The sequence below is a fragment of the Dipodomys merriami genome, unplaced genomic scaffold (assembly GCF_024711535.1).
Source record: "Dipodomys merriami isolate MVZ:Mamm:240054 unplaced genomic scaffold, mDipMer1.0.p SCAF_92, whole genome shotgun sequence".
Lineage (NCBI taxonomy): Eukaryota > Metazoa > Chordata > Mammalia > Rodentia > Heteromyidae > Dipodomys > Dipodomys merriami.
This window is the reverse complement of record NW_027206535.1, coordinates 317,125-435,014: the sequence shown is the minus strand read 5'-3', so window position 1 is coordinate 435,014 and position 117,890 is coordinate 317,125. Positions and strand designations below refer to the sequence as shown.

The following is a 117,890-nucleotide window of genomic DNA, read 5'->3' as shown; positions in this document are numbered from 1 at the left end:
TAGCATCTTTGCTCTAGACAACTTATTTCTGGTTCCTACTGTTTAGCTATGAGCCTTCCCTGAGCCTTGGTTCTGTCTCTTAATCTCTGAGCCTCAGAGATTACTAGAGATTACTCAGAGATCACTAGGTACCTGTAGTGCACAACTGTAATACTAGCTATTTAGGAGCCTTTGATTTGTGTTTAAGCATTTGAAACTAGCTCAGGCAGGAAAGCCTGGGTCATGAACTCAGGGCCTGGGCACTGTCCCTGAGCTTCATTTTGCTCAAGGCTGCACTCTACCACATGAACTGCAGCGCTAGTTCCAGCTTTTTCTGTGTAGGTGGTATGAAGAATCGAACCCAGGGTTTTGTGCATGCTGGGCAAGCACTCTACCACTAAATGTACATTCTGAGCCCTTGATTTTTTTGTTGTTGTTGGTGGTGGTGGTCGTGAGGTTTGAACTCTCGGCCTAGGTGCTGTCCCTGCGCTCTTCAGTTCAAGGCTAGCGCTCTACCACTTGAGCCACAGCACCACTTCCAGTTTTCTAGTGGTTTATTGGAGATAAGAGTCTCACAGACTTTCCTGCCCAGGCTGGCTTTGAACAGTGATCCTGAGGTCTCAACCTCCTGAGTAGCTAGGATTACAGGTGTGAGCCACAGGCTCTTGATTTTTTTTTTTTTTTCCAGTTGTGGGGCTTGAACACTGGGCCTGGGTGCTGTCCCTCAGCTCTTCAGCTCAAAGCTGGCATTCTACCACTTGAGCCACAATGTCACCTACAGTTGAGTGGTTTATTGGAAATAAGAGTCTCGTGAAGTTCCCTGCCCTGCCTGGCTTTGAATTGTGGTCCTCAGATCTAAGCCTCATGAATAGCTAGGATTGCAGGTGTGAGCCAGTGACGCTGGGTTCCTTGAATTGATTTTTAAGGGTATAGCTGGGTCTAGATATTTTTTAGGTCCATGTTCAGTTATTTCAGGCTTCTCCTGCTGCATCAACTTATAATACATTCTTTCAGTCTTTTACTGCAGGTTTTTTTGAGCCTGGGCACTGTCCCTGAGCTTCTTTTGCTCAAGGCTAGTGCTCTACTTGAGCCACACTTGAGCCACAGTGCCACTTTCACCTTTTTCTGAGTAGTTATTGGAGGTAAGAGCCTCGTGGACTTTTCTGCTGGTACTAGCTTCCAACTTTGATCCTCAGATCTCATCCTCCATAGTAGTTAGGATTACAGGTGTGAACCACCAGCACCCAGCTTTTTTTTTTAATTGTTCTTTTAGAGGTAACATACAGTGGGGTTACCTTTACATATGTCAGGTAATAAGTACATTTCCTTTTACATAGTGTCATCAGTTCCCTTATTCTCTCCCATCCTCTCCCTCTCATCTCCATCCACGAGTTGCATAGTATATTTTCATCAATGTCCAGTGCACTCCACTACTGCACTTTTCACCCTTTTTCCTGTGTCCTTCCCCCCACCCCCGCTCCAAGATGTGCACAAGTACACCATAAATAAGTAAAGAATACAGAGACATAGGAAAGAAAAAAGTCCTTTGTTTCCATATCTTTGAAGTTTGTTTCAGTATGTATATTATTTTATATACATATGAGGAGGAGCTTGGGTATTGCACCTTTGTGATCCTCTCCTATCTCTTTGGGTCTCACTGTATGTGAGTACCTAGAATTCTGTGTACTTTGTCATATCCCAGTGCATTTTAGATGTAACTTCTGCATTTCAGGGAGAACATGTACCATTTGTCTCTCTGAGTTTGGCTTATCTTATTTAACATGAATTATTCAGTTGAGTTCCTCTGTAAATGATGTTATTTTATTCTTTCTGATGACTGTATAAATTTACATTGTATATGGGTACCACAGTTTTTGGATTCACTCATCTATTGTGGGGTACCTTGGTTGCTTCCATATCGTGGCTATTGTGAATACTGTGGCAATGAATATGGATGTGCAGGTGTCTTTATCATATCCTGGTTCATGATGCTTGAGGTAGATGCCAAAGAGTAGTATGACTGGGGTATAGGGAAGGTCTGGTTTAGTTTTCTAAGGAACCTCCAGATTGCTTTCCAGAGTGGTTGTACTAGTTTACATTCCCACCAGCAGTGCAGTAGGGTTCCTTTTTCTCCACATCCCCACCAGCATTTGTTGTTAAGATGAAATATATTAGGGGCTGGGAAGGTGGCTCAATGGTAGAGCGCTAGCCTTAAGCTGAAGAGCTGAGGGACAATGCCCAGGCCCAGAGTTCAGGCCCCACGACCAGACCAGAAACAAAAAAACAACAAAAAAAAGCAAAATATTAGTCAATGTAAGTGGGGTAAGATGGTACCTCAGGGTTGTTTTGATTTGCATTTCTTTTATGGCCAGGGATGGTGAGCATTTCCTCATGTTTCTTTGCCATTCTTACCTCTTCTGAGAAATCTCTTCTTAGCTCCCTTGCCCATTTGGTAATTGGACTATTATTTAGGAGGGATTAGTTTCTTGAGTTCCTTGTATATATTAGCTATTAGGCCTTTGTCTGATGTATTGCTAGTAAGGATCTTTTCCCAAGTGGTTGGCTGTCTTTCTAGTTTAGTAACTATGTCCTTAGCTGTGCAGGGCCTCATGGGTTCAAGGCAAGCACTCTACCACTGAGCCACCTTCCCAGCCCTTTTTAAAAATTTTTTGTCGGTCGTGGGACTTGAGCTCTGGGCTTGGATGCTGTCCCTGCACTCTTCAGCTCAAGGCGAGCCTCTACTGCTTGAACCACAGTGCCACTTCCGGTTTTCTAGTGGTTTATTGGATATAAGAATCTCACAGACTTTCCTTGCCCGGGCTGGCTTTGAACCGCTATCCTCAGATTTCAGCCTCCTGAGTAGCTAGGATTACAGGCGTGAGCCATCAGCATGTGGCTTCAACCCATCAATTTCCATAAAGTAACCTGGTGCAGTTTTAGTTGGGAATGCCACTACATTTAGATATCAAGTAGGGAAGAATTTTATCTTTCCAAAATTGAGTTTTCCATTCAAGGAATGTGTAATTTTTTTTGGGGGGGGGGCGGGTCCGGTCACGGGGCTTAGGCGGTGTCCCTCAGCTCTTTCAGCTCAAGGCTAGCGCTCTACCACAGCACCACCTCCAGCTTTTTTCTTTCTTTTTTTTTTGCTGGTCATGTGGCCTGAACTCAAGGCCTGCCTGGGGGCTGTCCCTCAGCTCTCCAGCTCCAGGCTAGCACTCTACCACTTGAGCCACAGCGCCACTTCCGGCTTTTTCTGCTTATGTGGTGCTGAGGAATTGAACCCAGGGCCTCATGCATGCAAAGCAAGCACTCTACCACTGAGCCACCTTCCCAGCCCCACATGTAATGTTTTGACATTTAATTTCTCATCAGTTTTGTAATTGTCTTCACACAAATCTCTTAAGATGTTTTCCTAGACTTAATCTCTATTTCATTTCTGGAGTGTGAATGTGTTTTTTTTCTTTTTGCCATTACCAAGATTGAACTCCGCTTGTTCTCTAAGCTTGACCACCTGAGCCACACCTGCAGCAGTCTGGCCTCAGTATTATTTTGGAGCTTAAGTCTCTGAGACTTTTTCTGTTGGTGGTAGTGGTTGTGGGGTTTGAACTCAGGGCCTGGGCACTGTCCCTAAGCTTTATCACTCAAGGCTGTGCTCTACTACTTTAAGCCACAGTGACTTCAAGTGTTCTGGTGGTTAATTGGATGCAAAAGTCTCATAGACTTTCCTGCCTGGTCTGGCTTCTTACCACAATGCATACATCTTACCCTTCTGAGTAGCTAAGATTTCATGTATGAGCATGGGTCCCAGCCTCAGACTTTTCTGCCTGGACTATTACTATCCACCAAGTCTGCAGGTGCGCCACTGATGCCCAGTTTCCTTGTAAATTTACTTTTGTTTTGCCAGTCCTGGGACTTGAACTTAGATCCTGGGCATTGACCCAGTTTCTTTTGCTCAAAGCTAACACCTTACCACTTGAGTGATCACATTCCCAGCCCTTATTTTTCTCATTTTTTGTGTGATCCCACTGGGGCTTGAACTCAGGTCCTAGGTGCTGTCCTTAAGCCTTTTCTGCTGAAGACTGGCTACCACTTCACTCTTCTACTTCCCACTTTTTAGTGGTTAATTGGAGACACAAATTTTATTGTTGAGGCTGGCTTCAAACCACAATTCTCAGATCTCAATCTCCTGAGTTAGGATTATAAGCATGAGCTACTGGAACATGACTTTGGAAAGTTTCAAAAGCTGTTTTTAGGCAGCCTGTTGCTGGTTGTTGAAGCTTTTAATCCTATCTACTCAAGAAGGGCTGAGACCTATCTTGTTTTTAGCCAGCCTAGGTAGAAATGTCTGAGATACTCCATCTCCAAAATAACCAATAAAAAACAGTGATAAGGGCTAGGAAGGTGGCTCAGTGGTAGAGTGCTTGCCTTGCACACAATGAGGCCCTGGGTTCGATTCCTCAGCACCACATAAACAGAAAAAGCGGAAGTGGCGCTGTGGCTCAAGTGGTAGAGCGCTTGCCTTGAGCTGAAGAGCTGAGGGACAGTGCCCAGGCCAAGTTCCAATGCCCAGGCCCATGACCAACTGAAAAAAAAAGCAGTGATAGGGGCTGGAAATGCAGCTTATTGGTAGCGTGCTTGCCTAATCGAATCCAAAGTCCTGGGTTCGACTCCTCAGTACCACATATACAGAAAAAGCTGGAAGTGGCACTGTGGCTCAAGTGGTAGAATGCCAGCCTTGAGCAAAAGCTCAGGGACAGTGCCCAGGCCCTGACTTCAAGCCCTGGACTGGCCAAAAAAAAAAAAGGGGGGGGGCTAGCGGCATAGCTCAAGTGATACAGGACAGCTGAACATAAAAAGTGAGCGGGTAAGCTCAAACTCTAATACCAGCAAAAAAAAGAAAAGTTTTGAGTCTGGTGGCAATGGCTCTAACTACTCAGCAAGCTGAGATCTGAAGACCTCAGTGTGAAGCCAGGCAGGCAGCTAAATTCCAGACTTATCTCCAGTTAGCCAGCAAAAAGCTGGAAGTGGAGGTGTGGCTTGCAGCTTATGGTAGTGAGCCTTGAGGGAAAAAGCTAAGGAATAACACCCAGGCCCCAATACCATCTCTCTCTCTCTCTCTCACACACACACAGCCACATAGAGAACTAGCTGAGCACACAAGTGAATAAAGCTGAGCCTTGAGTTCAAACCCCAGTACTGTCAGAAAAAAAAAAAAACAGCTGGGGATGTAGCTCAGTAGTATAGCACTTGCCCAGCATAACACAATCAGGGCTCAGAGTTTAATCACAGTACTCCAAGAAAAAAATAACTCTTGGGCTGGGAAGGTGGCTCAGTAGTAGAGCGCTTGCCTTGCATGCATGAGGCCCTGGGTTCGATTCCCTAGCACCATATAAGCAAAAAGAAAAAAATCCAGAAGTGGCACTGTGGCTCAAGTGGTAGAGCGCTAACCTTGAGCTGAAGAGTTTAGGGACAGAGCCCAGGCCCAGAGTTCAGGCCCCACGACTGGACCCAAAAAATCAACAACAAAAAAACAAACAAAAAAACTCTTTCCCAAACTCTCTATAGTGAAATAACTAGACATTTAAAAGATGTGAAATAGATAATGGAAGAAACTACTAAAGTTCACAATGCATTCCAGTGTTAACAGTCCATTTATAAAACAGAATACATCTGAACTTTTTTTGTGTTGGTCCCAGGACTTGAACTCAAGGCCTAGGCACTGTCCCTGAGCTTTTGTGCTCAAGACTATTGCTCTACCACTTGAGACAACAGTTCCACTCCTGGCTTTTTGTTGATTAATCGGAAAAGAACCTCATGGACTGCCTAGCCTAGACTTCAAACCACAATCTTCAGATCTCAGCCTCCTGAGTAGCTAGGATTACAGGTGTGAACCATCATTGCCTGGTTCATCTGAGCTTCTTACATCTCATTTTACAAATAATAATGTATATACTTAGTGGCTTAGTTTAGGCTTCAAACCAACCTAATTACCACCACTTACTGGCTATAATCTTGCACAGATTATTTAACATCTTGCTTTAGGAAGATGTCACACGTGTCCATTAGACGTCAAAAACCTCTAGGAGTCTAGAAAAAGATAATCTGGAAACTTAAAGTCTAATATCTGTGAATGTGTGAAAAATGTCATGCCAAATTTAAAAATAACTCTTTAATCATATGCACATATGGGGAATGAAGAGTAACACCAGGCTGACTGGGCAAAAGGAGCCAAGTATTCTCCATTTGCCCCAATGTCTGCTTGGCACAGTTCTGCAATCACACACACAAGTGGGGTAGGTTGGGAAGTAGCGTACGGGGTAGGACTGAAGAGACAAAGGCAAGGGGGAGAGGCAGGGCTTGCAGTGGTCTCAATCAGTGGACTCCAACACAGATTCACTAAGTGCGAGGTCCCAGTAGTGTTCAGCCCCATGCTTTTTGAAATGCTCTCGAGCCATGTTCTCTGTGGGGCACTGTTTAAACTTCATCTCTCCAAAGCTCCGGTCTTTAGCTGTACCCTGGAAAAAAGAAAAGTATTTTCAAAATACTGAGGACTGACTGAACTAAGGATCCCTTTCCTAGACAAGCACTCTACCACATGAGCTATGCCCCCAGTCCTTTTTATTTTTATTTTTTTTTGTCAATCATGGGGCTTGAACTCAGGGCCTGGGCGCTGTCCATGAGCTCTTCTGCTCAAGGCTAGCACTCTATTACTTTGAGCCACAGTGCCACTTCCAGCTTTCAGTGGTTCACTGGAGATAATAGTCTTAAGGGGCCCAAGAATGAGGCTTAGTGGTAGGGTGCTTGCCTAGCATGCCATGAAGTCCTGAGTTCGATTCCTCAGTATGGTATGAAAAGAAAAACCCAGCAATGGCGCTGTGGCTCAAGTGATAAGAGTACTAGCCTTGAGCTGAAGAGCTCAGGGACAGTGCCCAGTCCTAGAATTCAAGCCCCACAACCGACCCTTCCCTCCCCCCACCCCCCCAAAAAATACTTTTTTGCCTGGGCTAGCTTTGAATCACGATCTTCAGATCTCAGCCTCCTGCGTAGCTAGGATATAGGTGTGAGTCACCAGCGCCCAGCTCCCCAGTCCTTTAAAAAAAAAACCCAAAAATCCAAATCTTGCTATGTAAACTAGGCTGGTCTCTGTTGAGAACAGGTAGAGAATGCCTCAGAGTGCTAAGATTACAGATGTGCACTACTATACCCAGACAGAATTTCACGTTTTTTCCCCCTTCCAAAAAAGGTTACATGTAGGGAGACACCAATGGCTCATGCTACTCAGGAGGTTGAGATTAACGATGATCATAGCTGGAAGCCAGTCTTAGTCTGTGAGGCTCTTATCTATAATGAACCACAAAAAGCCAGAAATCAGAGCTGTAGCTCAAGTGGTGGAGCACTAGATTTAGCAAAAAAGTTCAGGGACAGAGTTCAAGCCCCAGGACTGGCACAAATACAAAATAGGTTACATGTGGGGTTGGAGGTATGGCTCAGGTGGTTGACTGTCCCTTAATGAGCAAGTCCTAGTTTGGAGCCAAAAAAAGTTACAAAATTTATTAACATTTTGAAGACCATTGAGTTCTTAGCATTAGTTATTGTAGTGAGGTGCTTTGAAAAGTGCTTCCCAGCTAGGCACTGGTAGCTTATGCATATAATCCTAGCTGCTTAGGAGCTGAGATCTGAGGTGCGAGGTTTAAAGCCAGACCAGTCAGGAAAATCCATGAGACTCTTATTGCCAATAAACCACTCAGAAAACCAGAAGTGGTGTTGTGGCCCAAGTGGTAGAGAATTCTCCTTGAGCTGAAGAGCTGAGGATAGCGCCCAGGCCCAGAGCTCAAGCCCCTGACTTTAAAAAAAGTACTACCTTGACAGATACTAGTGGCTCATGTCTAGTCAACTGCCTAGTTACTTGGGAGACTGAGATCTTTGGAATGTGGTTCAAAGCCAGCAGGGGCAGGAACATCTGAGATTCTTATCTCCACTTAACCAGCCAGGTGTGGCTCCAAGTGGTAGAGTACTAGCCTTGAACAAATAAGTTCAGGGACAATGTCCAGGCCCTGAGTTTAAACCCCACAACCAATCAAAAAAAAAAAAAAGGGGGGGGGCAGGGAAGGTGGCTCAGTGGTAGAGTGCTTGCTTTGCATGCATGAGGCCTTTGGTTCGATTCCTCAGCACCACATAAGCAGAAAAAATGGGAAGTGGGGCTGAGGCTCAAGTGGTAGAGCACTAATCTACAGCTGAAGAGCTGAGGACAGTGCCCAGGCTCAGAATTCAGGCCACAACTGACCAAAAAAAAAAAAAAAAAAAAAGTTCTGGGTGCTGGTGGCTCATGCCTGTAATCCTAGCTACTCAGGAGGCTGAGATCTGAGGATCACGGTTCAAAGCCAGCCTGGGCAGGAAAGGTGTGAGATTCTTATCTCCAATTAAGCACCAGAAAACCAGAAGTGGTGCTGTGGCTCAAGTGGTAGAGCATTTGCCTTGAGTTGAGGGCTGAGGGACAGCACCTACGCATAAAGTTCAAGCCCCATGACCAATAAAAAAAAGTAAAGAAAGCAAAGCAAGGAAGGAAGGAGGGAGAGAAGGAAGGAAGGAAAGAAGGAAGGAAAGAAGGAAGGAAAAGAAAGAAAAGAAAAGAAAGAAAGAGAGAAAGAAAGGAAGGGAGGAAGGAAAGAAAAGGAAGGAAAGAGAGAAACCTGTTGATTCCCTCAGTGCATTGCCCAAATTCATCTCTGCTTTCCTACTAAATATTTCTAATACCAGGCACCAGTGGCTCATGCCTGTAATCCTAGTTATGCAGGAAGTGGCACTGTGGTTCAAGTGTTAGAGTGCTCACCTTGAGCTGAAGAGCTGAAGGACAGCGCCCAGGCCCAGAGTTCAAGCCCCATGACCGACCAAAAAAAAAAAAAAAGAGAAGAGAAGTACTATCTTAATGAACATTCAATAGGAAGACTCTATAAAGGAGGAGAAAATGGTTTGTTTCCTGAGATAATTTTTGGGGGGAGGGTGCTAGTCCTGGATTTGAACTCAAGAGCCTGGGTGCTATCTCTAAAAGTTTTTTACTCAAGGGTGGCATTCTACTAAGCCATAGCTATCCTTCCTGATTTTTGGTGGTTAACTAGAGATAAAAGTCTTGAGAATATTTCCTACCTAGGCTGGCTTTGAACTGTGATCCTTAAGCCCCCTAAGTAGCTAGGATTACAGGCATGAACCATCAACATTTGGCTATGAGATAATTGAGGGCTTTCAAAACAGAAAATGAGAAATAATACATAAGTAGGGATTTATGAGACGGAGAAGTAGGATTATGTGAAATTTATATGTATAAATCAAAAGATCTGGGATAAAACATGAATGTGATAAATTATTGTTAGCAATTTCCTAAAAAAAAATCTTGGGGCTGGGAAGGTGGCTCAGTGGTAGAGCGTTTGCCTTGCATGCATAAGGCCCTGGGTTCGATTCCTCAGCACCACATAAGCAAAAAGAAAAAAGCCGGAAGTGGCGCTGTGGCTCAAGTGGTAGAGCGCTAGCCTTGAGCTGAAGAGCTGAGGGACAGCGCCCAGGCCCAGAGTTCAGGCCCCACGACTGGACCAAAAAAAAAAAAAAAAAGATCTTCCTAAAAGATATTCATATCCATGAGCATGTACATTCATATATATGATAAATATAAAACATAGATCTAATTAGGGGACTACTTTGGAGAAGGAAGGGAAAGGATAAAGACAGTAAATAATTCTGTACTACAAAGTATAGATGAAAACATCATAAAGAACCTTAGTGAAAGACACTGAGCCATAGAGAAATGGAAGCTAGGCACTGGTCTCACACCTGCAATCCTAGCTACTCAGGAAGGAGGCTGAGACTTGAGGATCAGTTGATGCTAGCTTAGGCAGTAAAGTCTCTAAGACTCTTATCTCCAATTACCTATAAAAAATAAAGGGCTGGGAATATGGCTTAATGGTAGAGTGCTTGCCTAGCATGTATGAAGTCATGGGTTCGATTCCTCTGTATCACATAAACAGAAAAAGCTGGAAGTGGTGCTGTGGCTTAAGTGCTAGCCCTAAGCACAGTAAGGCTCAGGGACAGAGCCCAAACTCTGAGTTCAAACCCCAAGCCTGGCCAAAAAAAGAAGGAAAAAAAATGAAATGGCGAACAAGTAAAGAGAAACGGACTGTCATGGAGTAAGAGAGGGTTGTATTAACAAAGAGGGTAAGAGGTTAAAATAGTTTGCAACTGGCTAGGCGCCAGTGGCTACACCTCTAATCCTAGCTAAGAGGCTGAGATCTGAGAATCGATGTTGGAAGGCAGCCTGGGCAGGAAAGTCTGAGACTCATCTCCAATTAACCACTGGTGTGGCTTACCTGCAGTTTTATAAAGCTTTGCTTAATCTTCATAACCTGTAGTGCTTTTGCAATAATAGAGCAACATTCAAAATAAATGAGTTAATAGCAATAGTAACAAACACATTTACAAAACAGAAGAGGGTGGATATGGGACAGAAAAACTGGGAGAGATCCAGTGAAGGGGTAACACTGTCCAAAAAGAAATGTACAAATCCCACCTTTGTAGCCAGGTATTGGTGGCTCAGGAGGCTGAGATCTGAGGATCGCCATTCAAAGCCAGCCCAAGAAATAAAATCAGTGAGACTCTTATCTCTAATTAACCACCAGAAAACTGGAAGTGGAGGTGGCTCAAAGTGGTAGGGCTCAGGGAGAGTGGCCAGGCCCTGAGTTCAAGGTCCATGACTGCCAAAAAAAAAAAAGAAAAAAGAAAAGATAGAAAAAAAAAAGCCTCCTTTAAAAGTGAATTTTTAAAAAAGGTACTGATTACCTTATGTAACTGTAACCAATCTGTACATCACCTTTTTTTTTTTTGTTGGCTATGAGGCTTGAACTCTGTGCCTAGGCACTGTCTGTGAGCTCTTCAGCTCAAGGCTGGTGCTCTACCACTTGAGCCACAGTGCCACTTCTGGTTTTTGAGTGTTTTTTTTTTTTTGGTGGGTCATGGGGCTTGAACTCTGGGCTTGGGCGCTGTCCCTGTGCTCTTCAGCTCAAGACAAGTGCTCTACCGCTTGAACCACAGCGCCACTTCCAGTTTTCTAGTGGTTTATTGGAGATAAGTCTCAGGGACTTTCCTGCCTGGGGTTGGCTTTGAACCGAGATGCTCAGATCTCAGCCTCCTGAATGGCTAGGATTACAGGTGTGAGCCACCGGTGCCCAGCTGAACATCACCTTTATAATAACAATAATAAATACAGAAAAAGCTATGTGCTGGGGACTCACAACTGTAATTCTAACTACTCAGGAGGCTGAGACCCAAGTATCTTGGTCTGGAGTCAACCCAGACAGGAAAGTCTGTGAGACGCTTATCTCCAATTAATCACCACTAGAGAAGTGGAACTGTGGCTCAAGTGGTAGAGTTACAAGCCTTGAGCAAAAAAGTTCAGAGAAGTCAAGTGCTGGTGGCTCATACCTGTTAACCTAGTTACTGAGATCTGAGGATTGCAGTATAAAGCCAGTCCCAACAGGAAAGTTCATGAAACTCTTATCTCTCCAATTAATCACCAAAAGCTCTAAGTGAAGCTATCGCTCAGAATGGTAGAGCCGGGGGCTGGGAAGATGGCTTAGTGGTAGAGCGCTTGCCTTGAATGCATGAGGCCCTGGGTTCGATTCCTCAGCACCACATAAGCAAAAAGAAAAAAGCTGGAAGTGGTGCTGTGGCTCAAGTGGTAGAGTGCTAGCCTTGAGCTGAAGAGCTAAGGGACAGCACCTAGGCCCAGAGTTCAGGCCTCACGACCGGACCCAAAAATAAATAAATAAATAAATAAATAAACAAAAAATGGTAGAGCCCTAGTCTTGGGCAAAAGAGCCCAGGGATAGCCCAGACTCCACGTTCAAGCCCCATAACTGACAAAAACAAAACAAACAAAAAAAAACCCTCAGGAGTTCAAGCCCTAAGACCAGCACAAAAAAACAAAACAAAACTCCAGAAGATACTTATGTATTCTACCTAAATGAATAAAAACAATATTGATATGCTAAGATCTCAAGGATGAAAGAAATGGACAAGTGCAAAAAAGATCTACTGAAGATCAATTTAGTCACATTTTTTAATAAGCACTATCATTATTTCTCAAAAAATAAAAACCTGACAACAGGGAAGAAAATAATATCCATATCTTACAGATATGACAACACTATTTGACCTAAGTGTTTTACTCAGATTGTAACTAATAAAAGCAGGACTGTCTCCTAGCCTCTCACTTTTTTTTTGTTTTGTTTTTTGCTGGTCCTGGGGCTTGAACTCAAGGCCTGGTGCTGTCCCTGAGCCTCTTTGTCCTCAAGGGTAGGGCTCTACCACGTGAACCATAGCTCTACTTCTGCTTTTTCTCAGTAGTTTATTGGAGTTAAGTGTCTCACAGACTTTCTTGCCCAGGCTAGCTTTGTACCATGATCTTCAGATCTCAGCCTCTTAAGTAGCTAGGATCACAGGCCTGAGACACTAGCACCTGGCTTTCCTACTTGTTTTTCTTTCAGGTACTAAGGATCAAACCCAGGTAGGCATGTACTCTACCACTGAGCTATCCCTAGCCTTACCCTTTCACAATATTCTATTTTTCTGTCTTTCTGTCAGTCTGTCTGTGCCAGTACTGAGCCTCTCACTATCATTTAGCTTTCTCTTTCAGGGCCGGCACTCTACCACTTGAGCCACACATCCACTTCTGGCTTTTTGCTAGTTAAATAAAAGCTCTCAAATCTGGCTGTCTAGGGTTGGCTTCAAACTGAGATCCTCAATCTCAGCCTCTTAAGTAGTTAAGATTATAGGTGGTGAATAGTTAAAGATTGTCACTTACCTCCCAAACTAATACACATTTGTTAATTTTCTTCACAGCTTCCTCATCAGACTCTTCATCATCTGGAAAAGACAATATAGCTAAATCAGTATTCAAGTCCACTCGAATACTTACACATATTGCCACCTTTTCCCATATGTTAGAATTACAAATATTCTTTTCTGCTAATCTTTATTTTCTATATTAGACTGGAAGCTCCAAATAGGGAAGGATTTTAATTCAACATTTACTACTATGTCTATCTACTATGTTCAGTATAGCTGGGCTATATACTTAGAATAAGGAACTAAAGACAAGCAGTCAATAATAAAAAATTTTTGAGAGATATTTGGTGAGCCAGGCTACAGATGCTAACATGATAAAAATAATCTCAAGGATAATGGTGGAGGGTGAATAAACCAAGTATAAATGTCTTTAACATTTGCCAAACAAAAAAAGTATGTGTCAGTTACAGTAAAAAAGTATACCTTAAGTACTTTAAGGACAGTAAGTACAAGAGGGCCACAGTTAGGTAAAGTCAAGAAATGTAAGGCTGGGAGTGGGGGGAAGGGGGAACATAGTTGAGGAGGTGGAAGGGAAGGGATGGTAGGAGAAAAACAGAGGAAGCTATAATGCTTGATAAGAAATGTACTCCTTACCTTACTCATGTAATTGTAACCCCTCTGTACAGTATTTTCAAAATAAAAAACATTAAAAAAAAGAAAGAAGTGTAAGGCTGAAGCCAGTGCTGGTGGCTCACGCCTGTAATCCTAGCTACTCAGAAGCCTGAGATCTAAGGATTACGTTCAAAGTCAGCCTGGGCAGAAAAGTCACTGAGACTCTTATCTCCAATAAACCACTCAGAAAACCTAAGTGGTGCTGTGGCTCAAGTGGTAGAGTGTTCTTCTTGAGCTAAAGAGCTGAGGGACAACGCCCAGGCCCAGAGTTCAAGCCCCATGACCGACCAAAAGGAAAAAAAAAAAAAAAAAAGAAATGTAAGGTTGAGTGGAATATAGTGCTATGTGTTTGTAATCGTAGCTCCAGGGCAAACTAATGTGAGAGGATTGTTGGAATCAATGAGCTGACACCCAGCCTGGGAAAAACAGCAAGAAGTAATCTTGAAAAAAAAAATCTCCAATAAGTTTCTCTGAGGATATTAAATGCTAATTTATAGCCAGGTGCCAGTGGCTCATGCCTGTAATCCTAGCTACTCAGAAGGCTGAGATCTGAAGATCACAGTTCAAAGCCAGCCCAGGCAGGAAAGGCCTCTTATCTTCAATAAACCACCAGAAAACCAGAAAACTGTAGCCCAAGCGCTAGAGAGCTAGCCTTGAGCTGAAGAGCTGAGGGACAGCACCCAGGCCCAGAGTTCAAGCCCTATGACCACCACTACCACCAACAACAAAAAGCTAATTCATGCTGTCAAAGATGGGGAAAATGCAGACCAGTTGTAGTGGCAAGCCCAGTTACTGGGAGATAGGACAATCTAAGTCCAAGAAAAGACAAGAAATGAGACCCTAACTGAAAACCTAAAAGCAAAAGGACCAAAGATGAGGCTCATGTGGTAGAGCACTTGCCTACCAAGTACAAAACCCTGTTTTCAATTCCCCAGAACTGAGAAAATACAAACCAACCAAACAACATCAACAACAACAACAACAAAAAAAAACAGATGGAGACGGGTGCTGGTGGCTCACACCTATAATCTTAGCTACTCAGGAGGCTGAGATCTGAGGCTCACAGTTCAAAGCCAGCCCGGGCAGGAAAGCCCATGAAACTCTATCTCCAATAAACTACCAGAAAACCCTAAGTGGTGCTGTGACCCAAGTGGTAGAGTGCTGGCCTTGAGCTGAAGAGCTGAGGGACAGCACCCAGGCCTAGAGTTCAAGCCCCACCACTAAAAAAAACCCCCAAAACAAAACAAAACAGAAAACAATAACAACAAAAGATGGGAAGAATGAACATTGATGGAAATATGATGATCTACAGAATATCAAACACAGGCACAAATAAGTACACGTATGTGTCCACACACACACATACACATACAAATAAGATTAAGGATACTGGGCACTAATGGCTCACATCTATAATCCCAGCTACTCAGTAGGCTGGGATCTGAGAATTACAGCTCAAAACCAACCTAGGCAGGAAACTCCAGGAGACTCTTATCTCCAATTAACCAGGAAAAAGTTGGAAGTTGAACTATGGCTTAAGTGGTAGGTAGATCACTGGCCTTGAGTAAAAAATCTAAGGGACAGTGCACCATGAGTTCAAGCACCATGACCAGCACAAAGAAAGGGAAAAAAAAAACAGGGCTGGAGGCATTATTCAAGTGCCACAGCATTACCTGAGAGCACATCTAAGATCCTAAGCTCAAACCCCAAGCCAGAGAACAAAACAAAAAGATAAAAACATGGAGGATGTTCGGCACTGGTGGTTATGCCTTTAATTCTACCAAACCAGGAGGCTGAGAGCTAAGGATCTGAGGATCACAATTCAAAGCCAACCCAGGCAGAAAAGTCCTGTGAGAAACTATCTCCGATTAACCACTCAAAAACTGATAGTGGAACTGTGGTAGAGCACTTGCCTAGTAAGCAGGAAATCCTGGGATTAATTCCCAGCACTACAAGCAAGTAAACCAAAGCAATAACAAAAAGATAAAGGTCGGAAATATAATGAAAAGAAGTATTCTCTCTTTATTTTCTTTTTTGCAGCACTAGGGATTAGAACCAGGACTTTGTGTGTAATAGGCAAGTACTTTTGTCACAGTATCTTTTCCTAATCAAATAAAGGTTTTTGTCTAAAATATGTTTTTATATCTTAATACTTTAAAGAACTTTTTTTTATCAGAATAATAGAAGGAAACACAAATGCATAGCTTACTAAATTTGTGCAAAGTAACACATATAACCAGCATCCACATCCAAGACAGAGAAACTAGCTGTCAGAAAAGCCTTCAAGGACAGGAAGAATAATTTTTGAACTTACGCATATGCTCAATAAATACGCACATGAAACACAAAATTGTGTATGAATGTCTAGCAGGTTTATATCTGAATGTGTCATTCAAAAGTTACTGAACATTATTTAGTATTAACAAGAATGTTACAGGAAGTGAAGACAATGAGCAGGCAGATGTTCCACCTCAACCTCCCACAGCTCTGCCACCTAATCCCCTCTAACCCCCATTCACCATCTCCCTTCGTGTTAGATGTCTGTTCATCCCACTTTATCCGATGCAGCATGAGGCGTTTAAATTTCTTCTGAGCCTTGGGGCCTGGAAACAGAGAAGAATTTTGCCAGAGCTGTTAAGATGATCAGGTGGAAGGAACCTCTGAGCTCATCTAATGCTCAGACGTTAATGTGGTAGTTGGAGCCATCCCAGGAGCTACCATGTAGCCTTTCACTCCAATAAACACAGAAATAAGAGGGCCAGTATATTACATCCAAGTATGGCTTTAAAATACTCTCTCAATTTTTTTCAGACTCACCCCCTTCCACTACTACCACGTTGACATCCTTGTGCAGTACCACCACCCCTGTCAGGTACAGTTGCCCAGCATTGGCCTCAATCTTGAACTTCTTGGCTGGGTTGCTCAAATTTCGAACTCTGGAGGAGGGAAAGTTTAGTTATGTCTTCAGTCTTAGCATCAGTAGCTGCCTAAATGGAATAGCAAATTAACAAGATGAATCCAAAATGATTCTTTCTCTAAAAGCAAAGGCTTCTGGAGCAAATATTTTCACTTTCTTATTGTCTTTAAAGTGTATAACTATATACTTTACAACAAATAGCAGGAATAAAGGAGAGGCATTTATATCATCCAAAAATATTTATAAACTCATTGTTCCTCAGACTGTTCCTGACAGTGTAATATAAATCCTGTGGCCTCTAGGTACCTGTAATGTAGATGTCATGTATGCATAAAAGTTTTCTAGATGGAGACCTGAAAAACTATCAACAGTAATTAATTACAGAGTGGTCCTAAGAGATCAGAGAAAAGGAAGGATACTTTTTCAGTAAGTGGATTTCTCTCATGTTACAAACTTAAGACTTAATAAGTACTCATTAGTTTTGGACTAATGTGCCACTTCTATGATAATGAACTAGTATTAGAAATAAGCACATTTAAAACATAAAAGATACACATCAATTCAACTAAAAGAATAAAACAAAAATATTCAATCAGTACAAAAGTAGAAAACTATTTTCACTGTAAAAATGCATTTTGGAATGAGGATAAAAGGAACACTGCAATTCATCAGATAAGGCTATGATTACTGGTGAAAACATTTTTAATGCTTTCTGTATAAATTACTTCACAAAGGATAATTGTTAACAATGTGACTTGAGTGAGTACATTCATTAGTTTATTTTTCTGAACAAACACTATTTACTGGTTAGCAAAGATGACTTGAGAGAGAACTGGATAGTCATAAAAATGAAGTCTTTAACTCTCACCACAGGGGCTGGGAATGTGGGTTAGTGGTAGAGTGCTTGTCTAGCATGCATGAAGCCCTGGGTTTGATTACCTAGTATCACATAAATAGAACAAGCCAGAAGTGGAACTGTGGTTCAAGTGGTAGAGTGCTAGCCTTGAGCAAAAGAAGCTTAGGGACAGTGCCCAGGCTCTGAGTTCAAGCCCTAGGACTGACAAAAAAAAAAACAAAAAAAACCCCACAAATGAACAAAAAAACCCAACTCTCACCACTATAATATAGACTTACTCCCCACTGATTAAGGAATGTTATTTCTTGACAACAGGGACTACTGTTGGTTATGCTTTTAGGCTATAATGAATCTGTCTCAAGCACTTGGAAAGTATTTGTTTTTCTAAGGGGAAAGTTGGCCTACTGTGGACACCTACCTATATACAGATATATGTACCCCCTGTGAAATGTCTTCTTTAAGCTTTTTAATTTTCTTGACCTTTCTCTGTTCTGCTGTAAGTTTCCGGGCAGCGTTGGCCTCTTCATGCGCTCTGTCGTGACAGGAAGGACATCCACAAGTGAGAAAGGCATTGAAGATCAGAGGCAGGGCTAAGGGAAAGAGAGAGCAACAGAGGACTCTCCCCCCCCTCCAAATATGGACCCCCCAAAACACTTTGGAAAATGCACTTGCCCGGGTTTTCCACCCAACCCCATGGCACTTACTTCTGTCTTTTTGCCATCTGAGCTCTAACATGGGCTTCTACCTTCGTAGGGTCTTGAACAGCTTCTGTTCCTAATACTCGCATCAAATTAGAAATTCTCACTGCAGTGGAGAGAGGACAGAGATCAATCGTCTAAGTTATTCCTCTGGCTGGGAAGACCTGTTTTGTCCACCATTTGCTATTGTTTACGTATTTAAAAGCTCTGCTGAAAACTTACTTCCTCTAATAACTCCTACCTTGCAAATACCACTCCAATGGACTCATTTTTTAAAAATTTAATTTTATTGTCAAGATGATGTACAGAGGGGCTACAGTTACATTCATAAGGTAGTGAGTACATTTTTTTTTTTTTTGGTCGGTTGTGGGGCCTGAACTTTGGGCCTGAGCACTGTCCCTCAGCTCTTCAGATCAAGGCTAGCGTTCTACTACTTAAGCCACAGTGCCACTTCTGGCTTTTTCTGCTTATGTGGTGCTGAGGAATTGAACCCAGTGTTAGCTGAAGGCTAACACTCTACCACTTGAGCGTCAGCCCCACTTCCGGCTTTTTCTGCTTAGGTGGTGCTGAGGAATCGAACCCAGGGCCTCATGCATGTAAGGCAAGCGCTCTACCACTGAGCCATCTTCCCATCCCCCCAGGGTAAGTTTTTAATGTACTATTTTTTTCTTTTAGTGAGACAAGGTCTTCTGATATAGCCAACTTAGGTCTCATATTTTCAATGTTCCTGCCTTAGTATACCAAGTGCTAGGATTATAGGTGTTTCATCATAGCAGCTCTGTATGTTGTTTCATTTTTATTTGTGTGTGTGCAAGTGCAAAAAAAGCCTAGGGACAATGCCTAGGCCCTGAGTTTAAGTTTCTTGGTGTTTTGTTGTTGTTGTTTTTTTAATTATTACTGGTCCTGGGGCTTGAACTCAAGGCTTGGGAGCTATCCCTGAACTTTTCTGCTCAATGCTAGTGCTCTACCACTTGAGTCACAGCCATACTTCTGGCTTTTTGGAAGTTAACTCAAGATCAGAGTTTCATTGACTTTCTTGCCCAGGCTGGCTTCAAATCATGATTCTCAGACCTAAGCCTCTTTAGTAGCTGGATTACAGGTGTGAGCCATCAGTGCCTAGCTCTTTCTGCGTTTTTATTTTTACTTTTTTTTTACAGTCCTAGGGCTGGGCACTGCCTGAGTTTCTTTTGCTCAAGGTTAGCACTCTTACCACCTGAGAGCCATAGCGCCACTTCCAGCTTTTCCTGTTTATACGCTACTGAGGAATCAAACCCAGGGCTCATGCATGCTAGGCAAGCACTCTAGCACACAGCCATATTCCCAGCCCATGTGCATGTGTGTGTCTGTGTGTGTGTGCACTCTAGCACAAAGCCATATTCCCAGCCCGTGTGTGTATGTGTGTGTGTGTCTGTGTGTATGTCTGTGTGTGTGTGTTTGCTGGTCGTGAGGCCTGAACTCTGGGCCTGGGCACTGTCCCTCAGCTCTTCAGCTCAAGGCTAGCACCCTACCACTTGAGCCACAGCACCACTTCTGGCTTTTTCTGCTAAATGGTGCTGAGGAATTGAATCCAAGGCTTCATTGAATGCAAGGCAAGCACTCTACCACTGATCCACCTTCCCAGGCCTTCTTGCTATAAAACCCAGATGGTCTTGAACTTGATATCCTCTTGTGTGAGCTTCCATATCAACTCTCTATTTTTCATTTTAAAATTTGAAATGTTAAGAATAATAACTCCGCAAATATTGCAATTTCTATTTTCATGAATTTCAAGACTAGCACCACTCCAGGAAAATCAGAGCACTATACAACTGATAATTCTTTTTTTCCCCCCAGTCCTAGGGCTTGAACTCTCAGGCACTGTCCTGAGAGCTTCTTTTGCTCAAGGCTAGCACTCTACCACTTGAGCCACAGCACCACTTCTGGCTTTTTCTGTTTATGGTACTGAGGAATTGAACCCAGGGCTTCATGAATGCTAGGCAAGCACTCTATCACTAAGCCACATTCCTAGACTGTACAACTAATAATTCTGAAAAATAAGCCTTAAGTGACATCCACAATAAATCATGCAAATAACTGAGAAACAGAAAACACTCAGATGGCTGTTAAAATCCTTCTAAAACTAAAAAGATAAAACTTGACAGATAAACTTTTAATAGCAGTGCCAACTAAAAAAGTGTACCTTTGGGCTCTGGAGGAGGCATCAGGCCTAGCCTTACTTTCTCCTGTAGTTCCTTCTGTGCTTCCCTCCTTGTTTGTCTCCGAAGTTTCTTCTGTTCCTTCTTGGTAAGATATACTCCCAGAGTAACTGGTGTATCATTGTCAACTGTCAGAGAAATGAGTGTACCAAACCAGTAGAATATTAGAGGGGCTTAGGTGGATATCAGCAGCATTAAAAAAATAACTGTTGTTTTAGTTACTTATTTTTATTTTTTTGTCGGTCCTGGGGCCTGTACTCTGGGCCCAGGTGTTGTCCCTCAGCTCTTCAGCTCAAGGCTAGGACTCTACCACTTGAGCCACAGCTCTACTTCTGGCTTTTTCTTTTTTTTTTTTTGGATCTGGTCGTAGGGCCTGAACTCTGGGCCTAAGCGCTGTCCCTCAGCTCTTCAGCTCAAAGCTAGTGCTATACCACTTGAGCCACAGCGCCACTTCCGGCTTTTTTCTTTTTGCTTATGTGGTGCTGAGGAATCGAACCCAGGGCCTCATGCATGCAAGGCAAGTGCTCTACCACTGAGCCACCTTCCCAGCCCCACATCTGGCTTTTTCTGGTTATGTGGTACTGAGGAATTGAACCCAGGGCCTCATGCATGCACGGCAAATACTCTACCACTAAAACACCTTCTCAGCCCTTTTAACTGTTGTTTTAAAGCTGTGGCTCATGCCTATAATTCTAGTTACTCTGGAGGCTGAGTTCTGAGGATCAATTTGAAGCCAGCTAGGACAGGAAAAGTCTGTGAGACTGTTATCTCCAATAAACTACTCAGAAAAAGCTGGAAGTAGTGCCGAGGTTCAAGGAGAAAAAGCTGGAAGTGGTACTGTGGTTCAAGTGGTAGAGCACTAGCCTTTAGCAAAAGAAGTTCAGGAACAGTGCCTAGGCCCAGAGTATAAGCCCCAACACTGGCAAAAAAATAAACAAACAAAAAATATTAGCCAGGCATTGGAAGCTAATGCCTGTAATCCTCAGGAGGCTGAGATCTGAGGATCAAGGTTCAAAGCCAGCCCAGGCAGGAAAGTCTGAGACTCTTATCTCCAATAAACCACTCAGAAAACCCTAAGTGACACTGTGAATCAAGTGGTAGAGTCTTGCCCTGAGTTGAAGAGCTGAAGGACAGAGCCCAGGACCAGAGTTCAAGTCCCACAACCAAAAAAATAAAAATAAAAAATAAAAAGATAAAATTGATTTTTAAAAAAACATTTGCCAGCTGGGCGCTGGTGGCTCACGCCTGTAATCCTAGCTACTCAGGAGGCTGAGATCTGAGGATCGCGGTTCAAAGCCAGCACGGGCAGGAGAGACCGTGAGACTCCTATCTCCAATAAACCACCAGAAAACCAGAAGTGGCGCTGTAGCTCAAGTGGTAGAGCGCTCGACTTGAGCTGAAGAGCTGAGGGACAGCGCTCAGGCCCAGAGTTCAAGCCCCACGACCAACAAAAAAAAAAAATTGCCAGTCCTGGGATTCAACTCAGGACCCAGGTATTGTCCTGGAGCTTTTTTGCTCAAGGCTAGCACACCACCACTAGAGCCACACTCCTCTTCTGGCTTTTTTGGTGGTTAATTGGAGATAAGACTCTCACTGATAGGGGCTAGGAAGGTGGCTCAGTGGTAGAGTGCTTGCCTTGCATGCAGGAGGCCCTGGGTTTGATTCCTCAGCACCACATAAGCAGAAAAAAGCAAAAAGCTGGAAGTGGTGCTGTGGCTCAAGTGGTAGAACACTAGCCTTGATCTAAAGAGCTGAGGGACAGTGCCCAGGCCCAGGGTTCAGGCCCCATGACCAAGGGAAAAAAAAAAAAAATCTCAATGACTTTCCTGCTTCTTTGGCTTTGAGCAAGATTCCCAGATCTCAGCCTCTAGAGTAGCTAGGATTCTAGGTGTCAGTCACTTGCACCTGGTTAGTCTTGAGTCTTCAGCTCAAGGCTAGCACTCTACCACTTGAGCCATAGCGCCACTCCGGCTTTTTTTCTTTTTGTTTATGTGGTGCTGAGGAATCGAACCCAGGGCCTCATGCATGCAAGGCAAGCGCTCTACCACTGAGCCACCTTCCCAGCCCTAGTCTCCAGTCTTTAACTCTCACTTTCTGCATAGGTAATAGTAAATGTTTCTCTCTTCTCCATTTCTCCCCACTTTGACTTGTTATACTAAGTCCTTGCTTAAACATTAAAAGAGGCATATTTTTATCTTTCGTAAGTACTTTTCTCAGTTGATTAAGTAGTAAAACTCATCAAAAACAATGCGCAAATATAAAAAACATGATTACTACTGCTTTAGTTACTTTGGGTAAGGATTGGGATAGGTGAAGGTATCTAAAGTTCTACTATGTCATCCCTTATATTTTGATGTTCCCATGGAATATGATTTTGAAAAGCACTGGCCTACTTGATTTTTTTTTTTTTTGGGTCCAGTCATGGGACCTGAACTCTGGGCCTGGACGCTGTCCCTCAGCTCTTCAGCTCAAGGCTAGCGCTCTACCACTTGAGCCATAGCGCCACTTCCGGCTTTTTTCTTTTTTCTTATGTGGTGCTGTGGAATCGAACCCAGGGCCTCATGCATGCAAGGCAAGCACTCTACCACTGAGCCACCTTCCCAGCCCCTTGATTTTTTTTTTTTCTTAGGTGGTACTGGAGTTTGAATTCAGGGCCTTGCACTTGTTAGAAAACCCTTTACCATTTGAGCCATTTTGTTAGCCTACATTTAGTCATAGGAAATGAAAAAAATCCTCCAGACTCTCAAGAAGGTTCAATCAATAGTTAAAAACAGACAAACCCCACATTCTTCTAATGATTCATACCAATGATGTCAGTGCCTGGCATGTATTTCAAGTTTTTAGGTTAAAAATGCTCAAGTTGCTAGGCACAAGTGGCTCACACTTGTAATCCTAGTTACTCAGGTCACTTAGATCTGATGATCGCAGTTCAGAGTCAACTTGGGTAAGAAAGTCTGTGAGATTTTTTTTTTTTGGGGGGTAGGTCTCACTTGAACTCAGGGCTTGGGGGCTGTCCTAGAGCTTTTTTGCTCAAGGCTAACAGTCTACCACTTTGAGCCACAGTACCACTTATGGTTTTCTGGTGGTTAACTAGCAATAAGAGTCTTATAAATTTTCTTGCCTGGACTGGCTTTGAACCATGATCCTCAGATCTCAGCTTCCTGAGTAGCTAGGATTATAGACATGAGCTATTTGCATGGGCTTCTGTGAGACTCTTCTCTCCAATTTATCACCAAAAAAGGTAGAAGTGTAGCTATGACTCAAGTGATAAAATGCTAACCTTGAGGGGGAGAAAAAAAGCTCAAGGATATTGCCCAAGTCCTGAGTGCAAACCCTGGGACTGGCACCCCCTAAAAACAACAAGCCGGGCGCTGGTGGCTCATGCCTGTAATCCTAGCTACTCAGGAGGCTGAGATCTGAGGATCACGGTTCAAAGCCAGCCCGAGCAAGAAAGGCTGTGAAACTCTTATCTCCAATAAACCACCAGAAAACAGGAAGTGGCTCTGGAGCTCTAGTGGTAGAGTGCTAGCCTTGAGCTGAAGAGCTGAGGGACAGTGCCCAGGCCAGAGTTCAAGCCCCACGACTGACAAAAAGAAAAACAAACAAACAAAAAACCCAACAACAACAACGAAAACACCTTAAGTATGGGCTGAGAAGGTGGCTCAGTGGTAGGATGCTTGCCTTGCATGCATGAAGCCCTGGGTTTGATTCCTTAGCACCACTTAATCAGGAAAAGCCAGAAGTGGTGCTGTGGCTCAAGTAGTAGAGCACTGGCCTTGATCTGAAGAGCTGAAGGACAGTGCCCAGGCCAAGAGTTCAAGCCCCACAACCAAAAGAAACCCGCCCCCCCCCCCAAAAAAAAACACCTCAAGTGTTGCTGGGCACTGGTAGCTTGTGTCTATAATCCTAGCTATTCAAGAGGCTGAGATCTGAGAATCATGGTTTGAAGCCAGCACAAGCAAAGTCCAGTTTTTGTTTTTGTTTTCCGGTTATTTCTATAGACAGCTTCACAAACTTTTCTGCCTAGGTTGGCTTTGAAGCTTAATCTTCTGGATCTTAGCCTCCTGGGTAGCTAGGTATGACTCACTAGCAACTGGCTATGATCCATACAACACTTAAAAGACAGTGTTATCAGTTATTATCTATATATGTAGGGAAAATTCTCAATGTTTTAAGTATTCTCAATTCTCAATGCATCATGTCTCAAGACAAACAGCTAATTTTTTAAGCCACAAGACAGGCACCGATGGCTCAAGCCTGTAATCCTAGCTACTCAGGAGGCTGAGATCTAAGGATCACAGTTCAACACCAACCTGGGCAGGAAAGTCCATGAGACTCTTATTTCCCATAAACCACTAGAATACCAGAAGTGGAACTATGGCTCAAGTGGTCTAGAGCACTTGCCTTGAGCTGAAGAGCTGAGGGACAGCCCCCAAGCCCAGAGGTCAAGCCCCAAAGCTGAGCAAGACAAACAAACAAAAACCCACAAAGAAATACTAAAAACAAAACCTATATTTGGGCAGGAATTAAGTGTACTGTACAAGACTGGAGTTGGAGTTGGCAAAAGCCCAGCTCGTAATACACATAAGTGAAGCTGTCTAAAAAGCCTTAGTATTTTAATTGAAGCCTCAGTACTGTCAATGTTGCATATTCAATAGTCACTAGTCAATGTATCATTTAAACTAATTAAGATTGAATAAAATGAAAAACTCAAGGTCTAAACTTCACTAGTACAATTCAGTTTTTGAGTGCTTGATCACACGTGGATCATGCTCATAGCACTGCACAGCACAGATAGACACGTCCATTACTGTGTGAAGATTTATTGCTAATTCTGCTCTAGTGTCTTCATTGAGCAATTTATGTATTACCTGGAGGATTGAGTTGGGCGGGATGTTCAACAAGATTTGTGATTCCAAAATAATCTTCTCTCTTGGGATTTTCCTCTGTACTAAAATTGGAGGAAGAAGAAAAAACAAGATATATGGATAGAGATGATGCTGAGAAAGGAGCCTTGAGACATGAGAAAATTCATTCTCTATACAGAGCTTTTAGTACTTATCTCTAACATGTATTTAGCTGCTATTTAATTTTTAGGAAAATAAGGTCCTATTAAGACTAGCTCCATTCACTACACAAGTCATCTTCAATCTTTTTTCTATTCTAACACTCCTGAAAGATACCATAGTCTCTCAGTAGTAACAACAAATCCGTGGAAAAGTGGCTTATGCCTGTAATCCTAGCTACTCAGGAGGCTCAGTGAGATCTGAGGGTCAGAGTTCTAAGCCAGCCTGGGCTGGAAAGTCTGTGAAACCCTTATCGTCAGTAAAGTACTAAGAAGGGGAGCTTTGGTTAAAGTGGTTAAAGAGTGCTAGCTCAGGGACAGCACATAGGCCCTGAGTTCGAGATGCAGGACCCACACACATACACAAAAAAAGTTATTAGCAAGGTAGGCATTGGTGGCACAGACTGTTACTTAAGCTGAGATCTGAGGATCAAGGTTCAAAGCCAGCCTGGGCTGGAAAGTCTGTCAGACTCTTTTTTTTTGGGGGGGGGGTCCGGTCATGGGGCCTGAACTCTGGGCCTGGGTGCTGTCCCTCAGCTCTTCAGCTTAAGGCTAGCGCTCTACGTAGACACTTGAGCCACAGCACCACTTCCGGATTTTTTTTTTCTTTTTGCTTATGTGGTGCTGAGGAATCGAACCCAGGGCCTCAGGCATGCAAGGCAAGCGCTCTACCACTGAGCCACCGTCCCAGCCCAGTCTGTCAGACTCTTATCTCCAATTAAGTAGCAAAAAGCTGGAAGTAGAACTGTGGTTCAAGTGATAGAGTGCTTGCTTTGAGTACAAAGGCTCAGGGACAGTGCCCAGGCCCTGAGTTCAAGCTGTAAGACCAGCACACACACAGAAAAGTATTGAGCCAGGTGCCAGTGCTGCATGCTTAAAATCCTAACTACTCAGGAGGCTAAAATCTGAGGACCTTGGTTGGAAGCCAGATCAGGCAGGAAAAGTCTTAGATTCTTAGCTCCAATTAACCACAAAAAAACTACAAATGGCTATGGCTCAAGTGGTAAAGTAATAGCCTTGAGCACAAAAGCTCAGGGCAGAGCTCAGGCCCTGAGTTCAAACACTAGGATTGGCACACACACAAAAAGATAACAACAAACTCACAGGTCAAAGCCATTGGGGATTATGTAAGAGTCCCACCACTCAATTTCAGGGATATCTCCTTCCTTTAGTTCCTTTTTAGGAGCAATGAGGGCAAGCCTAGTTGAAGTATGAATGCCTGTTTTTCGAGCAGCCTGTGAAATCTCTGCCTGTAGCTTCTCCAGTTGAGCCTAAAAGCAAGATAAACCAAGACAAGTTGCTGCCACAGAAAAGTGGTATAATCCTAAACTTTGAAGTGCCCTTGTTGAAATTTCTTAGCTAACGTAGCATTCATAATTTCTCAAAGTTTAGAAAAAGAGCCATTGTTTTATTTTATCCCTTACTTGGTATATACACATATATCAAACCCACTCCTCTCCTTTACCCTGTAGTGCGTGCCTAGATTAGATATGCAGAAATGGAATTACAGACAAAACTAACAGAATACAGTCAAGTGAACTTTCCAGATGATGGATTGGCTGCAGTGAATTTTAACACTAGACAGGCTTCTCTCTCACTCAAGGGCTCTGAATTGTTTCTCTCCACTGTAAGTTTTACATGAACATTTTAAACTTCATTTATTTCCATCTAGGTAGGCAGTAATTAGAAATAGCTGAAAATCATATTACAAAAATAGTTTAAAGCAGGGCGCCGGTGGCTCACGCCTGTAATCCTAGCTACTCAGGAGGCTGAGATCTGAGGATCGCGGTTCAAAGCCAGCCCGGGCAGGAGAGACTGTGAGACTCCTATCTCCAATAAACCACCAGAAAACCGGAAGTGGCGCTGTAGCTCAAGTGGTAGAGCGCTCGCCTTGAGCTGAAGAGCTGAGGGACAGCGTCCAGGCCCAGAGTTCAAGCCCCACGACCGACAAAAAAAAAAAAAAAAATAGTTAAAAAAATTTAGCCATTGCTTTAAATTAATTCCTCAAAACAGGGAACCTTGAATTAGCCATATTTTTCTGTCAGCTTCCTACTTAAAATTCTCAAATATATGCTAAGTCAGATACCTTTGTTCGTAATCGTTGAGCAATCTTTTCAAATTTGCCCTTGTCATGAAATTTAAAAGTACGTCTCTGGCGCTGTGAGGGGGCGATTGAGACTCGGGGGTCAAAAAAGGTATTGGACTCCATGTCTTCTGATGGCTTTTCTTTTAGCTGTTGCTTGAATTGTTCCCTCTTCACAGCACGAATATTGGCTTTCAGAGTAGGCATGCGATGAGTTAGTTCAATCTCCTTGCCTGTGGCATCTACAGTTCGACCTTGCTCATCTAGGATCAGTGGTGTAGGTTTAGTTTGATCTTTTAACTCTACCTTCCTGAAAAACAGCCAACAAAAAAGTAAATCCCATAGAATATTAAAGCCAAAAACAAACAGAATATAAAACAAAACATAATTTTAGGTAGTAAAACCTCATCTGTGAAGTATAAAATCTTGATTAAAAACACTAAAATAATAATTTCTTTTTTTAATATAAGATTAAGGGTAAAAACATCAAACTGAAGCTTGAGATATAGTGATAGAAAAGTTGCCACCATGTGCCAGGCAGTGAGTGTGACCTAAGCGCTACAAAACTAAATCCACAAAGAATTTTAAAAAATTGGGCTGGTAGCCGGGCGCTGGTGGCTCACGCCTGTAATCCTAGCTACTCAGGAGGCTCAGATCTGAGGATCGAGGTTCAAAGCCAGCCCAGGCAGGAGAGACCGTGAGACTCCTATCTCCAATAAACCACCAGAAAACCGGAAGTGGCGCTGTAGCTCAAGTGGTAGAGCGCTTGCCTTGAGCTGAGGGACAGCCCCCAGGCCCAGAGTTCAAGCCCCACGACCGACAAAAAAAAAAAAAAAAAAAAAAAAAAAAATTGGGCTGGGAATGTGGCCTAATGGTAGAATGTTTGCCTAGCATGCATGAAGCTACGGGTTCTATTCCTCTGTACCACATCAAAAGAAAAAGTCAGAAGTGCTGCTATGGCTCAAGTGGTAGAAAACTAGCCTTGAGCAAAAGCAGCTCAGGGATAGGGCCCAGGTCCTGAGTTCAAGCCCTAGGACTGGCAATAATAATAAAATTAAATAGAAATCAACCACTTAATCATGGGCTTATGCCCACAATCCTGGCTACAAGGGAAACAGAGGTAAAAGAACTGACTGTACCTTATTTTAAATTTTTTTTGTCTGTCGTGGGACTTGAATTCTGGGCTTGGGCACCATCCCTCAGCTCTTCAGCTCAAGGCTGGCATTCTACCACTTGAGCCACAGTGTCACTTTCAGTTTTCTGGTGGTTTATTGGAGATAAGAGTCTCACATACTTTCCTGCCCAGGCTGGCTTTGAACTGTGATCCTCAGATCTCAGCCTCCTGAGTAGCTAGGATTACAGGTGCAAGCCACCAGTGCCTGGAGAGGACTGTAGTTTAATTTCAGTAGACAAAACGCAGGCTACTTATCAAGTCCTCTATGGATAAATAAGTTGGGCAAACACCTACTGTTGTAGCCACAAAGAAGGCCACAGGTACAGGATCATAGTCTTAGTCTGAGTCCAGTTAAGGCAAAAAGTGTGAGATTCAGTCTGAAAAAATAATAGGGTTTGGGCTAGGAAGGTGGCTAAGTGGTTAGAGTGCTTGTCTTGCATGCATAAGGCCCTGGGTTCAATTCCTCAGTACCACATAAGCAGAAAAGGCCAGAAGTGGTGCTGTGGCTCAAGTGGTAGAGCGCTAGCCTTGAGCTGAAGAGTTGAGGGACAGCACCCAGGCCCAGAGTTCAGGCCCCATGACTGACAAAAAAAATAAAATAACAGGGTTTGAGGAATGGCTCAAGTGGTACAGTAAGGCCCTGAGTTCAAAATAATAAAAGGAGAAGAAAACAAACAGGACATTTGAATATAGCGCACCAAATGAAATTAATTTTTAAATTATATTGAAAAGACTTTGTAATCTTATGTTTCTTCTGAATTTTGTGTGTGTATATGTATGTGACTCAAATCCAGGGCTTAATGCAAGATAGGTAAGTGCTCTCTTACTGAACTATATCTCTAGCCCACACAAAATTCATTGGTTATATTACAGACCAATGAAATACTAAAACTCAAACTTAATATCTTTGCCTAGTTGTAGAAAACTCATAGATTTGGTCTCACTCAATGTTGCTTAATGGCAAAAGCTCTGAGTTAGAAACTCACAGTCTGATTCTATTCCAAGTCCCAATACTAGATAAATAATTTTTATTTCAATTCTACCAATTACAAAAAGATAATACACCTTATAACAAAGCCAAAAAAGTCAATTGGTATTTGCAGATCATATGTACAAAATATGAAACCTTAAGAAATTATTTTAAGTTCAATGGAAAATGAAGTTCAATAGTATTTAGGGCTATTTACTGCTTCTCAAGCCTGAGAAGCGACAAGGGATTCCAGGAAGTACTCACGGTGGAGCAATGCCCATGGCATGGAGATTAGCAAGGCCCACCATGTTGGCATTGCCGATTAGTCCTGGCTTCAGTGCCAGCTGAGCTTGGATTCGGGCTTGTAGTTCAGCAGCTTTCCTTGCCTTTTCAATAGCATCATTCATAAAAGTGGCAGCCTGGGATGGTTGAATAGTATTGCCAATTGGAAGTCGCTCTGGCTGGGAGGAAGAAGTTGTCTTTGGCTATGGGACAGAGAACAAAAGAAATCAGAGGGGCTGAGATACGCACACTCTCATATGGTAGATGACTATGGGGTATGACCCTCTGAACTCTCAGTTGAATGGATGGTACAAAATTTTGTGCTAAAGACTATTATTTTCAGAGTAACAAGGACATAATACCTGAGGTGTCGGAGGGCTAATGAAGCTCAACTGTTTTTTCCTCTCCTCAATTTGTCGTGTTGCAGCCTCCATCATCTGTTTGATCTGCTCTCCAGAGGAAAAAATTGAAAGTTAAATTTCTCCATATTATTTCTCCCATACAGGTTCCTATAACCAAAATGCATTTGGGTCTAGAAACCAAAAATGTTCCTCAAATGTCCCTACCATATTGTACCTACCTACCATAGGCTAGAAAATTGAGTAAAGGTAAGTTTTCATTGTCAAACTGCAATATTACAACTCTTTCTTCCTAGAGCAAGATTATGACTCAGATAAACCTAAGTATTCATCTTTTTTTTCTTTTTTTTCCCCTTTGGTCGGTGGTGGGGCTTGAACTCTGGGTCTGGACACTGTCCCTCAGCTCTTCAGCTCAAGGCTAGTACTCTACCACTTGAGCCACAGCGCCACTTCCGGCTTTTTCTGTTTATGTGGTGCTGAGGAATTGAACCCAGGGTGTGCATGTGAGACAAGCACTGTACCACTGAGCTACCTTCCCAGTCCCCTAAGTATTCCTCTTATCTGTGCTACTTACTACCTGTGTAATATCTCAAACTCACAAGAATATAAAAGGTTACTAGGAAAATTCATTTTTGTTTTCCTGATAGAGAAGTCATACTTATTCATCTAATTTCTCCTTAAGTATGTTTTCTTGTGTGTGTGTCGTGGTTCTATTTTTATTAGCATCAATACAAAAAGAGTTCATTTTGACACGTTTCTATGTGTACCTAATGTTCCTTAAGCAGACTTACTCCCTGCATTAATCTATCTTCCTATTGTGAACATTTAAGTGGTGCATATAAGCCTAACAACACCTCAATTATATTAAATTTTAAAAAATCATGTTGAGCTGGGCACCGGTGGCTCATGCATGTAATCCTAGCTACTCAGCAAGCTGAGATCTGAGGATCACAGTTCAAAGCCAGCACGGGCAGGAATGTCCATGAGACTCGTATCTCCAATAAACCACCAGAAAACCGAAGTGGTGCTGTGGCTCAGGTGGTAGAGTGCTCACCTTGAGCTAAAGAGCTGAGGGATGGCACCCAAGCCCAGAGTTCAAGCCCCACAACCGACAAAAAAAAAAAAAAAAAAAAAAAATCATGTTGAGCACACTGGTGAGTAACACCTGTAATTCTAGCTACTGAGAAGGCAGAGATCTGAAGATCATGGTTCAAAGCCAGCCAGGAAGGAAAGCCCATGAAACCTTTATTTCCAATTAACTAACAAAAGGCCAGAAGTGGACCTGTGGCTTAAATGGGAAAGCACTATCCTTGAGCAAAAATGCTCAGGGAAAAGGGATAGTACCCAGGCCCTGAATTCAAGTTCCAGAACCAGCATTTTTTTTTTTTTAAAAAGCAAAAAAAAAAAAAAAAAAGCTCTGGGACAGCACCTAGCACCCAGGCCTTAAGTTCAAACTCTAGGACTGGCATCTAAAATAAATCAGTTTCTTTTCCTTTTTTGTGCTGGTTTTTGGTGGTTAATCGGAGACAAGAATCTCTAGGACCTTTTCCCCTAGAATGGCGTTAAACTGCAATCCTCAGATCCCAGTCCCAGTCTCCTGAGTAGCTAGGATTATACATGCACATCAGCAGTGCCCAACTATTCTCCAATTTTTTTTTTTTTTTGTCAGTCATGGGGCTTGAACTCTGGGCCTGGGTGCTGTCCTTCAGCTCTTCAGCTCAAGGTGAGCACTCTACCACTTGAGCCAAAGCGCTACTTCGTTTTCTGAGTGGCTTATTGGAGATAAGAGTCTTACAGAGGGGCTGGGAAGGTGGCTCAGTGGTAGAATGCTTGCCTTGCGTGCATGAGGCCCTGGGTTCCATTCCTCAGCACCACATAAGCAGCAAAAAAAAAAGCCGGAAGAGGCACTGTGGCTCAAGTGGTAGAGGGCTAGCTTTCACTTGAAGAGCTGAGGGACAGGGCCCAGGCCCAGAGTTCAGGCCCCAAAGCCAGACTAAAAAAAAAAAAAAAGAGTCTTACAGTTTCCTGCCTGGGCAGGCTTTGAAGCATGATCTTCAGATCTCAGCCTCCTGAGTAGCTAGGATTACAGGCATGATCCACCAGCACTTGGCTATTCTCCAGTTTTTGTTGTTTTTTTTTTTGGTCCAGTCGTGGGGCCTGAACTCTGGGCCTGGGTGCTGTCCCTCAGCTCTTCAGCTCAAGGCTAGCGCTCTACCACTTGAGCCACAGCGCCACTTCCGGCTTTTTTTCTTTTTGCTTATGTGGTGCTGAGGAATCGAACCCAGGGCCTCATGCATGCAAGGCAAGCGCTCTACCACTGAGCCACCTTCCCAGCCCTATTCTCCAATTTTTAAAAGATACATGATTTATTACTTATGTAGTGTTAAAATATACACTTCACTTTTTTTTTTTATGTTTGGGTTCAAACCCAGGGCATGGTAGGCTAATATTAACTATTTAGCTAATTTCCCATCTCCACTTGAAATTACTTGTAAGTGGATTACACCTATTTTGCACATTTGAAGATTCTTCAACCTATTTTGCACATTTGAAGATTCTTCATGTCTCTTATCAAGATGAGTGCTGATCACTTAATTTTTCCAATGACAAATGATGTAGGTAACTGGGTAACCAATGTATATACACAGTTAATAGTAGGTGCTTAGTAAACGGAGTTTCAATAATCCATAACTAGAATAATCTTAGTTAAATCAAAGAATGCTTAAAATATACAGCAGGAAATAAAATCTCCCCAAATAAACACTAATTCAAGTCCAGATCACAGAAGTATGGACCCATAAAATCCTTTGCTTCAATGCACTTTGCTTCCAATGTCTATTAACTAACCTGGAGTTTAGTCAACATGCCAGGGCTTTCTGATGGAGGCCCAGGAATCACCTCTGGCTCTTCTTCTACCTCCTCAAAACGGGGTATTCGTCGTTTCTTTACTCCTGATGATTCCTTGGAGATCTCAGAGTCATCACCAAACACCTCCTAAGGGAGCCCAAGATGAAAGAAGAGTTGTATCCCTCCCCATGGGGAGAAGAAAGAATCATCCTAACACCTACCAGCACTTTAAGGCTTTTCCTAGGGGAATATGATGCAATCTTGCAAATAACTACTTGTAGGAGGCAGGGTTTTCTAGACTCTCCACCAAGTGGACCATTTCACTCAACTTCATCATCCTCCTACTCCAGTCAAGCAAACCCCATGTTCTTATAGGTGTTCCTACAAGAACATCCTATCTCAACCTCTTTGCAAAGCTATTGCCCACATTTGTAATGTTCTTTCTTAACTTTTCCACAACCCCTGTTCCATCCTGCCTAAAACTCACCTCCTCCAGGCACTTTTCCTCATTATAAACTCATCCCACTCTGATCAAACTTTTGCTTCATATCCTCTTAGCACTTAAAAGCTTGGTTCATATTAGGCTAAATTACACTGTTGATACTCTGTTTGCTAAGTGTTAGGTCTTTCAATGGTAGTAATGTTATTCCAACTAGAGTTTATTTTTATTTATTTATTTAGTGCTAGTCCTGGGGCGTGAACTCAAGGCATGGGTGCTGTCCCTAAGCTTTTCTGCTCAAGGCTAGCACTCTACCACTTGAGCCATAGCTCCATTACTGGCATTCTGCTGGTTAACTGAAAATAAGAGTCTCATGGGCTTTCCTGCTTGGGCTGGCTTCAAACTGTGATCCTCAGATCTCAGCCTCCTGAGTGGCTAGGATTACAGGCATGAGCCATGGTGCCCAGCTCTAACTTGAGTCTAAACTTTTCCAGGACAGGGGCTTTCTCTTTCTTTTTTAGTATTCCCCAATAACAGTTTGTTCTTATCATATAATGGGAACTCAAATATGTTGACTAATTTGCAAGATGAATTTAATAGGACCAAGAGTGGCCAACTGGAAGGGACAATGGGAAAAAGCAAATGTACACACCGGTGGTAGGCTTTGGGTGACATCCCCTCTTCACTAGGAGGGCTCGTGTTTTGCAAGGACATATCCTCGGCCAGGGGCGAGCGCTTCCTGGAACTCCTACAGTTCAAGAAAAAGGACTCTCCCATAATATATTGTGTGGAGTGGGGACTTGAATGGACCAAAAACGGGACCCATATCCCATGGCTATCTAGATTCCTTCTTTAAGAAACTACTTTTATTTATCCCACCCAATGTAGTCACTTCATTTAGAGCATGGCATCAGCACTTTCACAGTGGCATACCCTATTGTAACATAATTCTCACTGTATGTATCAGTCTGTATATACTGTGGACTAAATATAACAAAATTCAATATAAATCTGAAACTATAATTAACCCTAAAACTTACATAAAACTGCTATTTTTGTAATTTGTGACTATTTTATTGCATTCCTAACTTTGTATACTGCAAATTCTCTTAAGGCAAGGGACTATCACTTAAAACCAGAAGGCATAGAAATTTCTATTGTTCTTGGTTCTACAGCCAGGCCAGGGGACCAAGCAGACATTTATTATCCACTCTTTGTGTCTTAGGAAAAGCAATGGGATAGCCAACATAGGAAAAGACTTTTGGAGGGTTTGATAGGAGTACAGAAACATTTTTTTAAGAGAGAGAAGAGAAATTTTTAAGAGAAACTAGCTAATTTAGGGAAATGAGATCAGAAAGATAAGCTACTCTACTAACATTTAAAAAGGCCATGACCAATCAGCAACCATAGAATGTAGTAAAGGGGATACTGATTCTTTTAGGTACCCCACTAATGGGACCAGATGACCCATAATATACTACATAACAAACGGTAGGCTCTCAACATATGAAAAATATAGTTAGTTTTAGATATCTTATCTATAAGTACACTGCAGAAAAATCTCTATGAAGGAGCATCAATAAGCTCTACAGTCAAGTAGCAGTGGAGTCACATTCTGAAGCACCTTATTAGGCTTAAAATAAATCAAAGGTATCGAATTTTAGAGCAATGAATTTATAGATAGTAGTAATGGAAGATAAAGAGAGACCTGGGAAAACATGAGAACCAAAACTCCTAACTATATATGAAAAAAATGACAAAGCTGTCAATTGTTTCTTAGGAATATTTCAAATGAACTCAGGTAGTTCATTGTTACAAAACAGTGATAATATAACTACCTTTTCTACTTTAATATCTAAGGACCTCTTTTTAACATTAGGTATGCTACTAATGAATATTGAAGTGTGAGCCAAAGAAGGTCAGCAATTTTATCAAATATTCCTGAGCTCATTAGATGGTAAACAGTAACCTACCTTTAGCTCTCGTTTTCTGCTCCTGTCACTGCTGGACTTGGAATGCCTAGAACTTCGGCCTTCCTCTACAGCCTCAAACAATTTGTCCACAAATCGGAGAGTAGAATCATCAAGGAAAGGTTTCAGATGGTCTGAGAGAAGAAAAAAAAAAAAAGAGGTGGTAAAACTGAAAAGGTAATAATATATATTAGATATGTAAGTCACCAACACAGGAAGGACAGAAATAATGTTAATGTTCTTAAAATGTGCTATACTGAATGACCATGTGGTATGTGTAACAACAGAATTACAATTTCTATGGAGTAGGACGTGTTATTGCTATAGAAATCTATGTAATATGAGCATCTAACTTTAAGATACGGGCTTAGAGTATAGCTCAGTAGTAAAGCACTTGCCTAATATGTGCAAGGTATAAAGTTCCATTCTCAGCACCAAACAAAACCACACAAAAACAAACAAAAAGTATACATAGGCATAAAAATTTATGATAAATAATCACTCCAGACTTTCTCAAATAGCAAGTTGTAGGACCTTTTTAATGTATCTCATAAAGACTTCCATATAATGAGACATCAGTCAGAATCTGAATATCCACATTTGACTTCAGTATTAAATCTAACTCAGGTGACTCAGTATGATAGCAGAAGGGACTCAGTCTGAGATGCAAAATATGCTACAAATTTGACAAAGAATAAGAAAAGTAGAATGATACAAAGTAAGAGAAAAATCTAGTTATTTAATCTATTTTCATGATAATAAAAGATACAAAATAAAGTGTGTCTTGACTTTTCTTTAGATGCTCCTAGTAGGAAGGATTTGGACAAGTTCAAAGTAATGTTTAAGGGTTATCCTATATACTACGTCAAAAGAGTCAGAGAGGTACATACCAGCTGCCTTCTTCTTGTCCATGCCCTTCCCCACACAGTTCAACGCTGCTGTTACCACAGTGGGCTCTGAGAAACCCAGCACTCTCTTCACTGTCTTTTCTATCCATGGTTTCAGCTCATCCAGCTCCCTTTTAGACAGTGCCATTTTTCAGGAAAAGGCAAACAGTAACTCAAATGGGACTCAACACACCTTAAAAGAAACTAGGAAAGAGTTAAGTTAGAAAACAGAAAACAAAAAACCAAAAACAAAAGAACTAAGGGGATCTAGGGCCATAGTTAATATGTCAGGAATTCAGGAATACCTTCCCAACTCTATTGTAAATGTCAATCCTAAGGCAACTTTTTCTACTTAATTTGAAGAAAAATACTTTCCCTAAGAACTGCTTCAAAGAAGAGGAAAACAAGTCCTTTTATTTATTTATTTTTTAAGACAGGGTCTCACTATGTAACCCAGGATGTACTCCAACTCTTTTTTCTTTTTTGGTCAGTCATGGGGCTTGAACTCTGAGCCTGGGCACTGTCCCTCAGCTCTTCAGCTCAAGGCTAGAACTCTACCACTTGAACCACAGCACTACTTCCAGTTTTCTGGTGGTTTTAGTGGAGATAAGAGTTTCACGGCCTTTCCTGCCCCAGGCTGGCTTTGAAGTGGGATTCTCAGATCTCAGCCTCCTGAGTAGCTAGGTTACAGGTGTGAGCCACCAGCGCCCAGCTTGTATGCCAACTCTTGTCCCTCCTGCCTATGCTCTGATTTTTTTTTTCTATGCTCTGATTTTTATAGTTAGTTACAGATATTCACCACCATGCCCAGCTTAAACTCAGGGTCTGGAAACTGCCTCTGAGATTCTTTTGCTAAAGGCTAGCACTCTACCACTTGAGCAACAGAGCCACTTCTGGCTTTTTCTTTTTTTTTTGGGTCCGGTTGTGGGGCCTGAACTCTGGGCCTGGGCGCTGTCCCTCAGCTCTTCAGCTCAAGGCTAGCGCTCTACCACTTGAGCCACAGCGCCACTTCCGGCTTTTTTCTTTTTGCTTATGTGGTGCTGAGGAATCGAACCCAGGGCCTCAGGCATGCAAGGCAAGTACTCTACCACTGAGCCACCTTCCCAGCCCCACTTCTAGCTTTTTCTGTTTATGTGGTACTGAGGAATTGAACCCAGGGCTTCATGCATGCTAGGCAAGCACTCCACGACTAAGCTTTAGTTCTCCACCTGACTTTTAATGCTAACTCTGTAAGTATCAATGACATCTGAGGAATAACCAAAATCTTGGGAAAACCTAGTATGAGAAATGAGTTCTAGGTTTAAAATAGATCTTAAGGGCTGGGTAATGAGCTCAATGGTAGTGTGTCTGCCTAGTATGAACAAGATCCAAGGTTCCATCCCCAGCACTACATAAATTAACTAAATAAGCCCTGTCAGAGATCCGTTTTTCTTTTTTTTTTTTTTTGGGGGGGGGTTCCGGTCATGGGGCCTGAACTCTGGGCCTGGGCGCTGTCCCTCAGCACTTCAGCTCAAGGCTAGCGCTCTACCAGTTGAGCCACAGCACCACTTCCGGCTTTTTTTCTTTTTCCTTATGTGGTGCTGGGGAATCGAACCCAGGGCCTCATGCATGCAAGGCAAGCACTTTACCACTGAGCCACCTTCCCAGCCCCAGAGATCAGTTTTTCTATTCCTCCCCCCGCCCCCCCCCCCCCCGCAAGTTGTGGGGCTTGAACTCTGGGCCTGGGCACTGTCCCTCAGCTCTTCAGCTCAAGGCGAGCACTTTACCACTTGAGCTACAGTGCCACTTCACGTTTTCTGGTGGTTTATTGGAGATAAGAGTCTCATGCACTTTCTTGCCCGGGCTGGCTTTGGACCGAGATCTTCAGATCTCAGCCTCCTTAGTAGCTAGGATTACAGGCGTGAGCCACTGGTGCCCAGCCTATTCCTTTTTCTTCTAGGCAAGTATTAACACTAATCCAGGCTTGACCTGTTGGTTTCCCTTCTCCTAAGGGACATAAATTAAGGAGTCTTTACCTGAACCAGTCATCCTGTACTAAATCTTACAATCAAGAATGTTCTGTTAAATTTCTCTATTTATTCTCTATTTATTCATGGCAGTGGGAATTCTACACACAGGTTATGCTACATATTTTACTGAGTCTCTCAGCTGACTCAACCAAGAGTAAACACTAAACTAAAACAAAAACAAACAAACAAACAAACAAACAACTCCACAACTAGTTGCTAGTGGCTCACACCTGTAATCCTAGCAAATTCAGGAGACTGAGATCTGAGGATCATGGTTCAAGCCAGCCCAGGCAAGAAAGTCTATGAGATTCTTACCTACAGGAAGCTACAAAAAATCCAGAAGTGGAGCTGTGGCTTGAGCACTATGTTGACTGAAAGAAGCTAAGGGACAGCACCCAGGTTCTGATTTCAAACACCAGGACCCATGCTCACTCATGCGTGCTCTCTCTCTCTCTCTCTCTCTCTCTCTCTCTCTCTCTCTCTGTCTCACACACACACTGTATGTTTTGGATCTCACTCTTTCCTTTTTTTCTTTTATTCTTCTATTTTTTTAGCTCAGCAGAGAAAACATTTTATCATTTAATTCAAATTACTATAAAGTTTCAACATTATTCATATTTACATTTCATTCCTCCCTAAATGTTAAATCGTTTTATGGGCTGAGAAAACTCATTTTTTTTTTGTTTTCTACATATGGCTTTATGATAGTCAATAAACTATACTGACCTCAATTTCCCAGCTAACCTCTTCTTAATATTGCCAGGCATCATAGTAGATCTGGGTATCAATTGTTCAAAATGTGTTAAGACATTTTTTTTCTTCTAAAAGACAGTCTGATTAACATCTACCTTCTTGGCAAGTAACTTCCTAGAAGAGCTATTGTCCAATAGTTGATTTAATAATTTGGTAAATAAAGCTGGCAGATTAAAGTCATGAAATTATGATGGAAAGATTCTGTGCCTTAGTGACAAGTGATATGGATGATCTATGGTGGCTGTTATACCATCATGTAATGGCAGTAAAGTCTATCAATTACTGCATACTCAATATAATATACATTGTTAAAAAGAAGCATATGTAGGGGGCTGGGAAGGTGGCTCAGTGGTAGAGAGCTTGCCTTGCATGCCTGAGACCCTGGGTTCGATTCCTCAGCACCACATAAGCAAAAAGAAAAAAGCCGGAAGTGGCGCTGTGGCTCAAGTGGTAGAGCGCTAGCCTTGAGCTTGAAGAGCTGAGGGACAGCGCCCAGGCCCAGAGTTCAGGCCCCACGACTGGACCAAAAAAAAAAAAGATGCATATGTAAGCACCACAATGGGAGTTGTAGACCACTCAGCACTAGAATGTACAAAAATAAGCTCATTCATCAGGACAATGAGCCACACCATTTACAACCCCTTAGGTGACTTAATTCCTCAGAGCCTCTCTTTACTCATCTTAGTAAATAAGGACATCTGCCTTATTATCTACATTGTAATTCAATATTTAAGTAACTTTTAAGTGTCAAGAAGAGTGCTTACTAGGCGCTGCACAGCAGTAGAACAAAACAGACAAGAACCCTCGCCTTACTAATGAGGCTTCATTTCCACTAGAACTGAATCACAGGCTAGAAAAAGTGGAAGCATTTTGAAACGGAAAACAATACAACAAGTACCATGATTGTCCAAGCTGGAAAGTGTGCCTAAGTACTGTCACACCACATGTACTCCGTTGGACACAACCTTCTACAAAAAGCTGTGCAAACTAAACAGTCAGTGAACCAAAAAAAGTTGCAAACAGTAACTAGCTTGGCCACTTGTCAATTTCTCGACAGTAACTGTCTGGCGGTGGGGAGCTGGGGTGCGAAGGGCAGAAAGCTCTCCTCTGAATGAGCAGGTAGCAGGATGGAGGCTTCGCTCAGGAATTCCTTACTCTGGAGCTCCCATCCGATTCCTGACTCCTTCCAGTTGCCCCTTCCACCCCATTAAGCCTTCCCCAAATGCCCCACCCTGTCCCCTTCCCGCCCCCGCCCTTTGCCTCATTCTAACTCCCCTAGCAGAACCCCGTACTTCTCTCGGCCTCCTCCCCGCGGAACGCTCCCGCCCGGGTGCCCCCTTTGGATTGAGCCCGGGCCTCCGTGGCTTGGACCGAAGGATAACCCTGCTGGGCCCGGGGACACTACTCACCTCACAAACTTCAGCCCCTGAGACGGAGCCCGAACGTTACACCGGAACCGGAAACCTTCAGACCGCCCTACGGCCGGCCGTCGCTACCGCCACCGTCGCGCCACGCCGCGGTCCCCCAACACGTGATCAGGGGAGGCCGGGCCGCCCATTCGCGCAGCCGCAGTTACCACGTTCCCTGTGGCCTGGCGCATGCGTATGATAGCCTAAATCATTCCTCCACCCCCACCCTCCCGCTCCTCCCCTCCCCGTCCGCCTTCCCACTGCTCGCGGGCTGGAGGTTTTCCCATCCAAATCTAATAACTAGGTTAGTTGAAAGTCATGGTCGCCTGCAGCAGAGATGGGGCTGTGGCAAGAAAAAGTGCGCAGGGCTAGAGGTAGGGCTTAGGGGGTAGAACTCCTGCCTAGCAAGCTGGAGGCCCCGAGATCAAACCCCAGTGATGCCTGAGGGTAAATTGGGCACCACGCCTTCAATCTTAGCTACTCTGGAAGCTGAGATCTGAGTTTCCGGGTTCGAAGCGAGCCGGGGCAGAAAAGTCCTCGTGAGACTCTTTTATTTCCAATTAGTCACTCAAAAAGCAGAAGTGGCGCAGTGGCTCAAAGTGGTCGAGGGTTAGCTTTGAACAAAAGAACAAAAAAACAGCGCTCAAGCCCTGAGTTCAAGTCCCACAGCCGACACACACACAAAAGGAAGTGGGCTAAAACTATGCTACAAGTAAAAACTGAGCTTCCTCATTCGTACTCGAACACGGCCTTTCTGTAGAAAATAAACTTAGCAGTGATCACGAGCATTAGCCATCCCTCCTTCACCTTTCTCCATAACAATGGTGCCAGAGATCACCCAGAAAAAAAGGACAAAACACATAGAAGAGTATGTGTTGGCTTTGCATTTGCCAGAATAACATGCACCACAAGGTATATACTATTCCTTTACCTCTGGTGAGCACGCAGATTACTACTCTTCCTTTAGCGCATTAAGTCTTGCAGTCCTGACTGACTGCTACTGTTTATTTAATATGACAAACACTTGAAGGTTTTTAGCTTGTAGCGTTTTGATTGTATTGCTCTTCACTCGGAGAGCTACAAGGTTTGAGTTAACAAGTTGGCAGAACTTGATAACATGTTGCTCAACTTATTCATGCCTCAGGTTGCTACCAATAGCACTTAATATCAACGTTTTAGAAAATATTCAGACAAAGCCTTTAAACAGAGTGCCAGTGGATCTTAGCCACCTGGCAGGCAGACATTGGGAGAAGCAAAGTTTGAGGCCAAGCAAAAAGTTCGAGAGGTCCCATTTCAACCAATGGCTGAGGGCAGTGGGTCACGCTTGTCATCCCAGATATGGTGGGAAGCCTAAATTGGAGAATTGTATTCTAGGGTGGCCAGAGGTTTAAACCCCAGTACTTCCAAAAACTCTGGCCCACGCCCAGAGTTCAAGCCCCATGACAGACCAAAAAAAAAAAAAAAAAATCAGTTGAAGAAGTAAATGAGTTCCAAATCTGTAGGAATGTTATACATATTTTTTGTTCAGTGCTTTTTTTTTTTTTTTTTGGGGGGGGAGTCTGGTCATGGGGCCTGAACTCTGGGCCTGGGTGCTGTCCCTCAGCTCTTCAGCTCAAGGCTAGTGCTCTACCACTTGACCCATAGCGCCACTTCTGACTTTTTTCTTATGTGATACTGAGGAATTGAACCCAGGGCCTCTGGCATGCAAGGCAAGTGCTCTACCACTGAGCCACCTTCCCAGCCTATTCAGTGCTTTTAAAAGCTAGGGTTCAATTGCCTATAGGGAATTTTTTTTTTCCTCTAGGGACTAATCTTTTACTCTCCCAGTTATTACCTACACATGATTCCATCAAAAAAAAATTTTTTTTTCAGTACTGGAGTTTGAATTCACAGTCATAAGTTTGCGTAGTTTGCTTACTTGACTGGTACTCTACCATTTTAGCCACACCTTCAACCCCCTTCCTTTTTTTGCCAGTCCTGGGGCTTGAACTCAGGGCCTGGGCACTGTACCTGAACCTCTTTGTGCTCAAGGCTAGTGCTCCACCACTAATGTTACAGTACCACTTATTGGAGATTCAAGTCTCACAGACTTTTCTTCTGGGGCTGGCTTCAAACTATGATCCTTAAATCTCAACAACTTGAGTACCTAGGATTACAGGCGTAAGCTATTGGCACCTAGCAGTGCTTGCTATTTTGGAGATGGAGTCTGATGGACTTTTCTGCCAGGGCTGGTTTCAAACCTTAATTCTCTGGATCTCACCTCTTGAGTAGCTAGGGTACAGATATGACTCACCACTGCCCAAATAATTAATTTTACTGATTGTTTCCCCATTATAAAATTTCTCATTATAAAATGAGAATACAGGGTGATACACATCTGTAGTCCCAGCTACTGGTAAAGCTGATGCACAAAGATTGATTTAGCAATTATTAAATACTGATGTTGGTTCTGTGTGCCAGATTCAATGCTAAATGCTTGACACAATTATTTAATAATTTATCAATCACCATAGACCTGTAGATACCATTATCCTCATTTCTCTCTGTGTAACAAGCAGCATTAAATAACTTGCTAATATCATGACTGAATCAAGATTTTTTTTTTCCTGTTGGTCGTGGGGCTTGAACTCTTGGCTTGGGTGCTGTCCCTGAGCTCTTCAGCTCAAGGCCAGCACTCTACCACTTGAGCCACAGGGCCACTTCTGGCTTTTTCTGCTTATGTGGTGCTAAGGAATCGAACCCAGGGCCTCATGCATGCAAAACAAGCACTCTACCACTGAGCTACCTTCCCAGCGCTGAATCCAGATCTTTTTGACAAAGCAAAAAATTACATATGTAAACTGACATAGAAGTGCCAACATTTTCCTTTCTTGTCAATCACCTATGTTTAATACATAGTTCCCTATTTCCTTTACTTTTAGTATATAGCGTTAGTCCTTTGTATTTTCAGTTAACATATACTCTTATTTCATACTTGTACTTTTGAAATGTATGATGTCAAAGTAAATGTAGTCTTGGTATTGAAAGGGTATCTATTCACAGAAGTATAAGATCTTTAAATTATGATGGGAACAGGGATATCAGAGGCACATCAATGAACTGCTAGCTATTTCACTTGTTCCCAGGATAAGAATAGGATGTATTTATCTACCCACCTGGTAACTGAACAAATGCAAGCCACTCTTGCTCTGAACCCAGTGGAGGGAGCCCGTCCTCATTAAACCACCATGTCATGTCTTCTACATCTTAACTATCTGCTAAGACCCATCCTTGTTCACTGCATGAACAATTATCAGGATGGAGAAATTAATTAATTAATTAAGTCAGTTGTGGGGCCTGAACTCTGGGCCTGGGTGCTGTCCCTCAGCTCTTCAGCTCATGGCTTGTGCTCTACTACTTAAGCCACAGTGCCACTTCCGGCTTTTTCTGCTTATGTGCTGTTGAGGAATCAAACCCAACGCCTCAAGGAAAGCACTCTACCACTGAGCCATCTTCCCAGCCCCCATTTCCAGCTTTTTGGTGGTTAATTTGAGATGTCTTATGCTTCCCTGCCCAGCAAGCTTCAAACCATGATCATCAACTCTCAACCTTGAGTATTTAGGATTACAGGAATGGGCCACTGCCAACTGGGTAACCCTTAAGTTTTGTTTTGTTTTTTTTTTTTCCCAGCCATGAGACTTGAACTCTGGGCCCAGGTGGTGTCCCTCAGCTCTGCAGATCAAGGCTAGTGCTCTCCCACTTGAGCCACTGTGCCACTTCCGGTTTTCTGGTGATTAGTTGGATATGAGTCTCAGACTTTCCTAACTGGGCTGGCTTTGAACTGCAATCCTCAGATCCAGCCTCCCGAGCAGCTGGGATTATAAGTGTGAGCCACTGTCGCCTGGCTAAGTATTTTTAAGAGAGCTCAGAAGCAACTTCAGCCCCAGGAAATATTGTCAAGTAAGAGGCCTGGTTCTGCTTCTACAAACATGCTACTGCGGCAAAGGACACTTGATAGAAAATCATCCAAAAGTGAGGCACTAAAGAGTAAAGACTGAAAAGTGATTCAGTAGTTTTTTGGTCTGGGAAAACTAGATTTGAACCTAAGACATGGAACTTAATAAGCTAGAGCTGTATCACCTAAGCCACACTACTAGCCCCTTTGTTTTTAGTTAGTCTCCATTTATACTCAAGTGCCTGGGCTGCAAACTTACTTGTCCTTCCCTGTGTTGTTGGGGATGAGTCACATGTCACTCTGCCACACCACTGGTTTATAACTTCTTTTTGCCTGGTTTATTCTACCAACTTTGAACTATATTTTCCAGCTCCTCTATTGCTTTTTAAACATTTTTTTTGGGTGGGGCAGTGCTGGAGATTTCAATTGGGGTGTGCACATAAGGAGCAATTATGCTTCCACTGGGCTAAGTTCCAACCTTAAAAGGTGATTCAGAAGTTAATATTAGGTTGTAAAAATGTAACCAAGTGGTGGCTCACGCTGTAATCCTAGCTACTCAGGAGGATGAGATCTGAGGATCACAGTTCAAAGCCAGCCTGGGCAGGGAAGTCCATGAGACTCTTACCTCAACCACCAGAAAAAACAGAAGTGATGCAGTAGCTCAAGTGGTAGAACACTCACCTTGAGCTGAAGAGTTCACCACTTCCAGTTTTCCAGTGGTTTATTGGAGAAAAGAGTCTCATGGACTTTCCTGCTCGGGCTGGCTTTGAACTGACGCCCCACCCATGAGACTTTTTTTTGGGGGGGTCATGGGGCCTGAACTCTGGGCCTGGGTGCTGTCCCTCAGCTCCTCTGCTCAAGGCTAGCGCTCTACCACTTGAGCCACAGTGCCACTTCCAGCTTTTTTCTTTTATGCTTATGTGGTGCTGAGGAATCGAACCCAGGGCCTCATGCAAGCAAGGCAAGCGCTCTACCACTGAGCCACCTTCCCAGCCCCCATGAGACTCTTTATCTCCAATAAACCACTCAGAAAACTGGAAGTGGCGCTGTGGCTCAAGTGGTAGAGTGCTACCCTTGAGCTGAAGAGCTGAGGAACAATGCCCAGGCCGAGTTCAAGCCCCATGCTCGACAAAAATAAATAAAAGGTGCCAGATGTGGTGGTAAACATCTGTAATTGCAGAATTCAGTAGGCTAAGGCAGGAGGGTCTCAGGGCCAATAAGGAACTTGGGCTATGATTACCTAGCAAAAATATCTAAAGAAAAAAAAAAAAAAGGAAGCTAAAAATCTGAAACCACTGTTACTCCACAAGAGGGCAATGTTTGAACACTACTTTATTTTGTTAGTTGTGGGCCTTGAACTCAGGGCCTGGGCCCTGTCCTTAAACTTTTCTACTCAAGGCTAGCACTCTACCAGTTGAGCCACTTCTGGTTTTCTGAGTAGTTTATTGAAGATAAGGGTCTCATAGACTTTCCTGCCCAGCCTGGCTTTGAACCTTGATCCTCATGCCTCAGCCTCCTGAATAGCTAGGATTACAGGCGTGAGCCACTGGTGCCCAGTTCCACTTCTAGTTTTCTTGTGGTTAATTGGAAATGAATCTCACAGACAGACTTTTCTGCTTAGGTTGGCTTTGATCACTGTCCTCAGATCGCAACCTCCTAAGTAGCTAGGATTAGAGATGTGAGCTTGAACATAACTTTAAATGCAAGGTCTGGCCAACTGCTGTTTATTTCCATTAATATGCTGAGATGGCTGCACCCTTAATGACAGGTGGGCTGGTCATCCTCACTTCCTCTCTGGGTTGTCCTGCTGAGATGGTACCAATTCTCCTAATCCTGGCAGCACTGCTATCTGGGGACCAAGAGCAGTGGAAGCAGATATCAGGGGAGAAAGCAGAGCACCTGGTTTCCTCACAGTGTTTGAACCAACTTACTCAGATGCTGTCTGCTGGAAAGGGGTAATGTGGTGGCAGTTTCCCCTTAGCTCTTTGTACATACTCGGCACCAGCTCTCAAACTCTAGCAGGCTTGGTAAAACAGATCACTGGACCTCAATCCTAATTTCCAATTCAGAAGACCTAAGGTAAGTTTCTTCTGTGATACTGATGCTGATCTGAGAACCCTGAGAACCACAGCTCTAGGTCTCCAGGGTATTTCTGGTCTTCATCTTAACTCCTATCGTGCATCTATTGCTTTACAACCATTTACTTATTATTTCTTCTCTGTTAGCTTTCCCTTTGTCTCCGTTAGGAGAATTAAAGGAAAGACCAAAAGCAGGAGTGAACAGTGTTAGATGCATCTTAAAGATTCCTCTGAAAAGGATCCAGGCACTCTAGTCTGGTGGTTTGGTATTTTAGGAGAAATAAATAGAAACACACTTACACACATATGTAGTTGTATAGCTACATATATTTTGGAAATTTTCCTCTTGTCTTCTAGGTTTAAAATGTTTTTAAGTTGTAATAGTCATAAAATTTACTGATTTAAGTAAGTGTACAGATAAGTGTCATTACATACATTCACATTTTTCTGTAGCCATCACTTCAGACTTTTTTTTTTTTTCTGTCTGTCATGGGCCTGAACTCTGGGCCTGAGCGCTGTCCCTCAGCTCTTCAGCTCAAGTCGAGCGCTTTACCACTTGAGCTACAGCACCACTTCCGGTTTATCTTCAGACTTTTTTTATCTTCATCAACTCAAGTTCTGTATCCACTGAACAGTAACTTCCACCCTCATACTCCCCTAGCCCTTAGCAACCCCCTTTCTACTCGAGGACTACTTCTGGACTATTTTTCTTAATAAAAATGAGGGTCCTTTGTTGCTTAATGGGATTGTTTCTATACACCCAGGTCTTCTTGCATACACATGATTGAGTTTATTGTAGAGAAAGGTAACAAAAAGTGAGGCTGGAGAAAGAAAAGGGATGGAGGCACCAAGTAGATGTAGGCTTCCTACCCACAGGCTCAGCAACCCTGCCATGGATCTGCCCTATTCTTTCGCATCAAGAAGTTGATTTTCCGAGCCATTTCCATGTTGTAAATCCTCCGGCAGGTCTCGTAGCTTTCCCGTTGTCGGCGGCGACAAGGCTTCTCATAATATCGTCTTCGCTTGATGTCCTCTATGAGCCCATCCATTGTGAGGATTCTGTGTAAAGACAGGCCATGAAGTTAAAAGCTTGACTCATTACTATTTCAGTTTCACAAACAGAAACTCAATTGTCCAAAACAATTGGTGTTTGTAAAAAAATCACAGTGTACAATGGTGCCAATACAATATTAACTGCCTATTTATATGGGTCTTAGTAAGAATTTGTGGAGAAATTAAGCAATTATATGGATCTTGCTCTTGAAGAGGTTTCAGCCAAGCCTGTATTCTCAAACTTTCTCTACTGTAACAAACCTGAGGGATATGACACAGTTTCACAAAAACAGTAACTTCCTATGGCAGTAATATTCAATCAAGGAGGCATTTTAGAAACATCTAATGGGATTAGTCATTTGTAATTAAAAAAAAAAAAGTGTTGGGCTTTGGTGGCTCATACCTTTAATCCTAGCCACTCAGGAAACTGAGATCTGAGGACTGTGGTTCAAAGCCAGCCTGGGCAGGGAGGTCTATGAGACTCTAATCTCCAATAAACTATGAGAAAACCAGAAGTGGAGCTGTGGCTCAGAGTAGCAGAGTGCTAAACTTGAGTAAAAAAAACTCAGGGATAGCACCCAGGCCCTGAGTTCAAGCCCCATTACTGACAAAAAAACAAAAATCCAACAATAACAACCACCAGCTGGGCGCCGATACCTCGTGCCTGTAATCCTAGCTACTCAGGAGGCTGAGCTCTGAGGATCACGGTTCAAAGCCAGCATGGCAGGAAAGTCTGTGAGACTCATCTCCAATAAAGCACTAGAAAACTGGAAGTGGTGCTGTAGCTCAAATGGTAGAGTGTGTGCCTTGAGCTGAAGAACGCAGGGACAGCACCCAAGACGAGTTCAACCTCCATGAATGATTAAAAAAAAAAAAAAAGAATGACCACCAAAAACTCATTAGAGCTGATTCCAAGTCAGGTGTGATGTTGCATGCCTTGCCTATAATCTCTGTACTCTCACACCTGAGCCACAGCTCTACTTCTGGCTTTTTGGTGGTTAACTGGAGATAAGTCTCATAGACATTCCTACCTGGGCTGGTACTGAACCTCAATCCTCAGATCTCAGTCTCCTCAGTAGCTAGGATTACGGGGCATAAGCCACTGGCACCTGGTCCCCTTTTAATTTAATTAATTAACTTATTTATTTAGGGTCTGGTCGTGGGGCCTGAACTCTGGGCCTGGGTGCTGTCCTTCAGCTCTTCAGCTGCTTAGCTCTTCAGCTCAAGGCGAGCGCTCTACCACTTGAGCCACAGCGCTACTTCCATCTTTTTTTCTTTTTGCTTATGTGGTGCTGAGGAATCGAACCCAGGACCTCAGGCATGCAAAGCAAGCGCTCTACCACTGAGCCACTTTCCCAGCCCTCCTTTTAATTTATTTTAAGACAGGGTCCCACTAAGTTCCTCAGGTTAGACCTGAACTTATGATCCTCTTGCTTCACCTTACAGAGTATCAGGACTTATAGGCATGTATCTAACTATCAATTTTTTTCCCCTGTGCTGGTCCTGAGGTTTGAACTCAGGGCCTATGTGCTATCTCTGAGCCTCTTTGTGCTCAAGACTAGCGCTCTAGCCGGGCGCTGGTGGCTCACGCCTGTAATCCTAGCTACTCAGGAGGCTGAGATCTAAGGATCGCGGTTCAAAGCCATCCCGGGCAAGAAAGACCGTGAGACTCCTATCTCCAATAAACCACCAGAAAACCGGAAGTGGCGCTGTAGCTCAAGTGGTAGAGCGCTCACCTTGAGCTGAAGAGCTGAGGGACAACGCCCAGGCCCAGAGTTCAAGCCTCACGACCGACAAAAAAAAAAAAAAAAAAGACTAGCGCTCTACCACTTGAGCTATAGTACCATTTCCAGCTTTTTCTGAGTAGTTTATTGGACATAAAGAGTCTCATGGGCCAGGCATCGGTGGCTCACGCCTGTAATCCTAGCTACTCAGGAGGCTGAGATCTGAGGATCACAGTTCAAAGCCAGCCTGGGCAAGGTGAGACTCTTATCTCCAATAAACCACTAGAAAACCAGAAGTGGCACTGTGGCTGAAGTGGTAGAGCATTCGCCTTGAGCTGAAGAGCTGAGGGACAGCGCCTAAGCCCAGAGTTTAAGCCCCACGACCGACCAAAAAAAAAAAAAAAAAAGTCTCATGGTCTTTACTGCCCAGACTGGCTTTGAACCATGTTCCTCAAATCTCAGCTTTCTGAGTAGTTAGGATTACAGGTGTAAACTACTACCCCTAGGTACTCTGAAATGTTAACACTAATGTGGTAGCCTCAGGCAAAAATGCCACCCCAACTCCTACCTTCCCCACTACTAGAATTTTTCTCAATTTTGATGGGAAGCCTAGTTACTTCAAAAGTTTTTCTTCTTCTCATTTGTGGTAGGGGTAAAGGAAGGGCTTGGAATTGAATGCAGGGTTTCACATATACTAAGCAGGCACTCTACCACTGAGTCACACCCTTCAGCTCTTCTCTCTTTTCTCTTTTGGTGCCAGTCTTGAACTCAGGGTCTGAACACTGTGCCTGAGCTTCTCTGCTCAAGGCTAGTGCTCTATCTCCTAAGTCACCACTCCACTTCCGGTGGTTAGAGATAAGAGCCTCATAGAGTTTCCTGCTTGGCTTGGCTTCAAACTGCAACCCTCAGATCTCAACCTTCTGAATTGCTAGGATTACAGGCATGAACTATAGCACCCAGCTTACCCTTCTCCTCTTAAAAATAATAATTTATTATACTCTTATTCAGCAATTATTTCATTGTTATTCTACTAGCTATTTAATAAATGTGTCCCTCATTAAGCTGAAAATCCCTTAAGCCAAAAGCTATGCTCTTTTTTTTTTTTTCAGTTGTGAGGCTTAAACTCTGGGCCTGGGCCGTCCCGGGCAGGAGAGACCATGAGACTCCTATCTCCAATAAATCACCAGAAAACCGGAAGTGGCGCTGTAGCTCAAGTGGTAGAGTGCTCGCCTTGAGCTGAAGAGCTGAGGGACAGCGCCCAGGCCCAGAGTTCAAGCCCCACGACCGACAAAAAAAAAAAAAAAAAAAAAAACTCTGGGCCTGGGCTCTGTCCTTGAGCTCTTCAGGTCAAGGTGAGTGCTCTACTACTTGAGCCACGCGCCACTTCCGGTTTTCTTGTGGTTAACTGGAGATAAAAGTCTCTTGGACTTTCCTTGCCCAGGCTGGCTTTGAACCAAGATCCTCAGATCTCAGCTTCCTGCGTAGCCAGGCTTGAGCCACCAGCACTCAGCTGAGCCACCAGCACCAGGCACTACGTTCTATTAATATTACCCTCAATGTCTATGAAATAGATCTAGAACCTGCTTCTTCCCTGTCTATCCAATTCCTTGCAATGCAGCTTTTCACACTGTATTAATAACTTCCCCAATTCAAACTCATCTCTTTGTTCTAATTAAGCTAAGATATTGTATCTATTGTATATTGTACCTATTATATAACCGAACTAATCTCTAGGCTCCTGAGAGCTCTGACTCCAATCTAAAATTTGTCATTATTTTGGTCCTGATTCACTACTTATCATTTGTTCCTGAGGAAGTCAAGGTACCTACTAGGTTGCCCTCTATTCTAGGCACTGTTTACATGTTCACTCTTACCCTATCTCTTCTTTCTATGCAAAAAGTAAGTCAAACACAACTGGAGATAAGGAGTTGGAGACCTAGTCATTATAATTGGAGGAAAATGGATGAAGGAAATAAAAACAAGAAAAACCACCAGCTATTTCTGCACAGTGGGAAACTCCATTCACTGCCTTTGTTGTACTACAAAGTCCAAGGTAACAACAGATTGGTCATGAACTTGAAAAGAACTGGGCTTTAGGTAAATTACAAGTGTGAATAGGCATGGGAAACACTGTCCGGTAAGCTCCTTTCCCAGTCTCTTACTGTTTAATATAAAAAAATGAGAAGCTGGGGGCTGGGAAGGTGGCTCAGTGGTAGAGCGCTTGCCTTGCATGCCTGAGGCCCTGGGTTCGATTCCAGCACCACATAAGCAAAAACAAAAAAAAGCTGGAAGTGGTACTGTAGCTCAAGTGGTAGAGCCCTAGCCTTGAGCTGAAGAGCTGAGGGACAGCGCCCAGGCCCAGAGTTCAGGCCCCATGACTGGACCCCCCCAAAAAAAAAAAAAAAAAAAAAAAGAGAAGCTGGAGCTGGAGGTTGTAGTTCAGTTGTAGAATGCCCAACATATACAAGGCCATGGGTTAAATCCCCAACTGCTTTCCCCCTTCTTCCCCCCCAACTAAAGGCATAGCTTAAGTGGTAGTACTAGTCTCCTGTAAATGACCAGATATGCCTGAGGCCCACCTAAAGAATAATTTGTACAATACTAGGAAGTTATATTTGTATTTGTTTAGTGGCAAGGAGATGCGAAACAAGAGAATTGCTATCAATTCCCAAAAGTAGGAGAAGCAAATCAGTACAAGTTTTGTTAGAAATATAGCAATATCAGCTGGGTGCTGGTGGCTCACACCTATAATCTTAGCTACTCAGGAGGCTGAGATCTGAGAATCGAAGTTCAAAGACAGCCTGCGCAGGAAAGTCCATGAGACTCATCTCCAATAAATGATTAGAAAACGGGAAGTGGTGCTGTGGCTCAAGTGGTATAGCGCTAGCCTTGAGCTGAAGAGCTGAGGGGCAGTGCCCAGGCCCAGAGTTCAAGCCCCACAACTTAAAAAAAAAAACATATATAGTATCTCAGGCCATGAAAGGTAACCTTTTCTCTTCACCTGACTCATTAATGTTATCTTTCCTGATTCTAACTGTAAACTTCCTCCATTCTGGTTCCAGGATTCCTTTAACCTTTGCCAGAGGACTTAAACCCTGACGTACAACGAAGTCATCTAGAGTTTTTATAAGGTACTGATGGCCTAGCTCTTGACTTTGTCTAGAGTCAGGCCATGCACTGGTACTGTTTTTAAATTTTCCAGATGACTCTAATGTAGAGCCATGATTGAGAACAAGAGACCCAGACATTGAGAACAAGAGACCCAGACATTGAGAACAAGAGACCCAGACATTGAGAACAAGAGACCCAGACACTGCTGATACCCTTATCTCTGTAGTCCCAATTTTAACTATAGTCTACTATTTCTAATCATCTCTAACTCTACAGAAAACAATGTTTCATTGCCACATTTATTCTGCAAAAATTATAATACTGTAAGAGAGATATATAGAGAAACACTGCTATAAAAGCACACAGCTGAGGCATTTAACTTGAATTTGAGAATGAGATAGTATCATGAAGGCTTCCTAATGCACGTTATTTGAAATCTGAAGAGTAAGTAGGTTGCCCTATTTCTATTCTTTTTCTACATCAATTATTGTCCTAAAACATAAATCAGATCACACAGACCACTATAAGCCTATGATTCCCAGACTTATCTATCTGTACATTACAATCACCTGGGGAATCTTGAAAATTTCTAGATCACACCATAGACCTTAAATCACAGGGTACAAAGGAAGAAAAAGGGACATAGCAAGTTTCTCTTTCCTTCCTTTTATCTTTCTTTTCTCTCCCTTTCTTTTCTCTCCCTTCCTTCCTTTCTTTTCTTTCTTTCTTTTTTCTTTCTTTCTTTCCCTCCCTTTTTCCAACTTATTCCAATATGCAGACAAATTTGAGCACCACCAGTATAAGCTCCAGCTGGCCCAGGCTGCAAAGCTGGTGAAACTCTTGTCTCCAATTAATCACCAACAAGCTGGAAGCAGAGCTGTGGCTCAAGTGATAGAGCACTAGTCTTGAGCAAAAAAGATCAAGGACAGTGCCCAGACCCTAAGTTCAAGGCCCAGGACAGACACCAAAATAATAAATAAATAAATAAATTTATCACCTACGAAGAGCCTATTGGAATGATAATTTAAAATTAGAGTGAAAGGAAACCTGGCGCCAGTGGCTCATGCCTATAATCCTAGCTACTCTGCAGGCTAAGATCTGAGGATCCTGGTTCAAAGCCAGCTTAGGAAGGAAAGTCTGTGAGACTCTTATCTCCAATAAACCACTGAGAAAACCAGAAGTGGCACTGTGGCTCAAGTGGTAGAGCGCTAGCCTTGAGCTGAATAGCTGAGGGACACTGCCCAGGCCCAGAGTTCAAGAGCCATGACTGAAAAAAAAAAAATTAAAATGAAAGCTATCACAAGAGCAAAGTCTAAAATTAAAAATACAGCAACTGAATTTAAATACTACAATACTTTATTCGTTTTGAAAGAGTGTTTAAAACAGAGTTGGTCATTTTACTAAGTAAATTCCTATGCTGTGAAACAAAAACGGCAAGAAAAAAAATAAAAAGAACTTAAGGACAGAGGAAGAGGTAGGAAAGACCAAAATGACAGGGTCGGAAAATACTGTCCCTGGGTGGTTCTAACTACCAAACATACAGACTGATAAATATCAAGATGCCAGATGAGGGATTCTATTTCCCTGGACCATCTAGTCACCCTAAAAATCATACAGTAACTTCAAATGAGTCCCTGGAGTAAAGTTATCCATTTGACTTCATTTCAAAAATGGATGCAGAAGAGTTTTTGTAGAACTCAAGAACTGGGGGACTATACAGTTCAGTGGTAGAACATTAGTGCAGTATGTACAAAGTCCTGGGTTCAATCCCCACCTGTGAGGGGAAGAGAAAAAGTAAACAGTGAGGGTGTTTATAACAATGCTTCTGCTTCCAAAGGTAGTTCAAGGACTAGCAGACCAGGAACACAGTGTAAACAGATCAGCCTGGAGTTCTGGTGCCTGGCAACCTAACAAGAAGGAGAAACCAGCTGCCAGTTTTAGTGAAATTCAACTGATTATGTAAAAGGTTGCCAAGCTGCCTGAGGGGAAAGCCGGGGGTGGCAGACTCACATGTCATTGTAGCCAGCCTACGTCAGGACCAACGTGTGCACAAGGACTCAATGGGCCCAGAAGCTGGCCCACCAGGAGTAAAGGGGGTCAACCAGGCATGCTTCCAGGGTACTTGCCTGCCTTTCCTTGTTTGGGTGCCAGCCAATCAACACAGGACTTCCTAACAACCCACACTCTCTATCTCCTCATCTCAGGGCACCAATGAGGGCCCCTGGTTATATAACAGGCATTTTGTGGCATCTCACTGGGCAGTCACAGGCTGTTTCCTTTATAAGACTCCCTCTATGCGCCAAACATGGTAAAGGTTTAACCTCCTGTCTCTTCTCACTAACTCTCCTAACCTGTTGTAATTAGGGCACAGAACGAGCAATTTATTTTTAAATTACTATTAGAAAGCTGAAAGAGGTAAAGAGAAGCTTGGGATACCAGCAGGGTACATAGGAAAGGTGGCCAGAGATGACACTAAAGTGGTAAAGTGTATTGGTCAGAAAATACTATTTATTTAGCAGGTAGGAAGAAAGAAGACTAAGACACTAAAGAATTGGTCACTCACATGTGCATATTGTAAGTCTTTGCCTAGAAGAGTATTCTAGGAGCATTGTTTGTTCACTGTTTCCCATTGAGGCTAAAATACAATTTAAAGTACAATTTACCCAACACTCCAGGATTTAAAAAAGGAACACATTGCAGCTTTCTTCTTCTCTTCTCTTAAAAATGTTTTTATCAGCAGGGCACTGGTGGCTCACGCCTGTAATCCTAGCTACTCAAGAGGCTGAGATCTGAGCTTCACGGTTCAAAGCCAGCCTCAGCAGGAAAGTCCCTGAGACTCTTTATCTCTAATAAACCACCAGAAAACTGGAAGTGGCGCTGTGTCTCAAGTGGTAGAGTGCTAGCCTTGAGCTGAAGAGCTCAGGGACAGTGCCCAGGCCCAGAGTTCAAGCCCCATGACTGACCAAAAAAGAAAAAGAAAAAATAAAAAAGAATCTTTTTATCCTAAAAATACAAATGTCTAAAGGGTGAATCAAAATGAAAAAAATAAATATCCTGGCTGGGAAGTTGGCTCAGTGGTAGAGTGCTTGCCTTGCATGCATGAGGCCCTCGGTTCAATTCCTCAGCACCCATAAGCAGAAAAAAGCTGGAAGTGGTGCTGTGGCTCAAGTGGTAGGGTGCTAGCCTTGAGCTGAAGAGCTGAGGGACAGCGCCCAGGCCCAGAGTTCAGCCCCCATGACCAACAACAACAACAAAAGTATCCTTCCTAAAGATTAACACTCACTGTAAGCTAGTTTTTATTTATTATTATTTTTTTATCCAATATACTCTTGCACTTGTTTCCAAGGCAATCCCAGGAACAAAGTTCCAGTTTTCCAAATTCATAAAGGAAGCCTAAGAGATTAAACCTCAGGCTTTGAGTCTCTGGACCTAAATTTCTAAGTTTCTTTCATTCTTTCGTTCTTTTTTTCTCTTTCTCTCTCTTTCTTTCTTTTTCCATCTTTCTTTCTTCTGGCTTTTTCTGTTTATGTAGTGCTGAGAAATCGAACCCAGTGCCTCATGCATGCAAGGCAGTCACTCTACCACTGAGCCACCTTCCCAGCCCCTAAGTTTATTTTTCTAATCATCCCTCTTCTATCTCATAAAAGTTCATTCACCTCTCCCTCTCCATTCTAATCTTCTTCCTCTCATTGGGAATGGGGTTTGAACTCAGGATTTTGTGCACATGTAGCTTTTTTGCTCAAGGCTGGTGCTATACCACTTGAGCCAAGCCTCTAGTCTGGTTTTTTGCTGGTTAATTGGAAATAAGATCCTTGTTCAAGCTGGCTCTGATCCTCAATTCTCAGATCTTAGCTTCTTGAACAGCTATCAATGCCCAGCCTCTTTTCCTTTTTTTTTTTTTTTTTTTTTGTCGGTCATGGGGCCTGAACTCTGGGCCTGCCTGCTGTCCCTCAGCTCTTCAGCTGTAGACTAGCACTCTACCACTTGAGCCTCAGCACCACTTCCGGCTTTCTGCTTATGTGGTGCTGAGGAATCGAACCGAGGGCCTCATGCATGCAAGGCAAGCACTCTACCACTGAGCCACCTTCCCAGCCCCTCTTTTTCATTTAAAAAAATTAATTTTTTGTCGTTACAAATGATAGAGGAGTTACAGTTACGTAAGCCAGGAAAAGAGTACTTTTTCTGTGTATGTGGTACTGAGGAAATGAACCCAGGGCTTCATGCATGCTAGGCAAGCACTCTACCACTAAGCCACATTCCCACCCCCCACAGCTTCTTTTCTTAATGGAACCTTTCTCCCCCAGAACCTACAACTCCCCTGGTCCCTGGTGTTTTATCCCTAAAGTGAGAAAACGTACTTTATACTTCTTAACTAGGGTACTGAAAAGGGTACCAAGCATTAGATACATTTCAAACATCCGTCTGGACAACCCACCATTTCCATCTGTCCACTTCTTTTTTGTGGTGCTAGGGATGAAGCCCTGGGCCTTGGCACAAGCTATTCTTTCTATCACTGAGGTTCATACTCTCTCCCAGTGCACCAATTTTATGAGGGTGGGGTTACTGACCCATAATGCAGTGGCAATGAATGAAAATATGGCTTATTGGTAGAGTACTTCCTTTGCATGCACAAAGCCCTGGGTTGGATTCTGCAGTACCATATAAATGGAAAAAAAACAGAAGAGGTGCTGTTGCTCAAGTGAGCAAAAGATCAGGCACAGTGCCCAGGCCCTGAGTTCAAGCCCCAAGACCGGTTAAAAAAAAAAAAAAAAAGCAGCAGCTGGGTGGCAGTGGTTCATGCCTGCAACCCTGGCTACTCAGTAGGCTGAGCAGCATCTGAGGATGGTGGTTCAAAACTAACCTGGGCAGGAAAGTGTGTGATATTCTTATTTCCAGCCAACCACCAAAAAAAGTTGGAAATTGAGCTGTGGCTCAAAATTTAGCAACAATGCCCAGGCCCTGAGTTCACGCTCAGGACCAGCATAAAACAAACAATTTTTCTTTTCTAGTTTGCCCAGGTGGTTCTAATAAGTAGCCAGGTTGGAAACTGCAAGGTATCACATGAACTAGACTCCTGCAGCTTCTGACTAAAATTAACACTTCCACCCAGGATAAAAGTAGGTGTAAACTGCCAATCATTACTAAAAAGAAAAAATTTAAAGAAGTGTGAAATAGCTGTTTAAAAAAAAAAGGAGCCATGATTGGGTGCCCTGTGGCTGACACCTGTAATCCTAGCTACTCAGGAAGCTAAGACCTGGTGGACCAAGATTTGAGGCCAGCCTGGGCAAAAAGTCAGTGAGATCCCACCTCCAAACCAATCAGCAAAATGCCAGGCTGGAGGCATGGTTCAAGTGGTAAGAGTGCAAGCTGTAAGCAAGAAAACAGAACAAGCATGAGTTTAAGCCCTAGTAGTGAAAAAAAAGGAGGGAGGAGAGTACAAGTAGATTTGAAAAGATTCTTCAGAAGAAGGTTTGAGATAGTACAAGGTGGCAGAAGTTACTCACATATGCTTCTAATTTTTGCCATTAATTTATCTGTCCCTCACCCAGTACCTACTTGCACCTAAGGATCAGGGTTTTAGATAAAAATGAAAAATAATAAAGGAAAAAAAAATATACCAGAAAACCAAGAACCTAGTATTAATTGAGCAAAAAAGATAGTGGCTAAATAGGAAACTTATAACTGGCAGAGTTATAGGTCTGGCTCTACATTAATCAGAACAATCTCAAGTAAAAGAAGCCACTCAGGGGCTGGGAAGGTGGCTCAGTGGCAGAGCGCTTGCCTTGCATGCATGAGGCCCTGGGTTCGATTCCTCAGCACCACATAAGCAAAAAGAAAAAAAAAGCTGGAAGTGGTGCCATGGCTCAAGTGGTAGAGTGCTAGGCTTGAGCTGAAGAGCTGAGGGACAGCACCCAGGTCCAGAGTTCAGGCCCCATGACCGGACTCAAAAAAAAAAAACAAGGGCTGGGATGTAGCTCAGTTGCAAAGCGCTTGCCTAGCAAGTGCAACGTCCTGGGTTCGATCCCCAGTACCAAAAAAGAAAAGACAAAAAAAATACAGTTAAAAAAAAAACCCAAACAAAAAAAAAAAAACAAAAAACAGAAGCCACTCAGGAGAGTTGGCCTTACACTTCCTTTAGAAATGGCGACAATGAAGGGACAATATACTCCTTCAGACAGGATATTAGAAATGCTTTACTTCTTTGGTTCTTTAATTCTTGAAAGCAGAAATGTGGATTCATCCCATTATGCAAAATGCATAAAGAAGGAATGAATGCTGTTATTTATTTGTGGTTCCTGGGGCTTGAACTCAGGGGCAGGGTACTATCCCTAAGCTTTTTTGCTCAAGACCACTTTTTTGCTCTACCACTTGAGCCACAGTTCCACTTCTGGCTTTTTGGTGGTTTAAGTGGAAGAGTTTCACAGACTTTCCTGGTTAGGTTGGCTTTGAACCATGATCCGCAGAGTTCTCAGCCTCCTGAGTAGCTAGGATTACAGGCATGATCCACCTGTGCCCAGTTATGAATGCTAGTATTTTAAAGGAGGTCAGCAATAGGCTAAACAAGTGAGGACTTGCCTGCAAAGTATCACAATCTGTAAGAAAATTCAGGGTTGGAGATGAGGCTCAGGTGGTACAGTGCCAGTCAATGAGCAAAAACAGCAGATACTGAGTTTGAGTCTGAGTCTCAGAAAAAAAAAAAAAGAATGAAAATTTATTCCAGGCAAACCCAGAAGTGGATTGAGCAGCTAGAATTTTTTTTTTTTTTTTTTTTTTGTCGGTTGTGGGGCTTGAACTCTGGGCCTGGGCGCTGTCCTTCAGCTCTTCAGCTCAAGGCGAGCGCTCTACCACTTGAGCTACAGCGCCACTTCCGGTTTTCTGGTGGTTTATTGGAGATAGGAGTCTCACGGTCACTCCTGCCCGGGCTGGCTTTGAACCGCGATCCTCAGATCTCAGCCTCCTGAGTAGCTAGGATTACAGGCGTGAGCCACCAGCGCCCAGCTTGAGCAGCTAGAATTTTACAACCTAGCCAATTGCATATATGTTACCTGAAGTGGGCTGGGAAGGTGGCTCAGTGGTAGAGCACTCGCCTTGTATGCTTAAGGCCCTGGGTTCGATTCCTCAGCACCACATAAGCAAAAAGAAAAAAGCCGGAAGTGGCGCTGTGGCTCAAGTGGTAGAGTGCTAGCCTTGAGCTGAAGAGCTGAGGGACAGCGCCCAGGCCCAGAGTTCAGGCCCCACAACCGGACCAAAAAAAAAAAATTAAAAAAAAAATGTTACCTGAAGAAAGGACCCAGAAGAGAACAGGACGAGAAGGCAAAGGCTATAGCTTGGGCTCTGCTGACCTCCAGGGATGTGAGTGTATAGTGCACATAGGAGTGAAAACGCCTAGCCCCGGCTCAGAGGACTCTGTAGAGGAATGTAATGCTGAGAACTCCAACAATCTGGTTTTCCTGGGTGAGGATCACTTCCTTGCACAAACTGGGATCTGCCCGGTGTGTCTGAATTTTCCCATGTCTTCACAGAATTCCGAATCGTTTGTCTGATACTGGAGCCCTATTGCCTCTGAACTACAAAGCAACTGAACAACAATATTCTTCTGGACTTTTAACTTCCTTCAGATGTCTGCCTGCTTTACGATATGTCACTGATGGTTCCAGAGCTGAAAAATGCACAAAACCTTACAGCAGACTTTAAAAGAAAAAAAAAAGAAAATTAATTCTGATATGAATAGTAAACTGATTTGCATGTCAGAATAAAGTTTATTAATTATTTTATCATTGTTTTTGTCTTAAGCTATCTTAGGCACAATCTGATAGTCAAGAAAAATAGCTAAAATCTCAATCTCTCCAATTAACAATCCATAAAACATGGAAGTGGCACTGTAGCTCAAGTGGTAGAGCGCTCGCCTTGAACTGAAGAGCTGAGGGACAGCACCCAGGCCCAGAGTTCAAGCCCTACGACCAACCAAAAAAAAAAAAAAAATCCATAAAACAAATACTAAGAAGGTAAAAATTTCATTACAATGACTTCTAAATTGGAGTAAAAGGCTGGGAAGGTGGCTCAGTGGTAAGAGTGCTTGCCTTGCATGCATGAGGCCCTGGGTTCAATTCCTCAGCACCACATAAGCAAAAAAAAGAAAAAAGCCAGAAGTGGCGTTGTGGCTCAAGTGGTAGTGCACTAGCCTTGAGCTGAAGAGCTGAGGGACAGCGCCCAGGCCCAGAGTTCAGGCCCCACGACCGGACCCAAAAAATAAAACAAAAACAAAAACAAAAACAAAAAACCTAATTGGGGTAAGAGCTAACATATAATACTAAATATGAACCAAACACTGTTTTAGGTCTATCATGAGGTAGGTACTATTAATAAGCTCCATTTTACACATGAAGAAACTGAGGCAGAGAGACACAATTTGCCTACCAGAGATCAGGAGGCTAGTAAGTGGCACAGCTAGTCTGAAATTAGGTATTTTTATTTATTTATTTATTTATTTTAGCAGTACTAGGGTTTTGAACTCCAGGGCTCTTACTTCCTAAATAGGCTCTTTATCACTTGAGCCACGCACCTAGCCCATTTTGCTTTACTTATTTTTCAAGTAGTTTCTCATGTTTTTGCTCAGGCTGCCCTTAGACTGTGATCTTCCTCTGACCTATGTGTTCCCCAGCAGCTGGGAGGTCAGGGGTGCACCACAACAATAGATTAGTTTGTTGGGATGAAGTCTCAGCTTTTTGCCCAAACTGGCCTGGATCCTCATCTTTCCATCTCTTCTTCCTGAGTAGCTGGGATTACAAGCATTCACTACCATACCTATTATTCAAACAAGTATTCTAATTGGAAAAAAACTGCAATAGGTTTCTTTATCCCCCACCCCCCATTTCCAACAAAACAAGCAAATAAGAAATAATCTAGAGGGCTGAGAAGGTGGCTCAGTGGTAGAGCACTTAACCTTGCATGCATGAGGCCCTGGGGTTTGATTCCTCAGCACCACATAAGCAGAAAAAAAAAGCCGGAAGTGTTGCTATGGCTCAAGTGGTAGTGTGCTAGCCTTGAGCTGAAGAGCTGAGGGACAGTGCCCAGGCCCAGAGTTCAGGCCCCACGACTGAACACCCCCCCCCCCAAAAAAAAAAATCTAGAGCCAGGTACTGGTGGCGCAAGCCTGTATCCTAGCTATTCAGGAGGCTCAGATCTAAGGATCATGGTTCAAAGCCAGCGTGGGCAGTAAACCTATGAGATTCTTATCTCTAATTAACTACCTAAAAACCAGAAGTAGCCCTGTGGCTCAAGTGGTAGAGTGCTAGCCTGGAGCTGAAGAATTCAGGGACAGCACCCAGGCCCAGAGTTCAAGCCAGATGACCTACCAAAAAAAAAAAAAAAAAAAAAAAAGCTGCTAATATAAAAAGATGTGTGCTGTGGGGGGGGGGGGGGGAGGGGAAGAGGCTGGGAAGGGATGTGAAGGGTAAACAAAGGAGGAGGCTGCAATCCTTGGTAAGAAATGTATGCATTATCCTGCCCATGTAATTGTAACCCCTCTGTACAGTATGTTCACAAAAAAATAAAATTAAAAAGAAAAAAAAGATGTGTGCTTGGCTGGGAATGTGGCTTAGTGTGGGAATGTGGCTTAGTGGTAGAGTGCTTACCTGAAACCCTGGATTCGATTCCTCAGTACCACATAAACAAACAAACAAACAAAAAAGCCAGAAGTGACACTGTGACTCAAGTGATAGAGTGCTAACCTTGAGCAAAAGAAATTCAGGAGCCGGGCGCTGGTGGCTCACGCCTGTAATCCTAGCTACTCAGGAGGCTGAGATCTGAGGATCACGGTTCAAAGCCAGCCGGGCAGGAGAGACCGTGAGACTCCTATCTCCAATAAACCACCAGAAAACCGGAAGTGGCACTGTAGCTCAAGTGGGAGAGTGCTCACCTTGAGCTGAAGAGCTGAGGGACAGCACCCAGGCCCAGAGTTCAAGCCCCACGACTGACAAAAAAAAAAAAAAAAGAAATTCAGGGACAGTGCCCAGATCCTGAGTTCAAACCCCAGAACCAGAAGGGGATGGGGGGGCGGAGAGAGCACGAAAGCAAGATGTGTGCTTGATAGACTTGTTGGTATACACTATAATCCCAGCATGCATGGAGATGGAGTTAGGATTACTAGACCAATCTGGGCAATATAAGAAGACTCTGTCTTCACAGAACTAGAGGGAAAGGGAAAATTTTACATATAACAGCGGGACCCATCAGCAGTACTGGACACTGACCAAAATGAACTAAGCAACTCAATGGCAGTGATGGGAGGGAGGGAACAAATGGAAAGAGGGAACAGAGCTGATGCTATACAAAACAGAAGAAATGTACATACCACCCAATGTGGAAGAAATAACTGTATCACAAAGCTCATAGAACTCATAAATGTTATAGATCGCGATAGACAATTTGCTTCAGGAAAGTTAGAATGTGTTTGGGACTTTAACTGAGCATCACTACCCCACAATACTGTGAAATTTGGGAAATTATGTAACCACTTAATCACAATAAAAAATTTGAAAAAAAAAAAAAAAAAAAGAAGACTCTGTCTTAAAACAAAATAAAACAAGATGTATTTTGAAAGGCTGGAGATGTAGTTTAGTGATACAGCACTTGTAAAGACCTGGGTTCAGCCGGGCGCTGGTGGCTCACGCCTGTAATCCTAGCTACTCAGGAGGCTGAGATCTGAGGATCGCGGTTCAAAGCCAGCCCGGGCAGGAGAGACCGTGAGACTCCTATCTCCAATAAACCACCAGAAAACCGGAAGTGGCGCTGTAGCTCAAGTGGTAGAGCACTCGCCTTGAGCTGAAGAGCTGAGGGACAGCGCCCAGGCCCAGAGTTCAAGCCCCACGACCGACAAAAAAAAAAAAAAAAAGACCTGGGTTCAATATGCAGCAAACTACAACCCCTCCCCCAAAAAAGGTGTGTTTTGTGTTCCTCCACATCACTCAATTTGTGTGACCCACAAAACAGTTTAATTAGTAGGCTTTCCTTTTTTTTTTTTTTTTTTTTTTTTTTCATTTTTAAGCTTATTTTTATTGTTATTGTAGGTTGATATACAGAGGGGTTACAATTACATGAATCAAGTCATGAGTACAATTTTTTTTTTTTTTTTTTTTGTTGGTTGTGGGGCCTGAACTCTGGGCCTGGGCGCTGTCCCTGAGCTCTTCAGTTCAAGGCAAGCACTCTACCACTTGAACCACAGCGCCACTTCTGTTTTTTTCTGCTTATGTGGTGCTGAGGAATTGAACCCAGGGCCTCATGCATGCAAGGCAAGCACTCTACCACTGAAGGCTTTCCTTTTTTGTGAAATAGTTACAACATCATTGAAGACCTGAGGGCCAGCTCACATAATCTTTTTTTTTTTTGGGGGGGGAAGGGGGTCAGTCATGAGGCCTAAATTCTGGGCCTGGGCGCTGTCCTTGAGCTCTCTACCACTTGAGCCACAGTGCCACTTCTGGCTTTTTCTTTTTTTTTTGTTTTTTTTTTTGTTTTGTTTTGTTTTTTTTGAGTCCGGTCGTGGGCCTGAACTCTGGGCCTGGGCGCTGTCCCTCAGCTCTTCAGCTCAAGGCTAGCGCTCTACCACTTGAGCCACAGTGCCACTTCCGGCTTTTTTCTTTTTGCTTATGTGGTGCTGAGGAATCGATCTCAGGGCCTCAGGCATGCAAGGCAAGCGCTCTACCACTGAGCCACTTTCCCAGCCCCACCACTTCTGGCTTTTTCTGCTTTTGTGGTGCTGAGGAATTAAACCCAGGGCCTCATGTATGCCAGGCAAGCACTCTACCACTGAGCCACTTTCCTAGCCCCTCATATAATCTCCTTCCTACATACAATTCTTTGATAACTCAACAGTTTGTGTCTTCAATTCCTGCTCCACACTAAAGTGAGACAATGACTGACGAAAGAGGCATGCCCAAAACCAAGCATCAGAATCCTTATTTTATTTATTTATTTTTTGTTGGTCATGAGCTTGAACTCTGGGCCTGGACGCTGTCCCTGAGCTCTTCAGCTCAAGGCTAGCGCTCTACCACTTGAACCACAGTACCACTTCTGGTTTTCTGAGCGGTTTATTGGAGATAAGAGTCTCATGGTCTTTCCTGCCCAGGCTGGCTTTGAACCAAGATCCTCAGATCTCAGCCTCCTGAGTAGCTAGGATTACAGATGTGAGCCACCGGCGCCTGGCTAGAATCCTTATTATTGGTAAGGGAAGAAGGCTAAGGAATATGGAGCTTGAGAAATTAAGAGCGGTAAGACATAATTAGGGCTATCTCTATACCTCATAGCCTGGCATTCAAAAACCTTTCCATACCGCAGCTCCACATTAGCCAGTTTGTTTCCATTTATGTATTTTCACTTATGCAGGGAAGTACCCTGTAATCTGTAATTACTTCCCATCTGCTTGTTTCTCCAAAATCCCATCAGCTTTTATTTTTTTCCATCAGCTTTTGTTCCACAGCAAACCCTTCCTCAACCACTTACCATATACTATGTTTCTGTTTTGCTAGGACTTTACATCTTGATTACACTAAGGGCTATATTGTAAGTCTTGAATAAAAGTCAAGGTTTTCATTAAAAGGATGATGAATGCTCCCTGCATAAGTGTTATAAAGCTACGTTTTGGGGGAAAATATTCTTTTCTTTGTGCAGGTCCTGGGGCTTGAACTCAGGGCTTGGGTACTGTCCCTGAGCTTTTTCATTCAATGCTAGTACTCTACCACTTGACTCAGAGTTCCACTTCTGGCTTTTTGGTAGTTTATTGGAGATAAAAGTCTCACAGTATTTCTTACTGAGGCTGGCTTCAAACTATATCTCAGCCTCCTGAGTAGCTAGGATTACAGGTGTAAGCCTGTAGTTTTTAATCTAAAAAACAACTTTGTTAGTTGAGCACTGATGGCTCACACCTGTAATCCTAGCTGCTCAGGAGGCTGAGATCTGAGGATCAGGATTCAAAGCCAGCTCAGGCAGGAAAGTCTGTAAGACTCTTACCTCCAATAAACTTCTTAAAAGCCTGAAGTGGAGCTCTGGCTCAAGTGGTAGAGCACTAGTCTTTAGCCGAAGGAAGCTCAGGGACAGTTCCTAGGCCCTTAGTTCAAGCTCTAGGACCAACACAAGAAAAAGAAAAAGAAAGAAAGAAACTAAGGGGCTGATAAGATTCAAGTGACTTAACAGTGGTTTGAGCCCAATCTATTCCAAGGAAAGAAGGAAATAAACCAGGATACATCTGAGAGTTGGATCTGGTCATGATTCTGATTCTTTTTTTTTTTTTTTTTGTCGGTCATGGGGCCTGAACTCTGGGCCTGGGCGCTGTCCCTCAGCTCTTCAGATCAAGGCTAGCACTCTACCACTTGAGCCATAGTACCACTTCCGGCTTTTTTCCCCTGATTATGTGGTGCTGAGGAATGGAACCCAGGGCCTCATGCATGCAAGGCAAGCACTCTACCACTGAGCCACCTTCCCAGCCCATGCTTCCGATTCTTTACCAGTTGGTTACCTGTTAAGCGTCCTGTATGCAGCTTCCACATTTCCTTCCTGTACCATCACAGTCCTGGCAATGAATTTCAGATGTTTTGCCATCACCTTGGATTTAAGTCTTCACGCTGCAAGACCTACGTGATGATGTAGAGAACAAAGCACGGGTAAGGAAACACAAACTACTGTTCATTTTACTGGACATCTGGAAATGAAACGTATGCTTTGTCATCTTTTAGAAAGTTCACACAAAGCATCTACTGATTCCCTTGGGACTGGAGACCTGGCTCAATGCTGGAGCACCGGCCTAGCAAGATCGTGGCCTTGAACGCAAGCCCCAGTACTGCCACGAAAAAAAAAAGGAAAGAAAAGGAGAGAGAGAGAGAGAGAGAGAGAGAGAGAGAGAGAGAGAGAGAGAGAGAGAGAGAGAGAGCCGGTGGCTCACACCTGTAATCCTAGCTACTCAGGAGGCTGAGATCTAAGGATTATGGTTCAAAGCCAGCTCGGGCAGGAAAGGCTGTGAAACTCTTTCTCCACTAAACCACCAGAAAACGGGAAGTGGTGCTGTAGCTCAAGTGGTAGAGCGCTCGCCTTGAGCTGAAGAGCTGAGGGACAGCGCCCAGGCCCAGAGTTCAAGCCCCATGACAGAAGAAAGAAAGAAAAGAAAGAAAAGAAAAGAAAGAAAAGAAAAGAAAGAAAAGAAAGAAAAGAAAAGAAAGAAACGAAAAGAAAAGAAAGAAAAGAAAGAAAGAAAGGTTTTCTCGTTCTCTGTTAGCACAAACCCTACGTATGGAAGAAGCGAGGCGGTGGCAGGTGTCACCGCTACTCGAGCGGCCGGCCGGAGGCTGGAGCAGCAGGGTGTCCCCAGACACCGTTCTCCGCCCCAGGAAGCTTTGGGCTGCGAGTCGGAAAAGGGATCTGTCGGTCTTGCGTGGAGGGACAACAGCACGCAAACTTACCCACCCACTCGCAGCGCCCTGGCCTTCCCAGCCCCAGCACCGGCCCTGCCTGACAGCACCCTGAGGGCTCCGCGGACGCAGCCGACCCGAGCGGCCTCGCAACCGGAAGCGGAAACTACGGAATCCCCCGCGCCGCGCTATCACAAAACCCCAACCAGCCACAAACTGCGTAGTAACCATGGCAACGCTCTCGCCGGGTTCAGGTCGGCGGCTGGTCCCCTGAACAAGCGACGTGCCCGTTCATTCAAGTTCTCCATTTTCCTTTGGAGTGGCAGCCCCCGCGCCTGGGAGCTTAGTCTGGTTCCATAACCCCTAAATCCCATTAGCTCCTAAATCCCCATCCAGATTGAATTTCTTTTTCTGGAAGGACAATGAAACGTGCCAGGCTTCCGCAGCACACTTCCTGTTTTCTCTTAGTGAAGGTCACAGGTCTGCCTTCCCCCCACCCCCACAAGTGAAAAACAGGCCCACCTCCCTCATCTGCCTAAAAACTAAGCATTTGAAATGAGCGAATTCTCTATGACATCATTTTCCTAGCCATTTCACTAAATAGGGTGAAATCACTAAAAGTCATGGGAAATAGCTGCAGGATTTTTATGTCAGCTTGGCCATTTGCCTTCTAGTAAGAACTGATAGACATATCTTTAACAACAACAACAACAACAACAAAAATTCTTCCACACTGTTTAGACAAACTTTATTGGTATGTGACCTATACACATCTATTTACCATTATCTTCCAGGTAAGTTCAGATCTCATAGCTACCAGGAAATGTACCTCCTCTAGAATACACAGGTGCATCCTCATCAAGTTATGGTAATAGGAACACACAAAAAAAATTAAGGTTGCCTCATTGTAAACCAGATCCAAAGAGCCAAAAATAGAGCTATCTGTGACATCATTATGCTTATCAAGAAATTTGAATGCCTCTTCTGTGCCAGGTACTGTTGGCACTAATCTGCCGCCTCTTGCACCACTAGAAAACAGTATGTAGACATAAAATATAAATAGTAAGACAGGGTAGCATGTAATAAATGCAAAAGAAATTGTATGGACAGCAACTTACTGTGATGGAAAGGCACTGGATTAGAAGCAGGAAGTGTACCCAATTCTGATAGTCATCAGTTATATGACCTTGAATAAGCACTTAAACTGGGGTCTGAAAACTACTACCTGCAGGTCGATCCCTGTTTTTTTTTTCCCCTGTTTTTGTAAATAAAAATACTGGAACAAGGTCATGCTCAGTTTATTAAATATGGATATTTTGGCCTACAATAGCAGAATTGTGTAGTGGAAACAAAGATAGACAGTTAAAGTCTAAAATATATACTATCTGATCCTTGCCAGGTTTCTTTTTTTTTTTTTTTTTGGTCGGTTGTGGGGCTTGAGCTCTAGGCTTGGGTGCTGTCCCTGCATTCTTCAGCTCAAGGTGAGCACTCTACCACTTGAGCCACAGTGCCATTTCTGGTTTTCTAGTGGTTTATTGGAGATATTGGAGATAAGAGTCTCAAGGACTTTTCTGCCCGGGCTGGCTTTGAACCGCAATCCTCAGATCTCATCCTCCTGAGTAGCTAGGATTACAGGCATGAGCCACCACCGGTGCCCAGCTCTTGCCAGGTTTATACTCTGTTCCTCATATTGATACTGGTATTTGCCCGGTCAATCTTGCAAAATTTGTTATGGGAACCAAATGCTATAGAATATAAAGATACTTAGAAAAGTATAGGCCCAGTACTTTCTTTGAGAGCCTATATTATACCAAACTCTTTATTATGTGGCTTTTTTTGGTTTTGCTTGCTTGTTTTTGGCTGTCATGGGGCTTGAACTCTGGGCTTGGGTGCTGTCCCTTAACTCTTCAGCTCAAGGCTAGTGCTCTACCACTTGAGCCATGGCACCACTTCTGGTTTTCTGGGTGTTTATTGGAGATAAGAGATTCACAGATTTTCCTGCCCGGGCTGGCTTTGAACCATAATCCTCAGATCTCACCCTCCTGAGTAGCTAGGATTACAGGTGTGGGCCACCAGCACCCAGCTTATGTGTTTTATGTATATAATACTATTTGATATAGTAAAAGGCCAAAGACTAAGTCTATATAGTATGTTTAACAGAAACAATAGGAGGGGAGGGACCTGAATTAATTACTGAATGAAGGGTAGGGTTAGATAATAGAAGAAAATGCTGTGCATTTGAACAATGTGAACCAATTTTTTTTTTTTTTCTTTTTGCCAGTCATGGTGCCTGAACTCTGGGCCTGGGCGCTGTCCCTCAGCTCTTCAGCTCAAGGCTAGGGCTCTACCACTTGAGCCACAGCACCACTTCCAGCTTTTTCTGCTTATGTGGTGTTGAGGAATCAAACCCAGGGCCTCATGCATGCAAGGCAAGCACTCTACCACTGAGCCACCTTCCCAGCCTCATGAACCAAGTTTTGAAACACAAAGGCTTACAGTATTGGTAGTAAGGGAGTGAAAGGTCACTCAAGGGAACAGAGGGAGAATAGAGTCCTAGACTAAAGATTTTGGATGACTTCTCATAGCCTTAGGAAGCTGGAAAGGTTGTGAATAGAGAGTGATGTGCAAACCTCTGTTTTATGAAAATTAATCTGTTTACCAGTGTGAAATATGTGGAGATAAGAAAGTCTATGGCTATAACAATAGTCTAAACTTACACACACACAGAATATATAGGAAGAGATGGATATTAAGAAACACTCCATAGGGGAAAAACAAAGGAGGAAGCAACAATGCTTGATAAGAAATGTACTCATTACCGGGCTGGGAAGGTGGCTCAGTGGTAGAGCGCTTGCCTTGCATGCATGAGGCCCTGGGTTCGACTCCTCAGCACCACATAAGCAAAAAGAAAAAAGCTGGAAGTGGCGCTATGACTCAAGTGGTAGAGCACTAGCCTTGAGCTGAGGAGCTGAGGGACAACGCCCAGGCCCAGAGTTCAGGCCCCACAACTGGACCAAAAAAAAAAAAAAAAAAAGAAATGTACTCATTACCTTGCTCATGTGATTGTAATCCCTCTGTACAGTATTTTCACAATAAAAAACAATTTTTTTTAAAAAAAGAAACACTCCAGCCGGGCACTGGTGGCTTGCACCTATAATTCTAGCTACTCAGGAGGTTGAGACCTGAAGATCGTGGCAGGAAAGTCGGGAAAGTCCATGAGACTTATCTTCAATTAACCACCTGAAAACCAAAAGTGGTCCTATGGTTCAAGTGGTAGAGTACTCCCCTTGAGCTGAAGAGCTCAGGGACCGCACCCAGGCCCAGAATTAAAGATCCATGACCGACAAAAAAAAAAAGAGACTGTGAAAATAGAAGATAAGTAGAAAGGAAAATTGTATTGGCTATCACTGGAAAAAGCTCAAGACTGGAAACTAAGAGTTGTGGGCCACATGCTATATACATCATGTAAGTTTACTCACTTACCAATAAGAGTTGATTTGAGTTTTAGATACAAAAAAGTGTATCTTGCTTTTCACTGACATGTTTTTTGTCAGTTGTGGGACTTGAAATCAGTGCCTAGGTGCTGTCCCTAACTTTTGTGCTCAAGGCTAGCACTCTACCACTTTGAGCTACAGCTTCATTTCTGCTTTTTAAGTGGTTAATTAGAGATAAGAGCCTCACAGACTTTCCTGCCTGGGCTGGCTTTGAACTGCAATCCTCAGATCTCAGCCTACTGAGTATCTAGGATTACAGGCATGAGACACCAGCACCTGGCTCAGAAAGTTTTGTGTCAGCTTGTGTCAGCGATATATAAATAAATATTCCCAGCAGAGATGTATCCATTCAGTATCCTCTCAGGTGCAAGGTGAGACAGGAGATGAAAGTTTAGCAGTCATCTAAGTTGAGGGTGTAATTAAAGCCACAGTAGAAAATGAAACCTTTATGTGGAAGAATACAATCATAGAGAAAGACCAAGGCCTGTGCCTGGGGGAACACCTACACTCTGGAGTAGGCAGAGTGAGACCATTAAGAGGCCTAGAAATGGTTGCCAGTTAGGTAAGAGGAGAATTAGGATAGAGTGCTGTCATGGGATCCAAGGGAGGACAGTTTCAGTCAGCAGCATCAAGTGTCAAATGATACAGAAAACATGAAGTTCATAGACTTTGTAAAGGACAGCTGAGTTAGGTGTTGATTAGGGAGAAAGCTACATTGTAATACTGATTCTGAGGGCTACTAATGACTTTGGAAAGTGTAACCAAGTGAAAGCAATGGCAGTTAGGCTGCAATGAGGTTCAGGGCCAAGTGGTAGAAAGGAACCAGAAAGACTACTCTGTCAGGAATTATAGGGCGGGGCGGGCTGGGGATGTCACTAGGTGGAAGAGCATTGGACTAGCATACATGAGACATAGGGTTTGATCCCCATTACTGAGCATTAAAAAAAATTATGGAGCAAAGAGAAAAGATAATCAGGTTCAGGAGATGTTGTCCAAAATGTGACATTTGATTGCACCTGTTCCCTCCCTCCCCCAGTCCTGGGGCTTGGATTCCGGGCCTGGGTACTGTCCCTGAGCCTTTTTTTGCTCAAGGTTAGCACTCTACCACTTGAGCCACAGCACCACTTCCAGCTTTTTCTGCTTATGTGGTACTGAGGAATCAAATCTAGGGCTTCATGTATGCTAGGCAAGCATTCTATCACTAAGCCACATTCCCAGCTCCTGATTGCACTTGTAAAGGAAATTATTATAGAGAACAAATAGAAAATAAAATGTAAGATAAAATGGGGATAGATGGTTCAAGTTTCACAAGTGAACAACAATCAAAAGCACAAATAGAGAGAGGCCCAGTGTCTGTGGCTCACTTAAAAGCCTGAGACCTGGAGGATCACCATTCAAAGCCAGCCCAGAAAGAAAAATTCACTCTAAAATACCCAGCAAAGTGCTAGACTGGAGTTATTGCTCAAGTGGTAGAACACCAGGCCTGTGAGAAAAAGGTAAGTAAGAGATGATGCTCTAAATTCAAGCCCCAATACAAAAAAAGCACAAATAAAAAGTTTTCTTCAGAAAGGAGGTCATATTTTCTGAAGTACAAGGAGGCAATTATTCACTGACAACAGAGGACGTGAGAACTGGGAGAAAGATGTCTGACGAGCTGTGAGAAATACACTAAGGAGCCAGTAAGCAATGACTAAGATGACAGAATAGTCTGATAACACTGCAAAGGCTTAGGATGGGAGAGGAAATGGTTTTGGTAGAAACTAGGACAAATAAAAAAAGAGAGTAATACACAGAGAAGGGTAGAAACAGATACATTCATGGACTTCATTTTTGCATCCTCAGAATGCTGGGCTGCTTTCCTTAGTCTAGTGTCCATCTAGCTGATGCACCTTTGAATAAAGATGTGATCCATTGTCTGAAAGGATCCCCATCCACCCAACTGACAATTCTAGTTAGAGTACCCCACTACCCTCTTCAAAACCGGCTGTTTCAGCTTTTGTGCCCTTCCTCTAGCAGTAGCAAGTTACACACTCATTTACCCATAAATATCAACAGCACTCATCAAAGCAAAGAGCTATCTCTGAGCAGAAGAACCTGTTAGTCTGGGCCAGCTAGAAGATTACATGGGAAAGACACAAAAGGAAAGGTGCTAAGCCGGGCACTGGTGGCTCATGCCTGTAATCCTAGCTACTCAGGAGGCTGAGATTTGGGGATTGCAGTTCAAAGCCAGCCTGGGCAGGAAAGTCTGTGAAACTCTTATCTCCAATAGACCACCAGAAAACCAGAAGTAGTGCTGTGGCTCAAGTGGTAAAGTGCTAGCCTTGAGCTGAAGAGCACTGAGACAGCGCCCAGGCCCAGAATTTAAGCCTCACAATTGACAAAAAAAGAAAAAGGGAAGGTACTAGCCTGAATCTGAAAAAAAAAAAAAAATCAATTCAATCTTGTAACCATCCCAAAGGTCTTCACTAGAAAAAAACGACAGCAAGAGTCTCTTTACTTCTCCCATAGGACCCATGGTGTTCCATCAAAACTTGATAACTTGGTGGAACTCATGTTCACAAACATTCCCACTCCATCTTTTCTTTTCTTTTTTTTTTTTTGGGGGGGGTCCAGTCCTGGGGCATGAACTCTGGGCCTGGGTGCTGTCCCTCAGCTCTTCAGCTCAAGGCTAGCGCTCTACCACTTGAGCCACAGTGCTGCTTCCTGCTTTTTTTTTCCTGCTTAGGTGGGGCTGAGGAATTGAACCCAGGGCCTCATGCATGCAAGGCAAGTGCTCTACCACTGAGCCACCTTCCCAGCTCCCACCCCATCTTTTCTGCAGCTCAGAGAAATAAAGATGGATATTTGAGACAAAAAGTTTCTAATCACAAAGTGGTTGAGTAAAAAAAAAAAAAAATACAGCTCTTTAATCAGAAAGAATTTCTCTTCCCTCAACACAAATACATTAAAAGTAAAAAATACATATTTACATAATCACATGGGACAGGTATATAGCCTGGGTTAGGGGTTGAGGAGATGAGCCTTGGGAGCAATTGGCAGAGAGCTTCTCGTCTGCTCCTCTAGGTGTCCCATAGTCATCTCCCTGGCTATGGTGGGTGGACCAGGAGGTGAGAGGGTGCAGTTCCAATCTGATGACAGAGTTACTGGCAAGCTGTGACAACGAGGCCCCTCTCCAGATAGTTTCTTAAGATCACCAGGAACAACAGGAGGCACTGTAGTAGATGGAACTGGTGTGGTTGGAGCCGAGTAGGTGAATGGCTGCATTCCATGTTGGAGGAAAAGGATGACACCAATGCTGGTTCCACTGTCTAAGGGACCATGGCTAAAGGAGATGGTACCTGGGGAACTAAGAGGGGGATTACAAATTGGAGTGGTGTGAATCCAGGTGAGGTTCATAGCTGGCCATTCCGTAACCTGCCAAGGCTGCTTTGGTTTCAAAATGAAATGTCCTAGCTGTGTCTGACCCATCTTCTCCACGGGAGGTACAGGAGAAGAAGCAGCTGAATCTCTGTGATGGCTGGGAAAATGCTAGATCGGGGGGGGGGGGGGAATGAAAATAAAAACTTATTTAAAAACTTTCATATTAGCTCCACCTAACTTCTCAAACCCTTGCTTTCCTTGGGAATTCAGTTTGCAATGCAAATATACCTTGTTTTGTGTAACAGATATGTTCTTACCAGAGTATAATTAAGTAAAAACTTTTAGTCTAGTAATATCACATATTCAACAAGCAGTTGAGGGCCTACTATGTGCCATGTACCATATTAGGCACTGAATATTAAGAAATAAAACCCTGCTGGGTGATGATGGGTTCTGCTTGTTATCCTGGTTATTAAGGATGCTGAGATCTGAGAATCATAGTTCAAAGCCAGCCAGGGCAAGGAAGTCCATGAGATTTTTTTTTTTTTTTTGTCATGGGGCTTGGACCCTGGGCTGGGTACATCCCTGCGCTCTTCAGCTCAAGGGGAGTGCTCTACCATTTGAGCCACAGGAGCACTTCTGGTTTTCTGGTCATTTATTGGAGATAAGAGTCTCTTGGATTTTCCTGTCGGGGCTGGCTTTGAACTGCAATCCTCAGATCTCAGCCTCCTAAGTAGCTAGGATTACAGGTGTGAGCCACTGGCACCCGGCTAAGTCTGTGAGACTCTTATCTCCACTAACTACCCAGAAAATTCAGAAGTGGAGGTGTGGCTCAAGTGGTAGAGTCCTAGCCTTGAGCACAAAAGCTCAGAGACAGAACCCAGGCCCAGAGTTCAAGCCCCAGGACGGGGGGGGGGGGGGGGATGGGGGGAGAAGAAGAAGCAGAAAAAAAGAAAAGAAAACTCTATAGGTTCTGTTTATGAGGTAATTAATTTTGAATTTCCTTAAAATCATTTTTTGTAGTTTTTAAAAATTAATGGTGCTAAGGAATCAATCTCAGGAGTCTTATATATACTGGGTACATATTCTCGCAATGAGCAACAACCCTACCCAGAGAAGTCTATTTTGAATTGAAATAATCATTTCTCAATTTCTGTATTTTAAATTCTTAGTTTTCTGGCTGGGCTATAGCTCAGTGGCAAAGTGCTTGCCCAGCAAATATAATGTCCTGGGCTTGATCCCCAGTACCAAAAAAGAAAAGACCAAAGAAAAGTTAAAACAAATTATTTGTTTTTGAGACAGGGTCTTATTATGTAGCCCAAACTAGCCTTAAATTTGAGAATCTCCTGCCTCAGCCTCCTGAGCGCATGGATTACAGGAGTATACCACCATGATGCCTGGCTATAGTTTAAGTTCTTATTTTCTATGTTTTTTTTTTTTTTTTTAAGCTAGGGCCTCACTATGTACTTCAAACTGGCTTGGCACGTGCTATGCAATTCAGGCTAACCTCAAAATGTGATCCTACTGCCTTGGCCTCTTAAATACTGGTTTTAATTTTTTTTTTCTGGCCATGCTGGGAATGAACCCAGGGTCTCATATAAGTGTTCTACCAGCCTTTAGTATCAAGTATAAACTAACACAAGTATAAACTAACCCATAGGCAAGATCTTGCTGCTTATTTTTATTTTTTATTTTTTGCCAGTCATGGTGCCTGAACTCTGGGCCTGGGCGCTGTCCCTCAGCTCTTCAGCTCAAGGCTAGTGCTCTACCGCTTGAGCCACAGCTCCACTTCCAGCTTTTTCTGCTTATGTGGTACTGAGGAATCAAACCCAGGGCCTCATGCATGCAAGGCAAGCACTCTACCACTGAGCTACCTTCCCAGCCCATTGCTGCTTATTTTTTAACCAGTTACTTTCACAGCATTAATAAGTGTGGTTGACCAAAGGATAGGTTATTATGTTCCAGAAGCTCCCTCCTTTCCCCATTTACTTAATTCTATGTCAATACCCTATTATTTGATGGCACAGAAAACAGGTCACCTAAAAATCAGGTATAAGAATCTATCCAGGGCTAGGAAGGTGGCTCAGTGGTAGAGCGCTTGCCTTGCATGCCTCAGGCCCTGGGTTCGATTCCTCAGCACCACATACACAAAAAAAGAAAAAAGCTGGAAGTGGCGCTGTGGCTCAAGTGGTAGAGCGCTAGCCTTGAGCTGAAGAGCTGAGGGACAGCACCCAGGCCCAGAGTTCAGGCCCCACGACCAGACCCCCCCCCCCAAAAAAAAAGGAATCTATCTGATGCTCCTCCCTGTACATGTCTCATGGATGTCTTCTCCCTCACTCCTAGTGATTTATCTCTTATGACCATTCCTTGAAACCCAGTAAAGATACTTGGACAGGAGTGAAAAGATGGACAGAGGAAAAGGGGCAACAGAAAAAAAGCTGAGGCATCTTCCTTCAGGAATCATTTGGACAGATAAAAAGCTTTCTCTAGGCAGAAAGCAGATAAGCTACATGAAGGATAGGATTAAACTTTGTGGATGTGTGCCCAGGCATCCAAACAGAACAACAACAACAACAACAAACATGCAGACAAAACAAAAACAAATCTAGAAATCAAGACAATTCAGGAAACTTGGGCATGTCCTTCCTTTCCTCAAAGAAACTTGTGAAAAACATCCAGAGAAAATGGAGGGAGAATCACCTTTCTGTATGCTATCCCAGTACTGGATTATTCTTTTACCACTGCCTCTAGTTTTCAAATTGTTACCTGCTTTTCAAATTGGTGCCTGCTGCTTCTCAGTGATGACTTCTGGACAGCTATATGAGGAAACCAAGTCTTTAACATCCCTTCTACTTGTAGCAGGGTTCCAAGATAACGCTCCCTATGAAAAGAACATTTTAAGAAAGTCATTCAGTGTGGAAGAAAAGAAAAGAAACAAACCCAAGATTTTACAGCTTTCCTTTTAATGAGGTACTGAGTAAAGAACTAGGGAGACTTACCCCATCTGAGGCTTCTGCAAAACACCCACAATACGCTGGATCCTGTCCATTGCCACACTCTGCTGGAAACTGCTCAATCCTGGGTGAGGAAGAGAAAAAAAAAAAGGCGTAAGGTTTGCAATCCAAAATGGTCAGTTAAAGAAGGACAGAGAGTACTGAAACTGATTCACCTAAAGAAGATACCGAGGCAACAAAAAGAAAAATCCTAGCTCTCAAGACTTAAAATCATCTCCCCCTACCCCCAGCTACTTCTTGCAGGCTGAAGGTGCATTCAAGTGATAAGGTGCTAGCTTAGTAAGTATAAGGCCTTGACTTCAAACCCTTAGTTCAGGAGACAGAAAGAGAGAGGGAGAGAGAGGGGAGAGGAAGAGAGAGATTTGAAAAAGACAGAAATATATCTACAAAGATGGAAAACTGGCAAAAATAGACATACAGAGACAAGGGTAGAGGCCCTTGGGTAGGAGCCCGGAAAAATACAATTAATCAAATAATTACCTCTTTCATAGCGGCCCATCTTCAGCCCATTCAGTAGGTCCGTAAGAGGGCGAATGAATCCTTGGAGCTCTTTACACTGCAGAGAAACAGCACAAAGGTTCTGACAACAGCAAGGATTGCCTACTCCAGGAGTAATGATTCTTAGGTCTTGATCACCCAATTAGGTGTTTAAGCACTGCAGCCAAGGGTCTCCTTTTACTGCTTTGTCTTACCTTCTGAGCAAAGAGAAGGTCTCCCTCTGTGGTACAACTTTGGGTATTCTGACTGGTCTCCAATTCACCAGGTCTTGATCTTTTGACCCCAGATCCTGACATAGGAGAAGCCAAGCCTTGCTGTTCCAGGTGAGATGCTGTATGTTGGCTCCTGGAAACCTTGGTTCGATGCCTGAATCGGATAGGTCCCGGACTGGGCCGGGACCCTCCCCTCTGCCCAAAAGTGTCTGGCCGGGGCCCCAGGACTCCCTTGTCCTCCCTCTCACTATCGGAGGGGAAGCCAAAGTCACTGTTCACTGGGGAGGTGGAAAAAGGAGAGAGAGAGGAGGAGGAATAAGAAGAAATGCTAGATGGGGAATCCATAGGTCCAGAAGGGGCTGGAGAGCAGCTCCTGTAGTACCCAAAGATCCGAACCTGCAACTGAAGAGCAAAGGGAGGGGAGGTTGAAATCAAAGTGTTAGGATTTGACAATGGACTGGGAGACAGGGTATATTGCACCCACCTCTACCCATAAAACACACACACACACACACACACACACACACACACACACACACACACACACACACACACACACACACACACCTGGTACTGACTCTCTAGCTTCTGCAGAGAAGCTCTTGGCATGACAAAAAGCGTCTGATGTTTTTTCCTTTGGTTCAGAGTAAATACCTGAATTGACACCTTCCCATTTGCCCAGTTTCCCTCGGCTGTTGCCCAGATCATACCACCAGCTAGTGGCAAACCTCTACACCGGCACCTACCTAGTATTCCTACGGAACCGCCCCTACCCTTACTGGCCTGGCTGCCCCTTTTCCAATCTCTCAGGATCAAGATCTCCGCTCTGGTACCTCCGATTCGCGCCCGGCCAGGTGATGCAATCCCTCCTAAAACTAAAATCTGTGTGTACTCTTCCAAACCCACTCTCTCTGGGTGCAGTCCTCCCCAATGTCTATTTGTCCCCCGGGTCTCCTTACCTGTATCGATCAGCTCAGGTCAGGCTCTGTCTCCGGCGGCTTCTCAGTCAGACTCTTCAGTCTAGTCTACCCACCTCCGCCTCACTCTCCGTGGGTCCCGCCCCTACCCCCTCCCAGACACGTGCGGTCCCGCACGTGCCTCCTCCTGCGTATACAGATCTCGCGCTTTCATTGGTTGCTTAGCCGGTAACACTTGACTCTCCATACAGAAATTCACAAGCCATTTGCTGTAGCGCACAGGGGCTCGGCCAATAGAGAAGCAGCAAGGTGGTGATTGGCTGGAAGGAAAGCATTCCGTGCTCCGCCCCTACATGCGGCTCCGGGAGAGGACCCGGTGATGTTGGGGAAGGGGGGGCGGGGGGGCGGGAGAGGAGGATTGCAAAAAGAGTGAAGGGGAAAAAAAAGGAGAGAAAGGAGGAACAAGGCGGAACCCATGGCCTTAAATAGACTGGTGATGCTTGGGAGGCGTCAGGCTGGAGAGAAAGGCCGCACGACTGGAGGCGCGTGCCTCCGGACGTGGGATCTCCGGTTCCGCCCCTCGGGGTTTCTGCCTCCCCCCCCCCCCCCCCCCCCCCCGCCACCGCGCGCCTCCGCTCACGAGCGCCACACGTGGAAACCGTCAGCGACTTGTGTCTGCAACGTGTGAGAGAGCATGGACGTGAGACACGGTGTGTCCCGCTCCTGCTCTCGGCGGCCCAGCCCTCGTGACTCCCCCGGTCTCTTTCACCCTCCCTTCCTCTCGTCCAAGTTGGGTGCCTCTTGCCCTGCCGGGTGAGAAGGGTGGGGACGGCGGCCGAGAACACCACGTCCTCTCCCGGGCTCCCGCTGGGGCGGCTCCTCCAGCCCTGGTCTTACATAACCTGCCACGCACGTTACCAGCGCTGATGCCAGCCCGCCAAGACGCTAGAGGTCAAAGCCGAACTCGGTTGTTCTTGACCCTTCGGCCGGGGCTTTTCAGACCCTGAATTCTCAGACTCTGAGCACAGGGAGTCAGAGGAGGGTAAGATCCCTTGATCAACGAAGTTACGGCTTTGTCCTGCTTCAGTTCCTTATTTGCTCCTGTAGAAGATTCCAAGGAGTTTGAAGGAAGAAGAAGGCGAGACTAAAATTTGGGAAGTCTCAAACAATATCGGAGATGTTAACTGTTCGTTGTCGGTGGCAGTGTTTGAAGAGAACGACGGGGAGAAAAGAATGCAGGATCCTCGGCTAGTGTAGACCGGTTGACCAGATGACACGGAACAGGCCACTAGAGGGCAGCCTAATTCTGATTAGGGTCTACCGTATACTTAAGAATTAAAAAAATTAGCCAGGCGCTGGTGGCTTACGCCTGTCATCCTAGCTACTCAGGAGGCTGAGATCTGAGGATCGCGGTTCAAAGCCAGCCCGGGCAGGAGAGACCGTGAGACTGCTATCTCCAATAAACCACCAGAAAACCGGAAGTGGCGCTGTAGCTCAAGTGGTAGAGCGCTCGCCTTGAGCTGAAGAGCTGAGGGACAGCGCCCAGGCCCAGAGTTCAAGCCCCACGACCGACAAAAAAAAAAAAAAAAAGAATTAAAAAAAATTTTAAGTATGTGCTTATCATAATGACTGTATACAAAAGGTGCGTTGTTGGACGAGGATATGAGTAGTAAATGAGAATATGCGTGAATCATTTTAAGTATTTTCTAATACCTAACATTTTCCATGTTTAGTGATGTATTTATTTTATAAAAAGGTCTATAAATCTCTAGTTTTCCCCAACATATAATCTCAATACCGTATAAAGAAATAAATAAAATAGAATTAAAGAGAGTTGAATGACTAGAATAGGCTTGTTTTCTGTGGGTGTTCTACAAATCGGTACAAAATTCTAGGTTTATCCCCAGCCCATAATTTCCTCTCATCTATTATTGCCTAATTCCCTTTCTAATCTCCCCTTCCTGCCCCCAAGTCCTGGAGATCTCTTTAGTGTTGTGACTTTAGCGTAGACACTCATGAAGAAATAGATAGTAATGAAGTTATTTCATTTTTTTAAAAATTTATTTTCTGGGGCTGGGAAGGTGGCTCAGTGGTAGAGTGTTTTTGCCTTGCATGCATGAGGCCCTGGGTTTGATTCCTCAGCACCACAGAAGCAGAAAAATCCAGAAGTAGCACTGTGGCTCTAGTGGTAGAGCACTAGTCTTGAGCTGAAATTCTGAGAGACAGCACCCAGGCCCAGAGTTCAGGCCCCATGACTGACAAAAAAAAAAAAAAAATTTCCAACTTCTTGCTAAAGCTTCATCCAAAGAGTCAAAGCAGCTTTTTCTCACCTAAAAGGGCACTGAAAGAGAGTGGGGAGGGGGGGAGGGGAGAAATAATGGAAACAGATCAGGAATCCATGAAGCTCTTCTGTGGTTCCCAATTCTATGCAAATACTTCACAGATTTCATATTCTGTAGATTATGTTTTAATTCTACCTTCCCATGTTTTAATTCTTGAGAAAGATCTGTCCCCTCCATTCCTCCTTTCTCCTCTAGCTAAATGTCTTTTGTTTTATAGTTAAGTAGACTCCCAACTTTCATTCCATATATTACAGCTTCCTCTTGACTCCTTTCCCCTACAGTCTCTCTCATGAGATAAGGAACCTACACCCACTCCTGACTCTGAACTTTGACTCCTTACTCCACCATGTTACATGACCTGCCTATTTTGCTTTCTGACACCCGCCATGCCTTCAAACCCAGCCAGAATAGAACCACCTCTGATTTCTCAAGGCATACTGGAAGCCTGGAGCAGCTCCTCTATTCCACTTGCTCTGCTTTAGGAGGTCCTGAAGTCTTCTTAATTCAGAAAAACTACTGAGTTTCCTCATATTTCCCAAACTTCTTTAAGACTAGATAATAAAGAGGTGTTTTTCTCTCCCTAAATGTGATTCTTCTTATTAAGCAGCTGAGAAATAACCAGGCTGGAAATGCTAGCCAAAGATAACTGGTAAGAATTACTTCAGACTCCCCCAAGGCTAGTGGCTGTATCTTACCTTCTACATGAAATACATCCCCCCCTGTAGGAGGGCCCAGGACAGGAGAAAGGAAACAGGACTCTGCAGACTAGATACAGCATCATTCAAGTCTGGACTCTGCTAAAATACAGACATCCCCCCAAAATAATCCAGGGTTATCCTACCGGTTCCCACTCCCCCTCCAAAAGGATAGCCACCTCTTTACATTAAGCCTGTCTTTCTTTACTCTAGTTCCAGAAGAAAGATCCAGCCCTCCTTCCCATCACTATAGAGATGTCAATTCAATACCCTTAACTAAATTCAATCATGTCTAATTTTTTAAAAAAATGAGTGTGACAATATGCTAGGTATATGATGCATATGAGTAAGAACAAGTCATGGTTCCTATCCACAAGTTCCTGTTCCCTACAATCTACCGGAAACCACCTACATACTATAAAAATATAAATCTGTCCCTATTGGCAGACTTAAGCTTTCCATTCCTGCTGGCTCCTCCCATCTGTGTTCCAAGTATATGCCAGATGCTCTTTAGTCCTGTTGTTCAGCCATTGCTATTCTTTTTTATTATTGTCAGTCATTGGGCTTAAACTCTGGGCCTGGGCACCATCCCTGAGCTCTTCAGCTCAAGGTGAATGCTCTACTCCTTGAGCAGCACTTCTGGTTTTCTGGTGGTTTATTGGAGATAAGAGTCTCATGGGGGCTGGGAAGGTGGCTCAGTGGTAGAGCGCTTGCCTTGCATGCATGAGGCCCTGGGTTCGACTCCTCAGCACCACATAAGCAAAAAGAAAATGAAAAAAGCTGGAAGTGGCACTGTGCCTCAAGTGGTAGAGCGTTAGCCTTGAACTGAAGAGCTGAGGGACAGCGCCCAGGCCGAGTTCAGGCCCCACAACCGGATCATTCCCCCCCCCCCCCCCCCAAAAAAAAAGAGTCTCATGGACTTTCCTGCCCAAGCTGGCTTGGAACTACGATCCTCAGATCTCAGCTTCTTGAGTAGCTGGGATTACAGGTGTGAGCCACTGGTGCCTGGCTCTATTCTTTTTTCATATTACGTTTTTCAGATGGTTTGTCTCCACTTGTCTCTATTCCCTCAGTGTACTCATGTTCTCCGTATTTTGTTTTGTTTTGTGGCACCAAATGGAACACAGGGCCATCTACATGCTAAGTAAGCACTTTACCATTGAACTAATTTCCAGTTCCCACCTCCCTTTTAGCACATATTAGTTATATAAGGGGATTTCATTGGGCAATTTCCACATATTAGCCTCTGTTTTTATGAAATAGTATAATGAGATTTTGAACTTGAAATACTCTAGTCTCCACCTTTCAAGTGCCTGGCATTATAGGCATGTGCTACCTCAACTGGCTTGTTTGTTTTTTAATTCCACAAAATCTAACCTTCTCTAATCATTCTATTAAAACTAATCCTTTGACACTTTGGAGCTTTTGATTTTTTTTTTTTTTTTTGGTCCAGTCGTGGGGCCTGAACTCTGGCCTGGGCACTGTCCCTCAGCTCTTCAGCTCAAGGCTAGTGCTCTACCACTTGAGCCACAGCGCCACTTCCGGCTTTTTTCTTTTTTCTTATGTGGTGCTGAGGAATCGAACCCAGGGCCTCATGCATGCAAGGCAAGCGCTCTACCACTGAGCCACCTTCCCAGCCCCAAGCTTTTGATTTTTTTATCCCAAGTTTCTCTTCTAGTTCCTATAGTACAAACTGCCTCCCTTTCCTATCAATCCTCCTTAACTTCCTTGGTTGACCCTTCCTCCTCTTATGAATGACAGGCTGAGGTTTTAATGACCTTTTGATCTGTGTGTACTGCTTCTGTTGAGCTCATTTCTTTCGTAACTGTGCCTTTGCACTTGGAACTCTACCTGACCTAGTTCTGCTGACTTTAGGATATCCTTATAGGGCTGTCAACACAAATTCATCTTGGTCAATGCCAAATTTATAACTTCTCTTCTAAACCACTCTGGTCTCCTATAGTTTGTCAGCCATCTTCCCAAACATGTTTAAAACCTATAAGTTATATTAAGTCTCTCCTATTCCTCATATGAATTGTCACTGAATCAAAGCAAAAATTAGTTCTTATTTTACTCCTCTCAATTCATAATGTTATTTCCTTAGTCTGAGACTTTAACAGATTATCCCTGGAACAATAAAAGTCTCGTGAATCTCTCTCTACTACATTGCATTTTATGTGTGTCTGTGCCCATCCTGGGGTTTGAATTCAGGGCTGAGCTTTTTTGTTCAAGGCTAGGGCTCTACAACTTCCTGATTTTTTGGGGGGTCAGTTGTGAGGCTTGAACTCTGGGCCTGGGTGCTGTCCCTCAGCACTTCAGCTCAAGGCCAGCACTCTACCACTTGAACCACAGCACCACTTCCAGTTTTTTAGTGGTTAATTGGAGATAAGAGTCTCATGAACATTTCTGCCTGGTCTGGTTTCAACTCATGAGCCTCTAGAGTAGCTACATTATAGGCATGAACCATCAGCATTCAGCTACTAAATTGCATCTTACATCCAAACAGATAAAGAGGTTTTTTGTTTTCCTCAAATGCACTTCATTGTGGCTTTACTATGCTGAAAGATGTAATTAAGTTCCCTATTGCTTATAAATCCAAACTTTACTCTGATATTTCAGACTATAATTTAGCCCATCTTACCACATGTGATATTACTAAGTTTGCTTATAGAGTCTTACACTTTTTGTTGTTGTTGTTGTTGTGGGGCTTGAACTCTGGGCCTGGGTGCTATTCCTGAGCTCTTCAGCTCAAGGTGAGCCCTCTACCACTTAAGCCTAAGCACCACTTCCTGTTTTCTGGTAGTTAATTGGAGATAAGAGTCTCACGGCCTTTCCTGCCTGAGCTAGCTTTGAACCATGATCCTCAGATCTCAGCCTGCTGAGTAGCTAGGATTACAGGTGTGAGCCACCAGTGCCCAGCTCTTACTAGGTAGTTCTAGTTGGCCTAGAAATCATGATATAGTCAAAAGTTCTATTTTAATTTCTACTGCTCCCCTCTATAGACTTTTTTCTTCAATCTTGCCCTATTCATTAAACACATTATTCTTGTTCTACTCACTCCCTTCTACCTATCTTTAATTTGTAATTATCTCCTAATTGCTTTCATAGCTTTTTACCAACCAAAAGATGACTTATTCTTCAAGTAGTATCTAAACCACAATCACATTGGACTGTGGTGGTTCATGACTGTAATTCTAGCTACTCAGGAGGCTGAGATCTGAGGATTACAGTTCAAAGCCAGCTTGGACAGGAAAAGTCCATGAGACTCCCATCTCCAATTAACTACTCAAAAAGAAAGAAAGAAAAGAAAAGAGCCAGAGCTGAGGGACAGTGCCCAGGCCCAGAGTTCAAGCCCCATGACTGACAAAAAAAAAAAAAAGAATTAGAAGTAGAGGTGTGGCTTAAGTGAAGTATGGCTCAAGGTATGGCTCACTTCCTAAAACCTTTGAGATTATTCTACACTGTCTGTCCAACACTGGCTAAGATACTTGCCTGTATCATATGTACCCAAACTTATATGTAGTTTAACATGGTAACATACCTTTTCATTTTGTTCTAAGTACTTCATAAATGTAAATATTTTTTAAAACTCCTTGGCAGTAACAACCTCCTAGATTTCTTTTGCATCGGCATCAGCATCCTTAGAAGCCTTAAGCATAAATTACATACACATTGAATTTTACTGAACTGAAAGTTAACTACAAATCTTCCCATTGTTTTATATACAGAGTAAGAGAGTTCTGTAAGAGATGTGAAGGCCAAGTTCAGATGAACACCTGCATTGTGGTATATTAACTTTGGCTCTTCTCTCCACCAAAGCCTGGTATTTCAGTTCTCTGTCTACTCTATGTTACCAGCCCTAGGATCTTTTGGGGGTTCCATGCTCATCTCCATTCAACTCACTGGTTCTGTTGTTATTGGTTTTGTGGTGACAGGCTTCTGGTAGTTGGCTTGTTCTGTTTCAAGACTAATGGTCGTCTCTGCTGTTTGTGTTGTTACCTCTTTATCCAACCTATCCTGCCCTCAGAAGAGAATTGGGAAACAACACAATTATCATCACTATCCAACATGCCAACATTCCCACAGACTCTCTGTTGAGAGTTCTCCCCTTCACTATCTCTGCCTGCACTAACAGCCTATTCCCCCACTCATTCCTGCAAAGACTCAAGCTTAGGGATTTGCCCTGCTCTGTGCTTACATCTGACAAGACCCTTGCCTGCACCTCTTTCTTAGTATATTAGTGAACCTATTGGTTCTGGCTTCCTTCTGCTTCCCAGGCATGGCTAACAAGTCTATTTTGGGACTCATTTCCTAGGTATTTTCCCACTTACTCACTTTTATTTTTTGTTAATCAGTTACAGTTCAACATTGTCCTCTTTCTTTCTTTCTTTCTTTCTTTCTTTCTTTCTTTCTTTCTTTCTTTCTTTCCTTTCCTTTCCTTTCCTTCCTTTCTTCCTTCTTTCTTTCTTTCTTTCTTTCTTTCTTTCTTTCTTTCTTTCTTCCTTTTATTTTGATATTACTTATTCTGCCCCTCTTAAATTTAGAGGTCACTCACCAACTTGTCCTCCGACTCAAACATAGAGTAGTCAATGGTAAAATTTGCACCAAAGTCATCTGGGGAGGGAAAAAATAATCAGTTGTAGCAAAAGATAAAGGGAATGTGAAGAAAATGCTCAGAATGATCCAATTACTTAAGGTATAAAATTTATTGGTATAATCCACTTCTAATTAATTTTGTGAATGTGTATGTATTTATATAAAACATATCATATATATATATATATTGTTGTTGTTGTTGGTTGTGGGGCGTGAACTCTGGGCCTGGGTACTCTTCAGCTCCAGGCTAACGTTCTACCACTTGAGCCACAGCGCCACTTCCAGCCTCTTCTGTTTTTGTGGTGCTGAGGGACTCATGCTTGCAAGGCAAGTGCTCTACCACTGAGTCACCTTCCCAGCCCATTATATTTATATTTTTAACCTGGTACATAAAATAATTTACAAACCGGAAATTTTCCAAAATTAGTAACCATTTTTTTAAGTTTCTCTCTCTCTCTTTCTTTCTTTCTTTCTTTCTTTCTTTCTTTCTTTCTTTCTTTCTTTCTTTCTTTCTTTCTTTCTTTCTTTCCAGTCCTGTGTCTGGACACTGTCCCTGAACTTCTTTTGCTCAAGGCTAGCACTGTACTACTTGAGCCAAAGTGTTACTTCTGGCTATTTCTTTCTTTTTTTTTGGGGGGGGGCCAGTCGTGGGGCCTGAACTCTGGGCCTGGGCGCTGTCCCTCAGCTCTTCAGCTCAAGGTTAGTGAGCTACCACTTGAGCCACAGTGCCACTTCCGGCTTTTTTCTTTTTGCTTATGTGGTGCTGAGGAATCGAACCCAGGGCCTCTGGCATGCAAGGCAAGCGCTCTACCACTGAGCCACCTTCCCAGTTCCCTTCTGGCTATTTCTGTGTATGTAGTACTGAGGAATCGAACCCAAGGCTTCATGCATGCTAGGCAAGCACTCTACTAATAAGCAACATTCCCAGCCCATTTTACATAGAATTAAAAAGTCACTAGGTTTGCTGGGTGCTGGTGGCACACACCTATAATCCTAGGTACTCAGAAGGCTGAGAGCTGAGGATTGCGGCTCAAAGCCAGCTCAAGCAGAAAAGTCCCCTTGAGATTCTTATCTCCAATTAACCACTCAAAAAGCAGAAGTGGTGGTGTGGCTCAAGTGGGAAAGCACTAGCCTTGAGCACAAAGAGGCTCAGGGACAGCACGCAGGCTGAGTTCAAGCCTCATGACTGACCAAAGAAAACAGAAAAACTAGGTTAGCCAAGTATAGTGGCATATACCTGTAATCCTAGCTATTCAGGAAGTGGAGGCAGGAGGATCTTGAGTTTGAGTCTAAATGGGGCAAGCCTAGAATCCTACCTACTTGAGAAGTGAAAATAGGGGGTTTAAGGCCAGTCAGGGCATACCTCAAACAAGAGTTGGGTACAATGGCACATACCTGTCATCCCCAATGATACAAGGAAAACAAGCATAAAGCAAGACCCTGGGGCTGGGAAGGTGGATCAGTGGTAGAGTGCTTGTCTTGCATGCATGAGGCCCTGGGTTCAATTCCTCAGCACCACATAAGCAAAAAAGAAAAAAGCTGGAAGTAGCATTGTGGCTCAAGTAGTAGAGCACTAGCCTTGAGCTGAAGAGCTGAGGAACAGCGCCCAGGTCCAAAGTTCAGGCCCCACAACCGGACCACTCCCCCAAGAAAAAGCAAGACCCTATCTTAAAAATAACCCAAGCAGCCAGGCACTGGAGGCGCATGCCTATAATCTTAGCTACTCGGGAGGCTGAACTCGGAGGATTGTAGTTTGAAGCTAGCTAGCCCAGGTGAAGAAAGTCCATGAGATTCTTGTCTTCAATTAACCACCTAAAAAGCTAGGACTGGAGCTGTGGCTCAAGTAGTAGAGTGCTAGCCATGAGCAAAAAAGCTCAAGGACAGCTTCTAGGTCCTGAATTCAGGCCCCAGGACCAAAGACAAAAAGTAAGTGGAACTGTGGCTCAAGTGGTACAGCACCTGCCTAGTAAGCTTGAAGCCCTGAGTTTATTCCTTAGTACCTCAAAAAAAAATTACAGGTCTGGGTACATGGCACAAGTGACAGAGCATTTGCTAAGTACATGCAAGGCCCTGGGTTCAAACTCCAGACCTTTTTTATTTTTTATTTTTTTTGTCGATTGTGGGGCCTGAACTCTGGGCCTGGATGCTGTCCCTCAGCTCTTCAGCTCAAGGCTAGTGTTCTACCACTTGAGCCACAGCGCCACTTCCGGCTTTTCCTGCTTATGTGGTGCTGAGTAATTGAACCCAGGGCATTATGCATGCAAAGCAAGCACCCTACCACTGAACCACCTTCCCAGACCCAAACTCCAGAACTTAAAAATAAAAAAATCACTAGCTTGAGTAATAATATCATGACTTTTATAAAAAATTTTTATTTTGTCCTTTGTTGGACTTGAACTCTGGGACTGGGTATGGTCTCTCAGCTCTTCAGCTCAAGGCTAGCTCTCTACCACTTGAGCCACAGCACCACTTCCGATTTTCTAGTGGTTTACTGGAGATAAGAGTTTCATGGATTTTCTTGCCTGAGCTGGCTTTGAACTGAGATCCTCGGATCTCAGCTTCCTCAGTAGCTAGGATTACAGGCGTGACTATCACATGACTCTTGAAAGTTTAAAATGAAGGGTAATCTCAGAACTAAATATTTCCAAAGTCTCCACCCACTAAAGCTCAGAGCTTTTCACATACTCACCATAATTAGGAGTGACTGTGTAATAATAGATCACCTGATAATACTCAATCTCTTCCAGTCCTTCTTCATCTTCATATTCTTGTCCTATGGGGAAGGGAGCAAGGATTATAAATCAAGGGATAGGCTGGAAAACAAGGACATGTGAAGTTGATTCTAGCTCTACTAGTTTTCCTTCTTTCTGTCTTGCCTCCAAGGGTCATATTATCTCTCAGCCTCCGTAGGTCCCAAAATCCTGGGCTCCCTATTTAGAATTAGGCCAGCTACTTTGTGATCTTTCAATCCAGAAACTCCTTGAACAGAAAACAAGTCCCTTTATATACAATAAAAACCCAGAGGGAGAGCTGAACCTTAAAAAAAAATGTAGGAAGAAGACAGAAACGGAAAGTAAGAACTTTTTATTCAGTGTGCTTCAGAATTGATTATATTTGTAAGGGAGCCTCTCTTATCAGTGTCTTTCATAAATAACTCACATTCTCAGGCTTTTAGATTTGGAATTTAGTCCTCCTAGCTTCATGGGTAACCAGCAGTGAACAAGCCTCTTAACATCCATTTTCTTAAAATGAGTCAGCTGAACTCCATGAAACATCACCATTAATTTTTCTTCCCTGCCAAAACTAAAAATATTGTAGCTTTGACGATTGAATCTGGAATTTCAGGTTTCCTGCTAAGCACTTCTCTGAGCTTCTTGAATGTTCTCCCTCCAACCCCTAGTTAATGACATAAGAATCTAGAGGAAAGGAAAACAATGGGAGACACCTGGCAGACTGGAAAACAAAGGAGGGAAGGAGCCAAGCTACTCTTGGGACCCTGTCCCTGAAGACAACCAGTTTTTCCACTATGTTATAGTCCAACCCACAACTCTGTCTCTACTAATACATTTTTTCCCTCCAACTCTCTGGGACAGGAGATACCCTGTCTTCCCTCACTAGTTTCAGATTGTCCCAACTTCCAAAAGTCCATCTTTTCTGTCATTCTCATGCTGGTCTCTCTCTTTTTCAACTTTCCTGTAACGGAAAATTGAGTCCAGGTCTTCCCTTTGGGGCTCCATCTTCCCTGAGTCTTCGCTTCTTTGACAGGAGGACTCTGTTTTACTTCCAGTTTCCTGGCTTTCTCTTTGATATCTCTGTTCTGCCCCCAATCTGAGCTCTGGCACAGATGAGAAAGCTCTACTTTCTACTCCATACACTGGAATGCACTTCCCAATGAGTCTCCTTAACATTTTGTTCTTTGCCATCCCACTTATGGTAGGAAATCTGGCTCCAAAGCTCCGGGAAAGATGTAGACTTACCCAAGATAAGTGGCACCGCAAGGATGGCTACAAAGAGGACATCCATTCTGGACTTGGAATTATCGCTGTGAAAGTAAAAAGAGGAAATTACACAGTTTCCCACCAAACTTACCCCGCCTCTTCTGCCTCTCTAAATCTGGGAGGGAGCTTCAGCCCTTATTTTCTCTTGGGACCAGAATTCTCCGCCTACTTGCTGACAAGAACATTGGTTACTACTGGTTCTCCTTTGCCAGAACTGCCTGGATTGAGAGAGGCAAAGTCAGTTCTGATGGAAACTTGTTCTTGGACAGCTCTCCAAACTCTAGATTAGATATATTCAGGGCTCCTAAAGCTGCTACCGAAGTCAACCAAGAAGCCTAGTCTTTCCCCAGCTTTTCTTGTTCTTTCTCAGTCCTGGAAAAAAAAAAATACAAAAAAGCTCATTCTTCCTCTTACTATCCTTAACTTACCATCACTATCCAGGATTGCCTGGCTTTCTAAGGCTTACACATAGTCTCTTTCAACCTGATGGAAATCTACAGAGGAAGGGGTGAGCATTTGTTCTTGACCGAAAAGCCCCCCTTCTCTGCCCATCTTGGCAGAGGATCAAGACAGGAGGCCCATCACTGTGTGACTTGCAAAGCACCTACTGTGTTGCTGCTGGTAAAAATCTGCCAAGGCTAGTTACTTCCTTTGTGGTCAGTGCTGTCCTTAACACACCTTCTCAACTTCCTGGACCCAGGAAAGAAGAGGAAGCTAATAGTATCTTCCCCATTGACAGGTGCCAATCCCCATCTCCCATTTTCAACGATTTAGCTTTTCCTTTAGGCTTACAGTTTTTTTTTTTCATTCAATTCAACTCAACTTAAAAATAGTAACATACGTGCTAGGCTCAGTGTGCTAGGAACAGTCAGCTAAGCCATTCAGCTCACAGGCAAGAGAATATGAAAAGAACACACACACATATGTAGAACAAATAAATGCCTGCTCAACATGTACAGTGAGCAAAGCACTATGCAAGTCTCTGCGGAGCCACTCATGAACAAAGTTTAGAGCCTGCTCTCTGCAGCTGTTAGCTTCTCTGCTAACAGCTAAAAGGAGAGAAACATGAGTTGTCTTTTCTCTACTTCCCTTGACTCTGCCTGCTGAGCTAAGAAGCAGATCACACTGGAGTTTTGAGCACTGGCCAGCACTGTCTGGGGAAAGATCTGCTTGGTGAAAATTGATTTATCAGATCCTTTCCAGAATTTCCTGTAAAAAGGTAGAAAATACCTATATGAATGTACATATACTCATTGGATCATAAATCACTTTCAGGAAGTCTAGTTCTATTCAAACAATTTCTAGTTTGTCTTGTTTTTTTTTTTAATTTTGATTTACTTACTATTCCAGATTCTCTCACTTTTCTGTCCTAGGCATCTCGATATGGACCAATTTCTCCACATTCAAATGAAGTAACCATACCCTCCTCTACTACTTTAACTTCCTGTTATTCTAATATAAAATCTGCTCCGCCAGAGGAAAAGACACTACTGCAGTTCATTTTTCAGAAAATAAATAAAGGAAGTATGACATAAAAAGAACTGGGGGGAGGGGAACAATATGTGTCATTTTCCCATCACTCGAATTGCTTTTTAATTCCTGAATTTTTTCTAAACATCTTCCTAACATTTCTCTCCAGGTTCCTGTTGCTTCTCTCTAATTCAATTATTCCAGAGTACAGATAAAGGCTTCACTGGAGACACTCTTGTATTCCATGTTTCCTATACTAGCCTATAAAAAGAGTTTCTTCTTTTAAGTCTCTTTAACTTTCATACTTAGGTAGCAGCTCTAGCTCATTTCCTCTTATTCAAGTAAGAACAATACCCGTCCCTATCTCCCTGCACCCCCTATCCTGTAATCTCTTTTTATTTGTCCCTTAGATTCAACAGGATCTTCCCCTTTCTGTAGCCCTTCCAGGAGAGGTAGGATTGCTGCCACCCTTCCCCATATAATAACGATAGCATCTCTGGAATCAGTGGTCTAACTAGGCGCAGTATCAGCCCACTCCCTTTAACGAGCTGGAGCCCCTCCCACGACCCAGTCCAGGGCTCAGAAGACCTGGAGACTACAACTCCCGGCAGGTCGTGTATCCCCGCCCCCTCCGGTGTAGCCCCGCCCCCACGGAGTCTCCATTGGCCTTCCGGGGGTGGGGATTAGATGGGAGGTGGCCATGGGGCTGCGGCCGGGAATTGTCTCCTCCTCGGCTTCCGTAGAGGTCCGGCGGACCTTCATCTGGGGTTTCAGCGCCCCCCCTTCCCCTTCCCCGGGGTCCGGGGGTGACATTGCGCCGCGCCCCTCCTGGGGCTGCGTCTCCGCCCCACGCGGCTCCCCAGCTGGCGCGCTCCTCCCACTCGTCTCTCCTGCCGGGGGCTCCATCCCGCCCCCAGCTGCCCAGCCATGGGGGCTGCGGTGTTTTTCGGGTGCACTTTCGTCGCGTTTGGCCCAGCTTTCGCGCTTTTCTTGATCACTGTGGCTGGGGATCCGCTTCGTGTAATCATCCTGGTCGCGGGGTGAGTAGGAGGTTCGTGCCGAGGTGGGGGAGTGACGACGAACAGAGCGAGCGAGCGAGAGACACGGAAAGGGCTGGAGTCACTGGGACGAACGTGGGAGCCTGAGCCGGGGGAGATAAATCGGTGAAGGCTGGCCAGGATCGGGATCCGGGGCCGAGTGATTTGCCCTTTCCTGCAGTTGGTTTACGCCTTCCAGGAAGCGCACGGATTCCTCCCCTAGTGCTCCCCGCGACGTCTGTGGAGGCCCAAGGCCGAGGGCCTTGTGAGTGGGCTGGGCTGACCTCGGTCACCCGAGTCGGGAGCCCTGGAGGATTCAGGAATGGATCCCTCGCCTTTGCGTGTCCACGCTGATAGATCCCTATCCCTTCCCTTCCCACCGCATTCAGATTCCTAAAGATGAAAACCTTGTTAGAGATACTCTCTGTCCTGGTCCTTGTTTCTCTGACAATCCGGAAATCTAACTTCTACTTTTGATGCTGCAGTCTTGACCCGACTCCTCCTTTGATGACTCTGGCTGGCACCATCCTTGCCTGTCTCATTGCCCTTGTCTGTTTCTCAGGGCATTTTTCTGGCTGGTCTCCTTGCTCCTGGCCTCTGTGGTGTGGTTCATCTTGGTCCATGTGACAGACCGGTCAGATGCTCGGCTCCAGTATGGCCTCCTGATTTTTGGTGCTGCTGTGTCTGTTCTTCTACAGGAGGTGTTCCGCTTTGCCTACTACAAGCTGCTTAAGTAAGGACCATGGGATGGTTTGGACTATGGGAAGTGGGCAGCCCCAGGGTGGTGGTTTGGAAAGAAAGACACCAAGGGAGGATTCTAGGGGGACAGGAGCATCCCTACCCTCCCTTATGTTTCCCCTACCCCACCTCAGGAAGGCAGATGAGGGGTTAGCTTCGCTGAGTGAGGATGGAAGATCACCCATCTCCATCCGCCAAATGGCCTATGGTAAGCCAAGGAAGGGAGAGGGACCTGAGGAGGGAGTTGGTCACCCTCACCCTCCCTTTGGGAAATCTCAAAATATTCATGTATTCTAAGTGGCTGCTTTTTCTTCCAAGGAGAAGTGGTCTGGAGGGAGAGTAGATGTGGGAGAAAATTTGCTGGGGAGGGGTAGGGGTCGCTGGTAATGAATTTGTATTGATCTCTGACATTGATGAGACCCTCCCTCCCCCCCAGTTTCTGGTCTGTCCTTCGGTATCATCAGTGGTGTCTTCTCTGTTATCAATATTTTGGCTGATGCACTTGGGCCAGGTGTGGTTGGGATCCATGGAGATTCTCCCTATTACTTCCTGACTTCAGGTAAGGCTCACTTCCAATGTTGCCTTCATGCCCTATCCATCCCTGGCCCTAATCTGATTTATTGACTTTCCTTGGGAGATGTCTTTGGCTCAACATCTCAGGAGGCTGGGAGAAGATCAGGGATATATCTCATCCCCATCTCCTTCCTTGCAGCCTTTCTGACAGCAGCCATTATCCTGCTCCATATGTTTTGGGGAGTTGTGTTCTTTGATGCCTGTGAGAGGAGACGGTACTGGGCTTTGGGCCTGGTGGTTGGGAGTCACCTACTGACATCAGGACTGGTGAGTTGGAGATAAGGGCCTGCGTTAGGGAACAAACATTTAATGGTGAGTGGGATGTGGTGGTGTGTCCACGCTTCTTAACTTGGGGTAGAGGCAGGAGGTGAGTCTTTTAAAAGTTTGTTAGTTCTACATCAGGTATGCTGCCAGCTCTAGGGATCCTCTGGGGAGGAGTTGGAATGGACTAATCAGGCTGTAACCCAGAGGGCCTTAGGTGAGTGGAAGTGACAAAAACCACTGAGGGAACTGAAAATTAAAAAAAAAAAATCCCCTTGGTGTGGGAAGGTGGCTCAGTGGTAGAGTGCTTGCCTCACATGCATGAGGCCCTGGGTTCCATTCCTCAGCATCACATAAGCAGAAAAAGCCGGAAGTGGCACTGTGGCTCAGGTGGTAGAATGCTATCCTTGAACTGAAGAGCTAAGGGACAGCAACCAGGCCCCGAGTTCAGGCCCCAGGCCCCACCAAAAAAAAAAAAAAAAAAAAATCTCCTTTTCCTCAAGACATTAGTGTTCTGAAGGTAAGGATAGAAATTTGAGGTACCTGGGGCAGGTTTGGATCAGAGGCACAAAAAGAATACGGGGATTAGGTGGGGGGAGAATCTAACCTGTTTTCTACCCTCATTCCCAGACATTCCTGAACCCTTGGTATGAGGCTAGCCTGCTGCCCATCTATGCAGTCACTGTTTCCATGGGGCTCTGGGCCTTCATCACAGCTGGAGGGTCCCTCCGAAGTATTCAGCGCAGCCTTTCGTGTAAGGACTGACTACCTGGACTGATCGCCTGACAGATCCCACCTGCTTGTCCACTGCCCATGACTGAACCCAGCCCTAGCCCAGGTCCATTTCCCATCTCCTCCACCTCCTTGTTGATCTGTCCTACCACTTTCCGGGTTTTGTTTTGCTTTGTCCATTTGTGACCTTCGGTCTCTAAGCTTTACCAACACCAGTCTGGGTTCAGCCAGTCAGTGACTGGTGGGTTTGAGTCTGGACTTATCCCGACCACCTGGGAACCCCTTTGTTGTCCAGGACTCCCCATGTGTCAGTGGTCTACTCTCACCCTGCCCATGACTCACCCACCTTCCCCTCTGCAGGCCGACGGCAGGAGGACAGTCGGGTGATGGTGTATTCTGCCCTGCGCATCCCACCCGAGGACTGAGGGAACCTGGGGGGGGACCCCTGGGCCTGGGGTGCCCTCCTGATCTCCTCGCTCTGTATTGCTTCATCTCTAGCTCTGGACAGTGCAGGTTGCCAAGAAAAGGGACCTAGTTTAGCTATTGCCTTGGAGCTGAAATTAATGGAGGCTCAAGGGTTAGATGAGCTCTGAGTTTTCCAGTACTCTTTCCCCAGACTAGATATCTTGGTCATTTTCTCAGGTCTGAAAGGAACCATTTTTTTCAGTGTGATAAAGACCCCAAACTGCCTTTTCTTTTCTTTTCTTTTCAAGTGTGGGGAGGGAACTCTTCTAACCTCTTTGGGCTCTATTTTCCCGCAAATTCTTCCTCATGGCTGGGCTCATTTCTATCCTTTTCACCCTTGGTCCCCAGCCTGGGGTAGGGAAAGGAAGGAAGTGCATGTTTGGGAACTGGTATTACTGGAACTAATGGTTTTGACCTCGTTGACCACCAGCATCCCTCCTCTCCCCAAGGTGAAGTGGAGGGGGCTGTGAGGAGCTGGCCCCCTCCAGAGCCGCAGTACCGCTGGAGGAGTCAGTCTACCATGACATCCATTGCAGGGCAGAGGGGCAGATTTTTTTCTAGTTTTTAAATTGGGGTATGGGAGGGATGGGGAGGTTTTCTATATAAACTGTATCATTTTCTGCTGAGGGTGGCGTGTCCCATCCTTTTAATCAAGGTGATTGTGATTTTGACTAATAAAAAGGACTTTATAATTGTGGGGGAACTTGGCTTTTAAGGCAGGGGATCACATACTAATGGAAATTTATGCCCTCCTACATCACTTGTCCAGCCTCCTTCCTAACATGGCAACCACGGGTCTCTAAGCACAGTTGTGGTGTAATAGCAGAAATCTGGGCTGGTGGTTTAATGTGTAGAAACTTAGGGATAAGTATTTAACCAGAAGTAAATCCTCCCTTCCAATGGTGGCATAAAAGGAATTAATCACTCAGGCTGCTTTTCCTATCCTTTGTCCATCTCGATCCCATGAAGTAATCTTTCTGTGTGGGAACACCTACACCTTTAAAACCCCAAATGATAGGCTAAGCTAGAATTGAGGTCAGAGACTTTAATTTCCAAATATCCAGATATATTGAGCACACACACACACACACACACACACACACACACACACACACACACACACACACACACACACACACACACACACACACACACACACACACACACACACACACACACACACACACACACACACACACACACACACACACACACTCCCAATAGCAGCCTTATCTCTAAAGAGAGATCCTATATTAACTGGGGAAAGGGCATAAAAGTGAGGGGTAAAGGACCTGTGGGACATATCCTCACTTCTCATAACTAAATACAATTTGCCTTCTATGTGAATACACAGGGATCTCTTGACCTCCTCCCCTGTGCACTGAGAGGCTCAAGACTTGGCTTTTCTTCCTTGAAGAACTGAGGTCCTTACCTCACTGTGGGGCAATGTCCAAAAGAGGGATGGGTATCTGCCTACTACTCCTAGCAGTGTTTTCTGACCAGTCTCTGCACCCCATTGTAGAAGCTCCCTGATAGTGGTGCAGAGAAGGCATCCACGGTGTCTGAGAGGGAGTCTATGCTTCCGCGGCAGCACGGGCCGAGGTGAAGACCACACTCTTCCTGTTTCCTAACCTCTTCTTCCTGAAATGAGAGTGATTAGTGTCCTCAGAGAAACAGATTAAAGGTGGAATATGAGAATTTGTCCTTTTTAGGAAAATAATCGAATATTTCAAAAGTCTTTTAACATTCATATCCATTAGGATAGCTATTTTTTTTTGTCATTTGTGGGGCTTGAACTTTGGACCGGGGCGTTGTCCCTCAGCTCTTCCGCTCTAGGCTAGCACTCTACCATTTGAGCCATAGCGCCACTTCTGGTTTTCTGGTAGTTTATTGGAGATAAAGAGTTTCATGGACATTCTTGCCTGGGCTGGCTTTGAACCGTGATCCTCAGATCTCAGCCTCCTTAGTAGCTAGGATTACAAGCGTGAGCCACCAGCGCCCAGCTCTTTTATTTTTTTCTGATTCTGGGCTTGAACTCAGAACCTGGGCGTGACAGCCTCTTTGTGCTCAAGGTTAGCACTCAAGCACTTGAGCCACAGTACCACTTCTGGGCTTTTTCTTTTTTTTTTTTTCGGTCATGGGGCCTGAACTCTGGGCCTGGGCACTGTCCTGGGCTCTTCAGCTCAAGGCTAGCACTCTACCACTTGAGCCACAGCGCCACTTCTGGCTTTTTTTCTTTTTGCTTATGTGGTGCTGAGGAATCGAACCCAGGGCCTCACGCATGCAAGGCAAGCGCTCTACCACTAAGCCACCTTCCCAGCCCCCACTTCTGGCTTTTTCTGAATAGTTTATTGGAGATAGTTTCACAGATTTTCCAGCCTGGGCTGGATTCAAACCATGATCCTCACTTCTTAGCCTCCTTTGTAGCTAGGCCACCAGCTGAGACACCAGCACCTGGCTTTTTTTTTTTTTTAATTTACAGAGTACTGTTCTTTAAAATTTTACTCTCCTTTGTCCTGTCCACAATTTCAGCAGATTTCATTGTTCTTTTTTTACATGCAAACAAACTTCTTTGACATAGAGAATGCTTTTTCATAGACAATGCTTTTTCATAGACAATTACTGCATGAATAGAAAGTAGGATCTCACCGAATCTTTCGAGCAATGAAATAAACAGCCAGCAGAAGGCAGAGACAGCCAACCAAGATTCCTACGCCTAGGCTCACCATTTCACCTGGAGGGATACAAAGATGGATGGTATCATCCTGAGACTGATAGATAACTGAGCCCTCCCCAACTTGATGAGGATCAACCCTGCTCCTCACCCAGCTCCTGGGTGGGGCTTTCTTACCTGTGGTATACAAGGATTCCACTGTAGGGGTGAAGCAATTGGGTCAGTGAAGCTTCAGATCATGGCCCTTTGGGAGCAGCACACCGATTCTATACTTTTGGAAAATCAGCTGGGTACCCACGGCTTGGAGTATGGTTCCCAGAACCCCTACCCTCTTAGCTTTTACCTTCCCAGGGCCCCCATAGTCCCTGCTTTTAGTTCTTTGGTTTTCCATCCCTTCTGGGCCCTGCATGGTCACCTTGGGTGAAAGAAGCAAAAACTGTTCGTTGATTAAGAGGCTGAGGAGCTCGGTAGTTCTTCACGAGGGGCTCAGAGGACTCTTCCTCTGTGGAGAATAATGTCTCCTGAAGCCTTTCCAGCTGGGGAAGACAAGAAAAGTCACTTTGGAGGCATGGCAAAGACCCTGAAGTTACAACAATGTCTCTTCCTTTACCTCTCTACCACTCACCTGCTCCACTGAGATCTGGGCCCTTCGATGGAAGACTGTCCAGAGGACACTCTGGTAGCAGGGGGGAGTTGTGAGCGAGCCATTGTAACGGAAGAACTGCTCTAGCTGTGGGGGGAGCAGCTCTCCCAGCCTGAAGGGAGGCACTGCCGTCTTCTGATCTGGAGAGAACAGACTAGGACTCATCTTCCTCTGAAGTGAAACCCTTGCTCATTGCTTCTTCCCAAGGCTTTTTGGGTCAGGTTTTGAAGTTTCCTTGTGTAGATTTTTAGAGCTCACCTTTATGTCTAATTTCATGCAAGTGACTCAGAATGTGTTCATAAGCTGGATTCTCAGTCTCACCCATCTGGAAGAGAAGGAAAGGCAGGGAGTGAGGAATGAGCCCATGTTTCATGTAAGACATTTGTGTGTAAATGCTTAGGGTTGTTTGGCTGTCTGCCTTGAATGAGAGGCCAGCAACAGAATAGACCTAAGAGATGCAGAAGCAGCAGACAGAAAGATGTGGAAGGGGTTGGGGACCACTGACCTCAATTAGGATACCTAGGACAGCCAGGCCTTGAGGCTTCTGGGCAGCCTCACTCAAGCTGCCAAAGGAATCAGAGTCGTAATGCACGATGTGGAGCTGGGGGAGGGAGAAGGAACTGAGTCATTGAATGTTTCCTCACTTCCTCCAAGGCCCTATTCATCATCTCAACCCGTGGCATGTCCTAAATCTGTCCCCCAGATTTTAGCCTCATCCTCTAAGGTGCCTTTCCCCAGTGTGTGTATCCTTCCCTCAGGACCAGCCATCCCTGCGTCTTCTACGTCTCCTAGTTCAAGTTCATTTCCGGTACCTCTGCAGCTGTGGCTTCACTGTTGATCTGGTGTTCTGATCCCCCGGGCAATCCTTTCTGACCCCAGTGCAGGTGGAGCTGGGCAGCTACATATTTTCGGGGCAGTCCACCCAAATACAAAGTAGGGGGCAGAGAGAGCTGAACTACAAGGAAAGAACAAAACCTGATTGGTGGAGGAATGTGGGCCATTCCCACCTGTAAAGTTAGCACCACTTCCATCTTCCTCAAAATCACCCAGTTCTAGGGCTGGGGAGGTGGCTCAGTGGTAGAGCGCTTGCCTTGCATGCATGAGGCCCTGGGTTGGATTCCTCAGCACCACATAAAGCAAAAAGAAAAAAGCCGGGAGTGGCGCTGTGGCTCAAGTGGTAGAATGTCAGCCTTGAGCTGAAGAGCTGAGGGACAGCGCCCAGGCCCAGAGTTCCGCCCTATGACCGGACCCCCCCCCCAAAAAAAATCACCCAGTTCTTCCCATAGGCCAGTGTTTCTCTACTATCAATCCCCTCTTTTCAGTGATGACAAAGAACATTCCGTTCCCACCCTGGCTATGGGAACTTGATCACCATCCTTCTATCTCCAATGGGTAGAACTTTGTGAGAATTCACAAGTTGTGAGAAGGTTTTCTATGACTCCTCTAAGATTTCAAATGGACCCTCCACCTCCTTGATGCCAGGGCTTTTACCTGTGTGGCCATTATTGTGCAGGTCCAAAGCCTCAGTGCCAGGCTGGTCATATCCATAGGGTTGCAGAGCAGGTAACGTGGGGTCAAATGTCACACTGTCTGTCTGGATGTCAATGGGGGACTGGGCGTTGCTTCCACACTCCGGATAAGAGACTGGCCAGTGGTCCTGACCATGTGGGCCTGGTGGAGGTCACCACAGACATCTGTCTGCCCTCCAGCCCTAGCCCTCCCTTCAACACCCTGCTCCCCGCCCCCCCCAACCCACTAATGTGTGAAGGTAGAAATGCACTTCACCCAGTTAGGAAAGGCTGAGTGAGGCAGGAGTCCCTCCCTGCTTAAACTTCATGCTGTAGTTCCCAGAGGCAGGAATGGCTTCCCAACTACCCTGATCATCGAGGAAGGGATGGCTCTTTACTTACCTACAGTGTGAGGACAAGAAAGCTGAATGAGGGGAAGAGGAGATGGATAGAAAGCTTGAGTACCCAGAGAGGTAGGATTAGAGAGGAGGAGTAATAAAATGAGGGGAAATAAATGATCCTAGAGAGATGGAATCTCCTCGGGGCCCCCTATCAGGTGGTCCAAAGATCTTGACTTTTTGGCATTCAGTTCTTGCTCTCAAAGTAGACTGCATTTCAGCAAAGTCATTAAGCAGAAGTTCAAAGGCATTGAGATCTCCTTTCCCCAGGCTCACAGACTACAGCCTCGTCACCCCTGACTTTATGCTCAGTCCAGTTTCAGAGGTAGGTTGGGGACAGGACTGGCTAGGATAGAGAATGCCAAAACAGCAGCTATGCTCAGGTCCTTTCCAATCCAACTCCCACACGCTTTACTAGGGACTCGACTGGCCTTTCTGCTGAATCAGGAGGAGGTGGGATTTAATGATTAGAACAAGGTCTGGGAGTCATCTATGTAAAACCCAGGGCAGGGTGCAGAGAGAAAGGGAAGAAAAGGGCTAGTGGTGAAGCTCAAGGAAATCTCTTTCCTTTCCTCAGGGACAAGTCTTCCTAGCAGGTGAGGAGGTCCCAGAGTGGCCAGAGTTCGGCTCTCACCTTCATATGCCCAGTGGTGACCTGCAAGGCAGAATGGTTTGGGTTATAGCCAACAGCCTAAAGGCAGAGCCCTGGCCTCCACTCTCCCCCTCCCCCCTTCATTCCTCCTCCCACTGCTCCTATACTTCCCAAAGGAAGCCCTGAAACTGGATACCCCAGTGGAAAGGTTGGGGTGTGTGTGTGTGTGCATTTAAAAATCACCAGCTAGGCTGTGCTTGTGCTTGCTGAGTAAAGGGGAGGAGGAATGAAAGAGATAAAGCTTGGAGACTAAAATTAACCTGGATCCAAGAGTGCAGTCAGTCCAGCCCTTACTTTTTTTTTTTTTTTTTGCAATTTTTTTATTGCGATTAAGCGGTTATATAATTCCCCAAATTTCACAGTATTGTGGGATAGTGATGCTTAGTTAAAGTCACAAACACATTCTAACTTTCATGGGGCAAATTGTCTATCATGGTCTATAACATGAGTTCTGGGCTGGGAAGTTGGCTCAGTGGTAGAGCGCTTGCCTTGCATGCATGAGGCACTGGGTTCGATTCCTCAGCACCACATAAGCAAAAAAGAAAAAACCTGGAAGTGGTGCTGTGACTCAAGCTCTAGCCTTGAGCTAAAGAGCTGAGGGACAGCGCCCAGACCTAGAGTTCAGGCCCCACGACTGGACCCCCCCCCAAAAAAAACATGAGTTCTATGAGCTTTGCAATAGTTATTCCACATTGGGTGGTATGTACATTTCTCTTGTTTTGCATAGCATCAGCTGTTCCCTTTTTCCCACTTGTTCCCTCCCTCCCATCACTGCCATTGAGTTGCTTAGTTCATTTTGGTCAATGTCCAGTGCAACTGATACAGCCCTTACTTTTCTACAGCCTGGGCCAAATCAATCTAACACTTAAAAGATTGAAGTGGGGTGGGGCGGGGGTGAGGACAAGAGGACTTCCAGGACAGGGACTAAAAAAAGGGAGGAATTATTCTTTCGCCTTGAAGCATTACATGAATGAAGGCTCTGAACTATAAATTAAATCCCTCCTTTCTGTTTCCACAGTGTAGAGGAAGTTCCCTACCACCAGGAGCCTCTGCTACCCACATTCTAGAGGACTAAGGAAGGGCGGGAGTCAGGGCAGGGTCTACACTAGGTTCAGGGTGGTGGGTGGGCTCAGGCAGCCAGACTGGCAGGGACAGGATGAAAGTGAAGCATTGTGTGTAGAAAGGAGAGCTGCCAGCTGGGTCACATGCCAGGCTCGCAGTGCAGTCCCGTCTCCTGAGGAAAGGCTGGGGGGTGGGGGCTGGGGGGTGTCTATTGGTCCAGCCCCTACCCAGGGCCAAAGTGCTTTAAGCTTAAAAGGGAGGTCTTTCGTTGCAATATTAAACTGCTAGAAACTGGAGAGAAAAATTCCAAATTTCTTTTTTTCTCTCTTTACGATTACCCTTCAATTTTTCAGACTTGCAAGATGTCTTGGATCTCATTCTTTCGTTGTTATTGTTGTTGTTGGTTGTAGGGCTTGAGCTTTGGGCCTGGGCCTGGGCACTGTCCCTTAGCTCTTCAGCTCAAGGCTACTGCTGTACCACTTGAGCCCCAGTGCCACTTCCAGTTTTCTGGTGGTTTATTGGAGATAAGGACTTTCTTGCCCTGGCTGGCTTTGAACTGCGACCCTCAGATCTTAGCCTTCTGAGTAGCTAGGATTACAGGCATGAGGCACCGGCTCCCGGTTTTGGATCTAATTCTTAAGACTATTCCACCATCCATTCCCTAATTCAGGTAACTGTAAAGCAGCCCTAGGGAGGGCAGGAGATGGCCTGAAGGACACCCCAATAACTAGAATTTCCTGGCTCTCTGAAGGTGTCCTTTTACTGCCATCAAATCTGCCATGCTGAGTCTATATCCTTTTCTCCTCTTTCCTTACTACTTTTTTTCTTTCTTCTCTTACATTCTCATTTTGTTTTCTTTTTATCTTGCCAGTCCTGGGGCTTGAACCCTGGATGCTGACCCTGAGCTTTTATGCTCAAGGCTAGCACTCTACCACTTTAGACACTGGCTTTTTGGTGGTTAATTGGAAATAAGGGTCTCATGGACTTCCTTGTCTGGGTTGGTTTTGAACCACGATCCTCAGATCCCAGCCTCCCAAGTAGCTAAGATTACAGGCATAAGCCACTGGTGCCTGGATCTCATTTTGTTTTCTAGATAGCCTCCTCACCTTATTCTTCCAACAAACCTTAATTACACACCTACTGTGTGCTGGATACTGTACTAGGCATGAAAAACACAAAAATGAGGTCCCTGGAGATACTCCTAGGGCACACAAGTTGGCCCATTCTCTCTCCCCAGTCTCTCCGTATCACCTGGGAGACCCTCACAGTCTTTTGTAAACTATAAAATACCAAACAAATATTGGCTATTATTCCTACTACTGCAAACTCAAGCGGCGGACAGCCAGCTAGCCAGCAGTGAAGTGATCAGATGATCATTTGGAGACCGGGGGACTGAGTTGGGCAGGTCACGTAGGCATGCTTTCCCCCCCTCCCCCAATTCTCTTTGTCTCTCTCAACAGCAGAGTTCACAAATAAAGAAGGCTAGGAAGGCTGCCTGGGACTAGCACGTTGGGGAAAGAGGAGCTCAGGAGAGAATCTGTAGCCTGTAAAGAAATTCCTGAACTTGGGTGTGTATTCACTGCCCTCTCCCACAGTTCTCTTCCATCCCCAATATCAGCTGGATTGGAAAGATAAATTAAGGAGTGATATTTATACTCCCCACCGCCCCCCCCAACACTTGAGCTAGGCTTTCTTTCCACTCCTCCCCTTTCCCCCAACTCAGCACAATGGTGACATGTGGACATTAGCTCAGAGCAACACACAAACATCCAGTTGTACCTACCCCCATCTGCAGCCAGGGTCCAAATCACCTCTAACAGGAGGGTGAAGAACAACATGGTATATCCAAGAGGCTAGGGCGCGGTGAACCAGGGCTCCAGGACTTTGGGGACTAGAGGACTAGGGAAAGTGGAGGAGAGTGATGATTGGGGGGGGGGAGAGAGAGAGAGAGAGAGAGAGAGAGAGAGAGAGAGAGAGAGAGAGAGAGAGAGAGAGGGAGAGGGAGAGGGAGAGGGAGAGGGAGAGAGGGAGAGAGGGCTTCCTGGAGTTAAGTATGTCTTTTTAATCTCTTCTTTCTGCAGACTTCCAATGGGACTTGGTTCCCAATGGAGTACCAAGGATTTCTAGGTACCAAGGATTTCTGGGTCCCAGGATAACTCTCTTGCCGCCTCTCTCTTTATCTCCCTCTGCCGTCTCCACTCCACTTGCTGGCCAGCGACTTCGCAATTGCCTCCTGCTTTTAAGGTGGCTCTGGCCGAATGTAAGTGGGGAGGGGAAGGTGCCTGGATTGCTGGCGTGCAGCTCCTTAAATAGCCGATTAGGCATGCAGGATGGCCCCCGTGCAGAGCCTGAGCGCGCGAGTCTCACTGGAGCCCTGGCCCTGACTCAGGAGCCCAGCTGGGGGTGAGCTCTTCCTTCTGTTATTCACTAGTGCTCAGATGGGTGTCTCCTGCAGCAGGCAGGGGTAAGGAAGGGGGGCTTTGGGGCCCAATTCCCCCCCCCCCTCTTCACGAGGACACTGTGTTCTCATTTGCCTGCTTGGCTTCTCCTCCCTGGGTGGTGTGGACAGCTGGTGGGGAACCTGTTTCCACACCCTGGCAGCCCCTGAGCTGCCTGGAAATTGGAAGAGTCCAGAATGAAGAGATAAGAAGATCAGAAGGAGCTGGAGACTCAGGGTGCAAGTGGAATAGTTGGGAAATCAGGGTGTAAAACTTGGGTTGTGGAGTCAGAGAAATGAGGCAGGGGCAGAACTTGTCTTGAACTCTGTCTGTCTCCTGTGCCACCCCCTTCCCACGGTGAAGACCAAGTCCACGTGCCTGTGTGGCCTGGAAGAAGTGTGTGTGTGGGGGGGTGGTTTTGTTTGCTGTATAAAGCCCATTTGTATGCCCAGCGGGGGAGGGGCTCCCACAGCACCATGGAGAGACAGCGGCTCTAACTGCCAGATCCAGCCACCTCCCTCCCTTGGGAGCTCAGATCTAGGGCGGCTTTTGTCACTGAAGAGGACACTGACCCTTTGCAGAGAGGCCCCGGCAGGAAAGATGGGCAGACTATGGAAACAATCACTACCTTCAATCAGAAAAAAAAGAAAAAGAAAAGGAAAGAAAAAAAAAGGTAGACTCTAAAGAAAGAGAGAATGATTAGAGAGAATCCCTTGTGGAAGAAGGGCTCAGGCCATTCCCTGTTGCCCAACAAAAGGTCAAAGCAGGACCAGCCAGACTGCGTGAAACCTGCCACCATGGAGCTGGGCCAGTGGAGCAGAGAGTCTTGGAGTCTCAGGAATGTGGGCTTATGTGTGTTCTCTCCCACGGGACTGGAAATCCCGATTGGAATGTACATCCTAAATCCCTCATTTGAGAATGTGAAAAACACAGATAATGTCAAGCTGGACATTGAAACCTGAAACCTTTTTCTCCTCCATACCCTTCAGTGCCATCACCAGCTGGGAGGGAGGATGAGCCCATTTGCTTTTCTCCCTCTGACCTCCTTGCTCCTCCCAGGTAGCAATAAATAGTCCTAAACAAAGAGCAGAAGCTAAATAAGGGAGCGGGCTAAAAGCGAAATGAACAGAATAATGCATGTGCTGGGTCATCAGCTCCTGCAGAGACAGGAGCTCCCCCCCAGCCTTGCTGTTCCCTGTGATAGTTCTGCAGAGCAAGCCTGTTTGGCAGACGCCATTTCCTTTTTTACTCTTATCACCCTCCAAATTATTTTTCACCTAGAGAGAAGTTTTCTGTTTGTGAGGCTCCTCCCAAAGCCCCATCCATCCCATCTAGGAAGAATGAAAGGTAGATAGGGTAAACTAACAAGACATCTTTGGAATCACAGTGGTTAACACAGAGAGGGAAGGGGAGAACAAAAAAAAAGGCAAGCAGAGACCCCCTTTCCATGGCAGGAAAGAAGAGATCTGGACGGAATGACCTCTGTCAGGACAGAGTTCCCCTGGAGTGTCTGAGATTTAGCTTTCCAAGGCAGGTTAGTGTGTCATTCCAGGCGCCACCTGCTGGCTTGTCTGTGAATTAAAAATTTAATTTAAAATATTTTGTGTGTGTGGTTCCTCCTGGGAAATACTCACTGCTGGTAGGCTTGGGTTTTGCCTACACAGTTGAACACTGCTTTCATAAAGGCAATACTTCCCACTCTGGGATGAGCAGTCTCTGGGGGTTCTCGAGCTCCCTAATGGACAAAGGGGTTTGTAGAAGAGAGAGAGAAGAGGCTAGCATTGTGCTGCAGGATTGACTCTATTCTGATCTTTGGCTTTACTGTGCACATTTCACTTTTGGCTTTTCAGTCTTGCTGATTTGGGGTAGAGGCAAGGGTGCCCTAATATGTTTATTTGTAAGTGATCACATCCACCTTTCCCTCTCCCATTTCTTTTTTTTTTGGCTTTTTTTTTGGGTCCAGTTGTGGGCCTGAACTCTGGGCCTGGGCGCTGTCCCTCAGCTCTTCAGCTCAAGGCTAGTGCTCTACCACTTGAGCCACAGCGCCACTTCCGGCTTTTTTCCTTTTTTGCTTATGTGGTGCTGGGGAATCGAACCCAGGGCCTCATGCATGCAAGGCAAGCACTCTACCACTGAGCCACCTTCCCAGCCCTCCCTCTCCCATTTCTATTGAAACTCTGGCATCTTTGGTTTAGTTTTGCCTTTCTCCCTTTTGCTCTTTCCTCACCTACAAGAATCAACACATTCCACTGCCTCTGGCGCCATCTCCTGTCCTTCCAACTTACAGTGGAAGGTGAACGTCAGAACACAGAGTGCTATCGTTGATGAGGCTTTTTGTTGTTGTTCTTTACTTTTCTTAAAAGACCTAGATATTTAAATTATATCTATTGATTCAGATTTTTTTGTTTGCCAATCTTGGAGCTTGAAACTCAGGCCTGGGCACTGTCCCTGAGCCTCTCTGTGCTCAAGGATACTACGAGTCACAGTGCCACTTCCAGCGTTTCTGTTTATGTGATACTGAGGAATAGAACCCAGGGCTTCATGCATGCTAGGCAAGCACTCTACCACTAAGCCACATCCCCAGCCCTGATTAGTACAGATATTTAAGCTCACAAGTTTAAAGCATTACACAAACCCACTACCTCTCTGGGGTTTGTGTGGTGGGACATATGGCAGTTCAGTAAAAGAGAAAGGCAAGGGCTGGGAAGGTGGCTCAGTGGTAGAACGCTTGCCTTGCATGCCTGAGGCCCTAGGTTCGATTCCTCAGCACCACATAAGCAAAAAGAAAAAAGCTGGAAGTGGTGCTGTGGCTCAAGTGGTAGAGCGCTAGCCTTGAGCTGAAGAGCTGAGGGACAGCGCCCAGGCCCAGAGTTCAGGCCTCACGACCGGACCCCAAAAAAAAAAAAAAAAAGAGAAAGGCAAAATAAAATGACAACAATAGTTAAAAAAAAAAAAGAAGCAGGAATGGTTATAGAGGAACTTACTATGCAAGCAGTACAGGTGGTTGGCGACTAATTGCTGGGAAGAAATAATCAGTGAGGAAACAGAATTAGATAGAATTAGACTTTCTAGAAAACCTGATTAACAGAGCTAAGCTAGACCCAGAGATATTCTAACTTCATAATCACATTCAATATAGTTTTTGTTTTGTTTTTTTTGTCAGTCGTGGGGCTTGAACTCTGGGCCTGGGCGTTGTCCCTCAGCTCTTCAACTCAAGGCGAGTGCTCTACCACTTGAGCTACAGCGCCACTTCATAATCACATTCAATATGGCATGTTTTTCTTCTAACATTTTAGTATTGAAACCTCTTAATCACAAAAGTGTGCAGGAATTTCAAAGTAATTAGGGGGAGGGACATTGGGGGAGTAGGTAGGTCAGATTTCTTTGGATCAGTACCTTCTGCTTTCACTCATTGGCTAGTATTCTCTCAGCTGAATTGCACTTCCAATCCCTTTTTTTTTCTTCAGCTTTTTAGTTCCTAGTGTGCAGTAGATGCAGTATGAGAATCTTGTAGATTGAAGACAGGTACAGGTCTGTGGTTTGAGCTGAGTGCTGATGGCTCACACCTGTAATCTTAGCAACTCAGAAAGCTGAGATCTCAGGATCATGGTTCAAAGTCAGCTCAAGCAGAAAAGTCCAAGAGACTCATCTCCAATTAACCACCAAAAAAACTGGAAGTGGGGCAGCTCAAGTGGTAGAGCACCACTGTTGAGTGAAGAGCTAAGGGACAATTCTCAAAGCCCCGAGTTCAAGCCCCAGGGCCAGCACACATGCACAAATCAAAGTTTGTGTTTTGAAATATTGCAACTTATTGAATTAAAAAGGAGTGATTCTGCATTCTAAAATTGGAAGTGGCACTGTGGTAGAGTGCTAGCAAAAAAGAAAGAAAGAAAGAAAGAAAGAAAAAGAAAGAAAGAAAGAAAGAAAGGAATAGAAAAAGAAAAGAAAAGAAAAGGTGTGGTTCTGCGTCAGTCATTTATTCCATGTGTTGAACAGTGAGTGCATAAATACTGGGAAGGTGGCTCAGTGGTAGAGCGTTTGCCTTGAATGCATGAGGCCCTGGGTTCGATTCCTCAGCACCACATAAGCAAAAAGAAAAAGCCAGAAGTGGCACTGTGGCTCAAGTGGTAGAGTGCTAATCTTGAGCTGAAGAGCTGAGGGACAGCGCCCAGGCCCAGAGTTCAGGCCCCACGACCAGACCAAAACAAAACAAAACAAAACAAAAAACTTTTAGATTAAGTGAATGTGTCTAGTCATTGAAACCATTGCTTCTGCCTCTGGTATTTCATAGAATTTTAGACTATAAGGGCCCCCAGGCTTTGCCGTTACGCCCTGTAGGAAGTGACTTTGAAGAGAAGTCTCTAGTTTACAAACACATATTACGTAGTGACAGGTGCTGCCCATGGCATGACCTAGAAATAAATCTCTAAGGGAGGCATTCTATTCTAGAATAGAATGGTGACAAGATATAAAAGAGGTGCAGCAGCGTTAGGAGAACCAAGGTGGAAATGAGGAATTACTAGTGGTGAGCCCTATATTACCTATCAGCAATCTTTCTCACAGGCTGGCAACATAATCGTGGCGATTTAACTGTGTTCTTTCATAGACCAAAAGCTAACAGTTGTCAATTCAAGGAAGGCAGACCCATATTTCATTGTTTCTGAGAATGACACCAAAAGATCCTTCTTCATATCCTTTGTGAAGTACTTTTTCTGGTCAAGGGAGGGCAAAGGTTATCTTGGTGTTCTGAAATTGTGATTGCTCCTCATTCCACCTGTATTTTCTACTTCATTTTTCTTTTCTACCATTTGTCTAACTCAGATGAAGGTTGTATACCACCAACCCCAGAAAAAAAAAAAAACACATTATTCCTGTCACTTCCCTTCAATGTGAGAAACATTTTTAATTTTTGCTTAGCATAGAGTAGTTGTACAAGAACGAGGTTTTATTTCTGTACATGCATTCAATGTATCAAACTCATCCCTCTATCATTCTGCCTATTCCACCTTCTTTTTTTTTTTTTTTTTTTGCTAGTCCTAGGGCTTGACCTCTGGGCCTGAGCACTGTCTCAGAGCTTCTTTTTGCTCAATGCTAGCACTCTGCCACTTGAGACACAGCACCACTTCTGGCTTTTTCTGTGTATGTGGTACTGGGGAATAGAACCCAGGGCTTCATGCATGCTAGCCAAGCACTCTACCACTAAGCCAAACTCCCATCCCTATTACACCTTCTTAAAACAACTTCTTTCTCTCATCCTCTTTCTGTCTCAACCTTCTTCCTTTTCTTTTCTTCTCCCATGTCTCCCCCACCCCCTCTCTTTTCTTTCCTGTGTGCTGGGATGGAACCCTGGGATGAACATACTAAGCAAGTACTCTGAGCTACATGTCAGCCCTATCTATCTATCTCAGTCCTGGGGCTTGAACTCAGGTGCTATGCACTGTCCCTGAGCCTCTTTATGCTCAAGGCTAGCACTCTACCACTTGAGCCACAGCACCATTTCCAGCTTTATCTGTTGTTTATTGGAGATAAGGGACTCACAGACTTTCCTGACAGGGCTGGCTTTGACCCTGAGGTCTCAGCTTCCTGAGTAGCTAGGATTACAAATATGCACCATCAGAACTTGGCTCTATTTATTTATTTCTTAGAAGGATCTGAGTCTTGAAAGGCAAAGTGACTTGACTGAAGTTACTCACGAATATTATTTAAAAAACAGCAACAACTGGGAACTGGCTGCTGGTGGCTCACGCCTCCTAGCTACTTAGGAGGCTAAAATCTGAGGATTGCCGTTCAAAGCCAGCCTGAGCAAGAAAAACTGTGAGACTCTTATCTCCAAATAACCACCAGAAAACAGGAAGTGGCATTGTGGCTCAAGTGGTAGAGTGCTCACCTTGAATTAAAGAGCTCAGGGACAGTGCCCAGGCCCAGAGTTCAAGCCCCACTACAGACAAAATAAAAAATAAAAAAACAAAAGAAAACAAAACAACAAAAAAAAACACTGAGCTCTTTTTTGGCCACTTGCTCAAAACATCTTAGGATTCTTGAACAAAACCAAAAATATTTCAAGTCATTACAGGATGTTCCCAACTGGCTGAGGTGTCTAAGTCATGGCCAAATAAAAGAACCAAGCAATTATTTTTATTTTTATTTTTTGGCAGTAGCAGGGTTTGAACTCAGAGCCTTGTGCTTGCTACATAGGTGTTCTACTACTGAGCTATACTTCCAGCCACCAAAGCCGCAATTTAAATTTTTTATTATTATTATAAAGGTGATGTACAGAGGGGTTACAGTTATGTAAATCAGGTAAAGAATACATTTCTTTTTGGACAATATCACCCTTTCCCTTGCTCTTTCAGTTTTTCTTTTTTTAATATATATTTTATTGTAAAGATACTGTACAGAGAGGTTACAGTTACATGAGCAAGGTAATGAGTCCATTTCCTATCGAACATAGTTACCCCCTCCTTTGATTTTCCTCTACAATCCCTTTCCTCTCCCCCCACATCCTCCCCAAAAGTTGTAACATTCATTTTCAACATAGTGTCCTGTATATCCTATTGTTACAATGAGTCATCCTGTATCCCTCTCTCAGTTTTTCCCTCTCTTCCCTACCCACAAATTGTACAATTCATTTTCAACATAGTATCTAGTGAGTACCATGGCTGCATCTGTTCATTGTTTATTCTTTGTCCCTCCATTTCTGTGCCCCCTTGCCCTCCCAAAGACAAATAAATTAAGAAAAGAGAAAAAAGAAAAGAGAACAAAAAGAGACAAAAAGAAAAGAGAACAGAAACAGTAACAAAGAAGAAAATACTTTTTTTGCCCTGTCCCTCAGCTCTTCAGCTCAAGGCTAGTGCTCTACCACTTGAGCCACAGCGCCACTTCCAGTTTTCGTAGTGGTTTATTGGAGATTAGAGTGTCACAGATTTTCCTGCCTGGGCTGGAACCGTGATCCTCAGATCTCAGCCTCCTGAGTAGCTAGGATTACAGGTGTGAGCCACATGCACCTGGGAAGAAAATCTTTTGTTTCCATTTCCCAGAATTCATTTAGATAAATATTATTTTATACGATCAGATGTACCATAAGCTTTGTGCCTTCATGTTCCTCTCCTAGGATTATCCTCCTTTGGTCTCACTGTGTATGAATGTCTAGAGTCCTGTGTAATTTAACATGTCCCAGTACAATTTACATCTAGCTTCCAAATATGAGAGAAAACATGCGCTGTTTGTGTTTCCAAAGCAGCAATTTCAAAAAAATTAATTTACTTTATTGTTATTATAGAGGTGATGTACAAAGGGAATACAATTACATGAGTCAGGTAATGAGTACATTTCCTTTCGTACAGTGTCTTCTGTTCCCTCATTCTCTCCCAGTCCTTCCCTCCTATCGCCACCCACAAGTTGTATAGTTCACTTTCATCCTTGTCCAGTGAGCTTCCCTGCTGCACTTTTTCATTTCATGTTTTTCCCCTCGAGTTCCAAAGCAGCAATTTAAAAAAAATTAAACTTATTATAAGATAACATTTACAAAAATGAAAAGCAGTAATTAATGAACTCATGGATTCTTCATTTTCTTGTTTTTCTATTATCCAACATGCTTGTTTTATTATTCTATATACCTTCCACTTTCATTTAAAAATTACTATTACAGGTTGGTTATAAATTGTACAGTTCAGGCTGACTACTCACCGTTCTCAGCCTCCTAAGTGCTAGGGTTATAGGATGCTACACCACATCTCTCTCTCTCTCTCCCTGTCTCTCTCTCTCTCTCTCTCTTTCTGTCTCTCTCTCCTCTCTCTCTATATATACATACATATATATTATATATATATATATATATATATATAATATATATGTATGTATTTGTCCCTCTTTATAGTGGTGATGGTACTGGGTTTGAAGCCAGGATCTTGCAAATTCTGGAAAAGTACTAATATATATTTATAATGTCTGGCCATGATGGTGCATTCCTGTAATTCTGGCACTCAAGGGGCAGAGGCAAGAGGACTGTTGACTTGGAGCCTGGCTTGTGCTACATATCAAGACTCTGTCTCAAAAAAAATAGAAAAGTAAAAAACAAATAACATCTTTCAACATTTTCTGGATTAAGCCAGGTGTTGGTGGATCACGCCTATAATCCCAGCTACTGAGGAGGCTGAGATCTGAGGATCACAATTCAAAGCCAGCCTGGGCAGGAAAGTCTGTGAGACTCTTATCTCCAATAAACGACCAGAAAATGAGAAGTGGCACTATGGCTCAAGTGGTAGAGTGCTAGTCTTGAGCTGAAGAGCTGAGGGACAGCACCAGGCCCAGAGTTCAAGCCCCACAACTGACAAATAAAAATTCTGGATTATAGATAACCATTTATCATTCTGATATCTTTTTTTTTTTTTTTGCCAGTTGTCCATCCTGGAGCTTGAACTCAGGGCCTGTCCTTGAGCCTCTCTGTGCTCAAGGCTAGGATTCTACCATTTGAGCCACAGTGCCACTTCTGTCTTTTCTGTTTATGTGATACTGAGCAATCAAACCCAGGGCTTCATGCATGCTAGGCAAACACTCTACTACTAAGCCACATTTCCAGCCCTGTCTCTTAGCTCTTTTGCACAAGGCTGGCACTCTACCACTATGAGTCACAGTGCCACTTTTGGCTTTCTGGTAGTTAATTGCACATAAGACTCTCACAGATTTTCCTGCCCAGGCTGGCTTTGAACGATGATCCTCAGATCTCAGCTTTCTGAGAAGCTAGGATGACAGGTTTAAGTCACTGGTGCCCAGGTTGCTCTGTTCTTTTTTTTTTTTTTTTTTTTTTTGCAGTCATGGGGCTGTCCCTGCGCTCTTCAGCTTAAGGCGAGCACTCTACCGCTTGAGCCACAGCACCACTTCTAGTTTTCTGGTGGTTTATTGGAGATAAGAGCCTCATGGACTTTTTTGCCTGAGCTGGCTTTGAACTGTGATCCTCAGATCTCAGCTTCCTGAGTAGCTAGGATTACAGGCATGAGACACCAGCGCCTGGCTTGCTCTGGTTATTTTTGAGGTTAAAATCTTGTTTTGTGCTGAGTATGCCTATACCATGATCTTCAATTTATTGTAACTGAGTTGACAGGCACAAGAACCACTGTGCCCCAGCTATTGGTTGAGATCGGACCTTGACATCATTTTCCCCAGGGTTGCTTCAATTGTGATTTTCCTCATCTCTGCCTCCTCAGTAGCTAGGATTACAAGTCTAGTGCCAGATTCCTGATATTTTCTAAACGTGTGTGTGTGTGTGTGTGCGTGTGCGTGTGTGCGCGCGCATGTGCACGCGCAGGGGCACCCTTCCTGGGGCTTGAACTCAGGGCCTGGATGTTGTCCCTGGGCTTCTTTGCTCAAAGCTAGCACTCTACCTCTACCACTTCTGTTTTTGTTTTTTAATTGTTGATAAACAACTCCAGGACTTTCCTACCTAGGCTGGCTTTGAAGTGTGGTTTTCAGTTCTCAGTCTCCTGAGTAGCTAAGATTATAGTCATGAAACACCAGCGCCTGGCTTTCTTCTGTACTTTTATCTTTCTATTAAGCTTTTTATTAATGTATATATTTTGAGGTATATACACATTCTTTATAAAATGGGATCATATTGTATGCATAATATGTGAAAATCTTTCAGTGTAATAAATCTACATCCATGTAATCAATTTAATGACTACAAAGTATTGTTAGAGGTAGCCTAATTTCTTTTGTTGTTGCTCTGGATTAAATCTAGAGCCTCGTGCATGCTAAACACGTTTTCCTTTATCATTGAGCTATGCTCCAGCCCCAGTCTAACACATATCACTAATCTGCATCTGGGCTGTTGTTCTTTCTTTTTAGAATTGATTGGTTGGTTGGTTGATAGTTCTGGGGTTTGAACTCAGAGCCTGGATGCTGTCCCTGAGCCTCTTTGTGTTCAGGCTAGGGCTCTACCACTTGAGCCACCATGTCACTTCCAGCTTTTTCTGAGTAGTTTTTTTGAGATAAGAGTCTCATGGACTTTCCTGCCTGGACTGGTTTTAAATCACAATGCTCAGTTCTCAACATCCTAAGTAGCTAGGATTACTGGCATGAGCCACCAGCACCCAGCTTGTTCATTTTTGTGGTGGTTGTAAGGTTGAACTAAGGGCCTGGAATTTTCTAGTCAGGTGCTCTACCACTGAGCCAATCCCCAAGTCCCCTTGTTTTCAGTTCCTACCTATGACAGTTTTTCAACTAGACTATTCTCATTCATATATATATATATATATATATATATTTATTTATTTATTTATTTTTATTTATTTATTTTTTTGGTCCGGTCATGGGGCCTGAACTCTGGGCCTGGGCGCTGTCCCTCAGCTCTTCAGCTCAAGGCTAGTGCTCTACCACTTAAGCCACAACGCCACTTCTGGATTTTTTTCTTTTTGCTTACGTGGTGCTGAGGAATCGAACCCAGGGCCTCGAGCATGCAAGGCAAGCGCTCTACCACTGAGCCACCTTCCCAGCCTTTCATATATATTTATACACCTGTCCAATTGTTTCCTAGAATTGCAAGTGGTTGAGTATTTTTTACCTTTTTTAAAATTTTTTGTTGTTTTTTTTGGGGTCCGGTCATGGGGCCTGAACTCTGGGCCTGGGCGCTATTCCTCAGCTCTTCAGCTCAAGGCTAGCGCTCTACCATTTGAGCCACAGCACCACTTCCAGCTTTTTTCTGCTTATGTGGTACTGAGGAATGGAACCCAGGGCCTCAGGCATGCAAGGCAAGCGCTCTACCACTGAGCCACCTTCCTAGCCCCTTTTTACCTTTTTTAATGGACATTTTCAAACTTTCTTTTTTAATGTCAAGTTTATGAAGTTAACATTTCAGACAGTAAAATCCATCATTTTTTATTGTACAGTTCTAAGAGTTTTGCACTTACATGTAATCACCACCATAATCAAGATACAGAACAATTTCATCAACCCCACCCCCACCATAAGTACCTCGTGTCCCTTTGTAGTCAACCTTTCTTCCCACACTCACCCTTTGGTAACTACTGATCTGTTTTCTGGCCCTATAATTTTGTCCCTCTCGGTATGTCTTATGTATACAATTATCTAGTATAGAGCTCTTTGAATCTGACTTCTTACACTTCTCAGTCATTCATGTTGTTGCATATCAGAAATTTGCTCCACTTTATGGGTCTGTTTTTTTTTCTATCATGTAGATAGATTTACCACCACTGTTTGATTATCAATAGTTGAAGAACATGTGAGTTATTCTAGTTTTTTGGTTGTTTTTTTGGTCTGAGACGAGGACTCAAATTTGGTACCTAATGCTTTTGCTCATTGGCTAGTGCTCTACCAGCTGAGCCACAAGCCCAACCCTCTATTTCTAGTTTCAGGAAATCATGAGTACAACCACTAAGAACATTTTAGTACAGGTTTTTGAGTGGACATGTGTTTATTGTCCTCAAGGAAATACCTAGGAGTAGGAATGAATACCTAAGACTGGGTTGTATGGTAAGTGTGCATTTGACTATTTAAGGAACTGCCACACTTTTTCAGTGTGGTTGTACTGTTTTTTTTTTTTTTATTACTATCAGAAATGTCTGAGCGGTCCAATGGCTTCTTATTCTTCTCAGCACTTAATATTATCAGTTTTTTTTTTTTTTGGTCGGTAGTGGGACTTGAACTCTGGGCCTGGGCGCTGTCCCTCAGCTCTTCAGCTCAAGGCGAGCGCTCTACCACTTGAGCTACAGCGCCACTTCCGGTTTTCTGGTGGTTTATTGGAGATAGGAGTCTCACGGTCTCTCCTGCCCGGGCTGGCTTTGAACCGCGATCCTCAGATCTCAGCCTCCTCAGTAGCTAGGATTACAGGCGTGAGCCACCAGCGCCCGGCATAATATTATCAGTTTTAAAAACCATTTTAAATAGGTGCATAATGCTATCTCATTTTGGTTTTAGTGTAAGGTATATTTTTTTCCTTTTTCCTTTTCATGTTTTGTGGATGCATTTAGCTTAATTGAGATAAAAATAAATGGAAAAACAAATTCAGCTTTGGGGGTAAAAATCCACCCGAGCTGTATTACTAAGTAGGAGAATATACTTCCTGAAATCCATGGCAAAAGAGCATACTAAAATTCTGTCTTCAGGGGTTGTTCACTAAGTAAGTTCATTTGTGTTTATCCAAACTTAGCACATCAAATCCCTAAGTTTCTCTATGAAACATACTCACATCCTTATCTATCAACACAGAATAAGAAGAATGGATATTGGTTTGAAGGTTGTTGAGCTGAAGTTGTGGCTCAAGTGGTACATTGCTTGCCTAATAAGCTCAAGGCTTTGAGTTCAAAACAAATGCTTTTCTTGGAGTTCCTATCAGAGCTCCTGATAGACTAATTGTTTTAACTAATAGGAAAAGAAAATGAAACCTAATAGCTTGTGAGAGGTTAGAGACAACCTGAGACAAGGGGTGAACAAATGCAGCAATGGTACTCACTGGACACTGTGTTGAAAATGAATTCCACAACTTGTGGGTGGGGGTGGGAGGGAAAAACTGGAAAGAGTGGGTGACATTATTTAAAAAGAAATGTACTCTTGCTGAGTGCTGAGGGCTATATTTGTAATCCTAGCTACTCAGGAGCTACTCTGAGCTTCCAGGTTCAAAGCTAGCTCCCGAAGAAAAGTCCCTGTGAGACTCTTATATCCAATTAACAACCAGAAAACAGGAAATGGTGCTGTGGCTCTAAGTAGTAGAGCACTAGCCTTGAGCAAAAGAGTTCAAAGACAGCACCTAAGTTCTGATTTCAAGCCTTGTGACCAAAGACAGAAAGAAAAAAAGGAAATGTACTTTTTTTGTTTGTTTTTGTTTTTGTTTTCTTTTGTCAGTTGTGGGGCTGAACTCTGGGCTGGGCGCTGTCCCTCAGCTCTTCAGCTCAAGGCTAGCACTCTACCACTTGAGCCACAGTTCCACTTCTGGCTTTTTTCTACTTATGTGGTGCTGAGGAATCAGACCCAGGGCCTCATGCATGTGAGGTTAAGCACTCTACCTCTGAGCCAACTTCCCAGTCCCCCACCCCACTTTTTTTTTTTTTTTTTAAGAAATGTACTCTACCTGTAGCCCCTCTGTACATACCTTCTAAAAAAATTAATTTAATTAAAAAAATTTTTTTGTTGGTCATGGGGCTTGAACTCTGGGCTGGGCGCTGTCCCTCAGCTCTTCAGCTCAAGGCTTATGCTCTACCACTTGAGCCACAGTGCCACTTCTGGCTTTTTCTGCTTATGTGGTACTGAGGAATCGAACCCAGGGCCTCATGCATGTAAGGCAAGCACTCTACCATTGAGCTACCTTCCCAGCCCATTAAAAAAAAATTTTTTTTTATGTTGGTTGTGGGGCTTGAACTCTGGGCTTGGGCACTGTCCCTCAGCTCTTCAGCTCAAGGCTAGCACTCTACC

General features: G+C 44.1%; 6 protein-coding genes across 13 annotated transcripts; 1 reads left to right on the top strand and 5 right to left on the bottom strand.

The window, feature by feature from the left end:
* Nucleotides 1-6,133: 6,133 nt before the first annotated feature.
* LOC138821618 (U4/U6 small nuclear ribonucleoprotein Prp3) lies at nt 6,134-40,478 on the bottom strand. Of its 2 annotated transcripts, XM_070014049.1 has the most exons (16): nt 40,396-40,478; nt 36,228-36,428; nt 35,341-35,471; nt 32,929-33,075; nt 30,085-30,168; nt 29,705-29,925; nt 27,300-27,606; nt 26,318-26,484; nt 25,020-25,099; nt 20,133-20,276; nt 17,960-18,059; nt 17,674-17,787; nt 16,300-16,418; nt 16,002-16,085; nt 12,827-12,888; nt 6,134-6,494 (listed from the first exon to the last, which is right to left on the bottom strand). In XM_070014049.1, exons 2-16 carry the CDS (start codon nt 36,370-36,372, stop codon nt 6,348-6,350), a joined length of 2,052 nt encoding a protein of 683 aa, XP_069870150.1. In that variant the 5' UTR covers nt 36,373-36,428; nt 40,396-40,478; the 3' UTR covers nt 6,134-6,347. The 2 variants fall into 2 exon arrangements, with proteins under 2 accessions (XP_069870150.1, XP_069870152.1); XM_070014051.1 differs by lacking the exons at nt 36,228-36,428; nt 40,396-40,478 and adding an exon at nt 34,020-34,115 and having other exon boundaries at nt 35,341-35,426.
* A 6,236-nt stretch (nt 40,479-46,714) lies between these two features.
* On the bottom strand, nt 46,715-66,835 carry LOC138821486 (small ribosomal subunit protein bS21m). 2 transcript variants are annotated; one of them, XM_070013759.1, is made up of 3 exons: nt 66,743-66,835; nt 65,806-65,920; nt 46,715-47,466 (listed from the first exon to the last, which is right to left on the bottom strand). In XM_070013759.1, exons 2-3 carry the CDS (start codon nt 65,886-65,888, stop codon nt 47,286-47,288), a joined length of 264 nt encoding a protein of 87 aa, XP_069869860.1. In that variant the 5' UTR covers nt 65,889-65,920; nt 66,743-66,835; the 3' UTR covers nt 46,715-47,285. The 2 variants fall into 2 exon arrangements, with proteins under 2 accessions (XP_069869860.1, XP_069869861.1); XM_070013760.1 differs by having other exon boundaries at nt 66,747-66,834.
* Nucleotides 66,836-73,068: 6,233 nt separating this feature from the next.
* On the bottom strand, nt 73,069-78,746 carry LOC138821602 (circadian-associated transcriptional repressor-like). Its single transcript, XM_070014024.1, has 6 exons — nt 78,229-78,746; nt 77,252-77,671; nt 77,040-77,115; nt 76,545-76,623; nt 76,312-76,426; nt 73,069-73,713 (listed from the first exon to the last, which is right to left on the bottom strand). The coding sequence occupies exons 2-6, from the start codon at nt 77,612-77,614 to the stop codon at nt 73,186-73,188; spliced, it is 1,161 nt and encodes a 386-aa protein (XP_069870125.1). The 5' UTR covers nt 77,615-77,671; nt 78,229-78,746; the 3' UTR covers nt 73,069-73,185.
* A 1,491-nt stretch (nt 78,747-80,237) lies between these two features.
* LOC138821496 (uncharacterized protein C1orf54-like) lies at nt 80,238-91,188 on the bottom strand. 5 transcript variants are annotated; one of them, XM_070013787.1, is made up of 7 exons: nt 91,160-91,187; nt 89,797-89,861; nt 88,509-88,592; nt 85,779-85,837; nt 85,127-85,240; nt 81,224-81,325; nt 80,238-80,516 (listed from the first exon to the last, which is right to left on the bottom strand). In XM_070013787.1, the coding sequence occupies exons 2-6, from the start codon at nt 89,840-89,842 to the stop codon at nt 81,227-81,229; spliced, it is 402 nt and encodes a 133-aa protein (XP_069869888.1). In that variant the 5' UTR covers nt 89,843-89,861; nt 91,160-91,187; the 3' UTR covers nt 80,238-80,516; nt 81,224-81,226. The 5 variants fall into 5 exon arrangements, with proteins under 5 accessions (XP_069869888.1, XP_069869889.1, XP_069869886.1 ...); XM_070013788.1 differs by having other exon boundaries at nt 80,238-80,527; nt 81,224-81,322; nt 91,160-91,186; XM_070013785.1 differs by having other exon boundaries at nt 80,238-80,527; nt 91,160-91,183.
* Nucleotides 91,189-91,968: 780 nt separating this feature from the next.
* On the top strand, nt 91,969-95,785 carry LOC138821576 (gamma-secretase subunit APH-1A). The gene is made up of 7 exons (XM_070013959.1): nt 91,969-92,327; nt 92,887-93,057; nt 93,197-93,270; nt 93,499-93,621; nt 93,775-93,902; nt 94,527-94,650; nt 94,989-95,785. The coding sequence occupies exons 1-7, from the start codon at nt 92,215-92,217 to the stop codon at nt 95,051-95,053; spliced, it is 798 nt and encodes a 265-aa protein (XP_069870060.1). The 5' UTR covers nt 91,969-92,214; the 3' UTR covers nt 95,054-95,785.
* A 338-nt stretch (nt 95,786-96,123) lies between these two features.
* LOC138821575 (carbonic anhydrase 14) lies at nt 96,124-104,439 on the bottom strand. 2 transcript variants are annotated; one of them, XM_070013958.1, is made up of 12 exons: nt 103,814-104,439; nt 100,951-100,971; nt 100,321-100,342; nt 99,902-100,081; nt 99,223-99,365; nt 98,916-99,011; nt 98,669-98,735; nt 98,393-98,550; nt 98,183-98,303; nt 97,945-97,965; nt 97,743-97,827; nt 96,124-96,734 (listed from the first exon to the last, which is right to left on the bottom strand). In XM_070013958.1, exons 1-12 carry the CDS (start codon nt 103,817-103,819, stop codon nt 96,668-96,670), a joined length of 987 nt encoding a protein of 328 aa, XP_069870059.1. In that variant the 5' UTR covers nt 103,820-104,439; the 3' UTR covers nt 96,124-96,667. The 2 variants fall into 2 exon arrangements, with proteins under 2 accessions (XP_069870059.1, XP_069870058.1); XM_070013957.1 differs by lacking the exon at nt 100,321-100,342 and having other exon boundaries at nt 103,814-103,929; nt 104,162-104,438.
* Between the last annotated feature and the right edge of the window lie 13,451 nt (nt 104,440-117,890).

Coding starts and splice junctions, on each gene's coding strand:
- LOC138821576 (XM_070013959.1), top strand. CDS start 92,215: ATGGGGGCTGCGGTGTTTTTCGGGTGCACTTTCGTCGCGTTTGGCCCA. Junction 93,622..93,774: donor CTATTACTTCCTGACTTCAG/GTAAGGCTCACT, acceptor CCTTCCTTGCAG/CCTTTCTGACAGCAGCCATT. Junction 93,903..94,526: donor ACCTACTGACATCAGGACTG/GTGAGTTGGAGA, acceptor CCTCATTCCCAG/ACATTCCTGAACCCTTGGTA.
- LOC138821496 (XM_070013787.1), bottom strand. CDS start 89,842: ATGGATGTCCTCTTTGTAGCCATCCTTGCGGTGCCACTTATCTTGG. Junction 85,838..88,508: donor CACAGTCACTCCTAATTATG/GTGAGTATGTGA, acceptor TTCCCTCCCCAG/ATGACTTTGGTGCAAATTTT. Junction 81,326..85,126: donor AACCAATAACAACAGAACCA/GTGAGTTGAATG, acceptor TCTGTATTTTAG/CAGAGTCCAGACTTGAATGA.
- LOC138821486 (XM_070013759.1), bottom strand. CDS start 65,888: ATGGCAAAACATCTGAAATTCATTGCCAGGACTGTGATGGTACAGGAA. Junction 47,467..65,805: donor GCATACAGGACGCTTAACAG/GTAACCAACTGG, acceptor GTCTTTACACAG/AATCCTCACAATGGATGGGC.
- LOC138821575 (XM_070013957.1), bottom strand. CDS start 103,868: ATGTTGTTCTTCACCCTCCTGTTAGAGGTGATTTGGACCCTGGCTGCA. Junction 100,972..103,813: donor GACCCTGGCTGCAGATGGGG/GTAGGTACAACT, acceptor TCTGCCTTGCAG/GTCACCACTGGGCATATGAA. Junction 98,736..98,915: donor TCCTAGGTATCCTAATTGAG/GTCAGTGGTCCC, acceptor CTTCTCTTCCAG/ATGGGTGAGACTGAGAATCC.
- LOC138821602 (XM_070014024.1), bottom strand. CDS start 77,614: ATGGATTCCCCATCTAGCATTTCTTCTTATTCCTCCTCCTCTCTCTCT. Junction 77,116..77,251: donor ACCTTCTCTTTGCTCAGAAG/GTAAGACAAAGC, acceptor GTTTCTCTGCAG/TGTAAAGAGCTCCAAGGATT. Junction 73,714..76,311: donor GGCACCAATTTGAAAAGCAG/GTAACAATTTGA, acceptor CCCCCGATCTAG/CATTTTCCCAGCCATCACAG.
- LOC138821618 (XM_070014049.1), bottom strand. CDS start 36,372: ATGGCACTGTCTAAAAGGGAGCTGGATGAGCTGAAACCATGGATAGAA. Junction 27,607..29,704: donor GCCATGGGCATTGCTCCACC/GTGAGTACTTCC, acceptor GCTGTTTTTCAG/GAAGGTAGAGTTAAAAGATC. Junction 20,277..25,019: donor CGCCCAACTCAATCCTCCAG/GTAATACATAAA, acceptor TTTCTCTGACAG/TTGACAATGATACACCAGTT.